This window comes from Fundulus heteroclitus, chromosome 7, assembly GCF_011125445.2.
Source record: "Fundulus heteroclitus isolate FHET01 chromosome 7, MU-UCD_Fhet_4.1, whole genome shotgun sequence".
NCBI lineage: Eukaryota > Metazoa > Chordata > Actinopteri > Cyprinodontiformes > Fundulidae > Fundulus > Fundulus heteroclitus.
Window position 1 is genome coordinate 4,878,182 of NC_046367.1, and position 144,179 is coordinate 5,022,360.

The window sequence follows — 144,179 nt, forward strand, 5'->3', positions numbered from 1 at the left end:
AGACTAAAATCGTTTCATTTGAATCAAGGTATGCAGATGTTGATAGATATATCTATCTATCAGTGACGTGCGGTAGGGTTCATAGCTGGTGAAGCACTGACATCATCAGTCAGATTTACAAATATATACACTCTACAGAGTAGATTCATTGCAAAGTGCTGAAGGAGACTGGTTGAGCCAAATCAATTAACCAAGAGACATGGAAAAAATATTGATTATTTGTTAAAAAAATAAATAAAACTAAATTATTTGTCATTTGATTGGTAGCAGTTTATGAGTTATGATGGATTTCTACATTTGTAACACATTCAAAAACTAACCTACATTACGCACATTTCATTACAAAAGCAAAACATGAATAATTATCGCTGTCTTACCTCTACTTAGAAATGAAGTCCAACTGCGCTCTTTCTGAACAAAAATATCGGTCACTTTCCAGTAAAAGTTCTTTTTATCTTCTTCAGTTCTAAAAGTTTCTCAGTCTCAGTGGAGCTCACTGCCAGGGAGGAAAGCCTTCCTTCATCAGTCCTGTTCCAGCTGTATGTTTAGAGTCTTTTTAGTGCTTTACTTGTTTAGCAAAACTCGCTAATAACACATCCATAACTTGCTTTGACTCTACTATTTGGGGATCAGAGCGGTGCCCCTTGAGCGCCCCCTGCCTAGAGGCCAAGGAACTGCCGGCCTCACCTACAACCAGCTCTTTGGCTTTTATGATTGCCCAGCAGCACACGAAAACACATAGTTTAATGACCAAAACACAATTCGTAATCCACATATATTAAATTGTGGAAAATCAGTTCATCAGTGTTTGAACAATTGAATTTATGATCTAGAGACAGGAAGATGCATTCACGGAATGGAAGTCAGCGCAGTTAACGTGGGATTGCGCAATCCCAGGGGAGGCCAAGATCGCTGGCTTGGTGGCGCTTCACTATCAAGCACCACCAAGGATTTACGTTAAAAATAGCCAAAAGTCTTCGATTTTAAAGAGAATATGATAAAAAAAATAAGGAAATTAGATTAAAAAAACAATTATTATTACATATGACTGAGTGAATCACAATATATATTGTTATCATTATTCTATATTTTCTTTCTTTCCATGATTGCCTCCCCTGAATGCATGTCACTGCTATCTATAACTATAACCCATAAACTTTGCACAACATTTGCATATTTGCTCATTTTGCATCATTGCATCTCCAACTAGCATTACAAATGCTGTCGAACTCTCAGTTTCTAAATGCATTCTCGCACAAATGCCCTTTGCACAATCAATTCAGTACATACAAATGGTTTTAAAAATACTTACCTGTACACTGTGACTTTCTCATGCATTGTTTACACTTCAATTGTTTACTTTTAAATCACTGCTGCACCTTATACTGTAATTTAAATTGACTGTAATTTACAAGCTGTATTCTTGCACAAATTGCCCTCTGCACAATCAATTCTGCATATACAAATGTTTTTTAAAAATACACACCTGTACACTGTGACTTCTCCTGATTTGTTTGCATTTCAATTGTTTACTTCAAATCACTGCTGCACCTTATACTGTAATTTATTTTACTGCAATTTACAAGCTGTATGCAACGGAATTTCGTTCTGTATGCACTCTGTGCATACAAAATGACAAATAAAGTTTTCTAATTCTCTCTAAGTCTATCTATCAATCTATCCATATTATATTATAGCGTTACTTTTCAAATAAGTCTGATCCATATCTGAACTATGGATCTTTGCAAATGTTCTTGCCATTACTTCTACTTTTTCTTCATTTGTTAATGCTGTTCCTTCTTCATGTTTTAGAACTGGATATGTTCTCTCTGGTCTATTTCCCTTAATTTTCCTAATCATTCCCCATACCTCAGCTATAGAAGTTGTTCTGCCTATTGAATCACAAAAATCTCTCCATTTTGTCTTCTTTGCCTTCTAAATAACTTTCCTTGCTTCTGCTTGATCTTTTTTATATTTAATTAATTTTTTTAAATTATGTGTTCTTCTCAAAACTCTAAAAGCTATCCTCCCATTTCAAGTCTCTGCTCCGCTTAGAAAAAAAACATGATGTGACGTTACTTTCGGTGATGTGCCCAAATATGGGCATAATGGCCGCCCTGTTCACAGTTCTGGATGGCAGAGCTCTGGATGATGAGAGCTGTGAACTGATCACAAACTTCATAAATTTGTTAAAATTCAACGGTTTGCTCTAAAATTCTGAAAATATTTACGTATGTCTAAAAGTGCTTTATCTAACTACGTGATTTTTAATATGGTCATTAATGAAACGGTTTCAGAGAAAAAAAAAAAACTTTATAGTCCTTTACATGTCAATTTAAATTTCCTGTAAATTGGTCAAATTGACCTGGATTTTTACCAAACTGAAACACATGTTTATCCTGGCTGTGCTTTACAGATAGAGGCCATTTTTATTGGCATTGACCAATATTTGTGGAAAATACACTGATTTCTCCATTTTACAAACTTTTAAAAAATCAGAGTGTGCAACTTTCAGAAACCTCAGTAGATGCAGTGAGAGAATTGTTGCACCTTATTCAAGGAATACATCCTGAAAATCTGAGCTTGTTACACCACACAAGTGATTTTAGGTGAATTTTTGAAGTTTTCAAGTTTTTTTCCACACTTTTGGAAATAGACCCCGCCCACTTGTTTCATTCATTACCATTTTTTATTACTTTAGTTCAGGGTTATGACTGGAAGGGGATGAAGAAGGTTTTGTAAAAATCCGATCAGCCATTCTTGCGTAGAAGATTTCTTGACATCACAGCGCCCCCTAGTGATGAACGATCCTCAAACGCGGGTCACATGTGCAAAATCTTATTTGTAGTTTGGGTTATAAAGGACATGTTAAAATCTGTTATGGTTTTAGAATAATCAGCAATTACATTTAGAGCTAGCTAGCTAACAATCACTTATTGTAGCGTTACTTTTTGAAAAAGTCAAAATTCAAAAATCTGCCGCGTTAACTTTTTTTATTTGTCCATGACACGCTCATATGTAAAGTTTTGCGCGGATTGCACAAAAAATGTAGGAGGAGATTAACAAGAAAGGTCCAACCTTTGTAGCCATGTAGCGTGAAAACCAGCTGGGAAACGAAGGGTGTGCCAATTCCATTTATTTTGCAGAATCATCCAATAAACAAATTGATGTGAAGTTTTTTAGTGTGGGACCAGTAGTTTGGTGGTTATAGGCCAAAACGCGTTGTCCTTTGTTATAGCGCCCCCCAGTTGTTGAGGGGTCTGAATTTCTGGGTTTGAGTAGCGGTGCACAATGATTCAATAAGTTCGTTACAAATCCGCATGGGCCGCCCAACGCGTTTTAGCGGAGAATAATAATTACCCGTAATAATAATAATAAATAATTTAAAAACACACGAAAAACAATAGGGTTCTCTGCTCACAGAGCAGATGAACGGCACAGCCGTTCGCCTGCGCTGCGGGCTTGGAACCCTAATAATAATAATAAATAATTTAAAAACACGAGAAAAACAATAGGGTTCTCTGCTCACAGAGCAGACGAACGGCATAGCCGTTCGCCTGCGCTGCGGGCTTGGAACCCTAATAATAATAATATATATATATATATATATATATATTTCGGCAATCTAAACTTTTTTTTAAAAATTCTAGAAACCACGGTTTCAAAAAGTGTTTATTTGGGTTGAATGACTGCAGCATTCAAAACAAATGCACTTTGGGGACCTCAATTAAACGTAAAAAGGTTAACTAATAACATAGAGGTTTTTCGTTTCATATTTGTCCAGCCCAAATTAAATTGAAATACGGAGATATTAACATAGCTTAAACAAAAAATATCTCAGGGTTATAAGAAATAACATAGAAATGACTGAAACTGGGGATAAGGTTGTTTTTTTGGGGGTTTTTTGGAGCCTAATTATGGAGTACAGTTAACCAGAGGTGTGGGGAAAGTATTCAGTCACACTATGAATACACAAAGCTTGTATTTGACAATAGATTCATGACAGCTATAAAATACCAGATTAGAGGCTTTTTATATTGTAATTTTAGAACATTAATAAAATGGCAAACAGCATATTGGGAGAATATGGGAGATTTTTTAACTAAGAATTTTACTGCTGCCTAAAGAGAAATCTTTAAGAGCAACAAAATATCAAACGGTCACATTAAACACGTCAACTGTTACAATCATTTGTGGTTATCCGGTTATGTTAAGCTAAGGCGAACCTCAGAGGGACAGTTCAGCCCAAAACATGGACAAAAGATATGATAAAACAAATCTGACCATGATGTAAACATTGGAATGTGGTTTTGAAACTGGGGCAGTGTGTTATGTTTCTGGGGCACGAACAGAATATCAGCAAAAATTAGGGCAGTTCCAGATGTGAACAGGTTAAAGTTGTAATTATAATCTTGTTTTTGTTTTGGACAGTGTCTTTGAATCTGAATCACGGGGGGAAACTCATAAAGGGAGAGAGACACTGGAAGTTCATAAATTTAAAGAGAAAATCATTGCTTGTGCTCACGAATAACTAAGTCAGGTCACTTTAAAAAAGTAGATCAATAGAGATTTGGGATGTTGTATATATTTAAGAGCATTAATAATTGAATTTGCATGATCAAAAGGGTTAGAAAGAAATCAAAACAATGCTATAAGAAAATAATATATATCATATTGGAACAGACAGATTACGCTCTTTGGGAGCCATTTTATTTTTGGGTTTTATTGTTTTATTTCGTTTGGTTATTTCTTTGTTAAATGTTTCATTTGCTTTAATTTTTGCATCACCAACGGCATAGTAGCTACATTCAAGGTAGTTCTGAAAAAAATAATTTTAAAAGAAGGAGATGTTTTTGAACAAAGTTTCAGAATGAAAGAAAGACTTATACCTCCCCTGGACCAACCAAGAACTTAGAAACCAAGAAGTTAAGAACCAAAACACTAAAAAGACCAGGTTTTCTTTTGTCACCTAAAACACTAACAGAATTGTTTTTCTCTGAGTTACTTCTTTCAGATGATGGGAGATGAAGCTGCAAAGCCACCTTTGTTCCAACAGAAGACTCTGGAAAGTGAGCTCTTTCAGGTCGTATGGTAAGAAGTCATGATTTCAAATGGACATTCAGGGATAAACAAAGGTGACTAAATTCTGCTAAGTTTTAACCAACTTAGGCCAGGTAATATTGAGACCTTCTAGCGGAGAAAGGTGGCTTGAGAAATTTTTCATGTACCCCTTTCCACTGTTCACCTTCCCACTGTTGCCCTCTCCACTGACTCACATTAACATTTCTATCCTGTCTTCTGCCTTTTTTCTTGCAAATAAACCTGGTCATATATAATTTGAATGTGCTAACGGAGAGATTTTAGTCTCTTTTTCTTAGGCATTCTCAGATGCAAGTTAGCACCAATCGGTGCCACAATGGTCCAGGGGACGGAGAAAAAAGGTGATGTACTTGACTCCTGCCTAATTAGGCCATAGGCTGAACCCTGTATCGTTCAGGTTCGCTCCACCTATTTAGGGACTACTAAATGACACCTACAATAAAATCCTAAGTGAATTTTGAGCCCATAACCAAAAGTTCTCCAGTCGCTTTGCGCCAGTATTTTTACAGTAATTACTTAAAAGTGTAACTATATCGGTAGCCTGATCACACCGTAATCACACCGCTAATCTACACTCGAATCAAGCCGCCTAGCCGTTAGCCAATCAGACCGCGTCATTCAGGTACGCTCTCGCACTTCGAGCGGAAAGAAAACAACAACAACAACAAACATGGCCTCTCCCGTGGAGCAGCGTATTCCCGTTGGATCAGACAAAAAACGCCAGAAAAATGAGGATTATATATGCATCACACACATATCATCGGTGGACAAAGAACGGACACAGCCACTAACAGTTGTTCGTTGGAAGAAGCTGGTTGTATGTGCCCGTAAGTGGCTAGAAATTGACAGAATCGACCGCACGTTGGCGGAGGCTGTATGTGTACACGATGACGAGTTCGCCAAAAATAACAATGATGATGATTCCACGTCAACCCTGGCTTGTCCAGACGAAACTCTCCCTGGCTTCTTGGAGGTACACAAACTTGGTTTTCATCCAACTTGCTATAGACGTTTCATCGATAAGAAACGAATTGCCAGTGCTGAAAAACTAGCAGAAAAACGGGGATCATGTGGTGGTGACAACAATGGTTCTGATTCTGATCACGAATCTTCCACAACCACGTTCACGACTAGTCGGCCACCATCTCCAAAACGGTTGAGATCCACAACTAAATCATCGAGGTCTGGCAATGTACTTCCTGCTGTCTGTATAATTTGCAAGAGGTTTGACCGCTTTGTGAAAGAAGGACACAAGACAAAGAAAGATAAATTGGTCCAAGCAGAAACTATAAATGCTGGTGAGTAGATAATTTGCAGACTGCATCTTTGTTTGTGGCTTATAACCAAAAGCAAAAGTAATAAAAAAAATGCATGTGTAATTGGTGCCAGCCCAAGCCTGCTCATATCATTATGAAAAAGGCGTATGAAGGCTATGTGTAGGGCCTCAATAATAATAAAAGGCATTATTATGAACTTGATAGGCATGTGATGATAGGCAATTAATTCATTTGTCAAATAATGGTTAGATTTTAAATTTGTCACCCAACTACCAGTTCAGTCTCATAAAACAGAGAAAAGGTATTTGTTGGCAGCTGGTTTATGATTGAAATTTTTTTAACTCTCTCTTTGCTAGGGAGTTTGGTTAAAGCAGCTGAACTGAAAATGGACGAATCCATCCTCAAGAATGTACGTGGAAAAGATTGTGTCGCAATTATAGTGCGGTACCACAAACGGTGCTACAAAGAATATACAAGATTTCTGGTGGCTACAACAAGTGATGAAAGGTGAATTTCAGATAATTCAAGTAGAATATTTGTGAAATACAAATACTTGAGAGTGAACCTTATATTGATGGTAGGGTTACATTCTGGGGTTAAATGTTTTTGAAAGTTGATTAGTCTTACAAATGAAGCCCAGTTTATAGAGAAATTATATTGTAGTAAATAATGTAGAATAAACATTTGGATGCAGTTTTACATAAAACATTTTAACCATAAAATTGTATTAAATGAGATATTCTATCATTGTTAATTTTAAGATTGAGTAAGCATTTTAACTAATGTGTAGTTTGCATTGTTTCACACAGGATGCCAAAAGCCTGGGAGTATGCCACTGTGTACACAGAATTTTGTGACAAAATAATTCGGGCACAGTTGATTAAAAAACAGGAAATCTTCAGGATGAAAATGCTCTCTTCCCTGTTCCAGAAAATGATACAAGAACACCATGGTCATGGAAGTTACAGGTAATTATGATTCATTAATAGAATTATGATTCATTAATAGATTTTGATATTATTCACATCAGCATATATTTAATATTCCTTGTAACTTTTTCACAGATCAGATCTTCTGAAGAAAAGACTGAGGCAAGACTTTCCCCAACTAAATTTCTACAAGCCTCCGAGGAAAAACCTGAGTGAAATTGTTTTTACAGAAGCTACAGGACTTCTCAACAAGGGTTCATCAACAGAAACTGAGTCATCAGGATCGCAAGAGACTTTGTCGAGTGGTGGAGAGACAGTTCAGCAAGGTCGTACATATGCAGCACAATGAGACCATACCAGAACCATTTATAGTGCAGGTATAATTCTTAAACAAGCAGTTAAGAGTGCCCCTAAAATGAGTGCCAATTGGCCTCCTACATCTGAGGATCTAAATATTTCCTCAGCTAGAAAGATTGTGCCAATTGAACTGTATAATTTACTTGCTTGGTACATAGGTGTAAGTGATGAGTTGACATTATCTAACATGGTTAATGTATCGGAGGAGGTTGATCTTCGTCTACTGTAAATCTGCCAAGATATTATTTATTTATCCTCAAAAGGTAGAAATCAAACGCCAAAATCTCTAACACTTGGTTTAACTCTGCGCCACTTGACAGGGTCATTTCAGGTTGTAAATATGGTGTGTAAACTTGGTCACTGTGTCTCTTGGGAATCTGTTGTAGGTTTTGAGACAAGTCTTGCTCAGCTTCAGTTGTCCAGAGGTTTGGATCTCCCACAAGGGTTTGCCAGTAATAACTTTACTGTTCTAGTGTGGGACCATGTAGATTTTGGAGAGGAAACATCGTCAAGGAAGGGTACCACCCATCACACTAATGGAATCATGATTCAGAGAAAGTATTCTGAGACTCTAATTCCCCAGGCTCAAGTGGGGGAAAAAAAAGGTGTAAGGTCCTTAAAGCCCCAGGAATCGGTCCTTGAAGTATATCGTCGTAGACCAAGGCAAGGTCCAGGCAGTGTGGCTGATAAGTCGAAGGATTCTGAAGATATTCATGTGGAAAAGCTTAGGTTGTCCAAATCGTTAGACTTTGCTTACATTTTGTCAAAGTTCACTACCTGTGCTTTGAGCATTATTCCAGGTTGGACAGGGTTTAATATAGCCTTGACCAAAGGTCAGACTTGTGAAAAATCTGTGATCTATTACCTTCCAGTTATCGAAGCCTCTCCAACAGAAATGACAACAGTCAAAACAATTCTAAAGAGAAGTATTGAGAGAGCAGACCAGTTACAACTTCCCCACATTGTTCTTGTCTTCGACTTAGCAATATATGCAAAGGCACAGGAGATACGCTGGCTTGATGATGATATCCAGAAAAGGGTCGTGATCCGTCTTGGTGAGTTTCATACATGCATGTCCTTCTTAGGAATGATCGGGAAACGGTTTGGTGATGCAGGGCTATCTGATTTGTTAGTAGAAGCAGACATTGTTGCAAAAGGTTCGGTGAATGGAGTGATTTCAGGCCATCACTATAACCGTAGTATTAGAGCTCACAAGCTTTTATATGAGGCATTACAGCGCCTGCGATTTGCTAACTTTGTCGCCTCATTACCTGATGAAGAATCAGAAAGGATAAATCAAGTCATGGAGACTTTGAAAACATCATATAATTTGTTACCTGTGTCGGTTTTTGATCTCATCCAGGCTGAAGATTTCCAAGATATCATGAGTTGTTATCAGAACTATGTTGATACTAAGAGTGAATCTAGTCATATATTTGCCCTTTGGAGTTCTTATCTAGATATTGTCCAGGTATTACTTAGCTTTATCAGAGCAACCAGAGAGTCCAATTGGAATTTGCATATTTCCACTCTAAAGTATATGCTTCCATGGTATTTTGCATATGACCACATAAACTATGCCAGGTATCTTCCAGTTTATTGGCTTGAAATGATGAACTTGCCAGACACCCACCCTGCATGCTACGAAGAAATCTCTGAGAAAAGAAATTGGACTGTTCAACGCCAAGATACATATGGATTTTCATCCACTGCATGTGATCAGGCAATCGAACAGACATGCAACCGTGACACCAAAACTAGTGGTGGGCTGAAAGGTATCACACTGAATGGAGGAGCAACTCAGAGATGGGTTCTAGCACAACCCCATCGTGCTGCCATAACACGACAGTGTGGATCAATGGCCGGTCTCAGTCACGAGACAAGGAGCTCCAAAGAACTTGACCTGTCTCGGATGAAGAGGAATGAGAGTGACATCAGATCTATAATAGATTCTGTTGACAGCATGATCAACCCATTCGAGTATCAAGGAATGGATCTTGTGTGTCTGAGTTCAGGGGCAGTTGCTACATAGGAAATAAAGACAGACCTCCTTGCAGCAAAACTTAAGGGTGAGATGGCTGTTGATCAGTATATCTCGGAGCGCTTGGTCACAAACAAAACAGATGTGTTCAGACCTCTGAAAATGATGAAGCTGAAGACCTTCAAAGACCTCCAGAAAAAGCCATCCAAAAAGTCATCTAAAGACTCTGATGTGAAGAGTGATCGAAACATATTTGCTAGACTTCTTATTATTGGTCAAAATAGCAAGGTAGATCTACGAGAAATCCTGTCTTATTCTCTTGGGCCAGTTTCATATCCTCTTGCAGCTGATGATGGCACAAAACTTGCCAAGACTAACAAAGCAACTCTTCTAAATTTTATAGAAGAAAAGGTGACAGACTGTCTATTTGATGGAAAGCCAGATGATGCAGCATTGATGATTGATGGAATGGCAGTTTTGCAGTCTGTTAGCTCTGTTCCAAGCACATTTGGTGAGTTAGCTGATAGAATACTCCAGGTTGTCATTAGCCTTGCTTGTAGGTATAGCTGCAGGCGAGTTGACTTTGTTACTGACCGTTACCCTACTATTAGCATAAAAAATATTGAGCGATCACGGCGTAGCTCTTCAGGGACCCAAAAAACAAGTATATACAGCAAAGATCAGAAAACTCCAAAACAGTGGAATAAATTCTTATCAGATGGTGACAACAAAGAATCCCTGGTGGAGTTTCTTTTCTCTGTATGGAAGGATGCTGATCTCAGTTCGCTAAAGCAGGACATTGCCATTTTTGTGGCTCATGGAAAGGATTGCCATCTGTTGAGGTACGTTGGTGGTAAAGTTAGTCTGTCTGTTGTACCGGAGCTGACTTTATGCGACCACGAGGAAGCAGACACCAGGCTTTTACTACATGCTAATCATGCTGCTAAGACGTTTAGCTCTGTCATTATCAGAAGTCCTGATACAGATGTTGCAGTTATCGCTATATCTCTGAAGTCTTGTTTGCCTGCTCACTTGAATCTGTTCTTCTTAACCGGTACGCAACAGCATACGCGTATGATTGATATCGGCAAAGTTGCTTCTTTTCTAGGTGTTAAGATGAGTGAAGCATTAATTGGGCTCCATGTCTTTACAGGATGTGATTCAGTCAGTGCTTTCTTTGGCAAGGGAAAGAAAAAAGCTTTGGAGTTACTGATAAAAGAAGAGAGATTCTGTGATGCTTTTATCAAACTAGGTCATAGCTTTGATTTGGAAGACAGATGTAGTTCTGAATTGGAAAGGTTTGTTTGCCATTTATATGGTCAGCAGGTGTCAAATGTCAATGAAGCACGGTACAACCTATTTTGTGTATCTTCCCCTTCAGAGAAGCTTTTGCCTCCTACAAAAGATGCCCTCTACCAGCGCATCTTGCGAGCCAATTATCAAGCAGCTATTCACCGGAGATCGCTTGAGAAACAGATCTGTGCTCCTTCTCCTGAGAGTCATGGCTGGATTTTAGAAGGTTGGGCATTGTCTATAAAGTGGATGACTATTGCTGCTGCCCCGGATGTGGTCCTTAATAAATCTCGCTGTTCTTGTAAAGTCGGAAAATGTTCTCAGGGTAAATGCTCCTGTTTAAAAGGAAAAGTCTCTTGTTCCTTTTCCTGCAAATGTGTGGACTGTGAGAACCGTGATGCTACACCTGATGAATTGTCGCTCCAGACATCGGAGAGCATTGATGAAATGCCAGACTCTGAATCAGATGAAAGTGAAAGTGATTTTGATGATTCTTAATTTCATTGCGTTTTCTATTGTAATTCTCAAGTCGTAACAACCTGAAGTGATCCTAAAAAGTTTAACATCTCTTGCTGGGTCCAACAAAAGTCATTGTTTAAAAACAGAAATGTCTTCGTGCCTAGTTTTCACTGTTCAAATTTTAGCTGTGTAAAATCTTGCTTCCAATATTGTAACTGGTCTGCTAGGTGATAAAATTCACACCACTTTTCATAGTTATTAGTTAACCAGACACAAAAGGAGATCTTGCTATTAGCGTTTTTCAATTGAAAATTCAAAGATTTGCAGTTTTCATGTGCAATAAAGATATATTATGGGCAATTGTGAAATTGTTAAAAAGTGTATTTTTCATTTAGAATAACTCCTTACTTAAAGCACGCAGAACGCTTTATAAGCTCTGAGTAAGTATGAATGTCTGTGGGAATCAAAATTTTGAGTCCGATCGCCTGAATAATAAAAAAGTTACAAGGGTTTGAAAAGAGAAGAAGATCCAAATTTGTCACTTTTTTGGGTAAACTGCCACCTTTGGCACCCATTTTCTCAAATACTGGCAGGAATCCCATCGAGAACTTTTTTCCCCAGCTCGAGTACATATTTAAGATTGGAAAACTGCTGTCGAAAAGTAGTCCCCAGGTTAGTGGAGCGAAATCCTATTTCTAGCCTCATTTTGAGCTTCAGCCTATGGCCTAAATCCAGTTTTAATCAAATTTTGGACAAAAATTTGTAATTTTTACAGAAGCTGCATAGAGGTTTAATGGGGAATGTGATGCTACAAGGTTAAGAGAAATTTACAAAGAGGTTGAACTATCTGTAAAATATTTTGCTTGGTTAAATTTTTGAAGGGATCAAGATCTGGGGTAAAGGGGAAGAACTTTAACAATAGTTCGTTTTAGAGGGAATGATGTGGTTGTGTTTTGAGACAGTTTTACTGTTTTGTTTTGTTTTTTATTTCTGTTCACTACACTACGGATGAAGATGAACAATTCTTGTATTAGACAATTTAATTTTGGAAAAAATCCATATTGGCAAAATGCTGGCAGAATTCCTTGTGGTTTCAGACACAACGATTGGAGGAAGAAGATTCATGGACAATCCATTGTCTCTTTTGTCTTATTGTTTCGTCAATAAGACAAAACAATAAGATGGTGCTGTAGCTTATGACATAAATTTTATATATAGCACCAATTCATGAAACATGTCAAGGCACTTTACAAAGTAAAATTCAATCATATTATACAGATCGGTCAAAAGTTTCCTATATAAGGGAACCAGCTGATTGCATCAAAGTCCTGACAAGCAGCATTCACTCGTGGAGAAGCGTAGAGCTACAGGGAGAGTCGTCTGCATTGTCCATGGCTTTGCAGCAATCCCTCATACTGAGCAAGCATGAAGCGACAGCAGAAAGAATAACTCCCCATTAACGGGAAAGAAAAGCCTCCAGCAGAAACGGGCTGAGTGTGAACGGTCATCTGCCTCGACCGAATGGGTGTTACAGAAGACAGACCCTCTGCTCTGTCTTCTGTAACACAACAAGACAGACAAAGAAGCACACATTGATCCAGTAATCTGTTCTACTTTAGATGGTAATAGCGAGTGATCTGTCTTTGCTGGATGATGTCACAGCTAACAGAACACCAGACCAGGTATACCTACTATGAAGAAAAAGAGAGAGAGCAAAAGTTAAAAGCTGAAATGACAACAGTCATTTCAATGCAATGCAATGCAAAACTGGAGAACAGTAGACTGGAGAAGAGTAGAAATCAGTAGAGTGAGAAAAATAGGCCCTGATGTCCTCCAGTAGCCTAAGCCTATAGTAGCATAACTATAGAGGTAGCTCAGGGTAACATGAGCCACTCTAACTATAAGCTTTGTCAAAAAGGAAAGTTTTAAGATTAGTCTTAAAAGTAGACAGGGTATCTGCTTCACGGACCAAAACTGGGAGTTGGTTCCACAGGAGAGGAGCCTGATTGCTAAAGGATCTGCCTCCCATTCTACTTTTAGAGACTCTAGGAACCACCAGCAGACCTGCAGTCTGACAGCGAAGTGCTCTGTTAGGAACATACGGGGTAATCAGAACTCTGATATATGATGGAGCTTGATTATTAAGGGATTTATACGTTAGAAGAAGAATTTTAAATTATATTCTTGATTTAACAAGAAGCCAATGAAGGGAAGCTAAAATTGGAGAAATATGATCCCTCTTGTTGATTTTCATCAGAACTCTTGCTGCAGCATTTTGGATCAGCTGAAGGCTTTGAACGGGATTTTGTGGACTTCCTGATAGTAAAGAATTACAATAGTCCAGCCTTGAAGCAACAAATGTATGGACTAGGTTAGATGCTGAAAAACTAACCGTTTTTCAGCATCACCCCTGGACAGAATGTTTCTAATTTTGGCAATAGTCCTCAGGTGAAAAAAGGAAACTCTGGAAACCTGTTTATTATGGGATTTAAATGACATGTCTTGGTCAAAAATAACACCAAGATTTTTTACTTTATTACCAGAGGCCAAGTTAATGCCATCCAAATTAAGTGATTGATTAAGAAGTTTATTTTTTTGAGGACTCTGGTCCAAAGATTACAACTTCTGTCTTGTCAGAATTTAAGTGCAGGAAATTTAAAGTCATCCAGCTTTTGATTTCATCAAGACATGACTGCAGTCAAAGTAATTGATTGGATTCATCAGGATTTATGGATAATGCATAAGCATAAGCATAACAGTGGAAATTAATCCCATGCTGTCTGATAATTTTGCCAATCGGAAGCATATATATAGTAAAGAGAATTGGTCCAAGGACTGAACCCAGTGGTACTCCACAAGTGACCCTAGAGTTTAAAGAAGATTTATTATTAACATGAACAAACTGGAATCTGTCCGATAGATAAGATTTAAACCAACCCAATGCTTTCCCCGTAATTCCTACAGTGTGCTCAAGTCTTTGTAGGAGAATATTGTGATCAACTGTATCAAATGCAGCACTGAGATCAAACAGTAAAAGTACAGACACAAGTCCATTATCTGAGGCCATGAGAATATCATTGGTGACCTTCACCAGTGCGGTTTCAGTGCTACGATGAGCTCTGAAGCCTGACTGAAACTCCTCAAGTAGGTCATTACTTTGTAAATGTTCACAAAGTTGATTAGCAACTATTTTCTCAAGAATTTTAGATAAAAAAACATAAGATATAGGTCTGTAATTTACTAACTCATCTTGATCAAGAGATAGTTTCTTAAGTAAAGGTTTAATAACAGCTACTTTAAAAGCCTGTGGTACATATCCGTTTACTAAGGATAGATTAATCATGTCTAAAATAGTGCCACTTATCAAAGGGAATATCTCTTTAAACAACTTGTTTGGGATTGGGTCTAACATACAAGTGGAAGGTTTAGATGAAGCTACAATTTTAGATAGCTCAGAAAGCTCTACTGCTTCTAAACAGTTTAGACACTGCGCAGGTTCTAAAGATTACTGCTAAGAGCTAAGGGAATGGATGGATCAACGGAGCTGTGACTCTGAGTAAGTTTGGCAACTGTACTAAAGAGAAATCTAGGATTATTTTTATTCTCCTCAATTAATAATGAAAGATATGCTGCTCTAACTCTGCAAAGGGTCTTTCTATACAACAATAGAAAGACCCTGTTCTAGAGTGTAACTGGACCACATCAATATGTTTTGCTCTAAACCATTGCATCGTAGCTCTGGCCCTAGGCATGTTAGTAGGGGTGAAAGTGGACCTGACTTCCCAGAGTAGGGAGAAGGGCCCCTGAACATCCTGTTTTTTTAGATGTTTTTATTTCAAATTAATTGAGCCTTCCAATTAATTGGTGTCATAATTTAATTCACTATATTGATAACATCAACTGAGAGGATAAGTTTGTCACAGTCCACCTAACATATTGGACATTCTGGGGCCCCGTCTTAGAGGCGCAACATGGTTTAGTCTGTTTGACAGTAACCGGTGACGTGTAACATCAGTGAGCCCAGATTTTATCACGTTGGGGCTACACATCATGCTGCCCAAAAAGCATTGATCGGGGAATCAAAAAGAAAGAAGTCAGAAAGAGGTGAGGCATCTGGCAACTGCTTTCTTTCCCAAAGGTGAACTGAGTTTTCTTATGCAAAGTCCAATTAAAGTTAAAGTAGTGCACTCTAGACAGCTGCTGCTGGATGTCTGTATGCTCACATGAAGTCTTTAGCTTAGTTAGGCGCCAACCAGGTTGCTTTTCTGAAGATGAACAAAGACAAGGTGAGATTCTTGTTAAAGTGTTCATGGCAGTGGCTGCTCACGAGATTTTTTTTCTGCAGGTGCTAAGGGGTCGATAAGCATTTTACTGAGGGTGCTATGAAGGATAACTTCTTTTTACATTTCTCAACACACACAGATGAAAGCTTAAGCAAAGGTGCACCCAGAACTCTGACATCTGCAACAGTCACCACTAAAGTCTATAATCAATATATGGTATTCGGCTGCTCAATTAAAGCATACACAAACATAAACTGCAACAATAAATTCACTGTATTTTTTTTTTCCAGATGCATCCATAGAAATTTAGCCAGAAAAATTATAAATTTTTGAATTAGATGTTCCTTTTAATCACCACTTTTAAATAGGGAAAAAACAAGTGCTGGTACTCCCTTTAATGTCACACAAATATGATGGGTAATATTACTCGTATAGATGTATCAGTCTATAAATCAAGTTTCAGAATCAGAAATACTTTAATAATCCCAGAGGGAAATTGTTGTTTAAGTACAATCGCCATGAGACGATTTACTGAGGCCTTGCTGCCAAGGTCACCACATGGCGCTGCCATTGTACAGAAATTACAAAAAAAAAAAGAATAAAGCCAGTTCTAAATCAAGTCCACATGAACCAAGTTCAGTGTCATGAAGCCACTTCCATTAACTTCAAGGCCCATGGTGTTAACCTGGAAATGAAAAAAACAAACACGAAAAACTAAAAATCTAAAACAAATAATCCTTAAAAACATAAAGAAGGGCTAAGTTTTAGACTTAAGATTTCAATAAGCTTATAACTGTTACAGTTTCCTTCTGTAACATCTCTTCTCTCGGAGTTACATTGTGTTGTTTAAGTGTTCCCTTTATTTTTTGAGCAGTATATTTAATTCAATTCAGTTTTATTTATATAGCGCCAAATCATGAAGCATGTCATCTCAAGGCACTTTACAAAGTCAAATTCAATCAGATCATACATATTGGGTCAAATTATGCTTAATATCAAATGTTCCATCAGGAATGAGCTGTATACAGAAAGTATACCGGAATAGATGTGGATAGGAGACAGCGCAGGCAGAAAGTTGAATCAAAAAGAAGCAGAAAACATGAGAACATTTCACTCCGTCAGGAATTTATAAGTTCCAGTTTTAGTACTTTGAATTATTGTAATATAACAGCAGGTTTTGCACATACAGTATAATGTTAAGAATTATTTAGAAAACAGTAGTCTTCATCTAAAACTAATGGTGATGACCAACATTAGAATTAAGATATCTGTCACTTAAGTGTCCAGCAGCTCTCATCAGCAGCATCCTGCACCTGATCCTCTCACCAACAGTCTGGCCTCTGCTCATCTTATCCGTGTTGTTGACTTCTCTTTCTGCAGCTAAATCATCATCAGCAGGTGTCTGAGCAGCATGATCCCTGTTAGATGCTAGCTTGTAGAGTCCAACTTCCGTCTTGTTGTTGTTGTAGTGTAGGACTGTTCAGAGTTGCTTTTCATCACCCAGTGTGGGTCCTCTTGAGCCCTTTTGGAGCTAGGACATCACTATGGCTGTGATAATTTCCCTCCCCTCCAAAACACCTACAGCCACTTGAATATACAGCAAGCACTGTGCGCCAAAACAAGGGTTTATTTTGAGGCAAGTGGAAGAAGTGGAAGGCCACTTCTGTCTTGGGCTGTGCTTAGGACTCAGTGGAGGAAGTAGTGGAGAGAAGGGTGTTGTCCAAACTCACATTCATCATGGACAACACCTTTCACCCCCTGCACCAGACTGTAGAGGAGCTGAGCAGCTCCTTTAGTGACAGACTTAGACATCCTGTCTGTAAAAAGGAGCGCTACCGCAGGTCATTCGTCCCTGCTGCCATCAGATTATACAATGCTGCACTATAACTATAATTATGTCATAACGTAACTATAACTGTAATAACCAACATGCAATAACTAATGTGCAATTCCATTTAATACACTGTGCAATAATCCTGAAAGAAGTGACTTCTGCTGCCATTGCCACCTGAATACGTCAATACATATGTATACAAGTCACCGTGAATGTACATACGACATCCTCTGCCTTATTTCTATTTTTCTTATTTACCTTTTTTTTGATCCACTGTATAAACGAGGACACACTGTATATACTGATGTATAACTGATGCACTTTGTCCTACTTTTGGCATGTTCTGACTATTGAGCCGATGTGACAAGTGAATTTCTCCAATGTGAGATCAATAAAGCCTACCTTATCTTATCTTAATGAACACATGCAGAGTTCAATCCTTGTTGCATGAGTTTTTTTATTTTATTTTTTACCAAATATATGATAGTTGATTGTATATTGAAATTGGATGTTTGATGGGGAAAATATAACAATCACATGTAAAATGATTAACTTAGATGAAAAGAAAAATCTAATATTTTCTTGGGGGTGTCAAGACTTTTCAAGGCGGAGCTATAGCACCCCCTAGTGCCCCCCCCCCCCAAGCTTCCCTGTCTCTGCTAAAGAACTCCACCCCACAGGGTGAAGCTGCCGCCGACACTGGCCTCTGAGGATTTTCACAAGACAGCTGGGCTTGTTGAGACTAAATTACACACAGGACTCTGCTTACTGGTTAGCTGACATGAAGGCAGATGGTGGCACTGGATTCTTTTAGGGACAGTGGAGTAAAAGGGATATGGAAACATCAAAGGTGTGTGGGTCCCTTTACAGAGCACTGTAGCTGGTTCAGATGGACTACCTGTTCACAACAGCAACAGTTTCTGAGATCAGGGCTCCTCCTAGGGGTCACTGGAGGATTTCTGACAGGAGCAACGAACACAGACCAGCTCTGAGTGAGATGTTCTCTGATCTAACGAGGCCCACAGCACTTATGAAACTTCTCAGTAAACACACAGCCCAGTGTTAATAGTCTTTTAATAGTCACAATCTCTGTACAAGTACAAACATTAAATTACAAGAAGTGTTGTTCAGCAGACTAAAACCCAAATGACTGAATGTTTCTGGGGGTCCATTCAACAAATGGAACCAGATATAAAACCTGAACCTTGCTGTGGAATGATTCAGAGCCACGATTAAGACCGCTCCGCTCCGATCTGCGTGCTCAATTTCTGCGCGAGGCAAGTACGGTTTGGCTCAGCAGTTGATACCCAAGCCGGTCCAGTGATCTGGAACCATCAGGAAGTACTTGTCCATGGCCTCACAGAAGCGAGCTCTGTACAGCTCGGGAGAAACGACGGTGGGCATCTTCCCTGCAGACAGAACGCAGCAGCACATCAGGGCTCATATCCAGGCCATAACATTATGAAACAAAACGGCCCGTTTCAACCACTGAAGAACAGAAAATGACTTTTCCTCAAAATCTTTGAGCCGTTTCAGGAATTTTATTGGCTGATAGTAAGGTGACCAGATTTCTGAAATCAAATCTGGGGACATTTCTTGCTCGTGGATAAAAATCAATACTTCTCATCAAGATGAAATTAGGAAACGGGGACAGTAATGGTTTCATTTATTTGTACATCTAATAATATTTAAACAACAAAAATCAAGTGTAAAAGCCAGGAATGTGCCTCTCCACACGTTAATATATCCTAAGACTAATAAAATGAATAAATCAATAGTGTTATTAATAGAAAACTAGAACAGTGTCTCTGGGTTGGGCCAAAGTAGTGGGGGTGGGAGTGGAGGGGTCAAGGGTGGTTAGCAGGGCTTTCCAGTTTTCTGGGGCCCAAAGAGCTCTGCCGCAAAAGCCTTTAAAACTTTCTATCAGGACTGTATGTGATTGATCAACAAAAGACGCATAGTTGGCAGGTAGGGGTTAGCTGACCCTTTGCTAGGCTCACTGTTAACCCAAAGCTAAATATAGCAGTCACACATTTACTGCATGCTTCGTGTGCAAAGGTGACAAAATGATCACAAAATGATTCCAATATCAGTAAAATAATCTGCCATTGTTGAAGGAATTTTGGAGATATTGTTTACTGAGGAATATTTCTCTCATACTTGCGCTCACATCATGATGGCATACAAAGGGTTCACTGCTAGAGTGTTGGTGTCAGACTGAATTGTTTTATGAGGACTAAATACCCTAAAACAATAAAACTTGGCTAGCTTCTGCAGGAAAAGTCATGTCAAATTTGTGGCATATCTGCTTTATTAAATGCTCACTACTAACCAAATGGTCTGGTGCCAGCCTTTTCCATGTCGGTCCCCTAACTCCCCCAACCAATGATAAACCAGGCCAGAGCTACCCACCTACAGATGGGTTCTTTTAACACTCTGTTTTTGAACAAAAAAAAAACATTCTTGGGGATTCTATTTGAAAGCGCTACTCTGTGCACCAAGTTTCCAATGTTAACTGAAGGAAACATTAAAATTCAAAAGCTCCTGAGCCTGGCTAAAGCAGTGCTAGGGCATTGGCTCCCCTTAAACAGGTTTAGCTCGGTAGTTTTTGACAGCATTTGCCCGTTCCTGTCAGTCACCAACATCTCATTCGAACCCAGTCAGGACTAACAGAGACGAATGGATGAGCAAAGGCAGTTCGTCTATAAACTGTTTCCCATCATGTCCTTGTATCCGGGTCACAGAAAAACACGAGAAACTGTTTTTGTTTTGTTTTGTTTTGTTTTTATAAAAAAAAAAAAAAAAAAAAAAAAAAAAAAAAAAAAAAAAAAAACTTTATTCTGGAAAGAGCTTTTCAGAAAAACTCGTCCTCACCACAAACACGATGGCTGACTGGAGCGACATTACAATGTTGGTTGGGAGCAAGGATCCTGGAAATCTACACATTTTCCAGGTTTGGAAAAATATGGGAAATGTAAAAAGTTTAGAAAAGAGTAAAAGGAAGACATTTGTATTTCCACACTTTATCCCATATGCCAGAGTCTAAATATGGCTTCATTCCTTTCATCCTTCCTTCCTTATAGCTTATTTCTTTCCTTTCTGGTGTCTAATAGTAAAATAGTTTCCTCTCTAAGGAAACCCAGCAGGTTGCATCAAGTCTTAACAAGCAGCATTCTCTCCTCCTGAAAGAGCGTAGAGTCACAGTGGACAGTCATCTGCATTGTCCATGGCTTTGCAGCAATCCCTCATACTGAGCAAGCATGAAGTGACAGTGGAGAGGAAAACTCCCCTTTAACAGGGAGGAAAACCTCCAACAGAACCAGAACCAGGCTCAGTATGAACGGTAATCTGTCTCGACTGACTGGGGCTTAGAGAAGACAGAGCAGAGACACAAAAAGCACAGAAGCACCCATTGATCCGGGAATCCTTTCTATGTTATATGGTAATAGCGGATGATCTGTCTTCCATGGATGATGTCACAGCTAACAGAACGCCAGACCAGGTAGAGAAAATTGACAGAAAACAAAAAGTTAAGAGTTGAACTAACAACAAACTGGAGAACAATAGAACTCAGATTGAGAAAAATAGACCCTGATGTCCTCCAGTAGCCTAAGCCTTATAGCAGCATAACTATAGAGATAGCTCAGCATAACATGAGCTACTCTAACTATAAGCTTTGTCAAAAAGTTTTAAGATTAGTCTTAAAAGTAGACACGGTGTCTGCCTCACGGACCAAAACTGGGAGTTGGTTCCACAGGAGAGGAGCCTGATAGCTAAAGGATCTGCCTCCCATTCTTCTTTTAGAGACTCTAGGAACCACCAGCAGACCTGCAGTCTGAGAGCGAAGTGCTCTGTTAGGAACATACGGAGTAATCAGAGCTCTGATATATGATGGAGCTTGATTATTAAGGGCTTTATACTTTAGAAGAATTTTAAATTCTATTCTTGATTTAACAGGAAGCCAATGAAGGGAAGCTAAAGTTGGAGAAATATGATCTCTTGTTTATTTTCATCAGAACTCTTGCTGCAGCATTTTGAATCAGCTGAAGGCTTCAAACTGCATTTTTCCTGATAGTAAAGAATTACAATGGTCCAGTCTTGAAGTAACAAATGCATGGACTAGTTTTTCAGCGTCACTCATGGACAAAAATATTTCTAATTTTAGCAATATTTCAGAGGTGAAAAAAGGAATCCTTGGAAACCTGTTTAACATCTTACCTAACATTCTACATAAATCCCTTCTTTGTGTCCTTCTTTCCTTTATTGGTTATGTACTTCCTTCACTTCCTTTTGTCTGCTAGTCCTTCTGTATTGTATCATTTTCTTCCTCACTCCCTTCCTTATTTCCTAAACTCCTGTGTCTTATTTTTCATATAAAGGCCTGAGAATATGTGACATGAATTAACAGTGACGGGATGCATTTTAGATTTCGAAATGAGCATAAAGGACTAAGAAATAGTGTATAGGACTTCTATTTACAGAGATCGGACAGGACTCTGACTGGAGCACACTACCTCAGGGTGCACTTGTGAAATCAGTCAAGAGAGGAAGTAAAATATCAGATTGTGGCTAGAAGCCACAATACAATCAGACTGTCTCTAATGCTATAGGAAGCAGAAGAGACTTCCCTCCCCCAAGGAACTGCCCCCTCTAAGCAGAGTGCTCTATAAAGCCTAACTGCGTGGACAGCAGCACTGGAGAGAAATGCTCTCTCCCTGTCCGTGGGCTCGCATATGGTTTCAAGATCTGTCCACAGGCTGGACCAAGCTAAGTAACGCCTGTTTTCCGTGAAACAAACATCAAAATCAAAGCATTAGTGATCTTTCTAAGCTGTGCAGGAGAAAGCTGACCCGAGAGCAAAGGCTGAGTGCAGCCTACCGGAGATCAGTATAAAGCTTATCCAGATCTGTTTTCCAAACGAGGGCTTTTAGCAGGAGAGTTTAGCAGGAAAAGTTAGTATGGGATAAAGTGATTTACTTCTAATTTGTTTTTAAGGTATGACCAGACCTCTCAACTTTTATCAAAAGTTAAGAGTGAGATTATGCCAATTTTGGGGGCGGGGCTTGTTTGGGGCGGGGCAACTGAACCCTGGAAGAGCCGGTGGAGTCTCAACTCTATCTCATTTTTATCCCACCAGACATTGAAGTAGACATGTATTACTTTTGTTAAAAAGAGAAAGAGACGTATTAATACCTTATTGTTCAGTTAATGGATTAAAACATCAAAAACACACAATTGTTCAAATAATACTGAATAAAATTAAGAAGTTTTAAGTTATTGACCGAATTATTACACTGTTACACATTAATCTATGGGTTTGCTTATCATTGTAGATCTATAACCTGATTGGTGAATCAGGCTGAGTTTCGTCAAGTCTTTATGGTCAACATTTTCCCCTCAGCAGCAACACTAAAGCACACAAAAGGTTCCCGCTGCGTATTTATGCACGATCCAGCTGCTGATGTCTCCCTCTTTTCAGCTCAATGCACTTCTAGACTGTTACAGTTTATAACCAGCCCGTTGCCAAAAAACGCATCCCCTGCTATTTCATAGAAATATACACTTGTAGTTGATGTAACATTTTCTACGTGTTTACACATGTGTTCTGAGCTACTAGTGTGAATTTCAGGTGTGTGGGACAATTTTTAGATTAAAAACATAGGGGGATGCGTTTTTTGGCAGCCCCATTGCCAAAAAACGCATCCCCTGCTATCTCAGAGGAGTTGACACGTTTATGACTGTATTCCTGTATATCCATCTGTAATTAAAGGACAAGGGTCAGCAAATGCAAATTCTGCCCTGTAAAACAATGACAGCGCAATTGTCGCTCTATGATCTGAAGCCCCATTTGGAGCTTTTAAACAGGCTTTTGAAAAACTTTGATAATTTGCTGCTGTAATATTATAGATTTTTCAGAATAAAAAGCTAGCAGATGTGCAGAATCAAAACATAACAGAAATACAATTATAGAGCATTCAGTATTGTAAGAAAGTCCACACTGTTTCTGGATAAATAGATTATTGTATGAGTTAAGTTCTATTCCGTTTTATGCCTCTTTCCTTGTAAGTTTGAAATGTCCCATGCTCCTGAATGCACCATAGCTTTCTGATGCTCACGAATGCATCCCACTGGTCTATGAACGCTGTGTCTGCACGTTTGATCTTCCGCTTAAGAAAAAGCTTTTCAGTTTCAAAACTCACGTCGGCTCTCACGGTTTATTGTTGTGTGTGAATGACAAGAGACCACAACAAATAAATCAGCCGTACCTCGGACAAAAACTTTGGATTTAATGTTGTTCATAACACCCGTACTTTTGTAAACGAATCTGCCAAATACACAGTTTTTTCACACTAGAAGTACATTTAAACGTTTTTATATAATTAATATAAGAACAAGTCGCTCCGTTGGTCGTATTTTAATTCGTTTTCCGTCGATATTCATTTGTACAGAGCGAGGCGCGCTCCCGCGACAGGGAATGCATTTCTCGGCAGGCATGCACTTTTGAGCATAACACCGGCTCACTTTCACCACTGGTTACGACTAAAATATTCATAACTCTGATCACTCTTCCTGCTGCTCTGTTAACACAAACTGCAGCAGGAATTACTGATGGCCACAAGTTGTGAAAGAAGCCGAAACAGCTCAGCAGAAGGCGGAGTTTTGTCGTCCGCAGCCCAGATGGGCTTTGTGATTTTTATGCGTGAGAAATGCCATGTTTGCGTGTGAAATGCCATGCGTTGCGTGTGAGCGTGTGAAGTTAGTGAAATGCGTGTGTCACACGGTCAATACGTGAGAGTTGAGAGCTATGGGTATGACTGAGGTTAAGATCTGGTGCTAACAGGATAAGCTACCCGCTAGCGACCTTTGAAACAAAGCTTTGCTGATGTGTTTTGGGTGTGGTTTATGGAAGACAAGGGTTTTATACGCCAATGGAACATTAATTTTGTGTTTTCCGGTCTGCGAATTACAACAAAATATAGCTTTAAAGTATTTTTAAATGAGCTCCGAATGTCCGCTAGCATTAGCTGCTATTAGCCTCGTTAATGACTCGGTACTAATCGTAGTAAACAGAACTACGGCTTGTTTAAACATACTTGTTTTTGTTTTGCTCCGCAATTGTCTGATAGTGCTATAAACATTAGTGCAGCATTACATTAACAGACCTCTCAACTTTTATCAAAAGTTAAGAGTGAGATTATGCTAATTTGGGGGCAAGGCTTGTTTGGGGGCGGGGCTAACCGGACCCTGGAAGAGCCGGTGGAGTCAACTCCATCTCATTTTTATCCCCCAGACAATGAAGTAGACATGTATTACTTTTGTTAAAAAGATAAAGAGACATATAAATACTTTATTGTTCAGTTAATGGATTAAGACATAAAAAAATACACAATTGTTCAAATAATACTGAATAAAATTAAGTAGTTTTAAGTTATTGACCGAATTATTACACTGTTACACATTCATCTATGGGTTGGTGCGTCTTTACGCACGATCCAGCTGCTGATGTGTCCCTCTTTTCAGCTCAATGCACTTCTAGACTGTTACAGTTTATAACATTCTCATCACCTTTCACAGCGACAGATTTCTCAGTCAGTCGCCGCGCTGACCAGACTAATCTGTATTGCTCTCGTCAGTGCGCTCTGGGCGGTGAGGTGGGCGGATTTTACCCCCCGTGCGCTGCGTGCGACGGATAAACAATGGGGAAAATGCATAATTACTGTAAAGGGCTCCTATAAAGGGAACAGGGGTACTGACAGGTCTAAGATGAAGCCCCTGATGTTACAAGTTCTTTAAAATGACCCTTAAAAGTGCGCACCTGAATTAAAGCGTAAGGCAGCAGCCCACCGAAGCGCCACTGATTCTATGTTTTTAAAAACAAAATAGCATGGAACACAGCTAGTAACTCTCCTATTGACTTTAACTGGCACATATTGCTACCGATGTGAGGACATTAAACGTAGTGATTCACGTTTTGAATGGTGAACGGTGATAAAAGCACCTGCTCCGAGGGAAAGGAGGGGGGAGAGCAAGCGCGGTGGCACAGAAATATGGTGCATGTTGTTAAAAAATGCAGAATTAATAAAAACAAAACTTATAAACCGACTAAGTGGCTTTTTAAACTGCATCTGGTTAGCAGAACTGTTTTATTATCCAGCGTGCAGCCATGACTGGTTCTGAATGAACCGGTCATCTGGCAGCAGCTCCCCCGCCCCCTCCCCTCCTGTGTACGCGGTACAGGACTTTACCGGCTTACTTTCACCACTGTTAAGACAAAAATTATTCATAACTCTGATCGCTCTTCCTGGTGCTCTGGTAACACTAACTGCAGCAGGAATTACTGATGGCCACAAGTTGTGAAAGAAGCCGAAACAGCTCAGCAGAAGGCGGAGTTTTGTCGTCTGAAAATCGAGTTTCCTAAAGGTTATTGATTTGGATTGACAATGGGTTGGACACATACCAAATGTTTTTTTCTGAATTACTTAAGCTAATTTAACATCATTCCATTCGTTAAGATGAACATTTGGTCTCTAACTTGGATATGCAGTAAACCCAAAATTCACTGAAAAATTCTTATGAGGGTTTCAGCTATTTTTATTTGTCCTTTTGTTTCTATTGTGTGTACATAGTTACTCGTTTTCTTTAATCTTAATTTTGCTTAGTACCATAGTTAAGTTTCACTAGCCTAGTAGAGAGGATTTGTTGATTGAAATATAGTGGTAATTCAGATAAACAGCATTCTATAGTGATGTTCTCTGGATGTTAATTTATTTCTGTGAATAAATTCTTGTACTTAAAGAGAAGTTGTCACTCATTTATTCTATGTGTGCAGAGTTTGCTGTTGAAAGAGTGATTTGAGCACTGGTGTTCTTTTAACTATTGTCTCCCAACAGAGTTATTTCAATAAATCTTAAATAACTTAAAAACATGTTTAATGGCACAACATACTGATACACTGGTGTTGAGGTAGAACTAATAGAAGCTCTAGTTTTGCAGGTCTAAGAATGAGCCTTCAGTTTTACTAGTTAGACTTAAAGAGACCTGTAGGACAGATATTTCATCACCAGCTGGCTCGGGCAGACCTAGGAGAGCCTGACTGCCAAGCTCACAGCAGACGACCAGAACCTGCCCTGTAGAAGAAACATGTGGCTTCCTTCTGTAGAAAGGAGCTGAAACTGGTCCTGCAGTTATTCACTCTCAACCAGAACATCGTTTAGTGCCACCAGAACCAGCCAAACTCGGGTCATGGTTGTCAGTTAAAAAGTCGCCTTGCTCAAGTCCACTGTAACTATGGTTGTTCTGCGTACAGGAGGCATTTAGAGCGAACGAGGGCAGTGATGCTGCTGTGACCCAATCAGTGATACAACCCAGGTGTCTGGAAAAAGGTAAAAGGAGCATCCCAGAGGATGTGGAGAACTTTTCCTGAAAGCCTGATGACATTTACCTTGACCTCCCAGAATTCCAGTGGATTTCACAACCATTTCCAGTTTCTTGTCCCAGGTAAACGTCCTGATGTAATCTGGAGGAGACAGCAGAGGAACCGCCATCAATACAAAGCTTCTGAATAAGAACCCAGGGGTCTCCACACCGCCCCTCCTCACCTATGATCCCCACCACTAGCTGGTCGGTGGCGTCGTCCCGCCCAACGAGCAGGGAGTAGTCGATGATGAGGTGGCTGGACAGGAAGTAGGCGTCGCTGTGAATGGCGGCTCTCAGGATGGCCTTGCAGTGGGAGCGGATGTAGAGCGGGTTGTCGTGGATCAACTTCAGGAGGTTCTCGTCCAGCAGAACCACCTCACAGCTCTCCTTCCCGGAGTCCGTCTTCACGTTGCGGTTCCTCAGCGAGCCCTTAAGGTCGAACACCTACAGGAAAAACGTGAAAAAAAAGTGTCATTGCTTTCTTCAGGAACCAGAACAAAGCCCCAGCTGGGAGTTGACCCCACCTGAGCCATCTTGCGCCCGTAGAAGAGGTTCTCCATGACAAGCAGGTCCAGCTTCTTCTCCGTGTTGTTCTGAGAGTTCTTATATCCGATCCGGTAAACTCCCAGGATCTTGGCCAGTGCAGTCGGACGCTGTGGAACACACATACACAGTTAAACATGGAACTGTGAAAAGCTAACACGGAACCAGGAGCTACAGGCAGGGTCCGAAATTAACACTCGCCGGTCGCCAAATGAGAGTAAATTTCCCGTTTGCGAGTGAATTTCAGAGGGCTAGCTGCCACATGGCGAGTAAATGTTTGTACCAAATAAAATAAAAATAACATAAAAATAACGAAACCCATATGATCCGTTCACAGCTCTGATCCGTTCACAGCTCTGTCCATCCAGAGCTCAGTCTAAACACGCCTTCTGCGGTGCTGGTTCAGCTTCTTTCACATTCAGAACCGGTCATGGCTGCACGCTGGATCAGAAAACAGATCTGCTAACCAGATACAGTCTAAAACGCCAATTAGTCTGTTTATAAGTTTTGTTCTTATTTATTCAGATTTTTTTTAACGACCTGCGCTGCGGCTCTGTGTTTCACCGCTCTTACTGCGCCTCCCCCCCCCCTCTCTGAGCAAGGTGCTTTTATCAGCGGCCAGCCTTCAAAACGTGAATCACTACGTGTAATGTCCTTCCACTCATACCAAAATGTCCCAATTAAAGTCAGTAGGAGAGTCGGTAACTGTTTTTCATACTGTTTTGTTTTTAATGACCAGCGGTGCTTCGGTGGGCGTGGTGCCTTGCGCTTGAATTCAGGTGCGCAAAATTACATTACATGTAACCTGTAACATCGGGGCCGCAGCGCAAGAGGGTACAATCCAGCAGCTAGATCAGCGTAAAGACGCAGCATGAACCCTTAGTGCTTTAAGTGTTGCAGCTGAGGGGAAAATTTTGAACCGTACACAGGGGCGGTTCTGGACAGGGGCCAACAGGGGCCTGTGCCCCTGTAGAACTGTTCTTGGCCCCTGTTATGGCCCCTGTACTAAAAACATGTTAAATTTCTTAGGATGATAAATGCTGACAAAGATAACGTGACTGACTGGTCATTTGGATCAGTTGTATTTTTTTCGTTTATGTTTTTACCCACTAATAAAATAACAAAATAATTTAAAAAAATATATAAAAAATAAATAAATAAAATTAAGCTGTTTCACGTTAAGCTCCCGCTGTATTGAGAAAAGATCAGGGGTCTGCAACCTGCAGTTCCAGAGCCACAATTGGCTCTTTGACTTAATATTTTAAACGATGCAATGTTGAACTGTTAAGTCCCCCCACCCCAATCTTTTGTTCTGTGCCCTTGCGAAAAAACACTAGCCCCCCCCCCCCTGCTAAATTTGGTCTAGAACCCCCACTGACCATACAGGCTTGATGAAACTCTGCCTCATTCACAAATAAGACCAACATGGATAGAATAATGATAATCTGTAGTGTTTTTTAATCGCCTGGATGTGAATCTGCTAATTCATATTGTGTCTTTTATAATCAACTACAATATTTTCTTTTTTTTTAATTCAGGAAACAAAGATTTCTCTTCCAGGGTCCAGTCAGCCACACCCCCAACCACGCCCCCCAAAATTAACATAATCTCACTATTAATTTTTATAAAAATTGAGGTCTGGTCAGGATTAATATTTTGGCCGGTAAAAAATATGCCTGGCCGGTTGATTTTTCACATCTACCGGCCAACTTGGCCGGTGAATAACAAAGTTAATTTCAGACACTGGCTACAGGCCTACCTTCTGCTGGACAGCTCCAGTGATGTAGGTGAAGTAATGCGGAGCAAAGTCCAGGAAGGACTGGACCTCCAGCCTCGGCATCTGTTTCAGGATGAAGCGGTCATCTGACAGGACATGAGGACAGTTGGAATAAACCTACAGCAGCATGAGATTTAAGCAGACACCCACCCCCTTCCAGAGAGCACCACATCCTTTCTAACCTTCAGTAGCATAGAATACGGCTCCAGACTTTCCTCCTCGAGCCTGCCAGTTTACACAGTGGGACAGCGAGCGGACAAAGTCGTCCTCGCTGCTCTCCATGATCTCCTCACGCATCCTGTGGAACTCCTCGGCATAGTAGATCCGACAGTAGAACTTGGCGTTGGCGTCAGAGAACTCTGTGTTGGAAAAGGTACGAGAACATCAGATAGACTTGCATCAAGCAGAGGATCTGCGTTTTATTCCCGTTTACAGATATTATCTTCCTGTGTTTCAACCAAGAGATCAGACAAGGACCATTTCACCCTGTATAACAAACAAGTGTTTTAAGGAAGCAGCACTTGGATGGTTTAGATCACATTTGTGTGACAGATTATAAATAAATAAAAAAATCCTAACATTAACTTTAGAGTCCCACAGGGCCCGGTCCTTGACTTTTTATATTCGTTCTCTTCGCAAAAATATAGGACAGCTTGCTATAAAATAATTTTTCTTTTCCATTTATCCAAATAGCTTGATGAATCCAAAACAACCCATGTAGAAACATGTTAGTTCACAGAATCAAAAATTAATCTACCCGTTTTATGTAGATTTTCTTCCTAGAATATATTTTCTAGGTCTCGTCTGCAGCTGATTTAACAGCTCAGAGAATCTGAGTGAAAACGGAGACTTACGGAGTTCGATGTGTGGATTTATTGTCTGCTTCTTCTGCCTGTCTATCAAATCAGCATCCTCTGAAAATGGAAAATAAAAGTTTAACCCCCTTACTTCTCTAAGTCTACAGTAAAAGGTTTTATTTCCTTAGAACACGTGAATCCATACTGAGAGGCTCGCTGTCCGTGCTGCTGCGACTCTGCTGTGACGAAAGAGAATCGCTGGGTCTCGCAGGGCTGCTCTTCACCCGACTCTCTGCACTGCAGACAACAAGATGAATACAAAAATATTTAGGCTAGATTTCTCTTTCTTTTCAAACGTCATCCTATGTTGCTGTATTGCTTTGTTGAGACAGACCTGGTCTGTTTCAGGTAGTTTGTTAAGCCCGAGGAAGGCTTTTTATAATAAACATGAAGCTGTGTCTCCTGTAAAAAAAAAATTAGGCTCCTACTTTCACCAAGTCTCCCTTTGCTCTGATTGGTTAGTCCTTGGAGGCTGATGAGGCGCCGTCCAGCATTAACAAGGTGTGTACATGCCTGACCGATGTAACTGTACAACATGTTCTAATTTCGCTATATGGCTGCTTAAAAACAAACTCAAGTCATCAAAGTTGCCTGGAGAGAGGAAGAGTTAATGATTCTGTTATGGTGGAACAGACTACTTAATGGTACAGGAAGCCTAACGTTTACTTCAGAAACCAAATTACTCTGTTCCTCAGTTCAGAAATTCCTAAATTTAGTCAAATGAACAGTTGTTGGACATCGATAGACATACGCTCACAGTGACTTTCAGCAGTATTTATACATGAACCCTTTCGACTACAAACCTAAAAACAAATCTGGCCTTTTCTAACAAAGACCAGAACTGGACTTTTTTACCTCTATGCTAAAGTTTGATGGCAGGAGAACGGTCAATGCAAGACGACCCTGCAGGAAAACCTGACAGAGACTGCCATCAGACTCGGGTCTCGACTCCAAACATAAAGCAAGAGCTACAGGGAAACAGTTTAGTTCTAGGGTCTTCAACCTTGGTCCTCGGCATTTACTGTCCTGCATGTTTTAGGCTTTCCCTGCCCCCACACCCCCTACCTAAATAAATGGGTGATGAAGATGCCTCTATAGCCCTTGAGGTCATGCAATCATTTCATTCAGGAGCAAAGACACGTCTAAAAGATGTAGGACAGTGGGTCTGGAGGGCCAGGGTTGAAGACCTTTGGTTTAGATGAAAGCATACTCATGGTTAGTATGGCTTGGTCCTGAATCAAATGGAGAATTCTGACGTTTACAGCCGCTCTCCGTTTAATCTGAGTTTTAGCGAGCCGGCAGAAAACGGTACTTCTAGATGTACAAAGCTGTTAAGGACATGACCCAAAAAGTTGGGACTATCAGATCTGAACGGTGGTTGGACATGTTATACATCAGGGGGCTAAGAACAAATGCATGCCACACTTTAAAGTTTGATTTGTGACAATTTTTGAAAACCATGGAGGATTTTCTTCCATGCACTACTACGAACTCTGAATAAAACGTGAACAAAATTAAAGGGTGTGAATGCTGTGGCGAAGCCGTGTACTCGAATCAGTCACAGATGGTGTGATGAAGGGTAACATTTCATATGGGATATTCTATAGGTTCTTTGGCATTTAAGCACTTTACAACGCAGATAAGGGAAATAATCCATAGATTATCAACATAATCCTAACCTGCTGTGTGCAGCCGAGCAAATCTATATTGGAGGGTCTTTAGATAACCGAACTGAGGTAAAACTGCAGCATCTCTCCGCTTCCTGCTGAACCCGTGGATATTTACACATGGTGAGAAACCTTCATACCTGACGGCCTGCTGAACTTCGTCTCCAGCGGGGTTCGACGACTTGGACAGGTCGTCCAGGGCTGTCTTGTACTCTTTGCAACTGGAGGACAAACCAGACAGCGTGTCAGTGGCGCTGAGCTGAAACAAACTCCCGGTGGGTAACAAGAGGTGAAAGGTCACCTGAGAGCGAAGGCGATGATGGAGCTCGGCTCACGTTCGCACACTGCGATGGGCACGCGCTCGTGTTCGTACATCAGGTAGTGTTTATCTGGATCGCTGTCAACACACACAGCAGCGTCTCGTTGAGCACCATCACGTCCTCCACATTTCTAACTCACAGATCTAATATTTTTTCTGAAGCAGAAATGCTACGTTTCAGGTGAATATGGACGTTTCTAAAGAGGTCAAGATTTAAACAACTCAAACAAGCTGTCTTCAGAAACGGCTGGACAGACAGATGGCTCCATGGATGGATGGAAGGACGTGTGGACGGGTGCTGGACCAAATGGATTTATAGGTGCCAGAATAGATGAACAGATACGTGCTGGATGCATTGATGGATGGTTTCCATTTACAGGAGCTAGTGCGCCAGAGAACAGTTTCCTAGACACTTATCCAGTCTAGAAAACTGTTCTGGACTGTGTAAGAACCCTGTATGTGTTTGTGTCTAAGGCCCTTTTCCAGCTCAGGAACCAACGCTGATGGTGACACTTACAACGGGACAGGGATGGGGTTGTAACTGTTGCCGGGCAGGAAGTTGGCGAGGATGGCTTTCATGGTGGATTTCTCCTTCACCTGGCTGTCAGTGGAGCCCAGCAGGTGGCCATCAAACACATCTGGAAGTCCACACCATCAAGACGTGAAGAACACAAGCAGTGACAAAAAGCTGGATGTGCGTGTAAGGGTGAGGCTGTGTGTGTGAACCTTCGGGGATGCTGACAGAGTCCTGTTCAGTGAAACCGGGTCCGGCGGTAGAGGGATCGGCTCCAGAGTCTCCAGGTGACGGCAGCAGAGAAGAGGTGGTGGAGGGCAGCGGGCAGAGGTGGCGGTCCTCTAAGGCGAGAGAAAACAACAGTTTAACACCGGCAGAAAAAGCGCTCATTAGAACTAAGAACATAACGGCTTTAGAACTGTGCTCATGAGAAACCGGCAACGTTCTGTGAGGATATCTGAACCCACCTTTCTCACCATTCTGGACCACAGGAGAGGGGTTCCGAGGGGAGGACTCCAGTGTGCTCTGCTAGACAAAAAAAAAAAAAAAAAATAAATAAATAAAAAAAAAAAAAAAAAAAAAAAAATTATATATATATATATATATATATATATATATATATATATATATATATATATAGAGAGAGAGAGAGAGAGAGAGATTTAAAATGCAAAATATTTCAGCACATGACTTACTCAGTACTTAGCACATAACTTTCTCAGATAGTTTTAGTACATAACATAAAAGTATATGGCATTTGACATTTTAAGTCTTAAGCCCTCCCTGAACATGAGAAAATCCTCGTTATTCGATGCTGTAGCGCACATATTTCCTAGTTACTGGGGGAAAATAGGGAGTACCAACATGGCGGCTGGTGGCTTCACAGCAACTCGTTCTAACAGTGGGCTATAAGCACTCCAGTGTATAATAGAGATCAGTGAGCTGGGCAGAGTGCTCACATTGGCCAGGGAAGCTCAGCAGCTGCTGAAAAAAAGAGCAACAACCCATTAACTAATTGAAGGGATGATGTGAACCTGCTCACTGTACAGAAAACATCCTAAGTTTATCTGCAACTAGAAACCTGAACCAGGTGAAAACATCACAGCAAATATCAACAGACAGAAGACCACCAGAAGGGCTGACAGAAAAATTCTCCCAGCTGACAAAATCTACTAAAACATTAAATGCAATATGAAACAAGCCAAGTCACGTGCCGATTATAAAAAAAAGATATATACATATTAGGGCTGGGCAACGATTAAAATATTTAATCGCGATTAATCGCCCTGATTAATCGCGATTAATCACATTGTATTTACAAACTCCAAGAATCAATTCAAAAGTAGTGTAAAGAGCACTTTTATTTTAATGTTCTGCTGCCATATGAACAAAAGTGTTGTAAGATTTGTAGCACTTATCAGTAACACATATTTAGTGTAAAGCTCAACTTAAACATGTAAAACAAAAAATAGCAATAATAATAAATTAAAGCTTATTGCCACTGACAGGGAATTCTCTTTATGGGGAAAAAATCTACCAAAAACAGGCAATTTCTGAGGTAACAGCAGGGAGCAGCATTACCATTTTATGTTCAATACCAAAGTTTAACTTGGCAGTGGTTACAACCAACTTGTTTCTGTCATACTCGATGCTAGAAGAACTTTAAACTGAAATGCTTGCTAACTCGATATGCTTGCGCTTATTTGACGTTGACACGCGGTTTTTGTTGTTGCTTTCTCGCGTGCATATAGTGAATGGCAGGGAAAAACAGGCAAAAACACATGGATACTTTGAAACGAGAAGAGACTTCACCGACGGCGTCTAAGCAGACCCTGCTCCGCACAAAACTTGTTCCGGCCGCCAACTCACCGCCTCGCCTAAACAAATTCCTGCGGGAAACACCGCCTTCCGCATGTCGGCTTTGTTTTTTTCCGGCCAGCACCTTTGTTACTCTGAATCCGAGGTTTGGCTGACAGCGAGGTTATTGGCGCATTATCGCCACCTACTGTTCTGATTCAAACCCCTGCACCGCAGCAACAGACCTTCACAAAATAAAAGCATGTGAGCAACATGCGTTAATGCGCGTTAAAGAAAATATCGCCGTTAATAGTCTAATGAGTTAACGCGAAATTAACGCGTTAACTTGCCCAGCCCTAATATATATATATATATATATAATCTTCAAATAAAATATACGGCAGGTGTTCATCCTGACCGTGTTAACTTAAATATTGTCAGTTGGAGAATTTTTTCATATGATAATATGTATAATAATGAAAGTACTTACCTGCAGGTAAAATAATGGGTAACTTCTCAGCAATCCAAGGCTGTTGTTCAACTTATAGTAAAGTGGATAAAATACGTTGGTCTGATCTCCCCAACTCGATGAGGAGTCATGAGCAGCACATCTACATACCAGATGTTTCACACTATAACATGGTTTCCTCAAGGATTTTTTAAAACCGTGGTGGTTTTTGTTATGTTTGTTGGTTGTTGGTCATGTAATTTGCATACTTGTTCATACATTTGTGACCCAAGCTGTAGGAGAGCTTTTGTCTATAAAAAAACAAAAACAATAGTGATTAAGTGTGTTAAGCTATGTTAGTAGCCACAGCTGCCCTGGGGCAGACTGACAAAAGCAAGGCTGCCATACATGAGCACCACCGGGCCCTCTGACCACTGCCAGATGTCAGAAGGAAAGACACTACATCCAAATTGGACACAACCAGTGTTGCCAACTCAGCGACTTTATCGCTATATTTAGCGACTTTTCAGACCCCTCCAGCGACTCTTTTTCAAAAAAGCGACTAGCCACAAATCTAGCGACTTTTGGAGACTCTTACGTGAAAGCACGTATCGTGCCTACTCTTGTCCTCCAGCGGCAGGTGCTGCCGTGGGGCGCCTCCCCCGTCCCAACCTCGTTCTCCCGCTACCGCAGGAGTCCTTCTCAGCGCTGCAGTCAGAGCCACAGCATGTTTACCCTCAGCGTCCAGACTGCAAATGAAGCGCGCATGCGCCGGGATTGACGGTGCAGGTTAATCATAGATAACTGAATTTGAAATATTTTATCTGAAATAAATAACGGCATTTGATTCACACAGCCACATGTTCATGTTTTACCGTGATTTGTAGGCTCCTTGGTAGACCACAAGGGAAAAAAGAAAACAAAACAAAAAGTTGAAAAAAAAAATGTGTAACTCGCCATAGTGTCTCTTTATGGTTAATTTTGCCGGTCTCAAACCCGGGTAAAGGAGGAGGGTTAGTATTGTAATAAAATAAACATTAATTAAAAATATATAATAATAATAATAATAATAATAATAATAATAATAATAATAATAATAATAATAATAAATAAACAAACATTAATGGACAGAAAAAAGTAGCTCTATATATTGTGAGTGTTTTTACTCACTTTTTGTCTCTCTCTAACGTTATTTCTCCCACAGCGTCAATAACATGCACATCATGTGGCAGATTATGCAAATTAGGCGATGACATCATTCAGCGACTTCTAGCGACTTTTAGCACATCCAATAGCTACTTTCCTTACTGAGGAGTTAGCAACACTGGACACAACGACTGAAGCTTGGAGCGGGGGATCAAACCAGCAACCCGCCAATTGCAAGACAAACTCCCTAACTCCTGCGCCACTGTCGCCAGAATTTGTTTCAAACTCGAATTATGATAAATATAAGTGCACAAATATAGGCTATAAATAATATGGAGTAAATACACCTCATTTGTTTTCTTTTTTTATTACAGCACTAGTAGCTTGTTTTTCGTACAGTGGGCTGACAGGAAAGGGGGTACGAGAGAGCGGGAGAGACATGCGGCAAAGGACCATGTGTCGGAGTCGAACCTGGGTCGGCCGCGTCGAGGACTAAGGCCTCCGTACATGGGTCGTGCACGCTAACCACTGCGCCACCGAAGCACGCCCGTTTTCCCATTAAAAAAAAAAAAAAAAAAAAAAAAAAAAAACACATTTCATTCTGAAGCTGTGGCAACTTTTATTTTGCTGTTGCAGTCCGCCACGATCAATTGCATGTGGCGGAAATCCTGTATAGGTCGCACTTTTTTTTCAGTTTGGCTGATCCTGCTACTTATAGTCAGGTGCAACTTGTGTATCAACTTTAAATGGTAACTGACCAACATGAACCAATTAGTAAATATTACAGTTTATAGCCGCAAGAGCGCTCAATGGTTATGAAAACTATATACTGTTCCTGTATCACTTAATAATTGAAACATTCATTTATAGACAACAAAGACAGAACATGTTTGTATGTCGTTTCGCTCTATCAGTCAGCATTTACGCTGCAGAGCGTTGCGCGCTCTAGCTGGAAGGGAGAGCCAAGAACCCCGTTATTGGGCTTTCTGTGAAGCTAATTGCAGCTAGTGCTATCTTACAGGTCTGCTGACCGAGCAGATTACAACTTCGCTGATGTACAAGAGCTTTACGTTGCTCTGAAACATCTGTGTCATACTGTTAGCTTAGCATGTAGCACCGCTATGCTACAGGGTTGGAGTTGGTGGCCTGTTATGCTAATTTACCCCATTCAACCTATAGACATTATTTTTTTATATTATATATATATATATATATATATATATATATATATATATATATATATATATATATATATATATATATATATATATATATATATAAATAAATAAAAGGCAGATACAAGTAGTGAAATCAGCCAGAATACATTTCCATGCAGCACAGGAATGAGGCATCTTTTCTGATTCACGTTCACAATAACAGAACTCAACTTTTTTCTGCCACATACAATATGGCGGTGACGTTGACGTGCGAACCTGCGCCCTATGACGCGTCTACGTATATGATGTCTCTGATTCAACCTCCCAGATATGCTCCACATTATTTAGCTAATTGTGGATGCAGCTGTGTAATTTAATAAACTGATATACCAGATTAAATTTCAGTTTTTAGTCTTGGACTTTCTGAAATAAATTTCTAAATAAATGTGACTTATAGTTTGGTGCGAATTTTTTGTGTCAATAACGCATTTTTTGACTGAAGCAACTTATAGTCCAAAAAATACGGTACGTCGAAACATCTCCTGCTGTTATTGTGCTTTCAGGACGGACCTCCATCAAGGCACATCTCAGCTGAACAGCTAATTTTAAGCAACTTCTGGAATCGTACTCAAAAAAGGACCTTTCCTTTCAGAACACAGATCACAGAGCAGGTAATACTTCTAGTGATAGCCACCTTAGTGTCATCCGTGGTGTTAGGCCTGAGTCTGCCTGGACTCGGGGGGACAGACAGACGCTTCCTGCCTTTCTCCTGCTGAAACAGGTCCTGAAGTCTGCAAGACAGACAATTCAAAATCCAAACAAACTGCAGCAAGCGAGCTTTAATAAACAGAAGCCATTCATAATCTTCTTCTCAGACTATTGTCGTCATCTTTAATGTCTGAGCAGTGAGCAGTAGGATCTCAAGGGAAAGTTGGCTTGACTCCAGGAAAGACTACTTAATGTACCAAATGTTTGCACCTGAATCCTCTGTCAAGGCCCCGTTCCACTGGCTTGTAATGGCTGCACACCATACGGCTCCGCTCACTTTCGATTGCTTTAGGAGCAGTTTATTTTTTCCCAGGGCCAGCCGGGGTTTTTGTGGCTCTACTGAAGAGCAGGGTGAAACCATGCTGGGTCCAGAGGAGTTTTGAGCGAACGCCGCTCTTTTCAGTGATTGGCAGGAGGGCAAGAAGAAATGAGGTTTGCTCTGCGCATGTCCAGAAAAACTGAAGGGCAACGACATAAACATTAAGGACCACTATGAACAGAGTGGGTCAAAGTCCCCAAATATAATTTAATTATTTTCAAACCATAAATCATTCCAGAAGGGTTAAAAAAAAGAAAAACAAGGACACTTCATCCTTCTGTATCCAGATGAGCTGTATTAGATCTGTGGATTTCTGAAGGCTTTCTCTCATATTACACTATAAGCTGTTATGTTTTGTCTCTGAAGTGTCCATCCGTCCACCTTTTATGGTACAATGCTGCTGGCCCGTCTTTCTGTATAAAGCACACGAGGGGCGCAGCGGGGTGCTTTCGCAGAGGTGGCCGCTGAAAGGAGCTTAAACATGGCTAAAGCAACGGTTCCCTCTTCCAGGCTTTTCTAGGCCGTCGATCAATTGCTCCTAAGCAATCTGAGCAGGGAGGAGGCGAGTAGGGAGGCAAAACCAGGCAGGCCAGTGGAACTGTGCCTTTATAGAAACCTTTAACAACTGAATTAAGCATACTTGATTTTTTTTGCATCATCTTAGCAGCTCTACAGATGCTGACCATGTGGGTTTCATTTAACAATATTTATTGTTCACATGGCTTTTGCTTCATGCAGAGGTTAACCCACAAAGAGTTCACTAAGAGAGGCACCAGGTCCATAGCTGCACCCAGCTGTGCCATTGGATGTACTAACACTATCAACTACTAGGAAATTATGTGCTGAAATATTTTACCATTTTCATTATATATATATATATATATATATATATATATATATATATATATATATATATATATATATATATATATATATATATATATATATAAGTGCTGTCAGTTAAACGCGTTATTAACGGCGTTAACGTAAACCCATTTTAACAGCAACAATTTTTTTGTCGCCGTTAATCGCGCGTCAAAACACATGTTTTTCCCCCCGCCGCGTTTCTTTTACCCTCGGTGCTTTCCATACTTTCAAGAGTGCTAGAAAACTGTAGCAAAACAGACCCGCACTGCGCGCAAAGTTTCTTTTACCCTCGGACACATGCGACTTTGGGCTTCTTTTTTCTAAAAGCGCTTCTTAATTTCATGAGTCACGGATTGCGGTTTTTTGGGAAGGTTTCTGAAAGTGAAATAGCTTATTTGGGCTCTAAAATAAGTGACGAAATGGGGGTTATTATGAGACCTGCCTGCACTACATTTGAGTGTGTCCAGCTGAAATATCCCTCGCCATAGGAGCCGACGGTAGTGAAGGCAGACAGAGCAACTCTGCTCGTATTTTCTGCAGTTTACGGTGCAATAACCGGTGATAACTGCTGAAAGTAGATTACTTGGTGCAGATCACCATTTTAAGCAGAGATTGGTTCTGAAGATGAGCTTTTAACACGCTGATAACATTGCAGAAACCCCAACCCATAAACCGTACTTTAATGCTTATTAATTTGTTGTCTCTGTATTTGACAAACCAAGGATGAATCACGTTGCCTAACGAAGGACCTGGAGTTACTAAACAGTTACTAAACAGTCTCTTTCAGGGTATTAAGCTCCTGCCTAGTTGCAAGCAAAGTGTAAGACTGGAATGACCTGGAAATTTAAAATCTTTTTCCAGGCTTAAACTCTATGAATATGGATAGAAACAGCAAGCAAAAATATTCAAAGAAATTATGGTTGTTGGTGTGAAACCTCAGAATTAGATGTGTGTGTGTGTGTGTGTGTGTGTGTGTGTGTGTGTGTGTGTGTGTGTGTGTGTGTGTGTGTGTGTGTGTGAGAGAGTGAGTGAGTGAGAGAAGAAATGAACAAAACTTATGACTTTATTGAAATGTACAATTTTTATTGATTTATATGTTTATGCATAATACCATGTCTACCTTTGTTTAAGAGGCAAAGAAAATATATCGGCATGAAAACAGGTATTTATTTACACATTTGTTTACACACTGTGTAAACATCAGGGCGTCATGATTAGTCACTTAGCTATTATAGTCCAGAGTTTAACATTTGGCACCAGGATGTTTTCATTCCAATTCTGAAAAGTGCTTGAAAAATAACAAAATAAAAATATTTTTTGTACAAGCATGTATTTTATTAGTGTCATTTATTGCAAAATTGCATATTAAAATGCCCAAACAGGCTATTACACTTTCAGAAATAAAAGGATAAAATATGCGATTAATCTCGAGTTAACTATCGACATTATGCGATTAAAATTTTGAATCGTTTGACAGCACTAATATATATATATATATATATATATATATATATATATATATATATATATATATATATATATATATATATATATATATATATATATATATATATATATACACAAAATATTTCAGAACATGGCTTTCTCAGTACTTGATAGTTTTAGTAGTATTTCACATTTTAAAAGTCTTAAGCCCATAGACATATACGTAGACTCGTTGTTGGGCGGGTTCTGCCTATGCTGCGATGCGTCAGAGCGTCCGCCATGTTAAATGTAGCAAATCTGCAGTTACTCAGTCACTTAAATAGTATTAGAGGGACTTTAATCTCAGAATATACTTTGTATTCGTAATATTTTTATTTTTGTAATATTACAAGTTTATTTTCATATCCTTTTAGCTTCATTGTCCTGAATTTATTCTCGTAAAGAATAAAAATAATTAAAATAATCTAACCTGGCCCTATTACTTCAGGAGTGAAATAATTCTGCAAACTGTGACTATTCTGGAAATGTTCCCTCTTAATTCTCATAATATGACATTTTTCTCATAACATTACTACTTTTATGTTTTTTTGTTTTGTTTTTTCTTTTACTTTATTGTCCTAGGTCTTTTTTTCTCATAGTAGTAATTTTACCTCTTTAATAATACCCCAAAAAGTCTGTTCCTAAAGTCTCACATGTGACACGGGGGAGGAAAGAAGGAAGACCACGAGTGGGAGATGGAACAAGGAGGCCGAGAGGCAGAACACACAAGAGAGACACAGAGAGAGAGAGAGAGAGTAGAGAGAGAGAGAGAGAGAGAGAGAGAGAGAGAGAGACAGAGAGAGAGAGAGAGACAGAGGAGAGAGTACATGAGAGAGAGAGGAGAGAGAGAGAGAGAGAGAGAGAGAGAGAGAGAGAGAGAGAGAGACACAGGAGAGAGAGAGAGAGACAGAGAGACACAGAGAGACCACAGAGACAGAGAGACACAGAGAGACACAGAGACAGAGAGACACAGAGACAGAGAGAGACACAGAGAGACACAGAGACACACAGAGACAGAGAGACACAGGAGAGAGAGAGACACAGAGACAGAGATACACAGAGACAGAGAGAGAGAGACAGAGAGAGACAGAGAGAGAGATAGAGAGAGACAGAGATAGAGACACAGAGACAGAGAGATATAGACAGATACAGAGAGAGAGATACAGAGAGATAGATACAGAGACAGAGAGAGATAGACAGAGACAGATAGAGAGACACAGAGAGAGAGAGAGAGAGACAGAGAGATACAGAGAGATACATAGAGAGAGATATGAGATAGACAGAGAGATACATAGACAGATACATAGAGAGACAGATAGAGAGAGAGACAGAGAGAGAGAGACAGGATAGAGAGAGAGAGACAGGATAGAGAGAGAGATACAGAGAGACAGATAGACAGAGATACAGAGAGAGAGATACAGAGAGACAGAGAGATAGAGATACATAGATAGAGAGATACATAGAGATATATACATATATAGAGATATACATATATACATATATATACATATAGACATATATATATAGAGGACAGATAGATAGATATACAGAGGAGACAGAGAAAGAGAGAAGGAGAGAGAGAGAGACAGAGATGAGAGAGAGACAGAGAGACAGAGAGAGAGACAGAGATAGATGGACAGAGAGGACAGACGAGAGAGAAGAAGAGAGACAAGATAGAAGAGAGATGAGAGAGAGAGACAGGAGACAGAGAAAGCAGAGAGAGAGAGAGAGAAATGAGATACACAGAGAATAGAGAATAGACAGAGACACAGAGAGAGAGAGACAGAACACAATAATACAGATACAATACACAGAGATAATACCATACACACATAGATACACTAGACACACAATAGAGATATACACATACACATATATATATATACATATACACATATATATATACATATACACATATATATATATACACATACACATATATATATACACATATATATACACATATACATATACACATATATATATGTGTATATGTATCAGGGTCTAATTTTCTCACTCTACTGATTTCTACTGTTCTTCAGTCTACTGTTCTCCAGTTTTGCATTGTATTACATTGAAATGACTGTCGTCATTTCAGCTTTTAACTTTTGCTCTCTCTCTTTTTCTTCATAGTAGGTACACCTGGTCTGGCGTTCTGTTAACTGTGACATCATCCAGAGAAGACGGCTCACCCGCTACTTCCATCTAATGTAGAACAGATTACTAGATCAATGTGTGCTTCTGTGCTTTTTTGTTTCTCTTGTTGTGTCTCTGTTCTGTCTTCTGTAACCCCAGCCGGTCGAGGCAGATGACCGTTCATACTGAGCCCGGTTCTGCCGGAGGTTTTTCCTTCCCGTTAATGGGTGGTTTTTCTTCCCACTGTCGCTTCATGCTTGCTCAGTATGAGGGATTGCAGCAAAGCCATGTACAATGCAGATGACTCTTCCTGTGGCTCTACGCTTCCCCAGGAGTGAATGCTGCTTGTCGGGACTTTGATGCAATCAACTGGTTTCCTTATATAGGACATTTTTTTACCAATCTGTATAATCTGACCCAATCTGTATAATATGATTGAACTTGACTTTGTAAAGTGCCTTGAGATGACATGTTTCATGATTTGGCGCTATATAAATAAAATTGAATTGAATTGAAAATCTATATATGCACATCTATGTCTAAATACAATAGTGTGTACTGTATGCACGCCAAAAACATTGAAAAAGAATGGTCTTACACAGCTTTTTCCTAGTATTGCCACTCTGCAGCTTTAGTGTGTCCAGTTTTGCAACATGGTGCAGCCTTAGTTTATAGAAAGCAGATACAAGTAGTGAAATCAGCCCCAACACATTTCCATACAGCACAGTAATGAGGCATCTTCTCTGATCCACGTTCACTACAACAGAACTTAACTTTTTTCTGCTACATACAATATGGCGGTGACGCTGACGTGCAAACCTGCGCCCAACGACGCGTCTACGTATATGATGTCTATGCTTAAGCCCCCTCTGAACATAAAAAAAATCCTTGTTATTCAATGCTGTAGTGCACATATTCCCTAGTTACTGGAGGAAAATAGGGAGTACCAATATGGCGGCTGGTGGCTTCAAAGCAACTTGTTCTAACAGCGGGCTATTAGCAATCCAGTGTATAATAGAGATCAGTGGTAGAAACTCATTGGGTTCATACCTGCTGTTCCAGGACTGCAGCATTTCACACAGACTCTGTTTCTTCACCACTAGTGATTCCAGGATGGCCTGCAGCTGCTGAGGAGAGTCCAGGCTGCAGGACTGCAGTCGCGCTTGAAGCTTTTCGATCCAGTTGCGCAGCTCTGCCTCCTCCATCTGCACTCACAGATCCAAGCCATGAGCCTAACCCACAGAACAGACGTACGGAGGGAGGCAGAAACAACACCTACGTCTTTCTGAGCAAAGATGTCCTCCATCTTCTCCTCCCGGGTCTTACTGAACGTGTCGGTCTTCAGAGAAGTGAGTCGGTCCTCGATGGCTGTGTACACCTGACCCACCCTGTTGAGAGAAAGAAGTGGCTGCCAGGTTAGAGGGCTGAAGGAGTTGGGGAGGAAGAGAGGGGTTTGCTCTCCAAGAGTTTTGGAGATGGAGATACACCCCTGCTTGGTGATCCATTCCATCTTAATAGAACCACATCTACGAAGAGTCTGGACTGAATGCCGTGTGAGTAAGGGTGGCAGGGTTCTTCACTCCAGAAGAACCCGTCAGCCAAATCAGAGCTAAAACCTAACAGTTAGTGGACAGGATCAGTCCAACCAGACATTATCAACAAAGATGGGCCAGAATTTACTGTATTCTGCAGCAATGTTGCCTGACTTTAAAGAGACCATAGTCACGTACTCTGACATTAGGAATGTCTACAACAGTAGCTCTCTCTAGCTGCATGCAAAAGTTTTCCGATTAAATTATTGCGCCCTGTTGCCTTATTATACTTAATTTGTGTTTTATGCTTTGTTTTTTGTTCCGTTTGTTAGTAAATGAAGCACCTTTGTGTACATTTCTCATAAGTCGACATGACCAGAGGTACCATACTAACTAAACAAGGAGAAGCAATGTAGCAGGGCGAGTCAGTACCGTCCAGCAGAGGTGCGAAAAGAAAGAGGTTAAGCAACCCTAACGCTGTAGATCCGATTTTTCTTCAACCACACTGAGCTGTCACCTTACTACGAGGCATAGCAGGACGGTCCACTGGCTCCTACAGTAGCAGCATCAGTTGTTGCCATCTTGCTTTCTGACACTTCTGCATTACTGCCGGCAGATGGCACAACGTTTACATCTACTCATCATGGCTGGTGTAAAGTTCTATTCAGAATCAAAAAAGCACTAAGTAAACTCCTTCAGGACCAACACTTGCAGTACAGTTAGGCCCAGAAATACTTGGACAGTGACAAGTTTTGTTATTTTAGCTGTTTGTATAATTGTATCCTGCATACATTTTCATAATCAATATGGATTTAACGTGCAGACTCTCAGCTGTAATTTGAGAGTATTCACATCCAAACTGGAGCAAGGGTTTAGGAATTACAGCTCTTTAATATCTAGCCGCCTCTTTTTCAAGGGACCAAAAGTAATTGGACAATTGACTCAGAAGACTGCAAAATAAATAAGGCTGCATGGCCTCTTCCCATGTTAACCTGTCATCAGTTAAGCAGTTAAAATATCTGGAGTTGATTCCAGGTGTGGCATTTGCATTTGGAAGCGGTTGCTGTGAACACAAAACATGCTGTCAAAGGATTGTCTGTTTCACCTCTCAATGGAGGTGAAACAGACAATCCTGAGGCTGAAAAAAAAAAAGAAGAAATCCATCAGCGATAGCAGAAATGTTAGTAGTGGCCAAATCAACAGTTTGGTACATTCTGAGGAAAAAAAATAAAAACAAAATAAAAAATAAGTGCACTGGTGAGCTTGTGAACTCAAAGAAGCCTAGATGTCCACATAAGACAATAGTGGTGGATGATCGCAGAACCCTTTCCATGGTGAAGAAAAAACCTTCACAACATCCACTCAATGGAGGACACTCTCCAGGAAGTAGGTGAATCAGTATTTAAGTCTACCATGAAAAGAAGACTTCATGAGAGTATATACAAAGGATTCACCTGAAGGTGCAAACCATTAATCAGCCTCAAAAACAGAAAGGCCAGAATTGACTTTGCCAAAAAACAGCTGAAGAAGCCAGCCCAGTTCTGGAATAGCATTCTTTGGACAGATGAGACTAAGATCAACCTGTGCCAGAATGATGGGAAGAAAGTTTGGAGAAGAATAGAACAGCTCATGATCCAAAGCACACCAGCCGAGTGATTTCTGAAGTATATGGGGATATACTTTCTGCTCGGATTTAGCCAAACGCAGCAAAGTCAACTGGACGGTGCTTCACAGTACAGATGGACAATGGTCCAAAACATACTGCAAAAGCAACCCAAGAGTTTTTTCAAGCAAAGAAGTGGAATATTCTGCAATGGCCGAGTCAATCACCAGATCTCAACCTAATCGAGCATACATTTAATTTGCTCAAGACAAAACTTAAGGCAGAAGGACCCACAAACAAACACCAACTGAAGACAGCTGCAGTAAAGGCCTGACAAAGCATCACTAAGGAGGAAACCCAGCGTTTGGTGAGGTCCATGGGTTCCAGACTTCAGGCAGTCATTACCTGCAAAGGATTCTCAACAAAATACTGAAAAGTAACATTTTACTTAAGGGTTATGTTTATTTGTCCAATTACGTTTGTATAAAAATAGCTACAATTGCTACATGTTTAATCATATATTTTTGTTCAACCCCTTGAATTAAACTTTAAAGTCTGCACTTCAATTACACTGTAGTTGTTTCATTTCAAATCCAATATGGTGGCATGCAGAGCCCAAATCATGACGATTGTGTCACTGTCCAAATATTTCTGGGCCTCTATACATTGTTATATTTAAAGATGAACAGATGTTTTTTTTCTTTTTCTTTTTATGGTTAAAATACGGGACAGTCTCTTGTAAAGAGAGTCAGCTTTGATGAAACTAGATGAAACATCCTTTCCATCTGTCCCTGAAAGCCTGAAGTAGCTTGATGAGGACATTTCCATGACTTCTGATAAGGGTGAACAACTCTAACTAGACCGTGGGTCTCTGCTGAGCTGTGTCTGTGGGCCTGGACCCACTTACTTTTGAGAGAAGTCCTTCAAGTCCTGCTGCAGGCTGGCTTTGGAGGGGCCCAGGTTCCTGATGAAGATCTTGGGACGAGGAAGACAGATCTCCAACAGCCTTACAGAGGTATAGCTAAGCAAACAGGAATACACTAAGTTAAGGAGGATTCATTTACTGCAGTCACTCAAGTAAACCTGAATCATAATGAATAAATGTTTGACAGATGATCCTCTTGCAAACCATGTTTTCTTAAAAATCAGAGCTCCATGTTTATCTGCTGGAGCTCAGATACAGGTGAGCAGACTAAGGGGCTAACCTGAAGGAGGCCACCATCTGGTTGTAGGAGAAGTACTGGTGGTAGTCTTTGTGGATGGAGTGTCCGCAGGGTTCTGCGTTGGCCCGCCTGGTGTACTGATGGCCGTAGAAGCGAAGCTCCAAATATTTAGCAAAAGACATGGACCATGAGTCGTTGGACAGGGGCACCACTGGAGTCACCTGCAGAGGGCAGCAGGGAGTCAAAGGACACTAAAGTCACCAGTTGCTCATACAGGGGACTGAATTTGAAAACGGTTACTGGTCCTCCATTTTTGGCGAATTAAAGGAGCAATAAGGGATCTTTGACCACTAAGTGGAGCTTGAGCACCGTCTGTAGACCAAAACAAGCCATGTATCAAACCACGCCTCTGTCTATCTCCGCTCTAACCCTGAGCACCCATTTCCCTTCTCACATGTGAGCCTATTTATAAAAGGATAAAAACCCAGCAAAACAGCATCGCCTTTCAGAGGAACGTGTCTAGTTAAGTAACTTATAACTTTATGAAACTGTTAGCAAGATAATGTTTTGATCTGATGGGCGTGCTCTCGGGCATTTTGTGCCTAGCAGGGACATTTTATGGGCAGGGAGGGGGTAAGCCCTGAGTAGCAGCTGTTCATGTACATACAAGAGCCGCTGGCCCCGCTTGGAAACAAGAGACTGGAGTATAACACAGAGAGATAGTGTGTGATGATTAATCATAGTTCATCTAAAAAAAAAAAATACCTGTAGCTCTTCACATCACTATTTTTTTTTCTAAAATATTAAAATGTTGCTTATTGCTCCTTTAAAGTTCCAGCTTGGATTGTTTCAGAACAGCTGTATCACTGTTACCAGTTTGCAGTTTTGGTCGGGAGTGGCCCTGTTAAGTAGTTTTCATTCATTCTCTCACTCAGAGAAAGCCGGCATGAAAAAGATGTTCCCACTTATTAGAATCAGATGAGGTTAACTGCACCTGGTCAAGGGATATTTTGGAATAAACACTTAAAAAGTCAAGGCACAAAATCTGTCACCGTTCAGCTCTTGTGCTCTTTATCGAGTAAACCGAGTATAACAAGCTGTTATCAGCTTTGTGCTGTTATCTCGCACCATTTCTGATCTTGCCACATACCCTTGAGTTTAATCAGGCACACATTTTAAAGAGTTACATCAAAGTGAAACTAGAAATAACGTGAGGGAAAAACAGCAGGAAAATTTTTTTCCCAGCAGCCTCAGCTCTAGTTACCTGCAAACTGAGGCTCGCTCACCTGTTTGCAGATGCGGCACCACGAGTAGTTGAGAATAGTGTGCTGATACCCTGGGACGGGGGAATCCAGCTCCTTCAGCACGATTTGCACGCAGCCGCTACCGTGCACAAAGCGGCGGATGTGATGCACCATGGGAGTCTCACAGAACATGCTGGGGCACTGGTACGACGGCCTGGAAAGCAAACACTCTGAATCAAACGAACAACAAAACTGCCAGTGGTCGGTTGAACTGCGGCTCACCTGAAGCAGTAGCGCTCCAGGAACACACCCAGTGAGAGATCGTTCTTGCCGTAAAACTCCATAGTGACGATCCTGTTAAAAGTCACACACACTGAGTACGGACCGAGATCCGGCTGGATTCACAGGTTCTGCGTCTGAGCAGTTTACCATGGGCTGACGCAGGGGTTGGGTGCGTTGTTGGACTGAACAGAGGAGCTGCTGAAGAGCACACAGAGCCTCTGATGGTTGGTCGGGTTCAAGCAGTCGAGCTAGAAAAGAAAAGAAAAAAAGCACATGAGCAGCAAGTGTCACCCTTCAAAACGGATAATATCGAACATTGAACAAAGTCCATCCGCTGATCTGAATGAAGTGCTTCTGGAAGATCGCAGACAAACACTATGTCAGTCACTAACAGAACACACTCCTTATCTGGGAGAACCATTTATTCTCCCTGTCTGAAGTTAAAACAATAGAACATTCCTGCAAGCCAGCTCTTTAAACAGACTAAATGCCTGTAACTTAATAAAAAGAAAATGATTACATTCACATATTTCTAACAACTCATTCCAACAAAGGAAGGTGGTCAAAGCAGAACATGTGGAGGAGGGGTGGCGTCTACTTCCTGGATGCAGCTACATTGATAACTTGAGCACAGTCACCTTAAAGTATCAGGCATCTACTGGAAAAGCTCTGGGGGACCAGAACCTGCGTATGGATTAGAGATCCAGTGTTGATCCACCATGCAAAGTTCCTGCTGATGAGGCTGAGACAAGTCTCTTGGAGAAGAGACGAAACGTGTCAGCGAGAAAAACACTTAAAGCAGATAACAGGACGGCTGAACATACAGCAGTAAAGTTGCTCAGGTTTATCCTTTTTCATTTCAACACTGTTAAGGAACATGCTGGAACTGGAAATGTTGGCACCCTGAAGAAAACAGTGTCCACAGGGAGACTGGGCTGTTGGTAAAGCTGATGGCACTAACCACTATTCAAAGATTCTATATTATGAGAGCATTATTGGAAGACGCATTAAGATGTTGCCTTTGCTAACGGGAGGAAGCCTGGAGCATTTTTTTAATGCTCTTCTTGTACCTTCATTATGGTATTGAATTGTAAGTAAAAACGTCAGCTGACCCAAAACGCTGAAAATTTAAAAAGAGATCAGAAATCTCCCTTCCCTTCATTGGCTCCCTGTTGAATCCAGAACAGAATGTAAAATTCTCCTTCTCACGTATAAAGCCCTTAATAATCAAGCTCCATCATATATCAGAGCTCTGATTACCCTGTATGTTCCTAATGGAGCACTTTACTCTCAGACTGCAGGTCTGCTGGTGGTTCCTAGAGTCTCTAAAAGGAAAATGGGAAGCAGAAAAGATAGAAAGTACTACTGGGTCGGTGCTTCTAGGTATTTGTGTCGGTGCCATCTTCTCAAACCCTCTGTTGGTTGCAGCAGATGGAGGCTTATATGGTGAGCCAGGTTCTGCTGGAGGTTTCTTCCAGCGAAAATTACATTTTCCTTTCTGCTGTCAACCAGTTTTGTAGTCAAGTCACTATGCCTCGAGTCCGAGTCCAGGTTTGAGTCACCAGTGTTCAAGTCCGAGTCAAGTCCAAGTCATTAAAAAAAATCTGAGTCGAGTCCAAGTTGAGTCCACTACTCATCCGAGTCGAGTCACTATTGATCCAAGTTCGTTGTAGGAACATGCCGTGACGTGTGATGTATGACATGAAGCAGTAACATTCCATTGCACTAATAACTCTTTCGCTGTAGTTACCCTTGGTTTTACTCGGTAAAACGACTGCTTTTTCCAAGTCTAAGACGTCTCCTAACCATAATTTTTAAACATTGTTGTCATGGAACGTGCAACAGCGACTCGAGGTACGCTGATACGCCGCATATGAAGGATGTTAAAGCCGCAAGCGGCGTCGATCGGCCCTCGCAGCCAAGCGCGCTCCGGCCTATTGGCCACTGCCGCGGCTCCGGCCGGCGGGCGGGGTTCGCGCACCGCCGGCCGCCCGCCACCGCAAATGCTGTCACACATTTTCCTCGCCCGTCCACCGGGCGATTCCCACAAACGCATTCGGCAGCGTTCCCCCATTACTCACAACAAATCTGGTGCAGATCGGTCGATGCAGCGAGGAGATACAGCCGTTTGATAATGATAATGCATTTGGCCACCGGACCAGACTAAATTGTTCGGCGGGCCGGAAAATTTATACCGATTCCTGGACGGTGACTACAAACAGAAAAAAAAAAAACGGCCGATGACGCCATGAACGCCGAGCAGGAGAAAAACAACGACTTGCCTTCATATCAACTCGGCCCGTTTTCCAGTCTTTCCGAGCCCTCGACACTCAATCCATCGTTTGAGCTGAACGTTGGTATGTTGTTCCACAGTTCTACCAGTAAAATGGGCGCCTGAGACATCCTTTTGTGAAAGTTTAACAGCTGTAAAGTCGGTCATATCGTTGTTTCTGTTGCATGTGTAATGGCTGGTTGCTACGTGCGCTCTCACACTGTTTGCCCAACCTTAGCGGCAAGGGGCGTTGCTCATGAGATGGTGACGTCACGTGCGCGGTACGCCATTTAGATATTAAAATCATACACCAAATAATATTCAAATTTCCGAGTCAGAATGATCTGAATGTAGGAGTCCGAGTCCAAGTTCGAGTCATCAGTGCTCAAGTCCAAGTCAAGTCACGAGTCTCTAAATTTAGCTAATGACTCGGACTCGAGTTCGAGTCTCGGACTCGAGTACTACAACACTGCTGTCAACACATGTATGCTCAGGATGAGGGATTTATGGAAAGTTATCAACTTGCTGCAATCAACATGTTGCACGGCCACAAAAGGGTCACTTAAAAGATCTGGCTAATAATGAAATGGTTGAGCAACCTGCATCATAAAAAGCCACCTCAGATGTTTCTCTATAAGCTCGTAACATAAACCAGAGCATCCAAGAGCACATGTTATTCTTTCTGCATCTCCAACATTTCACTGCATATCTTCATTGGCCGTCTCAACGTCCAACTCCAGCTGCTGGATGCTGTTAGAACTGAGGGAAGCCTCAGAAATATGCTCCACGTCTCTCATCAGCGGACTCATGAAAACCCCAACAACTTTCAGTTAAACCAATTTACTAGAACACAAACAGGATTCTGTTACCATCTCTCCCTAATCTCTAGAATGATTGATTCCTTGGGCGCAAACACACATTTTAAAAACATATCACTTTTCCAAAGTCTAATTAGGCGCCCGCCTATGCATTGAAAATGCATGGCAGAGACCTAGTACTATCCACCTAATAAGGCCTTCTTTATTATTATTAGGCGCCTGCCTATGCATTGAAAATGCATGGCGGAGGCCTAATACTATCCACCTAATAAGGGTTTCCTATAATTAGGCGCCTGCCTATGCATTGAAAATGCATGGTGGAGACCTAGTACTATCCACCTATTAAGGGTTTCTTTATTAGGCGCCCGCCTATGCATTGAAAATGCATGGCGGAGGCCTTATACTATGCACCTAATAAGGGTTTCTTTAAAGTTATTCCATATCTTTCTTCCGTCACCATTAATACAGCCCGAACCGTAGGGTCTACCCCCACATACTATATATCGAAACGTTCATCTCGACGCCGCGATGAGGGCTTTTTGTACTTGACGCCATTTCGGCTTACGGTTGGAACAAAATTCACCAAAAACCACTTCTTCAACACAGTTGACCTCTCAGAAATGCACGGCTGAGCACAGCACTGGTGTTTTGGTCGAGTGGGTTAGGTCTCGGGCTGCCATGCAGAAGATGCCAGGTTCAAATCCAAGCTGTGCCAATTTCAGAGAATTACATTTTTACCCAATATTTAATTTGCCTTTGGCTTTAAACAACTGTATTTCAATTTAAATCAATACAGTTCACCTCATGCCTTTAACTTTTTTATTCACATATTTCCTTTTTTTCATGCTACATTGAAGTATTTATTCATGTTTTAAGAACACCAATTTTCCATGCTGCTTCGATGCAGACCTTCTCCTGTCGGCTGTTGGCTCATTAGCAGGCGCATTTGTTGTGGTCTCTTGTCATTCACACAGAACAATAAACCGTGTCAGCCGACATGAGTTTTAAAAACGGCAAAGCTTTGTCTTAAGCAGAAACGTGCCTCTACTCAGCGCTGCGTTCTCAGACCAGTGTGATGCGTTCGAGAGCGTCAAAAAGCTATGGTGCATTCAGGAGCATGGGACATTTCTAATTTACAAGGAAAGACACATAAAATCAAACAGAGCCCGAACCGTAGGGTCTACCCCCACAAACAATATATCAAAATGTGCGTCTCGACGCCGTAAAGTGTGCTATTGCCATTTAAAGTTACCGTGGTGACAAAATTAACCAAAAACCACTTCTCAAAACCACTTCCTAGACACAGTTGACCTCTCCATAATGCAGAGTTTAGCATGGTACTGGTGTTTGGTACAGTGGTTTAGGTGTTGGGCTAGTGCACCAAAGGTCGCAGGTTTGCAACCCGCTGTGGGTACCCAATATTTATTTATTTTTTATTTTTTTACAAGTAACAAATAATTTGAACAACTGATATAAATGAATGAATGATGAAAAAATTGCAACAGCAAGAAATACTGCTCATTAGCAGGCGCAATATGGACTTTTCAGCTCTGCAGCGTCTCACATCAAGTTTTCCTGAACGGTAGGTTTTGATGAAAACAAATCCTATACACATCACGCACATTGCGTCATAAACAGCTGCCGACCCTCGTATCTGGCTGATCGGTGCAGCGTCTCTCCAGCACTTGTTATTTAGAAGTTTTTTTTTTTTTAATCTATTTTCCACCGGACTTTTTCTTCCAAAACTGCATCGCGTTGCTGCGCTATAGCACACATGAGTTTCTGGACCTTCGGAGCTATAACAGTGATACATTTATCACCGATATTCCCGTCATCCTAGAGATCTCCAGAACACTGGATCCTGCCGACTTCTCCCGGCCGCGCGGAAGTGCAACTCAGCTGGCAACCGGAACGTAAAAGCTGGCGTAACCGCGGAGGGGGATGCGTGCTAGGCTAAAGTTAACACCACACTGGCTATCTTTACTAGGGTGACCAGACGTCCCCGATTTCCGGGCACTGTCCCCGTTTTGGACCACCTTTCCCCGGCTAAAGCTGTCCCCGGAAATGTCCCCGATTTTACCGAGGGGAAAATGTTCAATTCAATTCAATTCAATTTTATTTATATAGCGCCAAATCATGAAACATGTCATCTCAAGGCACTTTACAAAGTCAAGTTCAATCATATTATACAGATTGGGTCAGATTATACAGATTGGTCAAAAATTTCCTATATAAGGAAACCAGTTGATTGCATCAAAGTCCCGACAAGCAGCATTCACTCCTGGGGAACCGTAGAGCCACAGGAAGAGTCATCTGCATTGTACATGGCTTTGCTGCAATCCCTCATACTGAGCAAGCATGAAGCGACAGTGGGAAGAAAAACCACCCATTAACGGGAAAAAAAAAACCTCCGGCAGAACCGGGCTCAGTATGAACGGTCATCTGCCTCGACCGACTGGGGTTACAGAAGACAGAACAGAGACACAACAAGAGAAACAAAAAAGCACAGAAGCACACATTGATCTAGTAATCTGTTCTACATTAGATGGTAGTAGCAGGTGAGCCGTCTTCTCTGGATGATGTCACAGTTAACAGAACGCCAGACCAGGTGTACCTACTATGAAGAGAAAAGAGAGAGAACAGAAAGTTAAAGCAGAAATGACAACACATAATGCATAATTGAAGAACAGTAGAACTCAATATAGTGAGAAAATTAGATCCTGATATACTCCAGTAACCTAAGCCTATAGCAGTAAAACTATAAAGGTAGCTGAGAGTAACATGAGTCACTAGTTATAATTTTTGTCAAAAAGAAAAGTTTTAAGCCTAGTCTTAAAAGTAGACAGGGTGTCTGCCTCACGGACCAAAACTGGGAGTTGGTTCCACAGGAGAGGAGCCTGATAGCTAAAGGATCTGCCTCCCATTCTACTTTTAGAGACTCTAGGAACCACCAGCAGACCTGCGGTCTGAGAGCGAAGTGCTCTGTTAGGAACATACGGGGTAATCAGAGCTCTGATATATGATGGAGCTTGATTATTAAGGGCTTTATACGTTAGAAGAAGAATTTTAAATTCTATTCTTGATTTAACAGGAAGCCAATGAAGGGAAGCTAAAATTGGAGAAATATGATCCCTCTTGTTGATTTTCATCAGAACTCTTGCTGCAGCATTTTGGATCAGCTGAAGGCTTTGAACTGCATTTTGTGGACTTCCTGATAGTAAAGAATTACAATAGTCCAGCCTTGAAGTAACAAATGCATGGACCAGTTTTTCAGCATCACTCCTGGACAGAATGTTTCTAATTTTGGCGATATTCCGGAGGTGAAAAAAGGAAACTCTGGAAACCTGTTTAATATGGGATTTAAATGACATGTCTTGGTCAAAAATAACACCAAGATTTTTTACTTTATTACCAGAGGCCAGGTTAATGCCACCCAGATTAAGTGATTGGTTAAGAAGTTTATTTTTTGAGGACTCTGGCCCAAAGATTAAAACTTCGGTCTTGTCAGAATTTAGATGCAGGAAATTTAAAGTCATCCAGCTTTTGATGTCATCAAGACATGACTGCAGTCGAAGTAATTGATTGGATTCATCAGGATTTATGGATAAATATAGCTGAGTATCATCAGCATAACAGTGGAAATTAATCCCATGCTGTCTGATAATTTTGCCTATCGGAAGCATATATATAGTAAAGATTGTTGCGCGTAGACTGTTATTAAGAGAGTAAGAAGACAGTTTCTGGTTAACATTTTTGCATGTGGTGTTTGTTGCTTCTGCTGCTTATAAAAAAGCTTCTGTGTTTGTTATATAAAATTTATTTCTTAGACTTAATGCTGGGAGGAATATTACTGTCATGTTCCTGGTCTCTGTGTGCATGTTGTCACTGCTTTTTCCAAATAGGGGACCTATACTGGAAGGCATGGCTGAGCTGCAGCAGGATGCGCACCTGTCTTAGTTTTGCTTTTTCACTTGCCGGGGATTTAAGGAGCTGCACCACAAACTTTTTTTTTATTTTTTTTTTTACAAGTAACAATTAAAAAACTTGAACAACTGATCTAAATGAATGATGATAAAGGAATTTGTTTAATTTATTTTGTATTCAGACGTTTTAAGAAAACATTAAAGTATTTTATGTATTGTTTATTAATATATTTTATATTAATACATAACCCATTGTGGCCCATTATTTCTGTTCACTCGCTCACTCACATCAGGTGATACCCTGTCAGGGTAACTATTGGCTCTTGTCTCAGACCTTCCGAGGTGATTGGTTGAGTGACGAGCACTCTGGTTGTGACCTCTGCAATGAGCTTTTATTTATTAAGATTTAATTCTAGTGTTTATGTAAGGCAGAGGTTACAAATGTAAACGTTACGACCTTTTGTTTGGACCGTTTTTGCCTTTTCTTCTTTCTATTAAAAACGGCTCTACGAAAAGAAGTGGAAACAACGGCCCCAAAATGACGCTTGTGGCCAAAAAGTGTATTACATCAGTAGTGGTTTAGGACTACCGTAGCAAATGAAAGGGAAACGTTGACTGTCGGTTGTCGCCAATTAGCTCATTAGCTGTGTCTCAGATCGAAATACGCAGTTTGCAGCTCTGCAGACGCAAAGTTTTCCTGGTCGGCAGGTTTTGATGAAGACCAATCCTTTTCACTCAGAAGGTTTGATTTAAAATCACCAAGCGATGAGGGCCTACGACCAAGGAACTCGGAAGCTTTGCCTTTGACGGTTATGCCCACCACTAGGCGGGCGCCTTCTTCAACTTCTTCAGAAGTTGAACTATTCTAGTTGTTTATTATTAATCCGTCATAGTTAATACAGGTCGAACCGTAGGGTCTACGCCCACATACTATATATCGAAACGTTCGTCTCGACGCCGCAAAGCGGGCTTTTTGTAATTGATGTCATTTCGAGTTATGGTTGGAAAAAAATTGCAAAAAAAAAAACACCAAAAAATAGCCATTTTCAATGCTCTACTGTGTCTTCATGCTTTCACCTACGAACACCATTTAACTTCCAATTTTTAGATACACCTTTGAACTATTCAGAAGTGAAAACGGTATGTGGATATGTTTTATCGTTTTCTCATCATGCCATTTCACGTTACCGTGGTGACAAATTCATCCAAAAAACACCGAACAACTAAAGCTTACTCGCTCAATTTTCACTCTACGTACACAAATTATACATCAAAACGTAGGTATCTTTGTCCGGAGCCAGAAAATGTAATCCTCATTGGTGTAGAATTCATAGATTTTTCGCAAATCACCTCAGACTGGCAACACCCCCAAAGACAAAGTGATCCAAAAAACACTAAACAACTTCAGCCTACTCGCTCAATTTTCACTCTACGTACACAAATTATACATCAAAACGTAGGTCTTTTTGTCTGGATTCAGGAAATGTAACCCTTATTGGTGTAGGTCGGAGTTATAGATTTTTTTCATCACCCCATTTTCAGTTACCCTGGTGACAAAATTATCCAAAAAACACCGAACAACTTCAGCCTACTCGCTCAATTTTCACTCCAGATACACAAATTATACATCAAAACTTAGGTATTTTTGTCTGGATTCAGGAAATGTAACCCTCATTGGTGTAGGATTTATAGATTTTTCACAAATCACCTCAGACCGGCAACAACCCCAAAGACAAAATGATCCAAAAAACACCAAACAACTTCAGCCTACTCGCTCAATTTTCACTCTACGTATACAAAGTATACATCAAAACATAGGTCTTTTTGTCTGGATTAAGGAAATGTAACCCTCATTGGTGTAGGATTTATAGATTTTTCGCAAATCACCTCAACCGGCAACAACTCCAAATCCTCCCAAAATTGAGCGAGTAAGCTACAGTTGTTTGGAGTTTTGCGTGCTGCAGACAGCCAGCCAGGGCCGGTCCCAGCCATAGGCAAACTGAGGGGCCGCTTGGGCCCACCGGTGCAATGGAAGGGGGCCCCCCAAATTTTCCTTTTTTTTTTTTTACAAGTTACAATTAAATAACTTCAGTTATACGCACCACCAGGCGGGCGCCTTTTTCAATTTCTTCATAAATTGAACGTTTCTAGTTACTCTTATTACTTATTATTTTTCTGTCACCATTAATACAGCCCGAACCGTAGGGTATACCCCCACATACTATATATTGAAATGTTCGTGTCGTCGCAGCGAAGCGGGCTTTTTATACTTGACAGCATTTCCAGTTACATTTGTAACAAAATTTGCAAAAAAACACCAAAAAAATTGCCATGTTCAACGCTCTACTGTGTCGTCATGCCTTCACCTACAAACACCATTTAACTTCCAGTTTTTAGATATGTCCTTGAACTATTCAGAAGTGAAAACAGTTTGTGGATATCTTTTATCTTTTTCTCATCACGCCATTTCAAGTTACCCGGTCGTACTGGACACAACCATGTTAGCGGCTAACGGTTAACAACCGGAAGTTGCTAACCGGAAGTAGTTCTAGGAAGGTCTCACCAACTTCTGCTTCACAGAGTTTGTGCTTCCTTTAGTAGTTTGTAATGCCTTTAACATTTCTATTCACATATTTAATTTTCTCATGCTACATTTAAGTATTTAATCATGTTTTAACAACACCAATTTTCCATGCTGCTTCGATGCAGACCTTCTCCTGTCGACTGGTTTTGATGAAGATCACATTTCCTGGCAAAAAAATTAACTAAAAACCACTTCTTCAACACAGTCTTTGGTACGGTGGGTTAGGTGTTTGGCTGCTAATCAAGAGGTTGCAGGATCAAAACCCGGTGTGGCAATTTCAGAGTTTTACATTTTTACCCAACATTTAATTTTCCTTTGGGTTTAAATAAGCATTTTTGAATTTAAATCAATACATTTCACCATTTTTTTGATAACTTTAACATTGTTATTCACATATTTCATTTTTTCATGCTACATTGAAGTATTTTATCGTGTTTTAATAACACCAATTTTCCATGCTGCTTCGATGCGGACCTTCTCCTGTCGGCTGGTTTTAATGAAGACAAATCCTTTTCACTCAGAAGATTTGATTTAAAATCCCAAAGCAATAAAAGCCTACGACCAAGGAACACGGAAGCTTTGTCTTTGACGGTTGTGCGCCTTCTTCAATTACTTCAGAAGTTGAACGTTTCTAGTTTATTCTATAACTCTTTACCAAACTCTGGACATTTAAAATATTTTGCCTGAAGTTAAATGAAATTATTCTTTTTTCAAACTGGACCTTTTGTACTCGTTAAAAACAAACTGAATATCTTAGAATAAATAAATTTCTTTGAAGCACAATTTGAGAAATGTGATCTTATGGATTGAAATCCTAAAAACAACAGTTAAGCTGGCCTTTTAAAAGCCGGGTCAATTCAAGAGACCAAGCAGGTAGTAAAAGTGTAATAATTACTTAAATGAAAACGGTTGGGAACAGTACGGGATGTATTCACTGTCAAAACCCTGACTAATCATGTGTAAAATGTCAATGGAAACATGTGTTGAGGTCCATTTACTTTCACCTTATGAAGCCCCTTCAGACTTTTGACTATTAGAAAATGTAAAAGCGAACAAAGCTAATTTTCCAGACTCTTTTCCGTACTTGTCCAGGTCTAGAAAACGCTAAAAGCAAACGCCATGTTTGTCCAGACTACACAGGAACCATGGAGGCTGCAGCCAGCAGGGCTGACACACAGCAGCTGAGTCAGAGGAACGGAGCCGAGTCATGTCAGAGTTTCCTGGAAGGACTGGTAAGCAGAACCAGCAGCTGCCAGCCACTTGGTTCCAAGAACATAAGTCCACTGGGAAGGGTCTTTTAATAAACCATCAGTGCATGTGCTGGAGAACCAACTGAGCGGTTCTAACCTTAGCAATCAACTACTCTGGGTTCTTAATGGAACCACAATGAATCCATTCTAGTTTTAAAATGGTTCAGACATCAGCTCTCAGTAAACTGGGTGCTGATACATAAACTGCACCTTTGGGGTCCAGTTGGTGTCGCTCTGTTTGCCCATTTTCTCGTCCTCGCTGTTGGCCTTCCTGAGCGCCTTGACTGGGATGTCTGGCACCCGGTTCTGGCTGCTGCCGGCAGCTGCAGGCCCGGCGGAGCCAAACGGGTCGCTGGTTTCTCTCTGCCGGATCCGGCCCCCTTTGGCTCTGTAGTCTGCCAACATCCTGGCAAGATCCTGGCTGCTGCTCAGGTGCTCCACGATGCGGGTGGTGGTCAGACCGTGACAAGGCAGAATGTCAGTGGGTCTGGGCTGCGCGGTGCCGTTGGTCTGTCCGCTGAGCAGGGAGGAAGGAGCAGAGTCTTTGAGAAGCTGGCGTTTTCTGCGTCCGTCCAGCTCCTTCAGGTCCTTGTTGAGGAGAGGAGACAGATAGACCTAGAGGAGAGACGATCACAGACGCACGTTAATATCAAACCCAAAAAGCTGCTGTTTCTAGCCGGAGCTGCGGGGAAACGCAGCAGTACCTGTTCAGGGAAGTAATCCCTGCTGGGGCAGTGCATCCCCACAGGTGTCAGGAGGAACGGCTCCTTGAACGTGATGAAGGGGGAAATGCACAGGATGATGTCCTTCAGCTCGTGCTTAAACATGGCAGAGATGGACTTCAGGCGGTCGTCAGATGAATCCACGTGTTCGGCTACAAACATCCCAGTGTCGTCCTGCAGGGGGTCTCGAAACAACTGTGGGGTGGAGGTCTCTGAGCGCTCTTCTTCCTCCAAACCAAGTGACCCTTCTCCCACCGTCTCTCCTTCAGAGGTGCCAACCAGGGTGTCTGAGCCCAGTTCCTGCTCCTCCTCAATGAGGAACCGATGACAGACGGACAAAGGAGGTGGAGCAGGGCTGGAGTATGGCGACGAAGTCCTCGTCCCGGTGTTTTCAGCCTCCTCTTGGACAGAGAACAGAGCCGATTCCGGGTTCTGGACGTCTTTCACAACGTCACCATCTTCGCATTTTGTTGAAGACTCTAAAAGAGGTGGTTCTTCTGCCAACGTAGAGTTCTCACTCACTGCAGTTTTCTCCATACTGTCTCCATCCATCTCCTCGTCAGCAGCAGAGCTCTCCAGGAGGCACGGGAAGGAGCTGCTCTGGGGCAGGCTGGGCGGCATGGCGAACTCGTCCATGAGGAAGGAGATCTCCAGCTGGGAGTGGTAGGCCACACAAACCATCAGCATGATGATGTCCTTCACTCTGGCTAGCTCGTACTCTGACGCACCGCGCAGCTTGATGGAGCATCCCAGGTGGGGATGGCAGCCGTCAAAGAACATCAAAGTCTTGGACTCGTCTAAAAACAAATAGAGAGAAGTGACTGCATGTCCGCTGGTGACAGTGGCGGCAGCGGCTGGCGGCAGCGGAGGGCCTTACTGTTGGGCAGAGAGAAGAGCTGCATGTAGAACTTGTGGCAGGTTCCCAGACGGGGTTTGGTGAGGAGCTGGTCCATGGACATCACCAGGTCTCCTTGAGTCATGCGACTCACTCTGTCCAAGACTTGCTACCATGAAATAAATAAGTAAATAAATGATTAATACCATTTCAGTCCTATCAGGAGCTTATACAGTTAATGATTGTTGTGACATGGAGCTAAACCAGTGACAGCAGGTAGATCGTGAAGTATGGAAAAGATGGAAGGCCCATGAAGGAACCTTCAATTAACCCCGACGGCAAAACAGTGCCAGCTTGTAGTGACATCGTAACTTAAGGAACTGAAAACATCTCTCATTGAAAAAAAAGCTGCAGCATAAAATGAGAATATGATCACAAGTTTGTACTCTCTAACAACTTTCTAATGCCATTTTATCTCTTTTACTCAGATTGTATCTGCGCAAACTCCTCCTACAGCTTTGGAATTACAGACTTCAAAAATCACTCAACAGTCTTCACCCATTGGGAATCACAAGTTATCAAACGCTTTTTGCTGCTTGAAAGCATGTGGGCGTGGCCAAGCCTACAATCTGACTTGTTGCCATGAAAGACAAAGATGTAACAACTTCAACACAGTAGGTCACAGCAGCACCAAACTTTCTGAGTCATCTTACATAAGTTCTCACTGCAGTCATGTGCTTACTTGATCACTTTAGCCCCACCTACCTAAAACCGGAAGTTGCCAGTTTCACTGCTGGATTATTATTTTTTTTAGGGCTGGGCAACGATTAAAATATTTAATCGCGATTAATCGCCCTGATTAATCGCGATTAATCGCGATTAATCGCATTGTATTTACAAACTCCAAGAACGAATTCAAAAGTAGTGTAAAGAGCACTTTTATTTTAATGTTCTGCTGCCATATGAACAAAAGTGTTGTAACATTTGTAGCACTTATTTTATACTGGATATTTTCAACCCATCTATTGAATTTAGTGCACTAGTTGATCTTTTCTTCATAACAGAACAGCAAGCACTGCAGCCAAAATATGGCCTTTTTTGACCTGCTGTATATTAGCCAGTCCCTAAGCTTGATGTATCATGAAACTGTTGACCTTTTGGGTTTTGTGGTTTTTATTTTATTATTACAATTAAATAATAATAATAATAATAATAATAATAATAATAATAATAATAATAATAATAATAATAATAATAATGTTATGTTCAGTGTTTTTTTCGCTAATCCACCTCTTATATATTTCAATCCTTATGTAATTTTGTCTGTGTTGTGTGCACCTGCCTGTTGCTTTAATCCTATAAATTTCCCCGTCGTGGGATAAAAAAAGGATTAGCTAATGTTATCTTATCTTAAATAACACTTTTTAATATATGTCCTGGGTTCTTTCAAGGTCTTAATCACATTTTCTGTGTGGGCTCCAGTAACATCCATCCATTCATCCATCCACTGATCTACCTGGATGTTCCCTGGAGGACTGAAACGCCTCAGTCAGTGACGTCAGTCTGTGGGTCTGTCGGGGGCAATGAGAGAAGTTTCGTCTCCTCTCTCCGTTTCTGGGGCTCGACGTTTTCATGTTTTTTTCACGTGCTTAGATAAATTTGTTGTGTTTCCACTGAAATGAACCGGCTTTTTACAAAACATACAGCTTGATTTCATTTACGGTATTAAAATAAAGCCAAACGGTTCTACTTCCTCTGTTCATGTTTTTTCGCTGCTGCGGTCTCTCTCAGCTGTTTGTGTATTAAGTTTGTGTGAGAGCTGAGTGGGCGGGCCAGGCTGAGCCTGCGTGCTGATTGGCTGGCGCCGCTGAGCCATGTACGAGAGGGGAGGGGGGAGCGGGAGAGTGCTGCCGTGACAGCGCGCTGCAGTCAGCGCGCCTGCTGACTGACACTGACTGAAAGCATGTGAGCAACATGCGTTAATGCGCGATAAAATAAATATCGCCGTTAATAGTCTAATGAATTAACGCGAAATTAACGCGTTAACTTGCCCAGCCCTAATTTTTTTATTTTATTTTTTATTTTTTTTTAAGCTTACTCACAACTTTCAGGCAAAGTATGATCCAACAAGTCATGTTGATGCTGAGTTCCGTTCAGTCAGTTGGCTGGACAGTGTGGCCGTGGCTGAGCAGCAAATTTCTATACTACGGTGTTTGTATATGTTTGAATCACACGTGAATGATGACATCACGTTAGCCACACCTACTAAGCACTAAGTAAATTACTTCACTGCTGATTACTCCTCATTGACAGTGTTTATCTGTTTCAAATATCAGCCAACATCAGCTAATAATTTAAGGCGACATTTTCAAAGCATGACAAGTCTTTATTAATCCTTCTCCACCAAAACGGAAGTGGAGACTGCTTCCGACGAGAACATCAAGTTTAATGATGTGCAATCTTTTATTTTTGTTCTGATCGGAACTTCCTGTCTGTGTTACAGTAAAACAAGCCAGAAAATCATTGCATTTCATATGCTACCATTTCACAATTTATCCTCTGCTTCCATCAATCGGATAGCACTAGACAGTTTTTAAATTCTGTGACCTATCGGACAGAACCAGTCGAATTCGGGCTGTTTATGAGGGCAGATAATCTGATTCCTACATCCTCCAAGCTTGAGCAGGGGAAGCTGAGAACCAGCTGATCCCCGAGATGCGTTCCACTAACCGCTTTGACGTTGACGACCAGTGTGATGCCATGCTCCAGCAGCATATCCTGAGCTATACGCGACACCGTCTTCTCCACCAGCACCAGGTTGGGACGGACATCTACAATACGCTGAACGTAGTTTTTCAGAAACTCACGTTCCTGTAGAAGAGATGAAGAATCTTGGGATAGATTCGTGACTAGCGTCCTCTTGTGTCAGAATGAGCTGCTCACCTGCAGCACGATGGGCTCGATGCAGGTGAACTTGGTTTCTTCTCTGTACAGGTACTCGATGGAACACTTCAACAGCAGGATCTTGGGGTTCTTGATGTAGGAGTTCATCTGATTCCAGGTGAGAATTATACTTTAGTAACAGCACTTCCAAAACTAGCTGGTCTGTAAATACTTTGACCACCAGAATGTTTTCCTGCTGTAGTGGTGACAAATGCTCCAACAACTAAAATGTCAGCCAGACAGAGAATGCATTTACCTTCTTGTGGGCGATGTTCTTGGTGCACAGAAAGCCGTTTACCATCATGGAGTCAAACTTCCTGCCTCCAGGAATCTGAAGCGCAAAGAGAGCCAAGGTTTAATTATTTCAATAATTTCATCTTTACGTCTAAATTAGAGGCTGACATTTTTTCGGGAATCCCACGGGTCACGTGATTCCCGTGGAATTCACGCGGGATGGGAGTCAACATTAGTAGATATCACGTGATTTGGACGATACAGGATTAAATATCAAAGGGAGCAGACGAGAGCAGGAGTAAACCAATAGCAGGTACAACTAGAAAAATTTATGAAGAAATTTAGCAAGGCGCCTGCCTCAAAAATACTAACAGGAAGTAACACTGCGAATTTCAGGTTCCTACGGTCTCCACAGCCCTCGCAGCGGCCCTTGAAAGGTGCCATGTTAAGTCAATGGGCCTCCTAGGAGCCTTTGTGTAGCAGCGTTGTCATGGAGACTCGCTGACAGCTGTGGCCCTCTCTGTCTGTAAAGGCAGAATAACCCTGGCTAAGCAGAAGTTGATAGGACCTTCCTAAAGCTACTTCTGGTTAGCAAAATGCTAACCGTTAGCCGCTAGCATGGTTGTGTTCAGTATCACCGGGTGATGTTACTCTGTTAGTTTGGTTGAAATCCTGTACTGAGAAGTGCCTAAAAAGGGAGAAAATTCTGAAATTCACCAAATCTGTCAAGCAGAAGTTTGTACAAGCTTCCTAGAGCTACTTCCGGTTAGCAACATGCTAACCGTTAGCCACTAGCATGGTTGTGTTCAGTATCACCGGGTGATTATACTCTGTCAGTTTGGTCCAAATCCTGTACTGGGAAGTGCCTCAAAAAGGGGTGCCAATACTTAATGTCACCAAACGTGACCAAAATTCATGGGTCAGATTGGCCTCCTTTAGCAACTCAGCCTCACCACATCTGGGCCCAGAACTCAACATTTGACCAAAATGGTCAGTAGCGCCATTTCCCACAGGTGGGTGGTGCTGTATTGGCCAATTGGGCCGTGTCTGGGCATCATGCCAGGTCCTGTTGGAAGCAAAGGCCCAATAGGAAAGCATGTGAAATCCAAAATGGGTCAGAAAAGTGACACATGGCTGAAAGTCACTTGAAAATTTTAAAATGTCAAGAGGAAGTGACTGTGCGAATTTCAGATTTCTACATTAATCACAGCAACTGCAGTGAGCGTCGAAAGTTGCCATTCTATTTCAATAGAGCCTCTCCCTCTGGCCCTCAGAGTTCCGTCGTCATGGAAACTCACTGACACACCTGCAGCACGCCATTCTGCAGAAGTGCAGACACTTTGTGTCAGAGTCTGCCTATTGGATTACAATGGAGAACTTTGCCTTGAACAACGCTCCATATCTCCTGATCCGTAAATGGTAGAGACGTAATTTTTTCTGCGTTTACTTCGTAACGGAGAGCGGAAGAAGACAAGCTATCGATTTTTGCTGAAAAAAGTGTAATAAAGGCGTAAAAAATTATGATATAAAGGGGATTTTTATGGAATTTCAGAAATCCTCTTAAAACGGTCCTGAACAAATCGCTGTAGCTGAAAAAGTATAAGAGATATCAAAATAATTCTTTCACCGTGAGTATCAGCAGCCTTTTGAGGACTATGGTGCTCATTTTTATGTTTGTACAAGAATCGATGTAGGCACAGCGATGATGTAAAAAAGTGGATGATGTGGGAAAATGCAGCTCCAAAGCGTTTTTAGGATTTTGCACAGTCGCTACTCCCGAACAAATTGTTCCTGCGGAAAAAACGTAACAGTTATCCACAAAATTCCTTTTTTGTGAGTGCCAGAAGGGTTGGGACATTCTTGTGTAAAAGTCTCATGTCTGTACATAAAACGGTTTAGGAGTAGCAACGATGCGAAAACGTGATGTTTTTCAAAACCACTCCATAGGAAATTAATGGGGGAAGTTTTGGGTTTGTGTCGGTCTGAGGTGACTTGTGAAAAATCTATAAATGCCACACCAATGAGGGTTACATTTTCCGAATCCTGACAAAAATACCCACGTTTTGATGTATAATTTGTCTACGTAGAGTGAAAATTGAGCGAGTAGGCTGAAGTTGTTCGGAGTTTTGAAATCTTTAAAAAAGCTAGAGTGGGCCACTCTGGCAGTTGAAGAATTCCGTCATTGACTTTCATTATAAACGATGATTTTACTGATTTTCGGACATGAGCTTTGAGGAGTACTTGTGAGGAGATGATAACAGATATCCACATCTCGTTTTCACTTCTGAGTAGTTCACAGATATATCTACAAACTGGAAGTCAAACGGTGTTCCTAGGTGAAAGCATGACGACACAGTAATGCGTTGAAAATGGTCATTTTGAGGCTTTTTTGAGTTTTTTCTTTCTACCCGATTCCACTGATTCCTATGGGATTTTTTGAGGTGATTTTTCGCTAATTTTGTCGCCATGGTAACTCAAACCCCCAATAAAAGTAGTAGCACACCATTCCCGACCGAGCCGCACGTTTTGATGCCTATATTGTGGGGGTGCACGCTACGGTTCGGGCCGCATTAACGCACGAAGAAACTGGATTATTAATAACTAGAACATTTCTGAAGAAATTTAGCAAGGCGCCTGCCACTTGGTGCGTACCGTACCGTCTGAAATTCGCAGTGTTGCTTCCTGTTGCTATTTCTGCTTCCTATGGTCTTCAGAGCCCCCGCAGCAGCCGTCAAAAGGTGCCATGTTAAGTCAATGGACCTACTAGGAGCATTTTGCTAGCAGCGTTGTCATGGAGACACACTGACAGCTGCAGCCCTCTCTGTCTGTAAAGGCAGAAAAACCCTGGCTAAGCAGAAGTTGATAGGACCTTCCTAAAGCTACTTCTGGTTAGCAACATGCTAATGGTTAGCCGCTAGCATGGTTGTGTTCGGTATCACCGGGTGATATTACTCTGTTAGTTTGGTCCAAATCCTGTACTGAGAAGTGCCTAAAAAAGGGAGAAAATCCTACAATTCACCAAATCTGTCAAGCAGAAGTTTGTACAAGCTTCCTAGAGCTACTTCCGGTTAGCAACATGCTAACAGTTAGCCGCTAAGATGGTAATGTTTGGTATCACTGGGTGAGCGTACTCTGTTAGTTTGGTCCAAATCCTGTACTGGGAAGTGCCTCAAATAGGGAGAAAATACGTTGTTTATAACGTTGCCATGGTAACTCAAAATGGCGCATGGTAACTCAAAATGGCGGGTGGTACAAAAAGATACTTCATGGGATCAGCACACATGTTTTAATATACACACTGTGGGGATTATAATACAAAACTCTTAGTCTCCCACGCCGGGAATCGATCCGACGACCTCTTGCATGCAAAGCCTGCACTTTCCATCTGAGCTATACTGTAGCACCATATATGGGTATGCAGTATTGGGACCATAAGGGGTTTGATCCCCCATTGAAAAGCATTGGATGTTTGACACCTCATAGCTTGGAGATGCTTTATGCGACGTAGCCTGAATTTCTTGTGGGGCTTTCTCTCTAAAGTAAGAACAGACTCTGTGAAAAAGAAGTTGGTGAGACCTTTCTAGAGCTACTTCCGGTTAGCAACATGCTAACTGTTAGCCGCTAACACGGTTGTGTTCAGTATCACCAGCTGATTGTACTCTGTCAGTTTGGTCCAAATCCTGTACTGGGAAGTGCCTCAAAAAGGGGTGCCAATACTTAATGTCACCAAACGTGACCAAAGTTTATGGGTCAGATTGGCCTCCTTTAGCAACTCAGCCTCACCACATCTGGGCCCAGAACTCAACATTTGACCAAAATGGTCAGTAGCGCCATTTCCCACAGGTGGGTGGTGCTGTATTAGCCAATTGGGTCGTGTCTGGTTATCATGCCAGGTCCTGTTGGAAGCAAAGGCCCAATAGGAAAGCATGTGACATCCAAAATGGGACAGAAAAGTGACACATGACTGAAAGTCACATGAAAATTTTAAAATGTTAAGAGGAAGTGACTGTGCGAATTTCAGATTCCTACATTAATCACAGCCGCTGCAGCGGGTGTCGAAATTTGCCATTGTATCTCAATGGAGCTTCTCCCTCTGGCCCTCAGAGTTCCGTCGTCATGGAAACTCACTCACACAGCTGCAGCGGGCGAGTCTACCGAAGTGCAGACACTTTGCTCACAATAAGTCCCATTGGATTATAATGGAGAACTTTGCCCTGAACAACGCTTCATATCTCCTGATCTATAAATGGTAGAGACGTAATTTTTTCTGCCTTTAGTTCGTAACGGATAGGGGAAGAAGAAAAGCTATCGTTTTTTGCTGGAAAAAGTTTAATAAAGGCGTAAAAAATTATGATCTAAATGGGATTTTTATGGATTTTCAGAAATCCTCTAAAAAGGGTCCCGAACAAATCGCTGTAACTCAAAAAGTATAAGAGATATCAAAATAATTCTTTCACCGTGAGTATCAGTAGGCTTTTGAGGACCATGAAGCTCATTTTTATGTTTGTACAAAAATCGTTGTAGACACAGCGACGATGTAAAAAAGTGGATGATGTGGGAAAATGCAGCTCCAAAGCGTTTTTAGGATTTTGCACAGTCGCTACTCCCGAACAAATTGTTCCTGCGGAAAAACCGCAACAGTTATCCACAAAATTCCTTTTTTGTGAGTGCCAGAAGGGTTGGGACATTCATGTGTGAAAGTCTCATGTCTGTACATAAAACGGTTTAGGAGTAGCGACGATGCGAAAACATGTGACGTTTTGGATTTTTAGACGTCATTTTTCAAAACCGCTCCATAGGAAATGAATGGGGGAGGTTTCGGGTTTGTGTCGCTCTGAGGTGATTTGCGAAAAATCTATAAATGCCACACCAATGAGGGTTACATTTCCCGAAGCCTGACAAAAATACCTACGTTTTGATGTATAATTTGTCTACGTAGAGTGAAAATTGAGCGAGTAAGGTCAAGTTGTTCGGAGTTTTGAAATCTTTAAAAAAGCTAGAGTGGCCCACTCTAGCGGTTGGAGAATTCCGTCATTGACTTTCATTGTAAACGATGATTTCGCTGATTTTTGGACATGAGCTTTGAGGAGTAACTGTGAAGAGACGATAAAAGATATTCACATCCCGTTTTCACTTCTGAGTAGGTCACAGATATATCTACAAACTGGAAGTTAAACGGTGTTCGTAGGTGAAAGCATGGCGACACAGTAGAGTGTTGAAAATGACAATTTTTCGGTGTTTTTTTGCAAATTTTGTTCCAACCGTAAGTCAAAAAGCCCTCATCGCGTCGTCGAGACGAACGTCTCGATATATATTAAGTGGGGGTAGACCCTACGGTTCGGCCTGTATTAACGGTGATGGAAGATTAATAAACAATAAAGAAACCCTTATTAGGTGCATAACATAAGGCCTCCGCCATGCATTTTCAATGCATAGGCGGGCGCCTAATAAAGAGTCCGTTTAGAGGTGAATAGTAATAGGCCCTGCCCATGCATTGGGAGGCAGTGCTGTGCTTTGCACAGCCCCCTCATTGCACATGCAAGGCAGGCGCCAGAATCGATGCCAGATGCATTATAGTTTAGAAACCTAAACTAAACCTAAATCTCTCTCCCTCTCTCTCTCTCAAAAGGTTAACTGACTCAAATGGAAAAAAGGACAAAAAAGGTCTGAAAGATGATCAATTTATAATTGCTATGAAAACTATATTGCTCATAAAAAATGCACTAAAAATTTAAAATAAAATCCCTAAATTATAATGTCGACTAATATTTAAACGTGTATTTAAAGTCTTACAAAAATGTTCAGCTAAAACCCCATTTTTGAGTTCAATGTTTACATCAAACACTGTTTTCAGGAACCAGATTCTAGAGAAGAGAACCAGAATCCTGCATTAGGTCTTGACGTCCCATCCTGGTTTGGTCCTCTAGAATGTGGCTCGGCCCTTTACTTTAGTTGGAGCTTAAAAACCTGCTAGCAGAAGACCTCCGTATTCTGGAGGATTTGGCCCATGAAAAACATCCTGCTAAATGCAGTGGACCACCCAGAGCTTTGGAACACAACTAAAAGGACATTAAAACCGTCTCCTCCCTAAACCGGATGCGAGAGTGTGAGCGGGGAAGAAGCCAAGGCCGTCTGACCTTCTTGATGTGCACCAGCTGGCGGATGTCCATGTCATCATCACGGTTGCGAACGTCAGGCCGAACCGTCTGGACGACCTGCCGGACCACGGGAACAATGATGTCCCTCCAGGAGAGAGACAGAGACTCGCTGTAGAGCAACTGCTGCAGCAGTGCCATCATGTGGCTGTGGTTGGCCGAGCTGAACAGATCAGACACATCAGTCAAAGCATCCCTTCAGTAAGGAAGAGCACTACTGTACATGAAGATGGGGAGAGTTCAGGAAAAGCTGGTTTCATTTGAAAGTTAAAAGGAAGATTTTTTACTGAACAGAAGCTTTCAGAAACCGACCCAAGCAATTCTAAAGGGATCCGTGCATTGTGATCCATTCATGGATAAATTATGGACTTAATCTGCCAAATCTACAAAACTACAAAAAATAAAGATTTTAGTAACTAAAGTAATAAAACCACTTTAGAAAGCTACGTTTTTAGAAAACTTTGCAAGAAAGCCATCAGATAATTTGGCAGCGTCGTCTATTTGTGATCTCTGCACTAAATCCCTCCATCAACACCAATGCCTGGAGTTCAACAAGATGTTATGAAATGAAGGTCAAGAGTGTTTAAAAGGAGCAAACTACTTGACGCTTTTTACCCAACTAGCTTTAGTTTGTGGACTCATCAGAGCGGAACGGTTTATTTAAAGATGCTGTTTTCCTGATTTGACAAACCGGATGCACAGGCAGGGACCAAAGGTCTCAGCTTCTCAGGGCAAATGCCATAGAAACAAAGAGGTCGACACTCACAGCAGCCTCTCCATGGCCATCTTTTCCCCATTCTCCTCTCGGAGCTGGTCCAGAGAGCTGTGATGCCAGCCCAGCGGAGTGAACAGCATTTCTTTGGCCTTCTCTTCCACTCGACGGTTGAACAGAGATTCTGCAGCAGAAACAGCACCTCAGGAAAAGGAAGAGCTCAGAGGAACTACTGAGGCGAGGGGGAATGAGGGGGGAGAAATGAGGAAGTGCTGCGTTCCTACCTTTGATGAAGGCATCGCTGATGATGATGTTCTGTCCTCCGTCCTCCGAAACGAGAAACTCAGCTGAAAGAATTTGTGCAATTAACTTAATGAAAGTTGGCGTTATGAGGAGAATTTCAAGGTAATTCAGAGTTTAAAACCTGACACTGACGAGGGCCTGCTTCTGCGACAGAACCCAGACAGCTAAGTAACAACTTAGAAACAGATTTACTAAAAAAAAGTTTAAAACTATTTTGAACAAGAAAAGATTCTGATGCAATTGTTTCCAAAAAGCCACATGTGCTTTATTGAAAGCTTTGATTCCAACTGCTCTAGACTGGAACAGCAAACTGTTATGCCATCATGACGTGACAAACTGCAACTCCCAGCATGCAACACAGTTGGGATGATCGTCCCTGAGCCAAATCTTATCTCGTCACCACGGAGACTGACTACAAAAAGCAAGGGCGGACTGTTTTCATTCTTCTTTTCAGGCAGTTTGTCATGTTGAGGGGACGTTCAAATGACTCCCACCTTGGGCTCCACACGTGGCATTCTTTCATTCTTGGCTGGTCCAAGCTTCGCCGCATTACTATTTTCCCCTGCACCCAATCAGGGACATCTTGACTTTAAAATTAACTTTGATGAATTTTTTATCCAACTGGAAGCTCCATTATCTTCCAGATTGACAGGATCCGCTGGTTTTTGTTTTGGTCAAACAAATCGTAGAAGAAGCGTCCAGGAAATGTGATGTTTTCCTGCTCCTCAGTGAACTCTGCCAAAACGAGACTGTTTGGGATCGATGGACGCTGGGTCGCACAGCAGCAATCTCCTCACTGGAGCGACACAAAGTAAAAAGATTTTCCTTTTTCCACACATAAGGTGGTATTTTGTGCCTGGGCAGAACCTATTAGGAAATAGTTTTAATGCTTAAGTACTCCAAAGAGAGTTTGTTTAACTATGATGCACATTTCCAATGTGTGTGTGCATTATAAGTGATGGGATGGCACGCTATGCTAGTGAGTTAGTTGGAATGTCGGAGCAGACATCTTACGCACGACACGCATGGTCGGAGGTCATACGTCATCAGGACCGCCTCCTTACACCTCCGCACGCAAGGTCGGAGGTCATATGTCGTCATAGTCGTCATCTTGGGTGGGACACCGAGTAGCCCAAAGCTGTTAGCCATAGGCTGTTGTGAAGTCACCGTAGCTTAGCTACTGTTAGCCGAGTGCTACCTTGAAGCCGGACTAGAACGAGTTAGAGTTTCTAATCAACTGTGAATTGATTATACATTGCTCCCACTCAATTAATCCATTTTGATTGATTTTATTTTCATTTGTTTTCTTTTAATGTTCTATTGAGTAGTGAGTAGTGTTTTATTAAGCAGAATAATTGCTGTAACACGGAATTATCAGTTTAATAAATAACTTGTGAAATTGTAGGTGTTTGTGATTATTTTGAGACAGAAATTGAATGGTCTCTAAGAATTACCAAATTATCTCCTTTTAAGTTAATAACTGAATAGAGACAGTTTCATTGGCTTGTGATGAAGGAGTAAGGATTAAAACTCCAATTGCAATTATAATTAAAGTAATCAACGTTTGCTGGACAAGTCTAACCAGTCAACACTTTTCCGGTATAAATAAGTTCATAACAGCTAATTAATAAACCAATCGTTAGTGCTAATCATTACAGGCTCATAGCCCTTGATCACAACCATTTGAATTATTTTTTGTTATAGCCATCCATTGATTTTGAATGATATATTATTAAATTATAATTGCCAATCATAATTAATAATAATCTTCATAATCAAACAGGTGTAAGCGCATAACAAAACTAACAACAAGAGCTCTTCCTAACTGTTCAGCATGGTGGAAGGATTATCACGGTAAGAGCTGCATTACTAACTGTTAAATGAGCATTGAGGACAAAAGGAGGAGGACTGAAGCACAAGACAAAAGATAAAACCACACATTCAACAACATTAGTGGTTACAGATTTGGATAACCCATTATTTGAGCAATTATGTTTTAGAATTTGAAATTCAGATACAGTCTGGAACAGAGCAGTCTTGCATAGATGCACAAAGTGCAGAAGTGCTACAGAAGTACACACGGTTCTAGCTACCTTTCTGGTCTGCAGGAGGTGGCACATGGGGGTACTTGGACTGCTTCTTGATGTGAAAGTTCACATTGTTCTGCTCCATGTTGAGGTTGATGGAGGAGGCAGAGTCGCTGTCCACCGCTGAGTGGAAGCTGCTGACCGATGTCCTCTTGCTGGGGCTGGCAGAGTCTGGACACAAGTGGGTTTTAATGCACCAAAACCAAAGCTACCACAAACCAATTTCTGCCACCATGTCAGATATGAGATACCTACTTGGCACAGTGTAGTCAGACTCGTAAGCAAGTTGCTCTGTGTCGCTATCATCAAACTTGATGTCCTTGAACCAGGACGGCTCTGACTGTCCCTCGATGGAGTTGATACTGTCACTATCTGGCGAAGGGGTTTCGGAGAACTCTGTGCTCTACGGTACAGATGGAGAGGAGTCACAGTCTTAACATCTTTGCTCAATCAGTAACCAGTTGATACAGTCAACTGATCTGACGAAGTTTACAGTGGTCTGCAAAAGTTTGGGCAACCTTGTTAATTTCAATGATTTCCCTTTATAAATCATTGGTTCTTAGGATAAAAAAAAAAAAATCAGTTAAATATATTGTATAGGAGACAAAGTGATATTTGAGAAGTGAAACGAAGTTTATACCATTTACAGGAAATGTGCAATAATTGAACAAAATTAGGCATGTGCATAAATTTGGGCACTGTTATCATTTTACTGATTTCAAAATCTTTAGAACCAATTATTGGAACTCAAAATTGGTTTGGGAAGCTCAGTGACCCTTGACCTACATACACAGGTGAACCCAATTATGAGAGAGTATTTAAGGGGGGCCAATTGTAAGTTTCCCTCCTCTGTGAATCTTCTCTGAAGAGTAGTGACATGGGAGTCTCAAAAGAACTGTCACATGAACTGAAAACAAGGATTGTTCACCATCATGAATTAGGGGAAGGATACCGACAGCTGTCTAAGAGATATCAGTTGTCTGTTTTGACAGTTAGGAACATAGTCAGGAAATGGAAGACCACAGGCACAGTTCAAGTTAAGGCTCGAAGTGGCAGACCAAGGAAAATCACGGATAAACAGAAGCGAAGAATGGTTAGAACAGTCAAAGTCAACCCACAAGCCAGCACCAAAGACATACAACATGATCTTGCTGCAGATGGAGTCATTGTGCATCGTACAACTATTGCGCGCACTTTACACAAGGAGATGCTGTACGCAAGAGTGATGCGGAGGAAGCCTTTTCTCCGCCCGCATCACAAACAAAGCCGCTTGAGGTACGCTAAAGCACATTTGGACAAGCCGGCTTCCTTTTGGAATAAGGTGCTGTGGACTGATGAAACTAAAATGTAGTTATTTGGACATAACAAGGGGCGTCATGCATAGAGGAAAAACAACACAGCATTCCTAGAAAAACACCTGCTGCCTACAGTAAAATTTGGTGGTGGTTCCATCCTGCTATGGGCCTGGGTGGCCAGTGCAGGGACTGGGAATCTTGTTAAAGTTGGGGGACGCATGGATTCCACCAAATATCAGCAGATTCTGGAGACCAATGTCCAGGGATCAGTGACAAGGCTGAAGCTGCGCCGGGGCTGGATCTTTCAACAGGACAATGACCCTAAACACTGCTGAAAATCTACTAAGGCATTCATGCAGAGGAACAAGTACAACGTTCTGGAATGGCCATCTCAGTCCCCAGACCTGAATATTATTGAAAATCTGTGGTGTGACTTAAAGAGAGCTGTCCATGCTCGGAAACCATCAAACCTGAATGAATTAGAGGTGTTTTGTAAAGAGGAATGGTCCAAAATACCTCCAACCAGAATCCAGACTATCATAGGAAGCTATAGGAAGCGTTTAGAAGCGGTTATTTCTGCAAAAGGGGATCTACTAAATATTGAGTTATGTTTTTTGATTGTGGTGCCCAAATTTATGCACATGCCTAATTTTGTTCAAACAATTATTGCACACTTCCTGTAAATGGTATAAACTTCGTTTCACTTCTCAAATATCACTGTGTTTGTCTCCTATATGATATATTTAACTGATTTTTTTTATCCTAAGAACCAACGATTTATGAAGGAAAATCATGGAAATGAACAAGATTGTCCAAACTTTTGCAGACCACTGTATTGTTTTAAGTACGTAAAAGAATTAGATGAGAACCCCGACATCTGACTTCTTTCTGTTTCTGTGTTGCGTAGACAGACTCTTACCTGCAGGGGGCGATAAAGAGCATATTCATCCCTGAACAGTTGGTCATGATGGGTGACACAGTCGAGCCAGCGACCGTCTACTAATGCCTGGCCTATCGCAATAGCCTGGGCCCTGTGGGAAAACACACACACACACACACACACACAAATCCCTCAGAAGGTACAGGCAGACAGTGCAGATACCTTTGCTGCTTTTGTCAAAACAAGGCAGAAGGAAGTTATTTAAAGCTTTAGCTCATTTTATAACTTTATTGCTCCAACAAGGGTTTAAAATGTGATAAACATACAATATAAAGAGTATTTCTATCAGCCATTAAACAGTTTCTTGCTGTTTTTTGCAGTGGCTTCATGCATGCCAGCAGGATGTGACCAAACGTGTTTTACAGCTTCACTAAGTGATTCCTGCTTTCCTCCAGAAGCTGCAGTGCACGTACAAAGCAGAAGGTCTGCCATCCCCCCTTATTCTCACGTCAGCTTGAAAGAAAGCTCTAACCGTATACAAGAATGCAAATAAAAATCCCTGCTACGCCCAGTGAGACGATACCTGGTGGAGATGGTGCCATTCCTCAGCAGCCAGTTCACAAGTTCCTTTCCCACAATGCAGTTAGGGTAGGTCCTCAGCCAGTATCGGTGGTCCTGGAACTCCATCCCTGTGTTGGTATGGCAGATTTTCTTCCACAGCTCCTTGAGCTGGGAAGAATCCTGTAACAAAGATAGTTTATGTGAGCTCCCTAGGACTGGATTGGGGACATGAGAAACATCAGGATGACAGACCAGACCAGTGCGACAGCAAAATCTCTTTGCATTTGACTTTAGAATTTGGTGATGCTGCTTCCAAAGAACAACCCTACATCTACCCAATAATACTGTTTGGAGTTAAACCCGTCAGCTCATTTAGGCAAACAGAGACACTGTCCATTGTTTGTACCTCTAACGAACTACATAATAGGTCACAGTCTGTAACAATGACGCTCCATCTGTATTACGTGTCACGGAATAGAACAAGCATGGATGGCCGGTAAGACCATCTGAACAAGTAATGAGGCTGTGTTAAATCCAGTGAAATAATGTTCACTTGAAATGTTTTAGTATTCTGCATTCACACAATATTCAGACGTTAAGAACGTTACCTAGAGTAGGTAAGACACTAAGTGCTCATTGTAAATCCACATAACTCCGCTTCAAAAATCCAAACTGACCCTTCAAGCATAGCCTTCTCACCTCAACTGATAATTAAAGACCAGATTCCACTAAGGGCTAACAGTCTGACCAGGCCCCCATTGGAGCCCTTATCCTACCTCAGAAGTGTCAATAGAGACACAGTTAGCTCAGCCTGTAAATTAGACTGACTGGTTCAGGAAACCAAATACCAGTAAGACCAGAAGAAGAAAGCACCCACCAGCAGGATCTTCCTCTCCTCCTCACTGTGGTCCAGCTTGGTGCCGCTTTTGGTCACTGAAGTGGCTCGGCTGGTGGGCGGACTGACCGAACTGTCGTAGGTGGAAACCAGGGTGGATCCAGAACGGTCCAGTGACAGGTTGGTCACGCTGGCAGACCTGAGAGAAGCAGGAGCTAAGTTCACACAAACACTCCAAATACACGTGGGAAAGAAACAAACATTCTTCAACTCGTTTTAACATTGTTTTTTTATCTTGGCAACTTTTTCTTATATCCTGTCACAATGTTGCGTATCAATGTAGTGGAAGACAAGACTTGAGGTAAATAGTCCTTTAGCAAAGCCTTATATACATTGGATATTGTAGTTGCAAGCGGAAACGGATCACTTGCTAAGATAGGTTATCAACAGCTTTTTGGCAGATATAAAAAATAATCCTGCACCATGAGCCTAACAACTGTGAGATGTGGCATCCCTGGCAACTGCATGGGATAAATGTCTAATGTTATACTGATGATACTCAGCCATTTTCATCCATAAATCCTGATTAATCCAGTCAGTTATGGAGACTACAGACTACAAACATAAAATCTCTTTGAAAAATAAAGTCTTAATCATTTAATCTGGATGGCATTAACTTGGCCTCTGGTAATGAAGTAAAAAAACTTGGTGTTACTTTTGACTAAGAAATGTCACTTAAATCCCATATTAAACAGGTTTCCAGGGTTTCCTGTTTTCACCTCTGGAATATTGCCAACATTAGAAATATTCTGTCCAGGGATGATGCTGAAAAACTATTCCATGCATTTGTTACTTCAAGGCTGGACTTTTGTAATTCTTTACTATCAGGAAGTCTACAAAATTTTGTTCAAAGCCTTCAGTCGATCTACTGCTGCATGAGTTCTGATGAAAATCAACAAAAGGGATCATATCTCTCCTATTCTAGCTTCCCTCCAGAGTCTGACAACTCCGTTTCCATGGTCATCTAGCCTGGTGGTCGGTGCATTCCCCGCATTTATGCCGATATGCATTCAGGGGTGGGGACAGGGTGGTGCAAGATGCACGTGCAGCTACACATAATTTCCTGCAAATTCAGGTTTATCAAGGCAAGGTGTGTGGTGACCTATCTACGCATGACTTCGTACATCTGATTTTTTTTGTGCGCCACAGGTTTCAGTGTTTCCCCTTACGGCAAACCTTTTGTATGAGAGCTGCGCACTCTTTAGTACTCAAGGCCCCAGAAGCCCTCTTTTAGCCACGGGAACGGCAATAAGCAAAAGGAGCGAGTGACTGACCTTTTCCTTGCTGGTGACTTCCCAGCGTCCTCCTGAAGAGTGGAGAGTCTTGAGGCGAGGCCGCTGTTCTGAGGCTCCTGGTGAATCATGCTAACAACAGACACAGGGTAGTTTAGTCTCTCTCAGAGCTGCTCTCTTTGTGTTTTTCAGATTTATCAGCGCTACAAATGAACAAAGCAGAAGGCTATAGCAGCTAGAGAGCATTAGCCTTGAAGGTTGAGGCAGATGTGGGAAAAAATTAAGGATATCCAACAAGACTCACTTCTTTCTCATCCCAATGGGAGTTTTTCTATGTCGACAAGAAAGAGAGGTAAGTTAAAAGAGACAGACAAGAAGCATAACAGCTGAAAACAGCAGGAAAAGAAGGTTATGTAGAGCATGCAGTACAGGCGCCATTTCCCTATTCAAGTTGGGATCAGTTCAGAGATGTTACACAAACCACCAACAGTTCCACATTTTTATTTGTTTTTTTCTAAAACTCATCTGGTCCATATGTCACATGTTTTCTTCATGGTTGAATAAAGGTCCTAGTTAATCTCACTCTATAACAGAACTGGTCTAACTACAAGTGTAGGAGACATGCACCTACACTAAAGAACAAACAGCTGCATCTCAGTCTGAACACAGGAGGAGCTAAACAAATGTGAACCTAATGTATTTCTATATTTCAATACAGAAAGTGAAACCTTTTTGTACACATAAGACAGAGCGGTGCATTTCAAGTATTTATTTCAGTTCACTTAAAGCTTCCCTTAGGCCCGGTACTAAATATGTGGTCCTACGTTGCGCTGTGAGACAGGGAGGGCCATTGTTAGTGCCGTCAGAGCTGTTAGGATATAAGAGGCTCCACAGGTTCTGAATGGCACATTTTTTCTTCCAGCAGGCTTTGATACAATGAACTGGGACATTTTGCCAAATGTATTTTTTTTATTATTATTATTATTACTATTATTGAAAATTATTACAATAACATTGTATCAAACTAATTCATCCAAAGAGAACTTCATAATTTATAACTAGAATATTTTTTAATACACTTATTTGTGGTTTTGTTTCGGATGGATCTGGGATTGAAAAGTAGTACATGCAGCCGAACAGCAGATTTTTTAAATAACACATAATACATGTATAGTACAATACATCCAGTGCTGTAGAACGCTGATGACGCAAAAGGCGTTGCTTATTGTCATACATCATAAAATTTAGCAGTAAACTGAGCTCGTACTATGTGAACACATCAAACTTGCGGTTGCATCAAAGAATTTCAAATCCACGTCACACAGTATCATGGAGTAGTCTTATAAACGGCTAAAATCACACAGTGTAAGAAGCCCGTTAGCTGACAAGATTTATGGAGTTCATGTTATTTAGCAGAAGACTTTGTACCTGCTCACACTAAAAGGTACCAAAAGCTGCTTTAATGGCCACAGATGGCAGTGCACGTTAGGCTGACCTAAACACCATAGAACCCTGAGGCAAATGAGAGACACCAGAGCCAGTAATGCAGATTAACTTAATGCTGCCATGGAATCAAGTTGGGCTTCCTGAACACCTCAGCAGAGCCCCAGGCTGATCGCCTCTAAGAGATGCAGTCTTTCACGCAGGAGGAGCCCAAACAAAGTAATGATTGCTGAACAGCACAAAGACATGCCTTTCAGTAGGCCCACGTTTCTGTTTTTCTACAGTTATTTCTTGGTATTGCGATTTCATTCGCTGTAATCGAGAATCACAAAAAGCATCAGAAATAAACACCTCAATCACACTGTGAATAAATCTACTGTATATATCAGCTTCACTTTCAGCATTTAATTACAGAAATAAAATCAGCTTTTTAGTGCAGATGTAATTTATTGGGATGGACCATCATGCATAGCCTGCCCAACAGAAATGATCCGCAAAGTTTAGATTTTGAGGAGATTCTCTGTTGTGGCTGTTCTGTTGTCTAACAGGAACTCTGTGGAACGTTTTTTGATTTTTTTTAGCAAGTTAAGTGCGTGTTCACCTTTGCCAGGTCAGGTCTTCCTCAAGGAAGATGTTCCTGCTGGCTTTGCGCCCTCCCACGGGTGTTCGTGGCTCACTGGGTTCCAGAACACACACGGAGCAGGGAGAGTCCGACAAGGCGCTCAGCTCCTCGCCGATGGAGCTCGAGTCTGCTGAGTGAGCGTAGCTTAGCGCTAGTTTCCGACAGTACGTGCAAGCCCGCAGGTCTCCTGCAGAGGGAGGGAAGAGAAACCACAATAAGATGGAGAAAAGTTCAAAGTTAAGAACTACAAAAAGATTTACTTATGTAACTGATCAATGAGTGATAAATGCCACCAAATCCTCTCAGAAGATATTGATTCAAACTTTAAGATGCTGCTTACCTGTGTAGCCCATGAACTTTCCGGGGATCTCCTGGTTGCAGCAGCGGCTGCAGAAGATCTGGCCGCAGAGTCTGCAGTGGTGTCTGCGGCGGAAGGTGGTGAACTTCTCATTGCAGTCATAGCATTCCTTACACTGGCTGTCCGGCATCCAGTACTGCTTCAGGTCGCTGTCCTGAAGGTGAACAATGACCAGGAACGGCTGCTGAGATGGTTCAGTTCATGGGGCTATCCTTTCAACATGCGCTGTGCCTCAGAATTTTGTCATGTTAAAGATAGTCTGTGGTTTCCTCATTCGCTTAATCACTGTGTTAGTGTGCCAAAGGATTTGCAGTTCATAAAAGCCCCGTAAAGAACCCTGTTATAATAAAACAAAACAGGGCGCACTTTCCTTGGTGATTCATTCTTACATCTGGGGACATGTAGGGTGCTGTGTCACATTTAGGAAGATGATGATTTCCAGTTTACTGGGATTCAGCTCGGAGAGGAAACTACTGGAGGTCATGCTGTTCAATGTAAAAGCAGTTAATAGTTGTTCCAGCGCACATCCAGACTTCTTGGATTTAGCCTAAATCCATCTCACGGAAGTATATGTGTTGTGCTGAATGTTTACTTTCACAGGATAGGTATATGAGGTTTTATTCTGTTCCATTTCTGGTCTGCTTCTCTTACAGTCTTCCATGTTAGCTGGCTGCTGTTCTTTCGGCAAGATAAAATACCAAATGCTGCGCTCTGTTTTGGGAACGCTGGGAACTCTCATACAATTGGTTCAGAAACCAGGAACTAAACATGTCATACACACTGCACCGAAGTGGCTCTGGAACGTACAAGTTTGAAAGAAGATAAACGTGACTAAGACATTGTTGATGGAGAGGACCAATTGTTTATAGGGAATGTTACTTCCATCCTGGGTGAGAAATGAGAATGATTTAGGCTAATCTTACAGTAAATATCTTATGTATAGCTCCTTTAAGGTCTGCTTTTATGTTAATTTAACTTTATTACATATCAAGTTTAAAAACCATAGCTTAACAAAGCTTTATAAACAGAGTAGTAAATAGTTAATGTTTGCATAATACTGTCATGTCATATTCCTGAAAGTAAATTTCCTGCACTTACTGCCTACTTCCACCTACTTTTATCATCTTTTCACTTATTCAAGTCAGGGCAACCTTTAGGCATCTTTAGAATCAAGCCTTAAACCAAGTAAGAAATTAGTTTAACAGCGGTTATAAGAGAGGGATGCAACCACTAAAACTACAGATGCTAGGTACTGCTCTGTACTTGTGTTACATGACCTCAGTGTAGCATTCAACACTGTGGACCCCAGTGTATCACTTCATTGGCTTAAACATCGGGCTCATAATTATGCCTCCGAGTTGAACCGTTTAGCCAGGTTTTCTACCTTTTCTGTAAAAAAAAAAGAATCAGCAATGCTCTGTGGAATCTTCTCTAACCAAAGGGTTAATCAAAGCTAAGTCCTTAGTCCTTTATTTCTTTCACTTTAATTAAATCTCTACTATTTTTATGCAGACAATATTCCGCTGTACGTTTGAAACTAGACCAGCTCAATGGTTAATCTAGTAATCGAAACTGAATGACGAGGACTGTTTAATTACTTTTTTATTCTAGTAAAACAAACAAGGATTATAAACCCACTTTAACAGCATTTCTGCAGGTGTCACCAACTCAAAAATAAGATTTTTTAAGCCCATTATGAATGAAATTATAACCCAACATACAGAAATGTACAAAAAGAATTGCTGTCATTAAATTACATCAATAGAAAAAACAGTTTTCCTTCCTTCTGCATTCTAGCCTATCATGTAAGTTAATGGTGCATTCCTTTTGTCTCTGAGGTTGAAGCTAATGAATCGCAGATTACGTCATCTCCACCTTTTTGCGTTCCAGTTTTCCTCTTGATGGACAATAGGAAAAAAAACATGGACACTCGCACTGTTAAAACAATAACAATGACAATAACGCTGTTCTAGGCAGTATTTTGTACAAATAAACAGAGCTGAAACATCCCGTCTGATGAAAACTGAAAGGTAGCACCTGTACGACTGACTTAATGTTACATAAATAACAGAGAGCTGCTAGAAACAGTCAAAGTATGAGGTTTTACTCAATGTTGCTGCGAGTAGCAGCCATCATAAATGCCGAAGTCGGGTACCATCATGTTGCAAAGACTTTCCGACTCATAATACCGAATTTAGGGGCCGTTCCAGTTAAATTTTCCATGGTAGCCCCCCAAATACCTCATGTGGCGCCCCCAGGCCTGTTTACAAAAAATAGCACCACCCTCCAGTGAGCTGCATCTAAAATAGTATTCTATACTATTGTGTATCCTTTTTAATAACACCTGCATTTATATGGATTTAAAAATATTAATTTTAATTAATGCTATAGTGAGTTCTGAGTCTTCTAGTTCAAAGGTCAGTACAGGTAGCCCTTATGACAGTACCAATGAAGTAGCTCTCAGTTTCAAAATGGTTGGTGACCCCTGATTTAAACTGTTTCAATAACACATAAAAGACTTAAGCTGATCTCATTTTGTAAGGTTGTTAACTGTGTAAGGTTGTCCCTGAACAGGACAGAGAACTATGGAAGATCGGGCCTTTCACGCTATAGTTGTCCAGGTTCTGGAAGAGCGTTCTTCTACAGATGTGTCTGACTGATTTGTTAAGGGTTTTATACTGGCTCATTTTTTTCCATATCAATTATCTTCTGTTTTTTCTTAGAAAAAACAGAAGATAATGCATGTTTAATGCCCTATTTGTTGTTTTACATTCAAATAAATATAATTAATATATTAATTAATAATAAATCAACCGACTGAAAATGTGAGCAAGTAGATTTTGTCAAAGACAGTTGCAAAACAACCTCAAGCACCTACCATGATTTAGAAGTTAATGTTTTTTAATATTTCATCTGCATCCTTGGAGACATGTCAAAGTATAAAAAAAATGTGAGGGGAAAAAAAGAAAATGTTTGCAGGACCCCCTCGGTGTCAGGTGTTCCTGCTGGGTTCAGTACCTGGCTCTTTCCCTCCATGATTTCCTTCAGCCGCTTCAGTGCCGTGCGAAGTTGTACAGCGGTGCGAGGATCGTGACTGCTTAGAGACGTATCAGACTTCCTGCTGCCATCTAGAATTGTGCAAAAATGATTCAGAAATCAACAGAAAAAAATTAAATGTTCCTTTAATGAAAAGAGTGTTCGCTGGCGCATCGACACATTATTGAACATGTTCAATCTCAAATCACGATGCAGTAAGTCGTTTTAAGCAATGAGCAAAAAATTTAATAAAATGACAATGCACTTTAACATCTGGTGAGTAGCTTTCCTAAAAGAAAAGAAAGGCATATATTCATAAAAACACTGCATAAGCATGTATAATCAAAATGTTAGCTTTAAAATCATAAACAGCAAAACAATTATTAGTTCTGGGTTGAAAAACAAACAAACTTTAAGATAAACCATAAACTAATAGAAAGCCTTGTTTTAAAGGGTAACTCACTGCCAAATCCATATCTTTGCTAATCAACAGCTAACGGTGTTTTCTTAGTGTTCACATGTTCGGCTTATTGTTATGACCATTTACTGCATATTTGTTGAAATTCTGGTTTTGTGTTCAAAAACAGTCTGTGGGGCGTGCCGTTACGCAGAAAGTTGTCAAAATTACACTGAAATTAGACCGTCACCCTCATAAAAAACAGCGTAACGGAACAGTATGACACGGATGTTTGAGAGCTATAGAAAGGTCAGTAAAGCTCATGAATGTGCATCAGCCTCCCAGACAATATACACCAACGCTAGCTGTTTCAAGCCTGATGAAACGCCCCCTTCAAGCTGCACTATTCAACACTCCGCTGCATGAATACATCCAGAGATACATCAGAACGATACACAAGCCAGCTAGATATCTGATTTCTAGCCGGTTCGTGCTGATGCCGAATTATAGACAGTTCTTGTTGCGTGGCGTGATACCCAGGAAAAGGGGTTCTGTCGAAAAGAAAAGCCAAGCCCTGGAAATTGGGTTCCCTCAACCTCCGGTGACAATGGGGGGGGGGTCCTCCACCTCAAAAGACAGATCTATGGTGACCTTACAAGACATCACCCTAGTCACTGTCCAGGCAAAGCTATAAGCCTCTACGCCAGGGTGAGTTACCCTTTAAGTTCAAATGTCAGACACACTGGCATGCATTCAAACATACACAACAGTCTGAGGAACCCTCTCAGCGTGGTTAAGAGCTAAAAGCATCTTAGTAAATCCACACAGTGCAGAGAACCCTCACCTGGCCAATCCACTGCAATAATAAAAAAAACAAAGACAACATGTTACAGCCTGAACCGCCATCGTTCAATTGTCTTACAAAATAAAAACGACTATTCAGACTGTTTTAGTTCTCATCCACTGTGATCCTGCCATTGGCCATCTCTGAACTGCTGTTGATGTGGTCCTACTGCTGAGCACAGCTGACAAACATGCAACCTGCAAACAGTCAGCTCCGATGTGGGCCTCCAGGTTTTTACAGGGGGCTGTTCCAAGTCAGGTTTGGCCACCGAGCTTCAACGTGGAAGCCAGAGGAGCTGGTACGATTCATACAACAGGAATATAACAATCATCTAGTGCTAGTCACAATGGAGCAGGACGCTGTTGAAAGCAGTAGGAAGACTACAAAAGCAATTAAAGAGATTAAAAAGCCAAAGAAAGCAATGGAGACATCACAAACATGAAGCCCAAGTAAAAAGATCCTAAAGGTTGAAGCAATAGCAGTGTGAGCATCATGCAGCATTGTTTATCAGCTCATCTGCAGAGTCGTCAGCTCTGACGGTGCAGCCAAGAGATGCAGCTGGGAAAAGACAGAGTTCTACTGCATGTCCTGTGGCTTTTAGGAACGTTTTAGAACATGGCTCCAAGCTCGGGACACAGGTTTTTTTCTGCAGGCTGCAGGGAGACCGAAGGAAGCACAAACATTTCAGGCAGCTGTCATCATTTATTCCACTGAGGAGGAGGTTTGTTGCTATAGGTTTAGGAGACCGCCGTTAGAGAATCACCAACCAGAATCTTGTGGCTGATTTCTGTCCTCTATGGTTTGTTAAGCTCTGGCCTGTCTTTGGCGTCTTATAATGGCGGTTAGTATAGTTAGCATTTGTAAGACGGCAGTCTCTGAGTGTATTCCCTGGGGAGTGTAGATCCTTTCCTCAGCTGTCAGAGACTTCCAGAAGGCAGTCAGCGTGTTTGGTCTCACTCTCTCTCAGTCTGACCTGAAAGGTTTGGAAAGGCAGCTCAACTCACACCTCCGGACTTCAGAGCCTTGGTGTGAGCAACATATTGGATTCTTTGTGCATGGTTGTGATGAGACACACCAAGGTACCCTCATTTATGTAAGAATGAGTGCAGGGGGCCTGATGCCCAGATTTTCAAGGCTAAATCCGGAACTGAAGCTAAGTTAGAGCTCTTTAGTTTGCTTTAGTTCAGAGGAGCTGAAAAACGCCTGTGCTTTTTAGTTCTGCTGCCAGAGTTTGGAAGTTTGTAAAGCTGAGTGTTTGAAACTTTTTTCAAAGTTTTCCTATCCAAACATCCCAGCCACTTTGACTACAGAAAAATTGTGTTCTTTCAGTTTTCCCTGACAATGTTCATGTTCTTCAAAATAACTGATATTTTAAAAACTAGAAAGATGAATTATACATTGATGATCAAAACTATGACTCCAACACCATCATCCAAACTAGAGATGCAAGTTATTAATAAAATAATCTAAATTTGATTGATTTTATCGATCAACGACTAATCGATAAGATAACAATTTCTTAAAAACCTTAGTTTGCTTTCGTATCAAGAGGGTCTTTCCATAACATTAAATGTGCTGAATTTTACAAGAGGGATGTTATCATATTTTAACAGTTTATTGTGCCATCTATATTAAATACTGACTCAAACAAAAATTGTTTGAGTTCAGTAACTATTAGGTCACTGAATGGAAACAAAGTAAATTAGAACAAAATATATGAAACGCCAATAATCCCCCGGAAAGGCCTCACCGTCAACTGTGCTTTTGGCATCATGTCTCCTTCTATCATGTTCCAATGTTTTGCTTAATGCACTCCGCTTTTCTGTCATCACATCCTCGCCTCCTGAGCACATCAGTGAGTTTTGGTTGAGAAGTTGACGCTGCTCCACCAGTCAGCCTGTCTGAATGGAGCTATTCAGCTGACAACTGAAGGAGCTTGTTGAGTGTTTATATTTCACAACAGAACCACATAAAGAGCACTTTTGCATCATTGTTGTCATTAGAAAGTGTGAAAATGATCCCACACCGGACTCAAATATTTGTTTGCATCCCTAATCCAAACCGCTGTACTGCTCCACTCCAAATCAAGGGACATTTTAAGACATCACACAAAAACCAAGAACAGCTAAAAACAAACATGGGATTTGTTTTTTTCCCAGTTATGAGACTGCAAAAGTTATTTTCCAGAATATGAGAGTATCCACTGAACTAAAAGAAAGCTTCAATATGATCACTTAGCAAATAATTATTGGATGAGCGTGTAAAGCAGATCTATTCAAGGCCTTGTGGAATACAGAACAGTGTTATCAGTGGTTTCTGATTAGTCAGTCAATGCCAGGACAAAGGTTTAAAGACTAACAGCCTTAAAGAGACAGGTATCCCAATCAATAAATGTGTGACAAAGATGAAATCAAATTAGTTCTTTTTCTTCTAATTAGCATATTCAAAAATATAGAATGTAAAAAAAATTAAAAATAACATGTGGCAGCCTTTCACAGATTCAGATTGGTCTGAAACCAACGTTTTGGAGGGGTTAAGAAAATTAACTCACAAAATCCCCTTTTCCCTGCTACAGGAGGAAAGTTTCACTCTGACTAGCAAACCAAAACAAAACAAAAAAGACCAAAAACATTAGGCTAATCTCTGATGTGAGCGTATGCATTTTACCAGAGACAGTAGATGTGCGTCTGAGGATGTCAGGATGCTGCTTCCGATGTGTCCTGGAGTTGTGGACAGAGTGGGAAGGACTGGAGGACAAGCTCCGTCTTTCTGACTGCCGACGAGGGGCTGGGACATCTGACTTCTCTGACACTGTGACTGTAGGACGGCCCTCTTCTGTGCACAGAAGAAAACACTAGGGTTGTCACAATACTAAAATTTCAAACTCCATATCGATACCCATGAAAATATTTGATACTCTATACCATTTTTGATAACACTGGGATAAAAAAAAAAAAAAAAAAAAACACAAATAATTGAAGGCATAAAAATTATTTTATTAACATGAAAAAACACTTTCTGCAATGCCAACGTGGAACATGCTTTCTCAACATTATCTTAGACTTAGACTAAATTTGAAATTCCATAGCATACAGCTTACGACAATGTACTGTGATTGCAATTGAAATAAAATATAAAGTGCAGCAGTGATAATGACAAAGGGACAAAGCAACGAACAGTGCAGGAGAAAAGCTTTTTTTTTTTTTTTAAAGTGTGAAGAAGAATGTTTATAGTGCAAAGATAATACCGCAAAAAGGCAGTCAATGTTGAGTTGTCCGTCCGTCTGTCCGTCTTCTTCCGCTTATCCGGGGTCGGGTCGCGGGGGTAGCAGCTTCAGTAGGGAGGCCCAGACGGGAGGAATCCCAAGGCGTTCCCAGGCCAGCCGGGAGACATAGTCCCTCCAGCGCGTCCTGGGTCTTCCCCTGGGCCTCCTCCCGGTAGGACGTGCCCGGAACACCTCACCAGGGAGGCGTCCAGGGGGAATCCTGACCAGATGCCCGAGCCACCTCAACTGGCTCCTCTCGACGTGGAGGAGCAGCGGCTCTACTCTGAGTCCTCCCCGGATGACTGAGCTCCTCACCCTATCTCTAAGGGAGAGCCCAGACACACTACGGAGAAAACTCATTTCGGCCGCTTGTATCCGGGATCTCGTTCTTTCGGTCTCGACCCAAAGCTTGTGACCATAGATGAGGGTAGGAACGTAGATCGACCGGTAAATCAAGAGCTTCGCCTTTTGGCTCAGCTCTCTCTTCACAACGGATCGGTACAGCGCCCGCTTCACAGCAGACGCTGCACCAATCCGCCTGTCGATCTCCCGCTCCATCTTCCCCTCAATCGTGAACAAGACCCCAAGATACTTGAACTCCTCCACTAGGGGCAGCACATCCTCCCCAACCCGGAGAAGGCACTCTACCCTTTTCCGGTTCAAGACCATGGTCTCGGATTTGGAGGCACTGATTTTCATCCCGGCCGCTTCGCACTCTGCTGCGAACCGCTCCAGTGAGAGCTGTAGATCATGCCCTGATGAAGCCAATAGAACCACGTCATCCACGAATAGCAGAGACGCAATCCTAAGGCCACCAAAACGGATCCCCTCAACACCTTGGCTGCGCCTAGAAATTCTGTCCATAAAAGTTATGAACAGAATCGGTGACAAAGGGAAACCTTGGCGGAGTCCAACTCTCACCGGAAACAAGTCCGACTTACTGCCGGCAATGCGGACCAGACTCTGACACCGGTCGTACAGAGACCTGACAGCCCTTATTAAAGGGCCCGGTACTCCATACCCCCGGAGTACCCCCCACAGGATCCCTCGGGGGACACGGTCGAATGCCTTCTCCAGATCCACAAAGCACATGTAGACTGGTTGGGCAAACTCCCATGCCCCCTCCAGAATCCTGCTGAGGGTATAGAGCTGGTCCAGTGTTCCATGTTGAGTTGTGTATTTTTAAATTGAAATCGATTATAAAGGTTCAGCAACGTTGGCAGTGCAAAATAAATGGCCATAAAGTTCAGTTCTGTGCACGTGTGATGCTGAGTCCAGTTTAGAGTTATTACAGTCTCATGGCAGCAGGGAAAAAAGCTGTTGCACAACCTGGTGGACCTGCAGCAGATGCTGTAAAGCCTCTTCTCAGAGGGCAGTAGGGAGAACAGTCCATGGTGGGGGTGTGAGGGGTCACTCATGATGTTAGGGGCTCAGGACACGCAGCGCTGGGATGAAATGTCCTTGATGGAGGGAAGAGGAGCCCTGATGATCCTGTCCTCACATTCTTCCAGTCGGAGGCTGCAGCCTCCACACCACACCACACAGAGAGATAGCTGGTCAGAATGCTCTCTATGGTGATTCTGTAGAAGGTCGTGAGAATGGGCGGGGGCAGGTGGGCTCTTCCCATCCTCGGCAGGAAGTACAAGCACTTCGGTGCCCTCACAAATGCTTGTTAAATAGTTGTGCAAATAAATGCTAAATAAATAATCCAAATATAACACATGCCTATTAGCATGCTAGCCAGAGCTAATCACAACATTAAAAAGGTGCATAGCCCCATTATTTGACCTTTTTTTTAATTTACATGTCAGTAGCTCACTCTGGTTGCATTCAAAATTTCTATGAAAGATCATGTTCTGCAGGTGTATAGTTGTTATTTTGGTGTTTTATGCTTTGTATTTGCTCAATTTGTACATAAAGCCTTTTGTGTTTACTTTAAATAATGGAAGTATGTCACTGCGCATGCACAGCAGTAGATAAAGCAAGGACATGGACAATGGCTATTAACATCTCCCAGCGAAAAAAAAAAAATGCAGAATGGTCTGAGATCCAGTGTGAGGGAGAAAACAAAAAACGCAAAAAGAAAATTCCAGAGGGAAAAGACTGGAATGTCGTTGGGAATATAGTATGAACATTGGTGTTCACTGAAGCGGACACTAAACCTGCTAAGGCTCAGATGTGACCGCAGAGTTGACTGACGTGAGTAAATATTCTGATATCAGGCTCTCAAACTTGCTGTTGATCGGTTTATTTAATTAACGTTTGGTCTTCAATCAGGCAGAGCTGCCGCTTTACTGCGAGGCATTGCAGAGGGCCAGGCTCAGTCCGGCATTATTTACATGTGATTTATTAATTAAAGGAGCAATAAGATCTGTTGAGTAGGACAAGATGTTATCCCAATAGATACCTAAGGCACCAACGAGACACTGTGGCCATCAAGTGGGCGATGGCATCCCTTGGGTTCTCAAGTGGACACCCTTCTTCTTGGGTGTTTCGCTGATAGGCCCAAGACACCTCCAGAGGGTTCAGCAGTGTATCCCAGCGTCCCAGGTTCACTCCCAACAACCATCACACACTTGAGCCCCAGGCCAGGTCCTTCCTCTTGGTCCACAGCCACTGGCTCGTCTTACCTCGCACCCCCATCACCCTGAGTAACCTAGATGTTGAGCTGGCTATAAATCCCCTGCAGCCTACTTCCACCGGGCGTACCTTCACGTTCCATCCTTGCTGTTGGGCTTCAGCTGCAAGATTGGTGTATCTCAGCTTCTTCCGCTCAAAGGCTTCCTCTACGTTGGTGGATGCAATTTCCGGTGGAAAGCACAGCTTTTTGTCCAGGTCTGCCAGCATTTTCCAGTCCTGTGCTCTGCCCAGCTGTCCAGTGTCAGCCCTACTGTTGACGGTGAAGCTGGCTTGACCCTCTCGAACAAAAAGTGTTGGCTGCCGGTGGGATGGAGGCGGGGGGAGCGCATTTGCACTCATCCGCTGGCATTCCAGCACTGCTGCATGAGCACCTGGTTGTGTCGTCAGGTGTAGTGACCTTGGGTAAGCCTGGTCTTGCATCCCACTAAGATGTGCTTTAGTGTTGCTGGGCTTGGCACAAGGAGCATGTGGGGTCGTCGCCATACCATTGGGTTAGGTTTGCAGGAGAGCTTTCTTTTCTCAACTCCTTCCCATGCCGTCCACTGCCCTTGCTTCGCAAGGCGCCACGGCTTGTGTGCGCCTTGCTGCTTCCTCTTCCCGCCGTACCTCTTGGACCACCAGCTTGCGCTTCTGAGCTGGATTGGCCTTGCTCCAAGTTGGTCTGCTAGTGCCAAGGCCAAGACCACTCCTGAACATGTCCCACGATGTCCCGGTGTCGGAGTGCTGCCTTTGCCTGCTCTGTAGCAGGCAAAGGCAGCAGGGGGAGTGGTGGCCTATTGGTTAGAGCCGCGAGCTTGCGCTGAGGACGCAAGTACCTGGTTCGATCCCAACTGCCTGCACTCTGGGTCCCTGAGCAAGACCCCCAACTGCTCCCCGGGTGCCCTACAGTGGCAGCCCACTGCACCCCAATGGGGATGGGTTAAATGCAGAGAAGAATTTTCCGGCGGCGCCTCCAGGCAGCGACTACGCGTACAACTCCGACCAACTCTCGACATTTTTCATAATAAATGCCGCCAAACTCGCTAGAAATCTTTCATCTACCCAGCCGATCAGTACTTGATCGCCAGCGCCTTTTGAAGTTATGGTCATGTTGTGTTTTTGGACGTTTAACTACTACTACTACGCTCGACTGTTTACGTGGCTTCGGCGTACTATGGGTACCAGTCCCGGAGGCCTGTGAGGCGGCGTACTCGACGAGCAGCTCACGCCGGTGGAGAGCAAAGCGAAAGCGTTGTAGCCGGCCGAAGAAACAGGGCTGCCGTGAAAGCTTAGCATCGAAGCTAAAAGCTAACCCCCATAGATCACCGCTACCATCCATCCTGCTCTACAACGTCCGCTCACTGGACAAAAAAATAGACCATTTACAACTCGAGCTCTCTGCAAAGAGGGAGTTCAGGGACTACTGCGCTCTCATCCAGACCAAGACATGGCTTAACTCATCAATCCCGGACCACACCGTTAGCCTGGAGGGGCTAGCTGACAGAAACAAAGAACTCAGCGGTAAGACCCGAGGAGGTGGACTCTGCGTTTACATCAATAACACCTGGTGTAAAAATGCTAGAATAGTCAAAAGTTTTTTGCTCTCCGGACATCGAGACCCTGATTATTAGCTGCAGACCTTTTTATCTGCCTAGAGAGTTCACTGTTGTTATCATCACAGCGGTCTATGTTCCTTGGAGCGCTTATACAAAAGAGGCCATGAGTGTTCTATATCGGACTATCTCTGAGCTGCAATCTGCACACACGGAGGGCGTTTTCATCATCGCTGGGGATTTTAACCAGGCAAATATGAAAACTGTTCTCCCTCATTTCTACCAACACGTGGATTTTGCAACTCGGGGAGAGAACACTCTAGACCTGGTTTATAAAAATATTAAAGGCGCATTCAAGTCAGCCCCCACCTCGGCTCTTCAGATCATCTTTCTGTTATGCTAATTCCTGCATACAAGCTCCTGCTGATCAGCGCTAAACCTAAAGTGAGGCAGGTGAGGGTGTGGACTGAGGGAGCCATGGAGGCGCTCCAGGACTGTTTTGAGTGCTCTGACTGGGACATGTTCAAAGCTGCAGCAACTTATGAGGACAAGATTGACATTGATGAGTACGCCATGACTGTGTCAGCCTACATCAACAAATGCATTGAGGACGTCAGCACCACCAAGACCATCATCACCCGAGCAAAACAACAACCATGGATTACTATGGAGGTCCATCAAGCGCTAAATGCACAGAACTTAGCCTTCAAGTCTGGTGACAAGGAGGCACTGAAGACAGCGAGAGCCAACCTGAACCGTGCCATCAGGTTAGCGAAGCGGAACCACAGTCAGAAAATCCAGGAGCTTGTACATGACGCCAGTAACACCAGGAGCATGTGGAAAGGCATATGGGCAATAACAGAATACAACACCCCCTCCCTCCGGTGGGTGAAGTTGATGCTGACTTCCTAAATGGACTAAATAACTTCTTTGGGAGGTTTGAGGCTCTAAACAGCACTCCAGCAGTGAAAGCTGTCCCCCATCAGGAAGAGGAGGTCCTCTGCCTTGACACCGTTGACATGTGGAAGATGTTGAGGAGAGTCAACTCGCGGAAGGCACCAGGTCCCAACAACATACCTGAGCAGGTGCTCAAGGAGTGTGCAGGTCAGCTGGCTGGTGTCCTCACAGACATTTTCAACACCTCGCTGGACCAAGCCACAGTGCCTGCATGCTTTAAGTCTGCCTCCATCATTCCGGTGCCGAAGAAACCTCAAGTCAGCCGTTTCAACGACTACCGACCTGTTGCACTGACTCCCATCATGATGAAGTGCTTTGAAAGGCTGGTGAAAGACATCGTCTCCAGTCTTCTCCCAAAACTCGACCCGTTCCAGTTTGCCTACCGGCGGAACCGCTCCAATGAGGACGCCATCTCCTCCGCTCTTCACCTGAGCCTGACCCACCTAGAGGAGAAGAACACGCACGTGCGGATGCTGTTCCTGGACTTCAGTTCAGCGTTTAACACCATCATCCCACAGCATCTGGTGGAAAAACTGGAACATCTGGGCTTCAGCACACCTCTTCGAAACTGGCTGCTAGACTTTCTCACCAACAGGCCTCAGTCGGTCCAGGTCGGACAGAACTCCTCTGATGTCATCACCCTCAGCTCGGGCTCCCCTCAGGGTTGTGTCCTGAGCCCCCTGCTGTTCAAGAGAAAATCCTCTTGAGTTTTTCAGAGACTCCAGCAACATATGGGATGACGATGTTTTTGCGTTTATTCTTCTCACCATTATGTTCTGCAGCGGGTCTTTTGGATTTTCTTGCCGATTCGACAAAAGCCCAGTTAGGGCTTTTGTCAAATCAAACCCACAGGTGCCCTGCTGTAGAACTTATGTCGACTGACTCGGTCTGCTTCTCAAGAAGTAGTGATCGATGTTGACCCTTAGTTAGGCACTTCCTCTTGCCCTGATGCATTTGCAGGCCACATGTGGTAGTAACCTTTGTCCAGCCACATACACAGTTCTGAAGTTTGCTGACAGGTGGGGTCTATTCCCTCCTGTCAGCTGTCTTTCTATGCTGTCACAAGGTCTTCCCCTTGTTGCCAGCTGCACTTTCACAGCAGTCACTGGTTAACCAGATGATCAGATCTGTTGAGTAGGACAAGATGTTGTTATCGCAATAGATACCTTAGGCATCCCTTGGGTTCTCAAGTGGACGCCCTCCTTCTTGGGTGTTTCACTGATAGGCCCACGACACCTCCAGAGGGTTCAGCAGTGAATCCTAGCTGCTGTAATACTGACACCTTGTCGCTGAAATCAGTACAACAGCTTGCTAATCACAATCTACTATACCGTTTTTAAATGGTGTAAAACTCTTCTGAATGTTTACTTTCACAGGATAGGTCTATGATGTTGTATTCTGTTCCATTTGTGGTCTGCTTTTCTTACTGGCTTCCATGTTTGCTGGCTGCTGCTCTTTTGCCAAGATAAAATACCAAATGCTGCACTCTGTTTTGGGAACCCTGGGAACTCTCATATGATTGGCTCAGGAACCAGGAAGTAAACACAGGCTACACACTGCACGAAGTAGCTCCGGACCATACATCTAGGTTTGAAAGGAGATAAACGCAAAGTTCAGTTCAAGGACAACGCAAAGTGCTTTACATGATTAAAATATAGGAAAATAAAAACAGAATAAAAGGCAAGCTGGAATAAAATGTAGAAAAACTTAAAATAAAACATGGGAAAATGAAAACTAAAACAAAATAGATTTTTTTTTTAAAAGTTGAACAAATTCAAAACTAATGATGTTTCACTTAACAGTTTAACTAGAGCAGTCAAAGGTAATCCTAAACAAAAATGTTTTTATTCTTGATTTAAAAGAACTCAGGCTTTTTTGCAGATCTGTGAAAACACCATTGCAGTAATCAATTCTACTAAAGATAAACACATGGATTAGTTTTTCCATGCTATAAAACACCTTTAAAGCGGAACACCGGTCACACTAACATGAGCAATACATTTAATGTATTGAATTATAAATGGGGAACTTTAATTTCTTAACCTGTTGGAATTCATCATAAAGGCCAGTGTGTTAGTCGATGCTTGATTTATTAAATGTGTTTTATTACAAGTACATTGTGCAAGCACCTGTGAAATCATGGCAAATGTGACAGAGTGATGTTAAAATTAAGTTATAAATCCCCTGACTGACTATGAATAACTTTTTTTCCAAAACCAAGGCCTAACATACATCAGATAACACCCAAGATTTCCCACTGTATTTTTGGATGTTTGGGTCCTGCAGAAAACGTTCAGTGTGCAATGGAACATCATATCATGCAAATCAGCTGCCTCAGAATCTGCACAAGTGTGCACACAGGCTTGTCAAGATCTATGAGTTTCCCTTCTTTATCTGCCTCATATGCTAAAATATTTAGTATCGATACCATGCCAAATTAGTATTGTATCCACATAAAGCATTTGAATATCGATAATTTTTACAACAATAGAAAACACACAAAACATCTGCACATGAAAACAAGCAGACAGGCAGGGGAAAAACAGACTGAGAAGTTCAGCGTTTTATCCACTTATTCACCTCAGCAAAGTTTAATGTAACTAACCATTAACTGACAATCACCATCATACCGTATATCAAGGTACATTTTAAGACTTCACACAGAAAACCAAGAACTTGACGAGCTAAAAACAAACATGGGATTTTGTTCTGACATCCTCAGAAATTTCTGGACCAGGGGAGAGATTCAGGCCAACACTTTGAGTTCGTTTGCTCACTGTAGGGTTACTACGCTTTTCCTTACACATAATCTCAACTTTTCTAGACGCCAATTCCCAGAGTTTCCAGTCATTCACAAAACCAATCAATGCATGGACACACAAATGGATGAAAGAACGAACAGATGAAAGACGGAATGGATAAAGGGATGAATGGATGATGGAACGAACGGATAAAGGGACGAACGGATGGAGGAACCTACGGATAAAGGGAAGAATGGACCAAAGGACGAAGGGACAAACAGATAAAGGGATGAAGCAAATAAATTGTGTGGTAAGAACAGGTTGTTCTTTTTTTGAGACTCCTAACTCATTTCTCCCACTCAGTGACTCATGCCATTCAAGCCTTTGTAATCAGAATTGTTGTTGCTGTGCCAGAGCTGCTGTCACCGGCTTCATGATACCGATAAAGGGATCTCACAGTAACTTGCCAAGAAGCTGCTTCTCAGTGCATCTCGTGGATATTTCTGGACTTCTACTGTCCTTGGGTATGAGACATGCACTTACTCTGTTATAGTTAATAAACCTGATAGTGATTTTCACTACAACAGTGTATGCATAATCTCATCTTTCCACATGTTCAGATATGTTTTAGGAAGTCACTCAGGCTTTTATGCTGAGTATTGCTCAGACCAACAGGTCTATACAAACAGTCATGTGTTGCTCACATCACCTGCCTCAGATGCAAAAACACATCTAACACATGACAGCGAGTGAGTCCATTATGACATCCGGCGTAGATCAAGGAAACATGATAAAGATTTAACAGAGGTTTATGTTATCAAGTTCCACATATATAGCACAACATGAGGTGTAAAGCTCAGCAGTATTGAATGACAAAAGCTGGCTGAAGCATACTGAGAGTGAAATGTAAGAAACATGCCTTTCTATAACAATACCCCAATGTCATTTTTTTAACTTCTTGCAGCCCTAATTTACATGTTATACATTTTTGTGTATATGAAAGTATTTTAAATTTACACAAAATATAACAATATAGTATTTTCCCATATTAACCTAAGCCTAGTCACGAGGATGATCTATGAGTCGTCACCTCACATCCCTTCACGCTCACCTGCTGCTGATGTTGAGCAGGCTGTACGGGCAGGAAGATGATTCTGTAGCACAAAGACATTCCAGGGGCCTCATTTACAAATGGAATGAAGGCACCGTTGGCCCTTTTAACTAACTACAGGATGTTTTCTGATGAAGGCCATTTCTACTCTTTTTTTCCATCCTAAAGTTCAGTTGCATCAAACTAAAACTAGTGTTGCACCGATACCAGTATGGGATGGGACCCCGATCAAGCACTAAAATGGCTGTATGGGTATTGGTGAGTACCAACAAATAGGTCACCGATACCATTTTGATGTTTGTATGTCACTTGAACGCAGCCTTCTCTCTCCCGACTAGTATTATACATGTTATACAAGTTCATGAAAGTTGCACTATTTTGGCATTTGAGAGCCAAAACCCAGGGTTTAAAAGAGATTATTCAATTATTAATGTCATTTTACTGTCTTACTGTTGCCCTACTATTATACATGTTATAATTTCACAAATGTTGTACTATTTTGGCCTTTGAGAGCCACAGGTTTATTCAACTATTGTCACCCATCCAGGTAGGCAATAAAAAGTTCTACTACCCTAAGTAGTATGCAGTTCTTCATATACACACACATCAATTTCAAACAGATGGTATCAGTATTGGCCAATACTGCACAGCCAGGTATCGGGGGCAAAAAATGGCATCGGCGCAACACTAACTAAAACGGACTGTGGATGTTTGCGCATCCCCACTGCAGCTCCCTCACTGCTGTACGCATGTCTCTACAGTTATTTCAGCTCAGCTCTTTCTTCCCCGTGACAGACAGGAGCTTCATCAAAACTACTGCATGCATTTTCTGGCATTACTGTCATAAGTGTGCAAGGACCCATAGCTGTATCCAAAGAAAGTCCAAAAACCCTTCTGGACTAAACCTTACCTTTGCTGCTGAAACGAAACAGGTTGACGAACGAGCTGTAAGCAGAGCGGAGTGGAGGCTCATCCTGCTCTGGGGTCAGCGGTTTGAAGTGGGTCAGGTGGGAGGGGCTGGTGGGAGATGAGACAGGCGGCTCGATGTTCCACTCGGTTGAGGAAGATGACGAGGACTTGTCATCAGCAGCCATGTCGCTGCTACTCCGGCTAGGGGGGGGGGGGGGGGGGGGGGAAATACAAGAATACAGTTGTAACTGCAAAGTGTTTGTAACAAGATGAAATGTGAATAGTTTCAACCGTCTGCAGGCTACTGTTAGCAAAGATGTCTAAGTATTCTGAACAGTCCATTTTGCTTTTCTACAGATTCCCTCTTTTCCCAGAAAGCATAGGAACCTCAGGTACTGATGCATTTCTGGATGTCTATATAGATATGTTAGTCAGTCTCTGATGCGTATATCACTAGCCAAACTTTAAAAGCTTAACAATCCTTACAACTCATTGACCCCTTACATGATCCATATGAGCCGAGCTTCAGTTGTTGCTTTTTATCTTGTTACTTTTTGGATTTGAATGGCAGCAAGAGATACAAATATGCAGACAATCCACTGTAGCGACGCCTGAAGGAAGCCAAAAGAAGAGATCCGGATTCAAATAGATGGTAGACTGCTAAATATCCCCCAGTAGCAGGTACCCTATAACTTTGGACGAAGGCCTGTTTGGCCCAAGAGCATCTGGTTAAAGCACAAGAACACAAATCATATGTTTGGTTCCCCCCCCCCACTCTTTCTGAGTTCTCAGTTCAGCTTTTGCAAGACTCATTGGCAAAGTCCAGCCTCTACATGGCACACCTGCTGTGAGGACATCCAAGACTTCAGGGCTGGTCGGAGTTACGTTTCCAGATCACAGAAAACTCTCATGATCTCAGTAAGAGACCGGCGTCTCTATCTGCACTTAAACTAGGAAAAAAAATAGAAGTTCCAACTGAGCAGGAAATGGCTTTATGTGACTGATATCCTGTGAGCCCTGCTTGCATACAAAAATCGCAGCGTGTCGTTCACTTCCTTAATTTAGTTTTCGAGAAAAGAAGCAGTAAAATCGACCGGCCTTCTAGTCCTCCTTCCGCTGCCGCTGCCAGCCGTGCTGCCGTCTGAACGAGTCACAGGGATTAAACCTGCACCGAACCCGTGATCCCAACCGGTGTCCGCCTCATTAGCGGTCATCTGACATAGTTAACCTCCACAGACTAATCTGCGGGTCCTACCTCATAAAAAAAAGCAAAAGAGCTTGAGTTGGAAACGCATGCCATCTTGGATAAAGTGAACAGGAAGTAGAAGCAACTGGCATCACATTCCGCTCACCCCATCATGTGATCAAAAAGACAGACCGAAGTTTTAGAACAAAGTGCCAGACCGGAAAAGGGAAACCACCGCCCCCTGTCACAGAGCCAGAACTCCCGCAGTCACTGCCAGTGTCACCAGGGCAGCTGACGGAAAGACAGTTTTTACAGCCTTTGTTTTTAATCCCAGCGACACTTTCCTCCATTCAGCTCCATTTTCAGCCAAAAACGAAGGTGTCAGTGCATGTGTTACATGTTGAGCTGCATTTCTTAACACGTTGAAGTTAATACAGTTGCTTTAAGACTCATTAATGGTTGGAGAAGCAAAAAACAAACAAAAACATAAAAGCTGAATGTTCAATCAAAGCTAATGGTTAGCTAACGTTAGCCATCTTTACAGCAGCTGCTGGGCTAACTAGGGTTAGCTTCGAGTGCTAACCGACAGAAGGCAGCACACGGGACTGAAGAGCACGGAATGGGAAACAGGCAAGTTACCGATTAACTCTACGAAGCGGACATCGCCGATAGCAGGGGGACCCGGTTCACGAAGAAGCCGCAGTTGACAAACATCTGGAAGAAGCCGACTCCCATGGAAGAGCGAGCCCAGCCCCGACCAATCAAACCCCGTCCGGCTCCCTCAGTTCATAGCGTGAGAACAGGCAGCCTTAGCTGCATTCAGAGACACTGATTGACCCTTTTCCTGTGTGTTCCCTCTGCAGCCTGCGGAACGGGGCGGGGACGGACCAGTGTCAGTCTCATACCTTATATGGAAATGGGACTATTGCACTCCGGAAATGAAGGGGGCGCTAGTGACACTATTTCCTGTACCAGCCGTGTTATAATAATTATAATAATAATAAAGCAATTTATTTGACAACAGCTTTCAAAACGCCCAAGAACACTTTTAACTAAAAAAATACAAATTAAACTGTAAAGAAATGGCTAAAAAAAAAACCAAAACAAAAAAAAGACGTGCTGTCACGTGGTATGTCTGTCATGTGATATGTCCTTTTTTATTTTAAAATCTTTATTAAATCTTATTTTCGGATGTTAAAATTACATTAGTAACAAACAATCTATGATAAGCAACAAAAATGAATCATTATGGAGAAGTATTTATCTATCCTTACACCCTATAAAAAACAAATATCATAAAACATAAATAAAAGTAATATTTTAGAGACAAATGTACATTACATTTAGAACACATTTATTCATCCATTAATTATCATACACGCACGCCTATCCCTATAGTGGGATCATTAGGGCTGCTGCGGTGGATCCTGGACAGATTCCCAGTCCATCGCAGATTAAGAAAACCATCCATCCATCCATTTTCTGACCCCCGCTTAAACCTTTATGAGGTCGTGGGGGTGGCTGGTGCCTATCTCCAGCGTTGATTAAGAAAACAGATATAACCAAATACTTGCTGGTGCTGAAGTTCGAATAACAGATTTTGATGTTGTGAATGGTACTCTTAAAATAAATAAGTTCAAATCTAAAATATAATAGCCTTTGCCTCATTTAATAAGGACTATATAGAAAAGAGGTTTGGTCGGTGATACAATTTTGGCCAATTTAGTACGTGCACTTTTGTTCTATTTATTTGCCAAATATTTTTTTTACTATTCATATTGTGAATACATTGTAAAAACAAACCAAAGGACTTTTGAACTTCTAACAAGTGGCATTCCGAAAACTATAATATACTTGGTTGCAGTGTTGACTCAACTCTTATCATTGTTTACTAAAATGTCTCATTGGAAACTTTTAATATAAGGACTCCAGCTGAACCAGTAAACTGATTGGTGTCCCACTATTCCATTTAGAATTTCCACATCAATTCTACCAATTGCAATCGATTCATAAACTGCGTTCCAAAGACCTTAAATATCCAATTTTTGCAAAACCCAAGGGGATTCATTTGAAACTTTAAATCTCAAAGGTTTTTGAAAGGTTATTTGACAAGAAATAATCTGGCACTCAGAACCGTCAGTAGACATGGCGCTGGTAACCGCCAGAGGGAATGATCTGCTGTGGATGAGTTTTCTTTTTTCTATATAAAAACCATTTTGAATGAAATCATTGGATACATAAATTAAACTAATGTGTAAATTCTAACTATAACTGTCTTCATCTCACCTGCTCAGCCAATATCCTGATAACACGCCTCCGTCCCAGCCTAACGGCGGCGGTCTCATCTCCTCCACCCTTTATAAAGTCCGGCTTGATGTGTGCAACTGCTCCTCACCTGAGCTTTCTTCACCCCCACAAGGTCTCCACCTTCGCACAGCATACCTTTCATCTTATGTTTGTGTCATGACTTTGTTACCGGACAAAATGTTTCTGTATGTGCTTGCTTTATTACAAAAAAAAAAAAAAAGTTGATTCTGACTGTTAAAACATAAACAACTTAGCCGTTTATCAGTTTTGTAAAGAAATTTTTTATTGATTCCAGTCATTGTTCAAAAACAATAAGAAACATTGTATTTACACATATAAAATATTGCACGTTATTAACTTTGCTTGTCTATCTAATTTTTAAAACAAGGTTATCCAATTGTTAAACAATGCTGTTACAATATATTTACAACTACTTTATTGGTTCTACTTTCTCTCCAAGATATTACAGCCACTTATATGAAAACCAAATAATGGTAATAATGTAATACATTAAAATAACACATTATGAAAAAGAATGACTGCATAAGGCAAATGTGCTTCAGCAGAAATTATTTAAAATGGCATCTCACAAAAAAACAAAAACAAAACAACAATATGTGACAACTGAAATGTGTAAAAGACTGGAAAACAACTAATATTCTCCTTGCATACAGTATTAACATTCAGGACAGTGTCCAGGTTTGCCATCAGAGTAGTAACGAGGGTACTCTCCTCGTCTTCCATTTCCGGCGAAGCCCACACAGTCTTTATATTACCGGTTGCAGGAAAAACACGTTTCAACCGCAAAAGGAATCCGATTTTCTGCCTTGAATGACTCTGAAAATTTACCCCAGTGGATCTCACCTGTTAATAAAAAATATATTTCATGAAGTTAAAATCTAATTTTGCATGTTTTAAGTGAAAAAGATCAAAGGTCCTTACCATCCAGCCAAGCAAAGTGAGTCTTCTTCCCAGAAACAAAGCACTTGAAGGCCAATGCCAAGGTATGTCTTGGCATGCCAGGGTGAGGTAAGCTTTGTCTCCCTGTGCTAGTACCACCTCCTGGAGAACAGCTTCAAGTCCATTCAAAGGCATCTGAAGATACAAAAAAAATTAAATAAAAAAACAGGTGCATCGCAAGACTGTCATACCGGAAGAATGGCTATGACACGTGATTATGAATGAGTCTTACCTGTAAGATTGACGGTATCCTTTGCACCTGCATGGGGAAGAGCATTAAACAATAGTTAATACTTTATATCTCTCTAGATCCTTTCCATCTCTAATAAAATAAAAAATGCTGTCCAAATAATGAATTTTAATTTATTTTTTTAAATCATTTAGGGTTTTAGTGTCATTTGCACATAAAGATATCCAAATTAAAATGATTAGTTATGTGTAAATTTAACTTTAACATAATTTTAGGGACAAAACGTAATAGCTACTGACATAAAAGGAAAACGTTAGTACTCATCAGGAAATATACAAATGATTGGTATAAAAAAGCATGTTTGAAATTAATCACTGCAGATTCTTTAACATTATTGTTACTGTTTTGTAGGATTTAACCATTAATTTTAGAAGTCACAATGGCTTCCAGATAACAGATATATATTCTGCAAAAATTTAATTAAAACTGTAAAAGTGATATTGCTCAAACAGCCAAGGGCAGGTATTAACTAATTAGATTTACTCAATTACTCTGTAACTTTTGACAAAAAAAAAATAAAAAAATTAGGACTATTTTTCCTTATGTTATTATCTTGAGTAAATTTTGTTGATACGCAACCCAATGCGTGTAACTTAACTGAATGAAGAACACATTTTATCCTATAAAAAAATAAAACACGATACACACATAAATGTTGTTCATGCTAGGTTTCTTCTAACCTTAATTTGTTTTCTTGTAATAATATTTTTCATTTTTGGTTATAAAATGCCGAACAGTGCACATAACTTAATTTTTATTCATGTCTGCAGAAATAAATTGGCAATATTACATTGCACATTATGATCCGTAAAACAGGACTTAATAATAGCCATCTCACCAAATACTTTGTTACTCTTCAGTGTGTTTTTTTGCACAGTTACTTATTAAAAATATATTGAAGTAGTGGTACTCGTGGTTATTAGAATATCACATCTGGGTACTACACCCACCTATGATGGCAGCTGTTAGTTTATAAAAAAATATTTGACTTTCCATAAATGTAACATTGTGGAGGAGTGAAAATGACGACACAAAGGATGTAGGTTTGAACAGCTCTTTACTCGACTCCAACTGAGAGCAACTGTACAGAAAACCATATATATACACCAACGAACAAACATATTTCTCCTCACTACAACTTCTCCACTGAGTGAGAGTGGAGCCCCCTAGTGGTCCGCCACATATGCCCCCCCCGAACACTCAGTAGGGTAAAATAACAACTAATCCAGATTCGTGCGTTTCAATAAACGTCCAAAACGGCTGAACTTGGACCCTGTAGGATGATCCTGGGACATCCGTGCCTGAGGACGAAGGCGACATGGAGGGGCTGCAGGGGGGTTGAGCTCCGATAAATGAGGATCTCTGGAGGGAGAACAGCGGTCCATTAAAACAGTGGAGGGGGGTCTTCCCCTGCGAGGAGCTTGGGCCGTTACCACCTGATCGTCCGCCAAGACATGAGCGGGTTTGAGCCTGTCAACACAGATAGTTTCCTTACGCCCTCCCAAATCCAAAAGAAAATGTTTAGGCCCTGGTTCAAGGACTCTGAAAGGGCCATCATACAAAGGTCGTAGGGGTGTTCTGTGTGCATCGTGTCGAACGAAAACAAATTTAGAGTTCTCTAAGTTCTCAGGAACAAAGGACTGGGGCAAACAATGGTGAACAGGGGTGGGAACCAGAAAGGAGTCTCCCTGAGGGAAAAAACGTTGCCCAAGTGGACCGAACTGTGGCGCAGGGGAATCAGGTAAAAACGCCCCAGGGACACGCAGGGGCTGACCGAAAACCAGTTCAGCTGTGGAAGCGCCAAGGTCCTCTTTAACGGCTGAACGCAAACCGAGCATGACCCATGGAAGGCGGTCAACCCAGTTTCCATCAGTTAAAGAAGCACGGAGCGCAGCTTTCAATGACCTGTGGAACCGCTCACACAACCCATTAGCCTGCGGATTGTACGCAGTGGTGCGGTGGATCTTGACCCCCAGACCATCAGCCATGGCAGACCAAAGCTCTGAAATGAACTGTGGGCCTCTGTCAGAGGTAATGTCAGAGGGGGGGCCAAAACGTGCAACCCAGTTGGACAGGAAAGCCCGGGCCACCGCTGCTGACGTTGTAGATGACAGCGGAACCACTTCCGGCCACCGGGTTGTACGATCGATCATGGTCAGGAGATGTGTGAAACCCTGTGATGGAGGAAGGGGACCCACAAGGTCTACATGCACATGATCAAACCGCTTGTCAGGGATGGGAAACGGTTCCAAAGGTGCTTTAGTGTGCCTCTGGACCTTAGCACGCTGGCACTGAACACAGGCTGCAGCCCATTCTCTAACTGTTTTGCGCAGTCCAGTCCAAACGAATTTAGAACCAACCAGTTTGACGGAGGCCCTAATGCCGGGATGCGAGAGGGAGTGTAACGTGTCAAAAACCCGGCGGCGCCACGAAACAGGAACCAGAGGGCGGGGACAGCCAGTAGAAACATCACAGATCAGAGGAGGACCACCTTCCTGCATCTGTCTTTCCTCCAGCTGGAGGCCCGTGGACCCAGTCTGTAGCGCAAGGATGTCTGCATCACTGCGCTGGTCTGCAGCCATAGCAGAAAAATCGACACCGACATAAACTGGGGAAATCAGCGCACGAGACAGACAGTCAGCCACTAAGTTGGACTTGCCAGCAACATGCTGAATGTCAGTCGTAAATTCGGAAATGGCGGCAAGGTGGCGTTGCTGTCGTGCGGACCAGGGGTCGGATGTTTTGGACATGGCAAAGATGAGGGGCTTGTGGTCCACAAAGGCAGTAAATGAGCGGCCCTCCAGGAAATATCTAAAATGGCGTGTAGCCAGGTAGAGAGCAAGCAACTCTCTATCAAAAACGCTGTATTTCCGTTCATTGTCCCGCAAAGTACGGCTGAAAAAGGCAAGTGGCTGCCAAACACCAGAGACACGCTGCTCCAAAACCGCCCCCACAGCCACGTCAGATGCATCAGATGTCAGAGCGATCTGTGCTGACTGGGAAGGGTGGGCCAGAAGAGCAGCGTCGGCCAAAGCAGACTTAGCGCCACCAAACGCCTGGAGGCGTTCAGGGACCCAGTCGATGCTGTCGGTGGCTTTTTTCTGTTTGAGCGCACCGTAAAGCGGCTGCAGAAGTTGTGCTGCTTTGGGGATAAAGCGGTTGTAAAAATTAACCATCCCCAAGAACTCCTGCAGGGCTTTAACCGTCTGGGGGCGGGGAAAATCGGCCACCGCCTGAACTTTCTGTGGCAATGGGACCGCACCACTGGCAGAAATGCGGTGGCCCAAAAAATCAATGACCGGCAACCCAAATTGGCATTTTGCGGGGTTGACAATCAGGCCATGTGCCGCCAAACGTTGAAAAACCTGACGTAGGTGGGACATGTGCTGTTCGGCCGAGCTGCTGGCCACAAGGATGTCGTCCAAATATACAAAAACGAAGGACAACCCACGCAGAACGGAATCCATCAACCGCTGAAATGTTTGAGCTGCACCTTTAAGGCCGAATGGCATGCGTAAAAACTCAAACAGGCCAAACGGAGTGATCACCGCGGTTTTAGGGATGTCCTCAGCTCTCACAGGAACCTGGTGATAACCCCGCACCAAATCCACTTTAGAAAAAATGGATGTCCCGGAGAGATGGGCAGAGAAATCCTGGATGTGGGGGATAGGATAACGGTCATTCTCTGTGACGTTATTTAGACGACGGAAATCCCCACAAGGCCGCCACTGGCCGTCCGACTTGGGCACCATGTGCAACGGTGACGCCCAGGGGCTGTTGGAGCGCCTCACGATCCCTAAACGCTCCATGTTGGCAAACTCCTCCCGCGCAACAGCCAGCTTTGCCGCGTCAAGGCGGCGCGCGCGCGCAAACACTGGAGCGCCAGTTGTGGGGATATAATGCTCTATCCCGTGTTTTGTGTCTGTGTTTGAAAAATTGGGGAGAGTCAGAGAGGGAAAATCTGACAATAAACGCTGGAACGCGTCCCCTGAAGCTAAAAAATTAGTGTGTACTAACGGCCCAGCTCCTCGCGTTATACAAGGCAGTGAAGAAAAAGACACAGCATCAATTAAACGCCGGTTTGCAACGTCCACAAGCAGGCCGTGAGCACAGAGGAAATCAGCCCCTATGATGGGGACAGAGCTCGCTGCTACTACAAAGTTCCACTGGAAGTCACGTCCATTGAAACAGACAGTCACCAACCTTTCTCCGAATGTTCTGATGGGAGAACCGTTAGCGGCGGTCAGCTGGGGACCGCAGCCCTCAGCAAGCCTGTCGGAGCCCGCCGGGGGAACGAGGCTCTTCTGCGAACCTGAATCCACCAGAAAATGTCTCCCCGATCGCGAATCCTCAATAAAGAGCAACCTCTCCTTATCGCCGACGGCCGCGGCTGCTAGCAGGCGTCGGCTTGGTCGTTTCCCGGCGGCTTGAAGCTGCAGGGCGGGAGGCAGCGCCGCGCCCTGACGCCGAAGCGCTGATGGTAGAAACAAAGCCGGCTTCTGGCGTTTCCTGGTGGCGATCGCTGCCATCACCGATGGCTGATCGACCGCTGAAGACGGCAAAGGCTCAGAAAAAGCTGCCGTAGTTTCCTTGGCCAGCGACTGGACCGTGAAGGTCCTGGAAGCCAGGAGGATGCGATCAGCTTCCTCAGCCAGCGAGCGGTAATCCTTCTCCCGCAGCAGGGATGAGTTAGCCAGAGCGATCCGCACCGGAGCCGGGAGTTGTCGCAGGAACAGGTGGATGAAAAGAAATCCGCCTTCGTCGTCACCCAGCAAGGACAGCATGCTTTCCATGAGCTCCAAAGCTGAGCCATCTCCTAACCCCGAGAGAGAAAGCAGCTTTTCGGCGCGTTCTGCGTCGGACAGGGAGTAACGGCGGAGAAGCAGGTGTTTGAGCACGCTGTACTTTCCGTCCGCGGGAGGGTTGCGAAGCAGGCTCATCGCGCGCCTGGTGGATGGTGGATCCAGCGCCGAAACCACATAGTGGTACTTTGTGTCGTCCGATGTGATTCCACGAAGAGCAAACTGTGCTTCGACGTGGAAGAACCATGATTGCGGATCATGTAGCCAGAAATCCGGAATCTTAACGGCCACAGCAAAAGAAGCCGGTGGAGGTCCACCAGAGACAGCGATCGGCTGTGAGGAGCTGGGCAGGCCATCAGATGTGGACATGTTGGCTCACAGGGGTCACCAATGTGGAGGAGTGAAAATGACGACACAAAGGATGTAGGTTTGAACAGCTCTTTACTCGACTCCAACTGAGAGCAACTGTACAGAAAACCATATATATACACCAACGAACAAACATATTTCTCCTCACTACAACTTCTCCACTGAGTGAGAGTGGAGCCCCCTAGTGGTCCGCCACAACATTCGTGTTCCAAAAACATATTTAAAAATAAAAGAAAAACACTTGAAAACTGATAAGCATGTAAAAAAATATTTTAGATTTTTCAAGTGTTATTTTACATACCGTTATGTTGAGCCATAGCAGCTTTTGCTATATGGTTCTTTACCTTGTACGAATCATCAGCACTGTATGAGCAAAGGGGACATCAATATGTTGCAAATAGATAGATACATGGATCTGTGTGATTAAAATAACAAAGTTTGAGCATATAATACATTTCTCAACTTTTCTATTTCCATTTAATGGCTGCAGGAAAATATTATCCATGCTACATGTTAAAATTAGCCTTCCCTGTATAAATTACGAATTTCGCTTGTTAATTATTAATTTTAGCTGTTAATTATATTTTCAACCTAATCTAAAAAAATGATTTACTATGTGAAAACAAGTTTTAAAAAGATAAAAATTCCTTTTGCTGACTTCGTAGGTTTTGCATTGTGGATCGTGTGCCGAACATCAGTGGAAGAACGTCTCAAACTTCTTTCTCAACAGACCCTTTTCACAGTGACGTCATGTGAAAAGGGTCTACTCCGCTTCTTTAAGGTACTGGTGATTATGAAAATAGCGCCCCCTTCATTTCCGGAGGGCAATAGTCCCATTTCCATATAAGGTATGGGACTGACAGTGGTCCGTCCCCGCCCCTTTCTGCAGGCTTTTTTTTTTTTATGAACTTTATTTAAACAAAGTAAGTACAAACAAGTAAGGCAATAGCAACAGTGCAATTCTATGGAAGGCATAGTAGAGGCAGATTTCAAAATGGAAATACAAAGTAACATTGATGAGGAAAATAAAGAATGAGTGAGTAATGATAATGAAACAATAATTAACATAACAACAAGGGGATTTATATGTTAAGATTGTTGTACATCAGTGGGCAATTCCATTAGTATTTCAGTTAGGTATTTGTAAGATTCTATACATTTAAGAGATGTTAAATATAACTTGAATTCAGATAAAAAAATATTAAAGATTGGGGATGATCTCAAGACTCTTTGTTTATGAATAAAGAATTTTGCTAAACATAAAATTAGGTTACAACAGAGTTCTATTGTTTTGTCTTCCAATAGTATTCCAAAAACTACCATATCTCTAGAGATAGAGTTAGGGAGTGCAATTTTGGATTTGACCCATCTTTCTAAGCAATTCCAAAATGTTTTAGTCTGACTGCATTCATAGAAGACATGGTCTATCGTTTCTACATCACTTTCACAGAATGAGCATTTATTGTCATCAATATTAAAACGAATTCTTAGTAGTTCTTTTGAGGGGTAAATTGCATTTAAAATTTTAAAGTGAGTTTCTTTAGCTTTTGGTTGTATGGGAAGTTTTAAATAAAAGGTTCTCAGTATTTCAATTGATTTTTGTTCAAATTTGCAAAGAATGTTATTTTTATTCATTTTCCCAGGGAATAAAGTTTCGTTTAGACAGTTCCTAATTGTGTGGTTATTGAATTTTTGGTCAGTGATTGATAGTCCATTAATAGATAAATTGGGTAGTTGTGGGGTAATTGGGTGATATATTATTATATTTTGAATCTGATTAATAAATTGTTTTGGCAAGGCGTTAAGTAATCTTGTAAATTCAGCTTTTGGAGGGAAGAACTGATATTTTGCACAGAATTGTTCGTAATTTAATATGCAACCATTAGTGTCCATTAAGTGTATAATAGACCAAATATTCCTCTCCATCCAATCTTTGTAGAATAATGATATATTGCGATGTAGAATAAATCTATTATTCCACATGATAGAGGAATGTGGTGAGTAGTTATGAACATATATCATTTTCCAATATAGTAATACTTGTTGATGGAAGTCTGATAGTTTAATGGGTAATTTGTGTATATTGAAATCAGCTAGGAGTACAAGTTTTAGACCACCTATTTAGTTAAATATATAATTAGGAACACAATACCAGAACAAATGAGAATTTTTAATCCAGGATTTCAACCAATTAATCTTAAGGGTTCCGTTAAGACATTCAAAGTCAATCACTTTCAGACCGCCATCTTTAATTTCTTTTACCATATGACTTTTTCGTAAGTAGTGTGGCCTGTTTCTCCAAATAAAGTTCATGTTCATTTGGTTAATAGTTTTGGTTATGCTATTTGGGATGGCAGTACTAGAAGTTGAATAAATTAACCTTGACAAACATTCCATTTTGGATAAGTAAATTCGTCCTAAAATAGAGAGGTCTCGTTGGAGCCATGAGTTAAGTTTGGATTTACCTTCTTTAATTTTGTTTTCAATAGTTAAGGTTGAGTTTTGATTTTTGGTTACAATAGTTCCCAAGTATTTAATTTCAGATTTAATTGGAATGTTGGATATTTCTTTTAGAGGGGTGTCATGGATAGCTATAAGTTCACATTTTTTAATATTTAGCGTTAGTCCTGAAGCTTCTGAAAAAAGTTTAATTTTATCAATTACAATTGGAACTTGTTTGTGATCTTTTAAGAAAACGGTGGTGTCATCTGCTAACTGGCTAATGATTAATTCTGTATCGAAAACGTTTAATTTCTCAATGTCTGCACAGTTTTTAAGATAGATTGCTAACATTTCTGCAACTAAGTTAAACAGATATGGTGAAATGGGACATCCTTGAGGAATTCCAACATTAATGTTAAATCTAGCTGTGGTGCCTTTAGGAAGTATTACACAACTATTAATGCCTTGATATAGACCTTTGATTAAGTTAACAAAGTTTGCTCCAAAACCTAAATGTTCAAGAACTGCGAATAAGAATTGGTGTTCCACTGAGTCAAAAGCCTTATAAAAGTCAAGGAAAAGAATAAAGCCATCATCTTGGATCATGTCGCTATATTCAATTAGGTCTTTTACCAGTCTAATATTGTTGTGAATTGATCTTCCTTTTAGGAAGCCAGATTGAGATTCTGCAATTATGTTTGAGATTCCGGATTGTAGACGCATGGTAAATATGTATGTTAATAATTTATAATCTGAATTTCTGAGTGTAATGGGTCTTCTATTTTCAATAATTCTGGGGTCCTTGTCTGGTTTTGGGATACATATAATAATTCCTTGTTTCATTGTGGTAGGTATAGTATGACTTTTAAAGATATCTGTAAAAACTTGATGCAGTAATATTTTGATGTCTTCCCAAAAGTGTTTATAAAAGTTCCCAGTCGGTCCATCCGGACCTGGTGCTTTGTTTAATGATAAGTGATTAACAGCCTTATCAAGTTTCTCTATTGTAATAATGTTGTCGCAGGTTTTTTTGTAGTTATCATCTATTTTAGGGATAAATGTTTCAATTTGATTAAGAAAGGTGTAAGATTTTGATTCTGAGAATTTGGAGGTATATAAATTGCTATAAAATTTAAAGATCTCTGTTGATATTAATTTTTCATTGTTGGTTTCAGCATTGTTTATTATTAAGGATTGGATAGAATTTTGTTGTTGTCTTCTTTTTTCCAAATTACAAAAGTAGGCCGTGTTTTTTTCTCCTTCCTCGATCCATTTCGCTCTTGATCTAATAAAGGCCCCTTTGAATATACATTTCATCCAGTTTAGGTTGGAGGATTCTTATTTGTTGTTTGTCTTCAGTTGATGGGTTGGGTTTATTGCAATATATATTTAGTTGTTGTATAATATCAATTTCTTTTCTTTGAAGTTCTTTTTTAGTTTGTTTACTGAATGAGATAGAAAATTGCCTGATCTTGTACTTTAGGAATTCCCACTTTTGAACAGGGTCATTTAATTCTTCAGAATGCTTTATATTCTGGATTAATTCTTTGATTTTTTTGACAGTAGGTGTCATTTTTTAGAAGACTGTAGTTAAATTTCCAATATTTATTTGCGCCTGGTTTCCAGTTTTGAGGTTTCATTTGTAAGGAAATAAGACTATGGTCAGTTAACGGTGCAGCAGAAATGTCTGATGTTAAGATGACGCCATACGTCTACTAAATTTTGTTCATTACAAAAATTGTTAAATATTTTGTTTGGATAACTTGAGTTATGTTTAGAAGGCCATTTATCATAATATTCATCTTGAACGAGGTTGAGACCTCCACCAATTACAACATTGTTTGTTGAGTAAAGTGATTTTAGGTGGTCTAAGTTTAGGGTTATTTCTTCTAGCAATAATTTATTCTGGTTTGGGTTATTATAACCATATATATTCAACAAAATAAGAGTTAGGTTATCCAGACAGACAGTGAGGAATAACCAGTGACCATTTTCATCCATTTTACTTGAGGTTACCTGACCTTGGAAGTTTTTTAGAATAGCGACCCCTGCTGATCTTGAAGAACCATGACAAAAATAAGCTTAATCTCCCCATTGTTTAGTCCAAAAGTTGCTATCATCATGTTTTGAGTGAGTTTCTTGTAAGAATATTATATTAGCATTTTTCCCTTTACAAAATAAAAAGAAACTTTTCCTTTTAGCCAAATCTCTTAGGCCCCTTGCATTAACAGAAATTAGCGAAAGTTCACTTTTCAAGTTAAGCATAAGGAATTAATATAATAACAAAAATAAATAAATAAATAAAATAACGTTGAACGATATTTAAATGGGTTTTACCTGAGAACAAATTGAACTGTAGGTAACATAACTCCTAAACTGATAAGTTTATTCGAAGTTAGAAATGTCGTGTAGAACTATTGTGTCTCTAAGGAGTAACTCGTATATGGACCTTTAAATACCGCCTTTATTCCAGCTTTTCGTGCTTGCTCTACTTTGGGCCACAGGGCCAGCCGTGCTTCTCGGTCTTCTTTGGTGAGGTCTTCAGCGAAACGGATGTTGAGCTCCCTGCATGGGTTGTTGTTTAGTGGATCGCCAGAGTTCGTCCCTGAAGACCCGTCCTGAAAACTGTACAATAATCTGCTGTGGGTGGTTGGTGTTGCTTGGGCCAAGACGGTGTACAGTGTCCAGGATAAAGTCCATCTTTTCTTTCCAATGCGGCATAATCTGTCTGATGAGGTTTGCGACTTCCTGTCTTGTATCTTCGTCCTTTCGCTCTTTTAAGCCTTTGATGCGCAGATTCCATCTTCTTTTATAGTGCTCGGATTCCGCCGCTTTTCTTTCAAAATCTTGGACCTTCTTTGTCAGCTCGGCGTTTGTGGTTTTAAGTTGAGCTATTTCACTTTCCATCTTTTCGTTTTTTTTTCTTTCAATCTTGAATTTCAGCACTATTAAACTCCACCGCTTTTGCAATATTTGCAAGAGAGAGCGTGTTCCGTTTCATTTCTTCTCCAAAGTTCAGCATCATTTTCTGTAGATTTTCAACTGCTTCTAAAATCTTGGAGTTGGATGCATTGCAACTGACCTCATCGTCTCCTTTCGCCTTCTTGTGTGGTACAGCGGTTTTGCATGGTGATGTAAGGGTATTTTTCGTCCCTCTGGTATCAGTGTCCATGCAGTAGTCGTGAGTTAGCAGAGCCTTGTTGGATTTGGTGTTAGCTTTGTTGTTAGCCATTGCTGTCAATGCTGTCAATGTCAATGTATTATAAAGTTTTTGCTATGATTTTGTAATGCATTTGATTCTTAGATGCGTTAGGTTTTTTGTTGATTTTTTCCCCCCAGATTGCGGTTTGTAATATATAATTTTTAAATGCTGTTATGAGCACCTCTGCTCTCACTTGTCTGTATATAGTTTTGCTCCTATGTAGATCAGTGCTGTTGTCTGTAGATCTGTGTCTGTGTATATAGCCTATACATACAGTATATATATATATATATATATATATATATATATATATATATATAGCCATAGACATCATATACGTAGACGCCCCATTGTACGCTGCCGGCCGCTGGGCCGACGTGCCTACAGGGCGGCCATCTTGGGTCAGACCACAGATCAGACATCTGCTGTCAAAATGAATAGGAGGCAGCTCAGATCTCATTTTAATCATATGTTCACAATGCTCGTGACCTTTCAGACAGATTACATATATTTATTCAGAACCAAAACTATTTAAATTGAAGTCAAACTGGATGAAAAATGTACATGCACTTACATATTTTGCAGTTATATATTAATCTAATATACACACAATTTATACACACATACATCTCTCTCTCTTTCTTCCAATATATATATATATATATATATTGTATTTGTTTGTTTATTTTTACTGTATTGACCTCAGACTTTTTTTTCCTCATTTTATTAATTTTACCTCTTTAATACTCACCCAAAAAGTCTGTTCCTAAAGGTTCACATGTGACACGGTTTTATGAAATAATGAAGACCACAATGTTTAGATTTAACAAATTGATCCTTATATTCATAACACATACACGCATCGCAGCATAGGCAGAACCCGCCCAATGACACGTCTACTCTTATATTATGTCTATGATTAATGATGTATTTAAGGACATTGGTAAAGAAATAGGTTGACTTTTTGCAGGTGATGGAGCTATGGAAAAGTGGTTGAAATATCAAATTTGCCGTAAATAAAATATAAACTGGGATCGCTGGAATAGAGACATGGGCATTTCAATGGGGATAAGTTTATATATATATATATATATATATATATATATATATTTATATATATATATATAAATATATATATATATATAAATATATATATATTTTATATATATATATATATATATATATATATATATATATATATATATATATATATATATATATATATATATATATATAACTTATACCCATTGAAATGCCCATGTCTCTATTCCAGCGATCCCAGTTTATATTTTATTTACGGCAAATTTGATATTTCAACCACTTTTCCATAGCTCCATCACCTGCAAAAAGTCAACCTATTTCTTTACCAATGTCCTTAAATACATCATTAATCATAGACATAATATAAGAGTAGACGTGTCATTGGGCGGGTTCTGCCTATGCTGCGATGCGTCAGAGCGTCCACCATCTTAAATGTGGCAAATCTGCATTTACTCAGTCACTTAAACAGTATCAGAGGGACTTTAATCTCTGAATATACTTTGTATTCATAGTATTTTTTTGTAATATTACAAGTTTATTTTCGTATCCCTTTAGGTTCATTCTCCTGAATTTATTCTCCTAAAGAATAAAAGTATTTAAAATAATCTAACCTGGCCCTATTACTCCAGGAGTGAAATAATTCTGCAAACTGTGATTATTCTGGAAATATTCCCCCTTAATTCTCATAATATGACGTTTTTATTATAACATTATCACTTTTGTGTTTGTTTATTTTTAATTTATTGACCTAGGATTTTTTCTCATATTATCAGTGGTGTCAAAAGTACACACATTTGTTACTTAAGTAGTATAGATACTGCAGTTTAAAAACACTCTGGTAAAAGTTGAAGTATCAACTTGACCTCTTTAAGTATGTGCCACTATATGAATTGAAAGCTTAATTTAAACACTGATTAATTCTACATGTGGCCCAAGACACAACATAATCATTAACCCATTAGTCAAAGACAAAGTCACTCAAGGAGCATGTTCTCTCTCAAACTTTATTGGAATTCAATTCCAAGCAGAGGTAGTATCCAAGCCTGCAGAACATAAATGTGTGAGTTCCATCAAATACCTAAGGTGAACTATACCCTTTGGTTAGTGAGAGAGAGAGAGAGAGAGAGAGAGAGAGAGAGAGAGAGAGAGAGAGAGAGAGAAATAAAAATAAAAAGAGAATAGCTATGACTCATCCAATTACACTAGTTCTCACTAGGTGTGGATGGCGCAAATGATCTGCATTGGATGGTGCACATTACGTGAAATAAATATTTATAAATATTAAACTGAAGCCAAGAGTAACAAATAACGTTTGTTTTAAAAATGTAAGGAATAGAAAGTACAGATACAGAAGTAGGAAGAAAAATAAGTAATGGAGTAAAGTATAGATACCTAAAAAGTGTACTTAAGTACAGTAACGAAGTATTTGTACTTTGTTACATGACACCTCTGCATATTATTAATTTTACCTCTTTAATACTCACCCAAAAAGTCTGTTCCTAAAGGTTCACATGTGACATGGTTTTATGAAATAATGAAGACCACAATGTTTAGATTTAACAAATTGATCCTTATATTCATAACACATACACACAAATATATATATATATATATATATATATATATATATATATGTGTGTGTGTGTGTGTATGTGTGTGTGTGTGTGTGTGTGCGCGCGTGTGTGTTTATTGCAGCACAGGAATAAGGCATCTTCTCTGATCCAAGTTCACAATAACAGAACTCAACTTTTTTCTGCCACATACAATATGGCGGTGACATTGACGTGCGAACCTGCGCCCTATGACGCGTCTACGTATATATGTCTGTGCTCCAGCATCCTCCAGTCCGGGAAGTTATCATTGCATAAAGTTTATGTGTATTGTCTGTGTGATAACCTCACACTGAATGAAGCAGGGTCACACTCTTTTCTTGGGGGGTGCTCCCGTTTATTTCTGGAAAACAGCTTACACTGAACATGTCGGCAGTCATCTTCTTTTTCTGCTTCGCTCCTGAAAACTAACTCACCACTCCCTCTGGTGGTCTGGCGTAATAACAAGTTAACCTTTTTTTTTTACATTGAAATAACATATATATATATATATATTTTTTTTTTCTCTCTGGGAAGGAAAATCAACCATTTGGTTCAAGTATCCTCTACTGTAAAAAAAAAACTATTCACACACAAAATCACTCAAGTACGGGGGAGTCTTCCTTTGGCGTTCAGAGCGGCGTAGTACAGGAGGTGGATCGGCCCTTCGTTGGCTGTCCACACCTGGCACACCATCCGTAGGAAGTAGAACTGGGGCAGTACCGGCAGGCTCCCCCACCACTTCTTCTCCCAAAAATGGCGCCCCCGAGACTGATGACTCGAACGTCACTCCTTCCTCCGGACCCTGAAGAGCGCACCTTGCTTCCATGTCATCCCTCTCCTTCTGTATCACATGTCGGACCATGACTATAATTTCGGACGTATACATCAGCGCCGGGAGAAAAACTCCTCCACTTACTGTGGGCATCATGATATTCCTTCTGTTTAGCTTGTTTCTTACACACTTTGGCCTTGATGTCCGGCAACAGGAGATCCAGTGTAGAACGCAATCTCCTCGACATCAGTAGCTCAGCAGGTGACAAGCCTGTGGTACTTTGTGGTGTGATCCTATAGTTAAACAGGAATCTTGCCAACCTTGTTTCCATAGTGTCCCCTTTTACTTTCTTGAGGCCTTGTTTCAAAATCTGAACAGCCCTTTCCCCCAGGCCATTTGATGCCGGGTGAAAAGGTGCAGATGTAACATGCTGTATTCCATTCTGTTTACAGAACAGTTCAAACTCCTGACTCTTGAAGCATGTGCCGTTGTCCGAAACAAGCATCTGGGGTAAACCATGTGTGCTGAAACACTGTCTGAGTTGCTCTATGGTCACCTGACTTGTTGCAGTGTTTGTAGGATACACATCAATCCACTTTGAATGTGCGTCCACCACCACAAGAAACATCTTGCCTGAAAGAGGGCCGGCGTAATCCACGTGCAATCTACTCCAGGGTGACTCTGGCCACTCCCAAGGGTGTAGGGGTGCTGCTGCTGGAGCCTTCCTATTTTCCTGACAAGTGTGGCAGGATTGTACTTCCCCCTCTATGTCAGCATCCATTCCTGGCCACCACATATAGGAACGTGCCAAACCCTTCATCCTTGAGATTCCAGGATGCACACTATGCAGTTGCTTCAAAAGAGCCGACCTTCCTTTCTGTGGAATCACCACTCTGGCACCCCACAGGACACATCCATCTTCAACGCTCAACTCCAACCTTCTCTGACTGTAAGCCTTGAACTGAATGTCCACTTTGTTAGGCCAACCTTTAAGACACCAAGCCCGCACTTGTAACAGTATTGGATCCTTAGCCGTCCATTGCTGTATTTGAGCTGTTTTGATTGGTGGATTATCCATCACATCCAGCATGAAAACTTGTCCTGACTCCTCCTCGTCATCTATCTGTGGTAGTGGCAGGCGGCTCAAGGCATCTGCGTTGGCTTGATCTTTACCTGGTTTATATACTATTTTGTACTCATATGCTCCTAACAAGCTAGACCACCTTTGCACTCTTGGCGATCCCATCTGTGGCACTGGCTTAGCTTCATGAAAGAGAGAGATCAGAGGCTTATGGTCAGTATAGATGTTGAATTTCCGACCATAAATGTACTTGTGAAATCGCTTGATCCCAAATATGATGGCTAAACCCTCCTTGTCGAGCTGCGAGTAACGCTTTTCTGCTGGTGTCAATGTCCTTGAGACAAAACCTAAAGGTCTCTCAATTCCATCTTCCATCACATGCGACAACACGGCTCCCACTCCGTATGGTGAGGCGTCACATGCAAGCACCAAGTCCTTGTCTGCAGAGAAATCAGCCAAAGTACTGTGTCATTGACACAGTACTTTGGCTGATTTCAGCAGCTGTTTAGCTAAACTGAATGCTTCCTGCTGTTCCTTATTCCAAGACCATGGAATTCCTTTCCTCAGCAGCTGATGTAACGGTGCCAAGCGTGTGGCAAGGTTAGGGAGAAACTTGTTGTAGTAATTTAAAAGGCCCAAAAAAGCTTTCAGTTCAGTCACTGTGGTAGGAGGTGGAGCTTCCTCAATAGCTCTCACTTTGCTTTGCACTGGGTGCAAACCTTCTGCAATCGATTCTGTGACCCAGGTATTCCGCCTGCTCCTGCAAAAACACACATTTATTCCTATGAAGTCGCAGTCCAGCTTTCTGCAGCCTTTTTAATACTTCATCCAGTGTTTTCAGGTGTTCTCTGGTGTCACTTCCAGTCAGCAATATGTCATCCAAATAGACTACAACATTTGGTAGACCTTGCAACAAGCTTTCCATGGTTCTTTGGAAAATAGCTGGGGCTGATGACACTCCAAAAGGTAACCTGTTATAAGTGAACAAGCCACGATGTGTGTTTATAGTCAGGTATTTCTTGGAGCCCTCATCCATTACTATCTGCTGATATGCATGACTCAAGTCAAGCTTAGTGAACAGTTTGCCTTCAGTTAGAGCATTGAAAAGGTCTTCAACGCGGGGAATTGGGCACTGTTCCAGTGACGATGCCTTGTTTACTGTTAATTTATAATCACCACAAATTCTGACAGAGCCATCAATGGGCGCTGCCCACTCTGCGTACTTTACTGGAGTTATGATATCCTCCTTTAGAAGTCGTTCTATCTCCTCCTCCACCTTAGTCCTCATTGCATATGGGACTGAACGAGGTTTGTAAAATTTAGGCTGGGCGTCTGCCGAAACTCGAATGGTTGCATGCACACCTCTTAACATTCCTAACTCTTCTTTAAAAACCTCTTCGTGTTGTGAGAGAACGTCCTGTAAGGCCTGTGCCTCTGTTTTCACGTTTTTAATCCCACTTTAGCTTTAATTCTTTCAGCCATCCTCTGCCTAGCAGATTTGAGCCAGTCCCTTTCACCACCACTAGGGGAAGCATTTTCTTCTGGTTCGTATAGTGCACTTCGACCTGGGCCACGCCCAAAACTGTAATTTTCTCCCCGCTGTATGATTTAAGAGAGAGTTTACTTTGTTCTATCTGTGGTCGACTGTGTGCCGGCCACAACTCCCGAAACTGGGTTTCATTCATCAAACTGACACTACATCCTGTGTCAATTTCAAACTTCACTCCTTTCCCATTTACTTCAACTTTCACCTCAAAAGGCTCAACTCTCTGGATAGAAGTCCCAGTTGTTAAACAGGCTAGAGTGAAAGCCTCTTCCTCCTGATTTAACATACTGTCCTCATCCTGCTTGTCACATACCTTGTGTGATCTGTATGAACGTCCTTGGCGTCCTCCTTGACGTGCACCTTTTTTCATATGACTGGTCTCCTCTTTATTTTTATTCCTGGATCTGCAGGCCTTTGCAATATGTCCAAGCTTCCCACAAACGTGACATGTGGCGTCTTTAAACCTACATTCGCCAGCACTGTGGCGCTTCCCGTGGCATCGGTAACACACACTCTCCGTCTTTTTCCAATTGGTTTTTCTTCCGTGTCCCTCCGCCACCATGCTGTGACACGCCGCCGACTGGTGCAAGTCCGAAATGTTCCTATTCGCTGCTTCTTCAGCCACAGCAATCTGAAATGCATTTTCAAATGTCAGGTCGCTCGTCGACAATAGGCGTCTTTGAATCCTGTCGTCAGCAATCCCGCACACCAAACGGTCTCTCAACCTCCGGTCCAGTGTAGCTCCAAAATTGCAATCTTGAGCCAGGCGTCTGAGCTCTGCCACATAAGCACTAACGGACTCAGCGGGTTGACGGGAACGAGAATCAAACTTATATCTCTGCACAATCTCGCTCGGTTTCGGATTAAAATGCTCTTTCATCCGTGTAACCAACTGACTATACGTTTTCGAGCTGGGCTTATCCGGGCTCACGAGGTTCCTCATTAGCTTATACGTGGCTGGTCCCACCACACTAATAAGTATAGCCCTCTGCTTATCAGCGTCGTCGATGTCATTTGCCTCAAAAAACTGATCCAAAATCTCACAGTACTCTTCCCAAGTCTGTTCTTTAGCATCAAATGCTGACAGAGTGCCTATCATTGCGCTCATCGCGGCCTACCGAAGTACTTCTGTCGGAATTTTCTCCGCTCCGTTTCGACCGTCTGACAACGTGCTTCTCCTCACGTCTTCCGTCACGGAAAGCAGGTGCCTCCTGATAGCAGCCAGTATCCTCGTCACCAATATGTGATAACCTCACACTGAATGAAGCAGGGTCACACTCTTTTCTTGGGGGGTGCTCCCGTTTATTTCTGGAAAACAGCTTACACTGAACATGTCGGCAGTCATCTTCTTTTTCTGCTTCGCTCCTGAAAACTAACTCACCACTCCCTCTGGTGGTCTGGCGTAATAACAAGTTAACCTGGACAGAAAACTAAATCACTATACTACAGTCTGAATGCACTCTGTTAGTTTTATTGCTTGTTCAAACAGGACTGGAAAAAAATATTTAATCCTTAATTACACGGTGAATTTCGTTATACAAATAATCTTGTTCTAAACATTTATTTTATTAGAAAGTTAAAATTATCGATTGAGAAATTAGCGCCCTCTGGTGTACACATCATAAACTAGAGAAGACCTCGTGAATATAGTAGCAGCATTGTTTTTTTTTTTGTTTTTTTTTTTTACAAAAACGAACAGAGAATAGAACAAAGAACACACACAAAGCGAAGGCATACCTTATTAAAATACATTTATTAAGCACAAAACACATACATATGCAAATCAAATAAATGATAAAAAAAATTCAAATTCAAAATCAAATAAGTTTCTGTACTCCTATATGTGTTTATAGCTGAGGGTTTATGTACTTTAAGAAATGGTTTATATATTTTTATTTCCCTTACAACTGGGAAACATTTTTGCTATTAAAAAAAACAATGTATTTTTTATGTATTTCTGTTGTTTATTTTTTTAGAATATGCATTATTGCCGTAAATACAAAGATATACAAGTAGAAACCCCTGCCTCGAAAAAATACAAAAGAATAAAAAAGTAAGAAAAAACAAAATATTTCCCACCGGAAGTTATTCTGTTCGCGCACGCGCAAATGAGCTGATGGTATGGATCGTGCTACCGGTACGGATCGGGTAGTGACAGTCCTTCTCCCTCTTTCTGGAGAGACAGCAAGCGCAATTTGTGGCAGTGGCAGGTCATTCTGGCAGTTCCGGTGGCAGTTCCGGGTTGCCACGGCGTATTACTGGCAGATGCCGCAACAGAGACAGGGTGCCAGTACAGGGTGCCAGTCTCTAGTGGCACATGTCACAAGGCTGACATGTGCCTTGTGACATGTGCCGCCAGAGCGCGGCTTACACCGTTTCGGGGGCTGCTAGCGCCGGTTTTCGGCAAAAAAAGTTGAGTTAACGTGACTCTACCTGGATTTTTGTTTTGAAATTATGATCTCATTATTTAATAAACTGTGTCAAACCTTTCATAACGTCATATTTATTTGATGGAACGATGTAATTCGTCTGAAAATTTGTGGCAATTGACAGGTGCCAGTACAGGGTGCCAGTACAGGGTGCCAGTCTCTACTGGCACCTGTCACAAGGCTGACAGGCAGCCAGAGCGCGGCTTACACCGTTTCGGGGGCTGTCAGCGCCGGTTTTCGGCTAAAAAGTGTAGTTAACCTGACTCTACCTGGATTTTTGTTTCGAAATTATTTTCTCATTATTTAATACACTGTGTCAAACCTTTCATAACGTCATATTTATTTGATGGAACGATGTAATTCGTCTGAAAATTAGTGGCCATTGACAGGGTGCCAGTACAGGGTGAAAGTTTGGCTGAGACCAACACATGTGACCATGTGTTGGTCAACATCTCCACTGCCAGGGACATACAGAATGTTTTCAAGCCGTGTGATGAGAACCTCTGTCTGTAACCACAAGGGAGGCAGTTATCCTGAGTGTTGTTAATTGTAATTGACAAGACTTTTAAATTTTAGCAATTGATTGGATGCTTCTTAAAGTTTTTCTGTAACTAGGATGACAACCTACAGCATTAAAAAATTACAACAAATAATTCAAAAAGAAAGGAGATGGTCACATGCAGGCCATATAACAACAAGGTTATATGGCCTGCATGCTTGGCTCGAGACAGCCTCCAACCTGTCCTGGTCGGGAGGGTGGAGAAATCGGCTGCTGCTGCTGCCTCTAGTCTTGTGACGCATGCCTGCAAATCTTCATCATCCACCAAAGTTCTACTGTAACATTACCATGGCTGTTCATCTCGTCATTTACTCTTGACCTTCTCTGTTGATTGTTCGGGCCTAAATATGACTAAATGCCTTCTTAACGTTTATGCTGCCACACGTTCTCATTAATTTCTTGGTTAGTTAGCAGGTGCTCTCTCAGGTAAATATCTAGATCCAGTAGGTCAGATTATTGCTTTTGCGCCATCTAGTGTCTGAACTCGGGAGTCGGTATTAGTTTACTTTAACCGCTTTCGAGAAGAAAACGTATTAATAGTCTGTACAATACAAACTAAATTAACAAATGTGAAGGACACAAGACATGTATTTATATTAGGGCTGTCAAACGATAATTTTTTTTTTAATTGCGATTAATCGCATAATGTTGATAGCTAATTCAAGATTAATCGCAAATTAATTATATATTTTATCCTTTTAAATCTGAACGTGTAATAGCCTGTTTGGGCATTATAATATGCAATTTTGGAATAAATGACACTAATAAAATACATGTTTGTACAAAAAATATTTTTATTTTGTTATTTTTCAAGCACTTTCATCCTAGTGCCAGATGTTAAACTCTGGGCTATGGCTAAAGGACTAATAATGACGCCCTGCTGTTTACACAATGTGTAAATAAATTAGTAAATAAATACCTGTTTTCATGCCGATATATTTTTTGCCTCTTAAACAAAGATAGACATGGTATTACGCATATACATTAATAAAAATTGTACATTTCAATAAAGTCGTAAGTTTTGTTAATTTTTTCAATCTCTCATCTAATTCTGAGCAATGTTTTAATTTTTTTTCTTTAACAGCGACAACATTCTGCAATCCGTTAAAGCAGAAGATATTCTTACAGATTCTGAGATTAAGGTGATGACATTCATTATTATATAGAAGACAATGATATTTGTCAGGAAATTAAATAAAATTGTGAATTTAACTTAATCTAAAATGTTGCAGTACGTGGAAAAGAAGTTGAAGACTGGTGACATTCTGTCAAACAGAATGTACCTGTGGAAACACAAAGGCTTTGATCCAGACCTTAGAAGGTTATACAGTGAGCATGTCACCACTTTTGATGACATGATGGTATGTTGTCATTGTTTTATGTAATTTAATTCAAAACCATGTCAAAATACAAAACTAGATGAGCTATGGTTAGTGCTGTATTCTTAAAGAATGCTCCAGGGAATCGTGATCAATCGTGACCTGTTTGAGATTCTATAGTATTGTCTTCCTTTCTTTTTGAATTATTTGTTGTAATTTTTTAATGCTGTAGGTTGTCATCCTAATTACAGAAAAACTTTAAGAAGCATCCAATCAATTGCTAAAATTTAAAAGTCTTGTCAATTACAATTAACAACACTCAGGATAACTGCCTCCCTTGTGGTTACAGAGGTTCTCATCACACGGCTTGAAAACATTCTGTATGTCCCTGGCAGTGGAGATGTTGACCAACACATGGTCACAGAGGTGATTCTGCCTGAGGTGAGCTTCAGTCCCTAAAACTGAGAAAGAAAAAGCAATTACTAATGGCATAGGTTTGTAAGTGTAAATGGGCTTGGTGACAAAAACACTTTTATATGTCTATCTGTGCTGGTGAAGATTATCAGTCATCCAGGTCATCGACTCCCCTTTACAAAGACTTTCAGTTTAATTTGCATGTTATCCAAGCCATAAAAAGGCATTTTTGTCCACTAGTATAAAAGCTTCGAACTTTTTTGGAAAGAATATGTCCACCTGTATTTTTAGTGTACCAAAAACTATCAAGGATGAGAGATGTTCAGAAAGCGTTAAAGAAGGATTTTATAATGTGAAATGGGTAACATTTGAGTTTTACATAGGGGTTTGATTCTTTATGTACTCATCTGAACATTAACTGAACACAAAATGACCAGCAGACAGACAACAAAAGCTGATTTGATTGAGATGGAGAAAACTGAACAGATCATACGATGGAGTAATACCACAACAAAGCAGAAAACATTACCAAAAATAACCTGGCACAAAAAATGTTATATTTCAGTGAGAGCAACAACTTGAATAACAACTGAACTTGAACAATGTCTCCCTCTTGAGTCCTTCTGTAAAAATAGGTACCAATTTTACAATGGCTTCCAACACCTCCAGGTGATTTCTGGTCTGCATAACCAAAACAAACTTTAAAAACAAAACAAATCTAAATAGACAATTGACAAATATTACAGTGGACACTCATAAAAAAATATTTGTCCTGATGTAATGCCCTTAACTTACATTATGTTTCATCTGTAAATGGTCTTCGGAAATAATAACCAATACTAAAATTGGGTCATAATAAGAGTAACCATTATAAAAAACAAACAAACTAAATTTCAACATGGAAATGTTACTGATTTAGTGTTGTACAACTGCTGTACATGATTTGGATTATTTTTTAGATTGTCATCCAGTGGCTGCAAAATAACAACCTTTGCCGCTACCAAGCAGAGATGATGTTCATAAATACCGTGAAGAAAAATGAGGGGTAAATAACAATTGTGTGAGCAAAACTACATATACTTCAGTCATTAAAGGATACAGTACTGGCTCACCCCCCCCCCCCTCTCTTTATTTTCATTTATTTCCGGACTTTCGGAAGCCCAGGAAGAAGACACAGAAAAGGTTAACAGAAAAGGGTTAAACTACATAGCTATTTGAATGTAATCTGTTTTTGTCAAATGTAAAAGTAAATATGATCCCTTGATGTAGGCTAAATTAGCAATCTGTAACTAATCTATAATTTTCTGCAGGGAAGCCCGTTCATTGTCGATAGTCAGGCTGCAGCTGACTGGTGCAGAGAACAACAATTTAGTGGAAGAATAACACTTCCTGTTGTTCTGGATATGGACGAGCTAGAACAAGCAGAAGTTCTCGAAGCACTCAAGACATGGGATGAAGAGTATAATGAATATTCTCCAGCGGAGCATTTTACTTTTGTTTTTGAAAAGAAGGAGGACTATGAAAAGTTCTGTTTGTACATTGTCGATGTAAAAAAACTAAAAGTTTTTGCAAGATTTGAAGAACTTCAGTAATTAAAGACTTTTACAAGTAACCATATATCTTCATTGCTGCAGCCTATCTGGATTTTAGATAGATTTAAGGAGAGACACATACTAATCAGCATAGAATTTGGGTACAACTACTATGACCTGACCTCATTTTCACCCTCCAGTATTCTGTGGAACGATGTCAACTCACATTGTTCTCTGACACCCTCATGGCCGGGTGCTTTCAGAATGACTATGTATGTCATACTAACTATTCTGTGTAGCACATCAGCAGTGTGTGGAATGCTTCTTTCCTTACAGCATATTAAATACATAGAAAACACTATTTACGCCATTGCTTCCAAAGTAAATGCAGTCACATCATTAAAGGTTTTACACATGTTAATAAGCAAGATCATGGTTTGAAAAGAGTATTTTACTGAAAAGTGGCCAGGGACCACTTTTCTATCCTGCCACTAGGTGGCTACCTGCCACTTAGTGGCAGGTAGCCACTAGGTGGCCAGGGCCAGCCTAGTGTCAGGTTCCAGGAGAGGAGAGACTGGCACCCTGTATTGGCACCTGTCAATGGCCACTAATTTTCAGACGAATTACATCGTTCCATCAAATAAATATGACTTTATGAACGGGTTGAGACAGTTTTTTAAATAATAAGATCATAATTTCAAAACCAAAATCCACCTAAAGTCACGTTAACTAAGCTTTTTGCCGAAAACCGGCGCTGACAGCCCCCGTAACGGCGTAAGCCGGTCTGGCAGCCTGTCAGCCTTGTGACAGGTGCCAGTAGAGACTGGCACCCTGTACTGGCACCCTGTCAATGGCCACTAATTTTCAGACGAATTATATCGTTCCATCAAATAAATATGACTTTATGAACGGGTTGAGATAGTTTATTAAATAATAAGATCATAATTTCAAAACCAAAATCCACCTAAAGTAACGTTAACTAAGCTTTTTGCCGAAAACCGTCGCTGACAGCCCCCGTAACGGCGTAAGCCGCTCTGGCAGCCTGTCAGCCTTGTGACAGGTGCCAGTAGAGACTGGCACCCTGTACTGGCACCCTGTCTCTGTTGTGGCAGATGCCAGTGGAGACTGTCAGCCTAGTGGCATCTGCCAGTAATACGCCGTGGCAACCCGGAACTGCCACCGGAACTGCCAGAATGACCTGCCACTGCCACAAATTGCGCTCGGTCCTGCTGTCTTTCTGCCGCCCCATCTGTGCCAAACACAACCAAGCAAAACACATACTCCATTTAAAAAAAAGTATCAGGTAATTTATCGGAAACATTAAATGGGTTACAAACCTTTTATCGAATAAACCAATACAAGTTGGTCAAAAATTATCAAGAAAATATGTAGAAAATGGAATTCCTCAAGGAAGCATTATAAGTCCAGCCTCAGAATCACCAAACAAAGCACATACTCCATTTAAAAAAAAGTATCAGGTAATTTATCGGAAACATTAAATGGGTTACAAACCTTTTATCGAATAAACCAATACAAGTTGGTCAAAAATTATCAAGAAAATATGTAGAAAATGGAATTCCTTAAGGAAGTATTATAAGTCCATTATTGTTTTCTATAGTGATTAATGACACAGACATATATACGTAGACGCGTCATAGGGCGCAGGTTCGCACGTCAACGTCACCGCCATATTATATGTGGCGGTGACGTTGAAGTTCTCTTGTAGTGAACGTGGATCAGAGAAGCTGCCTCATTCCTGTGCTGCATGGAAATGTATTCTGGCTGATTTCACTACTTGTATCTGCATTCTATAAACTAAGGCACCACTATGTTGCAAAACTGGACACACTAAAGCTGCAGAGTGGTAACACAGGCTATATATATATGTATAATATATATATAAAATATTATATATATATATATATATATAAAATATTATATATATATAGATATATATATATATATATATATATATATATCTTATATCTATATATATTATATCTATATCTCTATATATATATATATATATATATATATATATATATACTTGTGTGTATGTGTTATGAATATAAGGATCAATTTGTTAAATCTAAACATTGTGGTCTTCATTATTTCATAAAACCGTGTCACATGTGAACCTTTAGGAACAGACTTTTTGGGTGAGTATTAAAGAGGTAAAATTAATAATATGCAGAGGTGTCATGTAACAAAGTACAAATACTTCGTTACTGTACTTAAGTACACTTTTTAGGTATCTATACTTTACTCCATTACTTATTTTTCTTCCTACTTCTGACTTCTACTCATTACATTTTCACACAAGTATCTGTACTTTCTATTCCTTACATTTTTAAAACAAACGTTATTTGTTACTCTTGGCTTCAGGTTAATATTTATAAATATTTATTTCACGTAATGTGCACCATCCAATGCAGATCAATTGCGCCATCCACACCTAGTGAGAACTAGTGTAATTGGATGAGTCATAGCTTTTTTATTTTTATTTTTATATATCTCTCTTCTCTCTGGCTGCGCTCGGTCCTCTCTCTCTCTCTCTCTCTCTCTCTCTCTCTCTCTCTCTCTCTCTCTCTCTCTCTCGTCTCTCTCTATCTCTCTCTCTCTCTCTCTCTCTATCTGATCTCTCTCCTTCTCTCTCTCTCTCCCTCTCGTCTCTCTCTCGTCTCTCTCTCTCTCTCTCTCTCCTCTCTCTCTCTCCTCTCTCGCTCTCCTCTCTCGCTCTCTCTCTCTCTATCCAAAGGGTATAGTTCACCTTAGGTATTTGATGGAACTCACACATTATGTTCTGCAGGCTTGGATACTACCTCTGTTTGGAATTGAATTCCAATAAAGTTTGAGAGAGAACATGCTCCTTGAGTGACTTTGTCTTTGACTAATGGGTTAATGATTATGTTGTGTCTTGGGCCACATGTAGAATTAATCAGTGTTTAAATTAAGCTTTCAATTCATATAGTGGCACATACTTAAAGAGGTCAAGTTGATACTTCAACTTTTACCAGAGTGTTTTTAAACTGCAGTATCTATACTACTTAAGTAACAAATGTGTGTACTTTTGACACCACTGATAATATGAGAAAAAATCCTAGGTCAATAAATTAAAAATAAACAAACACAAAAGTGATAATGTTATAATAAAAACGTCATATTATGAGAATTAAGGGGGAATATTTCCAGAATAATCACAGTTTGCAGAATTATTTCACTCCTGGAGTAATAGGGCCAGGTTAGATTATTTTAAATACTTTTATTCTTTAGGAGAATAAATTCAGGAGAATGAACCTAAAGGGATACGAAAATAAACTTGTAATATTACAAAAAAATACTATGAATACAAAGTATATTCAGAGATTAAAGTCCCTCTGATACTGTTTAAGTGACTGAGTAAATGCAGATTTGCCACATTTAAGATGGTGGACGCTCTGACGCATCGCAGCATAGGCAGAACCCGCCCAATGACACGTCTACTCTTATATTATGTCTATGATTAATGATGTATTTAAGGACATTGGTAAAGAAATAGGTTGACTTTTTGCAGGTGATGGAGCTATGGAAAAGTGGTTGAAATATCAAATTTGCCGTAAATAAAATATAAACTGGGATCGCTGGAATAGAGACATGGGCATTTCAATGGGGATAAGTTCTCAGTTGACAAAACAAAATCTATGGGTTTTACACAGAAAAGAATAAGAGAGAAAAAATAAATAAAAATAAATCTAAATCGATATTTTGAACAAGTAAAATGTATAAAGTTTTAGTAATACGGCTCGATTTAAAAGAAAAATCACATGGAAAATACATAAACAGGAAGTTATATATTAAATATTATGAGATGTTTGGTAGGCAGTGACTGGGGAGCAGACATAATTACTTTAAAACAGATTTACACAGAGCTTATCAGGTTGAACATTAATTATGGAAATATAATTTATAGTTCACCAGCAAAACTAGACATTACACAATATCAAGCATTTAGACTGTACAGGAGGGATGAAAGAAGCCATCTTGGTCAAAAGAGAAAAAACAATAATAAAACTAGAACTGCAAGCAGTTATTAACGGGTTCCAAGCCCATGCACTGCCCCCTTTGAGCACGTTCCTGGACTTCAGCCCGCCCCCTTTGAGCATGTTCCTGGACTTCAGCCCGCCCCCTTTGAGCATGTTCCTGTAATTCAGCGTTTAACACCCTCATCCCACAGCATCTGGTGGAGAGTGGTGAGGACAGCAGAAGGGATCATCGGGGCTCCTCTCCTGTCCATAAGGACATTTCATCCCAGTGCTGCATGTCCCGAGGCCATAACATTATCAGAGACCCCTCATACCTCCACCGTGGACTGTTCTCCCCTTTGCCCACTGGGAAAAGGTTCTGCAGCATCCGCTGCACGTTCACCAGTTTTTGCAACAGCTTTTTCCCCGTTGCCATCAGACTGTTGAACTCTAAACAGCAACAGTAAAAGTGCATATTCATACATATATACCATGGGTTAAAGCAAAAATAATCAGTTTGACTGAAAAAAAAATTCAAGTCAGCCCATATATTCCCGGGCCGTGGACATAATGCCACATCAGTTACCTCACTTGTTTATTGTGCAAAGTCAACATTAACCAAATCTGGTAGGTCTACAATATCCATTGACCATTGCTGTATCTCTCCCACCTTTCAGCTTCAGAGCCTTGGCGTCATCCTGGCCAGCCTCCCATCCTCTCCTTCACTTTCCACATCATCACCTGGTTAACTTTCATCTCGGCAGCATCAAGTTCTTATTTCACACTGTTGTCAAACTGGTTCACAGTCCACTCACCTCTTGACTTTACAATTTCAGCTGCCTTCCCTCCTTGTCCTCCAGAAAACCTCCATAAACTGCAGCTAGTACAAAGACAGCAGCTTCATCATTACATCATCTACTTCACTCCTGTACATTAACTCCACTGGCTCCCTGTCACATTCAATATAAACCAATCCTATGATCATACAAGGCCAACCACAAGCATGGACAATGCAGAACACATAACCAACACTATGATGACGTCATATATTTTAATTTAACACAGATCGCACATTACAATAATCAGTCTATTTTTCCTATTATTGCACAGCAATTAATTATCACAACTCATGAGTTTATAAAAAGGCATTATTTAACTTTTTTGAAGTCTAATAAAACGGTTATATTTTAGCCCTGTGACTGGTGAACTGTCCAGGATGTAATCTGTGTCCCTGACTAGGAAGAGCCACCTGCCGTCCCCCCCACCCCGATTACCCTGTTTCCCCATCAGATAGGGCTTGACGTCACACCTGTACCGAAAACCGAGTATAGAAAATCCATGGATGGATGGGATCTTAAATTTTTGAAGTTCAATAAAATTGCTAAAAAGTTTATCAGAAAAAAAATTACTTGCTTTTTAAGATGAACACTTTAATTAGAGAAATGTTATTAAACTTTGCATAAAGTTAAATATTGCTGTAGGTAATCTTGGCTGCTGTAGCTCGTCTCTCTGGCAGGTGATTTTGGGTTGAATAAAATTAGTTCATAGAACCACAGGAGGCTTTCTCAGCTGGTTCTAGTGCGACTTGGTTCTACAGTGTCGTTTCACTTCACCTTCTACACTGTTAAAAAAAAAACTTCATAAAAGTTTTCTGACAATTGCCTTTCTCTGGCCTCACCCTGTTAGAACCCGTTCTCCAGTCCATATTGTAGCTGCATTTTATTTATTTTTATTTGACGTAGTTTCCTTAATAATTTGCATTCATCAAAATCCTTGTGATTTTATTTAACGAGTGTCCTGGAGAGCAGCTGCTCCTGAGGTGGAACTGCTGCTTATTGACTGACAGTCGATGCAGCTCTGCCTTCTTCGTTACAGAAAACTGCAGGTGGAATTTTTTCACTTTTTCTGAATCAGACCCATTAAAATGCGGGACACTGTTTCACATTTCGAACATTGTTAAAAAAAGAAAAAAGAAAAAGTGCATCATGCTAAATTAGCCTGAGCTAATAGCGAATCATGAGGAGATCCCTGTTTGGTTTATCAGCTAAGTTACTGGCAGCGAGGGAATACACGCTGACAGGTGACATGGCCACAGGTGGAAATAATTCATTAATTAACTGCAGGAGCAGCGACAGATACACTTACCGAGGAAGCTGTTGTCAGTTGTTCATTAATTACAATTGAGAATAATAAAGTACTGATAATAATTCCCTGTGGAGTTCCATTATCAATTTTATACTTATCAGATCTTGTTACTCCCATCTGTAATTGTATAACTCTATTAAACAAAAAATCTTCAATCCAATTATAAGCCCTTCCTGTTATCCCCATTTTATATAATTTTATAAGCAACCCATCCTTCCATACCATGTCATGTGCTTTCTCAATATCAAAAAATATTGCTACTACTACTTCCCTATTAATCTGAGTTTTTCTAATATCTGATTCCAAACACACAACTGGACCCATTGTACTTCATCCTTTTGTGAATCCACTTTGACATAAAGACAACAGTCCTTTACTTTCTACATAATATGTAATCCTTTCTGTTATCGTTCTTTCCATAATCTTTCCTACACATGAAGTAAGTGCAATTGGTCTTTAACTTAAAGGGTTTGTTGGATCCTTTCCTGGTTTAACAATCGGCACAATAATTGCTTCCTTTTAATTAGAAGGTGATCTTCCTTCTTTCCAAATCTTATTATATAAACCTAGAAGTTTTTCTTCTGCTTGTCAAGTACAAATTCTGACAAGACCGAAGTTGTAATCTTTGGGCCAGAGTCCTCAAAAAATAAACTTCTTAACCAATCACTTAATCTGGGTAGCATTAACATGGCCTCTGCTAATAAAGTAAAAAATCTTGGTGTTATTTTTGACCAACACATGTCACTTAAATCCCATATTAAACAGGTTTCCAGAGTTTCCTATTTTCACCTCCGGAATATCGCCAAAATTAGAAACATTCTGTCCAGGAGTGATGCTGAAAAACTGGTCCATGCATTTGTTACTTCAAGGCTGGACTATTGTAATTCTTTACTATCAGGAAGTCCACAAAATGCAGTTCAAAGCCTTCAGCTGATCCAAAATGCTGCAGCAAGAGTTCTGATGAAAATCAACAAGAGGGATCATATTTCACCAATTTTAGCTTCCCTTCATTGGCTTCCTGTTAAATCAAGAATAGAATTTAAAATTCTTCTTCTAACGTATAAAGCCCTAATAATCAAACTCCATCATATATCAGAGCTCTGATTACCCCGTATGTTCCTAACAGAGCACTTCGCTCTCAGACTGCAGGTCTGCTGGTGGTTCCTAGAGTCTCTAAAAGTAGAATGGGAGGCAGATACTTCAGCTATCAGGCTCCTCTCCTGTGGAACCAACTCCCAGTTTTGGTCCGTGAGGCAGACACCCTGTCTACTTTTAAGACTAGGCTTAAAACTTTTCTTTTTGACAAAAATTATAACTAGAGTGGCTCATGTTACTCTCAGCTACCTTTATAGTTTTACTGCTATAGGGTTAGGCTACTGGAGCATATCAGGATCTAATTTTCTCACTCTATTGAGTTCTACTGTTCTTCAATTATGCATTATGTGTTGTCATTTCTGCTTTAACTTTCTGTTCTCTCTCTTTTATCTTCATAGTAGGTACACCTGGTCTGGCGTTCTGTTAACTGTGACATCATCCAGAGAAGACGGCTCACCCGCTACTACCATCTAATGTAGAACAGATTACTGGATCAATGTGAGCTTCTGTGCTTTTTTGTCTCTCTTGTTGTGTCTCTGCTCTGTCTTCTGTAACCCCAGTCGGTCGAGGCAGATGACCGTTCATACTGAGCCCGGTTCTGCCGGAGGTTTTCCTTCCCGTTAATGGGGAGTTTTTCTTCCCACTGTCGCTTCATGCTTGCTCAGTATAAGGGGTTGCAGCAAAGCCATGTACAATGGAGATGACTCTTCCTGTGGCTCTACGCTTCCCCAGGAGTGAATGCTGCTTGTCGGGACTTTGATGCCATCAACTGGTTTCCTTATATAGGACATTTTTGACCAATCTGTATAATCTGACCCAATCTGTATAATATGATTTAACTTGACTTTGTAAAGTGCCTTGAGATGACATGTTTCATGATTTGGCGCTATATAAATAACACACCATACACTGCATTAAATTACCCTGCAAATGAATATTTATCAAATCTAAACAACAATAGTTGCAAAATACTTAAGATAACCTTAAGAAGAAGCAACTTTAAAAACAAGGGTTACAAGACAACTGCACTTCAAACATTTTTTTTTGTAAATTATGACACTGCCTTTTAAAGAAATTTGCACATCTGTGGATGTGTCATTAATACTATGTCTTATCAGGCGCGGGCAGATGGCCTCTGCAGACAACTGCGCACAGTAATAGGGGGTTTTCAGCTGACGTCACGCTCACGTGACTACTCAGCGCGTCCGCCATATTGGGTGGCAGTCGTTTCGCACCGTTGACCTGCATTGTATGACGCCTTAGGCAGTATTGGAAGTGAACAATAGGGAAAACGTGTTTAATGGTTGGTTGCACGGCCCGTGGAGGTGGAGATCAATGCTCTTTCTATCGCCTACCAGCTGTAATAGTGAATCAGTGTGAAAAAAAAAAAAAACAGCTGTCTGAACAACGCCGTCACCTATGGCTGACACGGATATCCAGGTCCGATTTGGACGGTGTTAAGATGGAATACGCCAGAGTCTGCGGTGCTCACTCTGTCACAGGTAATTAACTGTTAAGTATTTAAAACATATAAGAAGAATATATTAATAATAGGGCTTGGGCGTTATGACTTATTACTTTCCGCGGCTGTCATGTTGACTGCCTCCGCCGCCTCTACTGCCTATTACTACCGCGAACTGTACTCCCTCTCTCAGCCGTGTTTTAATTTGATTAATTTCACCTTAACTTGATTTCAACCATGGTAAACCGTTGCTGTATTGTGGGCTGTAACAGCGCAACACATGATCGCCATGGGAAAAACATAGAAACAGATTAATTTTCCACCGCTTTCCTGCCTGGAGGCGCAACCACGGAGAACAACTGTTAGTGATAACAAAGAGTCGTCGGCTCGCTTGGATCGCAGCTGTAAGTCGACCGAACATAACTTTCCACAGTATCCCGATGTCAATGAGAGTGTGTTCTAAACGTTTGAAACACATAGCAGCTAGTTAAAAGTACATTACATGCGCGAGTGGTTGTTAGCGCTAACGGTTAGCATGAGCCAGAGCCCGTCTGTACGCAGCTTACCTTTGAACGAGTTACATAGATAAAGAGATCGTCGGCTCGCTTGGATAGCGGCTGCAAGTCGACCGAAAATAACTTTCCACAGTATCCCGATGTCAATGAGAGTGTGTTCTAAACGTTTGAAACACATAGCAGCTAGTTAAAAGTACATTACATGCGCGAGTGGTTGTTAGCGCTAACGGTTAGCATGAGCCAGAGCCCGTCTGTACGCAGCTTACCTTTGAACGAGTTACATAGATAACAAAGAGATCGTCGGCTCGCTTGGATCGCGGCTGTAAGTCGACCGAACATAACTTTCCACAGTATCCCGATGTCAATGAGAGTGTGTTCTAAACGTTTGAAACACATAGCAGCAAGTTAAAAGTACATTACATGCGCGAGTGGTTGTTAGCACTAACGGTTAGCATGAGCCAGAGCCCGTCTGAGCGCAGCTTACCTTTGAACGAGTTACTGTGTTCCCACTGTTTGCTGGCTTTATGATCTGCAGCTCCTACCGGCGCCAATACGGTAAATACAACTTAATTTTGCACTGGTCGTTGTTCTGCTTAAATAATTAAAGCCGCGAGCGGCGTCGATCGGCCTTGCAGCCAAGCGCCTTCGCGCACCGCCCGCCGCCGGCCGCCAGCCACCGCAGAAGCATGCGACACATTTGCGTCGGATTGTTTACATTTTTACCATCTTATTAAAACTCACCCGTCCACGTATGATGGCGATTTCCTTGATGTACATAACCAGATGTGAACTGGTTGTGAGCCTCTAGACCCTTGTAAGCTCTCATTTCCTCAAGAGTGTGCAGAGGGTTTTCACCGAACACCAGGTAATGCATCTGGATTACGGCTAAACAAGGCACCGTGGAGGGCATACGGGTCCATATGGTCGATCACGGAACATTTCCTCAGATATACGTCCTTATCTGGTCGCTCTAGCGTGCTGGCGTACTTATCCATTCGCGATACGATAATACGTGTAAGACAACTAGAGATAAGGAAGTGTGCCACCCAATATGGCGGACCGGAAGTTGGCCAGTGACGTCAGTGAAAACACCCTATTGCGGAGCGCAATCAGCGCGCTCCGCCTCTTAGACAACCGATTTCAGGTGTGTGGGATTGTTAAAGGGAGAAAACCAAGTTTTCTCTTTAATAAAGCTAATCAAAACATCACACATCACCTTCACTTAATCCTGAGGATTTCCTCAGCTCAGAGTCTAACCGTGAACATTGATAAACTGTTTACATCTAAAAAAAAGCACTCACCAGGATAATGTTTCAACAAAAAACTTTGTTGTCTTGCTTAACAGGTTTCCCACATCTTGTGCCTGAAGAACACGCTAGCTCTGAGCAGCCAGGAAGAAGCAACTACGTTCAGCTGTGGTGCATTCAGAGTTCATGGGACAATTCAGTACTCAACAAAAAATGTGTTTTTCTTCAATCAATAAAAAAAGTATATGTATATATATATATATATATATATATATATATATATATATATATATATATATATATATATAAAACATTTTAAGAATAATTGAACAAAAACATGTTTCTTCTTGAGCTTTGAATTGTCCCATGCACTGTGAATGCACCACACCAGCGTTGCTCACAGCTTCTTCTTTGGATGATGAGCGCTGTAACCTGATCACAAACTTCATAAAGTTCAATGGTTTGCTCTAAAATTCTGAAAATATTTACGTATGTCCAAGAGTGCTTTATCTAACTACGTGATTTTTAATATGGTCATTAATGAAACGGTTTCAGAGAAAAAAAACATTAAACTTTATAGTCCTATACATGTAAATTTAAATTTCTTGTAAATTGGTCTAAATGACCTGGACTTTTACCAAACAGAAACACAAGTTTATTCTGGCTGTGCTTTACAGATAGAGGCCATTTTTATTGGCATTGACCAATACTTGTGGAAAATACATTGATCTCTCCATTTTACAAACTTTTAAAAAATCAGAGTGTGGCACTTTCAAACACTGGAATACATGCAGTGAGAGAATTGTTGCACCTTATTCAAGGAATACATCCTGAAAATCTGAGCTTGTTACACCACACAAGTGATTTTAGGTGAATTTTTGAAGTTTTCAAGTTTTTTCCCACACTTTTGGAAATAGGCCCCGCCCACTTGTTTCAATAAATACCATATTTAATACTTTAGTTAAGGGCAATGTCTGGAAGGGAATGAAGAAGGTTTTGTAAAAATCCGATCAGCCATTCTTGCGTAGTAGATTTCTTGACATCACAGCGACCCCTAGTGATGGACGATCCTCAAATGCGGGTCACATGTGCAAAATCTTATTTCGACAATGGGTTATGAAGGACATGTCAAAATCTGTTATGGTTTTACAATAATCAGCAATTACATTTAGAGCTAGCTAGCTAACAATCACTTATTTTAGCGTTACTTTTCGAAAAAGTCAAAATTCAAAAATCCGCCGCGTTAACTTTTTTTATTTGTCCATTACATGGTTATATATGGAGTTTTGAGCAGATTGCACAAAATATGTAGGAGGAGTTTAACTAGAAAGGTTGAAGCTTTGTAGCCATGTAGCGCGAAAACTAGCTGGGAAACGAAGGGTGTGCCAATTCACTTTATTTTGCAGAATCATCCAATAAACAAAGTGCCATCAATTTTTTGAGTGTAGGACCAGTAGTTTGGTGGTTACAGGCGTAAACGTGTTGTCCTTTATTATAGCGCCCCCTAGTTGTTGAGGGGTCTGAATTTCTGGGTTTGAGTAGGGGCGCACGTACTGAACTTAGATACCTGATCCAATTGATTTGTTACAAATCCGCGTGGGCTCCACAACACGTTTTAATTCCGTAATAATAATAATAACTAGAACTGCAAGCAGTTATTAACGGGTTCCAAGCCCACGCACCGCCCCCTTTGAGCATGTTCCTGGACTTCAGCATTCCATCCCACAGCATCTGGTGGAAAAACTGGAACATCTGGGCTTCAGCACACCCCTTCACCACTTCCTCACCTCCTGAGCACTGTCGGTCCGGGTCTGACAGACCACCTCTGATGTCATCACCCTCAGCACAGGCTCCCCTCAGGGCTGCATCCGGAGCCCCTTGCTGTTTACTCTGATGACACACGACTGCACCCCCAGGTTGACACCCAATCACATTATGAAGTTCGCAGATGACATAAACTCATTAACAACTCAGCTATGGAGGTGGTTAGCTGGTTAGTTTCTGGGGGTGCACATGACGGTCAACCTCACCTGGTCTGTGAACACCACGTCACTGGTAAAGAGGGCACATAAGCGCTTGTACTTCCTGCAGAGGATGAGGAGAGCCCACCTGTCCCCGCACATTCTCACAACCTTCTACAGAAGTACCATAGAGAGCATTCTGACCAGCTGTCTCTCTGTGTGGTGTGGAGGCAACAGCACCTCCGACTGGTGGAAAATGAGCAGAGTGGTGGGGACAGCAGAAGGGATCATAGGGGCTCCTCTTTCCTCCATTAAGGACATTTCATCCCAGCGCTGCATGTCCCCAGCCCATAGCATCAGCGCTGCATGTCCCCAGCCCATAGCATCAACAAATAATATGATTGAACTTGACTTTGTAAAGTGCCTTGAGATGACATGTTTCATGATTTGGCGCTATATAAATAAAATTGAATTGAATTGAATTGAACAGAGACCCTCAAACCCCCACCATGAACTGTTCCCCATATATATATATATATATATATATATATATATATATATATATATATATATATATATATATATATATATATATATATATATATATATAATGAATGTTCTTCATTTACAGTGACCCTTTAAACCATTAATGCTATTACTCCTTTTCATGACAACTCATAATATATGAATTACATGTTTCCCGTAACTTATACCTTTTTATTCTAAGTTCAACCAAGATATTCTCTTCTTATCCTTGTAGCTTGTAGTGTTAAATAAGACTAAAATCGTTTCATTTGAATCAAGGTATGCAGATGTTGATAGATATATCTATCTATCAGTGACGTGCAGTAGGGTTCATAGCTGGTGAAGCACTGACGTCATCAGTCAGATTTACAAATATATACACTCTACAGAGTAGACTCATTGCAAAGTGCTGAAGGGGACTGGTTGAGCCAAATCAATTAACCAAGAGACATGGAAAAAATATTGATTATTTGTTTAAAAAATAAATAAAACTAAATTATTTGTCATTTGATTGGTAGCAGTTTATGAGTTATGATGGATTTCTACATTTGTAACACATTCAAAAACTAACCTACATTACGCACATTTCATTACAAAAACAAAACATGAATAATTATTGCTGTCTTACTTCTACTTAGAAATGAAGTCCAGCTGCACTCTTTCTGAACAAAAATATCGGTCACTTTCCGGTAAAAGTTCTTTTTATCTTCTTCAGTTTTAAAAGTTTCTCAGTCTCAGTGGAGCTCACTGCCAGGGAGGAAAGCCTTCCTTCATCAGTCCTGTTCCAGCTGTATGTTTAGAGTCTTTTTAGTGCTTTACTTGTTTAGCAAAACTCGCTAATAACACATCCATAACTTGCTTTGACTCTACTATTTTGGGATAAGAGCGGTGCCCCTTGAGCGCCCCCTGCCTAGAGGCCAAGGAACTGCCGGCCTCACATACAACCAGCTCTTTGGCTTTTATGATCGCCCAGCAGCACACGAAAACACATAGTTTAATGACCAAAACAGAATTCGTAATCCACATATATTAAATTGTGGAAAATCAGTTCATCAGTGTTTGAACAATTGAATTTATGATCTAGAGACAGGAAGATGCATTCACGGAATGGAAGTCAGCGCAGTTAACATGGGATTGCGCAATCCCTGGGGAGACCAAGATCGCTGGCTTGGTGGCGCTTCACTATCAAGCACCACCAAGGATTTACGTTTAAAATAGCCAAAAGTCTTCGATTTTAAAGAGAATATCATAAAAAAATAAGGAAATTAGATTAAAAAAACAATTATTATTACAAATGACTGAGTGAATCACAATATATATTGTTATCATTATTCTATATTTTCTTTCTTTCCATGATTGCCTCCCCTGAATGCATGTCACTGCTATCTATAACTATAACCCATAAACTTTGCACAACATTCGCATATTTGCTCATTTTGCATCATTGCATCTCCAACTAGCATTACAAATGCTGTCGAACTCTGTTTCTAAATGCATTCTCGCACAAATGCCCTTTGCACAATCAATTCAGTACATACAAATGGTTTTAAAAATCCTTACCTGTACACTGTGACTTTCTCATGCATTGTTTACACTTCAATTGTTTACTTTTAAATCACTGCTGCACCTTATACTGTAATTTAAATTGACTGTAATTTACAAGCTGTATTCTTGCACAAATTGCCCTCTGCACAATCAATTCTGCATATACAAATGTTTTTTAAAAATACACACCTGTACACTGTGACTTCTCCTGATTTGTTTGCATTTCAATTGTTTACTTCAAATCACTGCTGCACCTTATACTGTAATTTATTTTACTGCAATTTACAAGCTGTATGCAACAGAATTTCGTTCTGTACGCACTCTGTGCATACAAAATGACAAATAAAGTTTTCTAATTCTCTCTAAGTCTATCTATCTATCTATCCATATTATATTATAGCGTTACTTTTTGAATAAGTCTGATCCATATCTGAACTATGGATCTTTGCAAATGTTCTTCCCATTACTTCTACTTTTTATTCATTTGTTAATGCTGTTCCTTCTTCATGTTTTAGAACTGGATATGTTCTCTCTGATCTATTTCCCTTCATTTTCTTAATCATTCCCCATACCTCAGCTATAGAAGTTGTTCTGCCTATTGAATCACAAAAATCTCTCCATTTTGTCTTTGCCTTCTAAATAACTTTCCTTGCTTCTGCTTGATCTTTTTTATATTCAATAAAAATTTTCAAATTATGTGTTCTTCTCAAAACTCTAAAAGCTATCCTCCCATTTCAAGTCTCTGCTCCGCTTAGAAAATACACAGGATGTGACGTCACTTCCGGTGATGTGCCCAAATATGGGCATAATGGCCGCCCTGTTCACAGTTCTGGATGGCAGAGCTCTCGATGATGAGAGCTGTAAATTGATCACAAACTTCATAAATTCGTTAAAATTCAACGGTTTGCTCTAAAATTCTGAAAATATTCATGAATGTCCAAGAGTGTTTTATCTAACCACACGATTTTTTTGATGGTCATTAAAAAAATGGATTCAGAGAAAAAAAATATTAAACTTTATAATCTTGTATCATTAATTTTTAAAATCTTGTAAATTGGTCAAAATCGCCTGGATTTTTACCAAACTGAAAGACATGGTTATTCTGGCTGTGCTTTACAGATAGAGGCCATTTTTATTGGGATTGACCAATATTTGTGGAAAATACATTGATTTCTCCATTTTACAAACTTTTAAAAAATCAGAGTGTGCAACTTTCAAAAACTGGAATACATGCAGTGAGAGAATTGTTGCACCTTATTCAAGGAATGCATCCTGAAAATCCGAGCTTGTTACACCACACAAGTGATTTTTGGTGAATTTTTGAAGTTTTCCAGTTTTTTTCCACACTTTTGGAAATAGGCCCCACCCACTTGTTTCAATAAATACTATATTTAATACTTTAGTTAAGGGCAATGTCTGGAAGGGAATGAAGAAGGTTTTGTAAAAATCCGATCAGCCATTCTTGCGTAGTAGATTTCTTGACATCACAGCGCCCCCTAGTGATGGACGATCCTCAAATGCGGGTCACATGTGCAAAATCTTATTTGGACTATGGGTTATGAAGGACATGTCAAAATCTGTTATGGTTTTACAATAATCAGCAATTACATTTAGAGCTAGCTAGCTAACAATCACTTATTTTAGCGTTACTTTTCGAAAAAGTCAAAATTCAAAAATCCGCCGCGTTAACTTTTTTTATTTGTCCATTACATGGTTATATATGGAGTTTTGCGCAGATTGCACAAAATATGTAGGAGGAGTTTAACTAGAAAGGGTTAAGCTTTGTAGCCATGTAGCGCGAAAACTAGCTGGGAAACGAAGGGTGTGCCAATTCACTTTATTTTGCAGAATCATCCAATAAACAAAGTGCCATCAAGTTTTTGAGTGTAGGACTAGTAGTTTGGTGGTTACAGGCGTAAACGCGTTTTCCTTTATTATAGCGCCCCCTAGTTGTTGAGGGGTCTGAATTTCTGGGTTTGAGTAGGGGCGCACGTACTGAACTTAGATACCTGATCCAATTGATTCGTTACAAATCCGCGTGGGCTCCACAACGCGTTTTAATTCCGTAATAATAATAATAACTAGAACTGCAAGCAGTTATTAACGGGTTCCAAGCCCACGCACCGCCCCCTTTGAGCATGTTCCTGGACTTCAGCATTCCATCCCACAGCATCTGGTGGAAAAACTGGAACATCTGGGCTTCAGCACACCCCTTCACCACTTCCTCACCTCCTGAGCACTGTCGGTCCGGGTCTGACAGACCACCTCTGATGCCATCACCCTCAGCACGGGCTCCCCTCAGGGCTGCATCCGGAGCCCCTTGCTGTTTACTCTGATGACACACGACTGCACCCCCAGGTTCACCCCCAATCACATCATGAAGTTCGCAGATGACATAAACTCATCAACAGCTCAGCTGTGGAGGTGTTTAGCAGCACCAAGTTCCTGGGGGTGCACATCACGGTCAACCTCACCTGGTCTGTGAACACCACGTCACTGGTGAAGAGGGCACAGAAGCGCTTGTACCTCCTGCAGAGGATGAGGAGAGCCCACCTGTCCCCGCACATTCTCACAACCTTCTACAGAAGTACCATAGAGAGCATTCTGACCAGCTGTCTTTCTGTGTGGTGTGGAGGCAGCAGCACCTCCGACTGGTGGAAAATGAGTAGAGTGGTGGGGACAGCAGAAGGGATCATAGGGGCTCCACTTTCCTCCATTAAGGACATTTCATCCCAGCGCTGCATGTCCCCAGCCCATAGCATCAACAGAGACCCTCAAACCCCCTTCATGAACTGTTCCCCATATATATATATATATATATATATATATATATATATATATATATATATATATATATATATATATATATATATATATATATATATATATATATATAATATGAATGTTCTTCATTTACAGTGACCCTTTAAACCATTAATGCTATTACTCCTTTTCATGACAACTCATAATATATGAATTACATGTTTCCCGTAACTTATACCTTTTTATTCTAAGTTCAACCAAGATATTTTCTTCTTATCCTTGTAGCTTGTAGTGTTAAATAAGACTAAAATCGTTTTATTTGAATCAAGGTATGCAGATGTTGATATATATATCCATCTATCAGTGACGTGCGGTAGGGTTCATAGCTGGTGAAGCACTGACATCATCAGTCAGATTTACAAATATATACACTCTACAGAGTAGACTCATTGCAAAGTGCTGAAGGAGACTGGTTGAGCCAAATCAATTAACCAAGAGACATGGAAAAAATATTGATTATTTGTTAAAAAAATAAATAAAACTAAATTATTTGTCATTTGATTGGTAGCAGTTTATGAGTTATGATGGATTTCTACATTTGTAACACATTCAAAAACTAACCTACATTACGCACATTTCATTACAAAAACAAAACATGAATAATTATCGCTGTCTTACCTCTTTTTAGTGCTTTACTTGTTTAGCAAAATTCGCTAATAACACATCCATAACTTGCTTTGACTCTACTATTTTGGGATCAGAGCGGTGCCCCTTGAGCGCCCCCTGCCTAGAGGCCAAGGAACTGCCGGCCTCACATACAACCAGCTCTTTGGCTTTTATGATCGCCCAGCAGCACACGAAAATACATAGTTTAATGACCAAAACAGAATTTGTAATCCACATATATTAAATTGTGGAAAGTCAGTTCATCAGTGTTTGAACAATTGAATTTATGATGTAGAGACAGGAAGATGCATTCACGGAATGGAAGTCAGCGCAGTTAACAT

The 144,179-nt window shown here is 41.1% G+C and overlaps 1 protein-coding gene and 2 long non-coding RNA genes across 12 annotated transcripts; 1 reads left to right on the plus strand and 2 right to left on the minus strand.

The window, feature by feature from the left end:
- The first annotated feature begins 6,815 nt into the window (after positions 1–6,815).
- Positions 6,816–7,532, plus strand: LOC118563590. The gene is made up of 3 exons (XR_004931285.1): positions 6,816–6,884; positions 7,187–7,345; positions 7,442–7,532. It is a non-coding gene; the product is annotated as an uncharacterized LOC118563590 (long non-coding RNA).
- Positions 7,533–18,569: 11,037 nt separating this feature from the next.
- pikfyve (phosphoinositide kinase, FYVE finger containing) lies at positions 18,570–100,161 on the minus strand. 10 transcript variants are annotated; one of them, XM_036138790.1, is made up of 44 exons: positions 99,936–100,161; positions 98,112–98,311; positions 87,623–87,790; positions 84,956–84,967; positions 83,697–83,806; positions 80,661–80,832; positions 80,300–80,507; positions 78,560–78,586; positions 78,298–78,387; positions 77,006–77,162; positions 76,151–76,308; positions 75,607–75,718; positions 73,648–73,795; positions 73,399–73,563; positions 71,287–71,349; positions 71,057–71,186; positions 70,273–70,453; positions 64,158–64,232; positions 63,902–64,009; positions 63,689–63,829; positions 61,001–61,127; positions 60,106–60,920; positions 59,612–60,016; positions 48,702–48,802; positions 48,555–48,626; positions 48,315–48,486; positions 47,071–47,249; positions 46,773–46,886; positions 44,010–44,118; positions 43,781–43,935; positions 37,850–37,946; positions 33,075–33,135; positions 32,820–32,948; positions 32,611–32,731; positions 32,076–32,171; positions 31,915–31,995; positions 30,253–30,344; positions 30,105–30,164; positions 29,433–29,609; positions 29,233–29,336; positions 27,455–27,583; positions 27,113–27,374; positions 26,956–27,030; positions 18,570–18,922 (listed from the first exon to the last, which is right to left on the minus strand). In XM_036138790.1, the coding sequence occupies exons 2-44, from the start codon at positions 98,293–98,295 to the stop codon at positions 18,807–18,809; spliced, it is 6,258 nt and encodes a 2,085-aa protein (XP_035994683.1). In that variant the 5' UTR covers positions 98,296–98,311; positions 99,936–100,161; the 3' UTR covers positions 18,570–18,806. The 10 variants fall into 10 exon arrangements, with proteins under 10 accessions (XP_035994683.1, XP_035994680.1, XP_035994678.1 ...); XM_036138787.1 differs by lacking the exon at positions 84,956–84,967 and adding an exon at positions 86,706–86,798 and having other exon boundaries at positions 33,075–33,132; XM_036138785.1 differs by lacking the exon at positions 84,956–84,967 and adding an exon at positions 86,706–86,798.
- A 1,340-nt stretch (positions 100,162–101,501) lies between these two features.
- On the minus strand, positions 101,502–102,950 carry LOC110367674. Its single transcript, XR_004931331.1, has 3 exons — positions 102,796–102,950; positions 102,546–102,698; positions 101,502–102,467 (listed from the first exon to the last, which is right to left on the minus strand). It is a non-coding gene; the product is annotated as an uncharacterized LOC110367674 (long non-coding RNA).
- Positions 102,951–144,179: the final 41,229 nt, after the last annotated feature.

Bases quoted from the DNA above. Each gene is read 5' to 3' on its own strand.
- pikfyve (XM_036138785.1), bottom strand. From the start codon at position 98,295: ATGGCTGCTGATGACAAGTCCTCGTCATCTTCCTCAACCGAGTGGAAC. The intron at 76,309-77,005 runs GTGGGTGCTTTC...TCTTTGTTACAG, and splicing joins AGGAGAGGAAGATCCTGCTG to GATTCTTCCCAGCTCAAGGA. The intron at 48,487-48,554 runs GTGAGCCGCAGT...TTTGCTTTCCAG, and splicing joins CTGGAGCGCTACTGCTTCAG to GCCGTCGTACCAGTGCCCCA.